The 131,927-nt window shown below is 39.3% G+C and overlaps 4 protein-coding genes across 9 annotated transcripts; 2 read left to right on the forward strand and 2 right to left on the reverse strand.

The window, feature by feature from the left end:
* Positions 1–6,010: 6,010 nt before the first annotated feature.
* Positions 6,011–14,220, reverse strand: gcm2 (glial cells missing transcription factor 2). 3 transcript variants are annotated; one of them, XM_056738821.1, is made up of 6 exons: positions 11,665–14,220; positions 11,458–11,537; positions 10,875–11,127; positions 10,169–10,281; positions 9,304–9,429; positions 6,011–8,721 (listed from the first exon to the last, which is right to left on the reverse strand). In XM_056738821.1, exons 2-6 carry the CDS (start codon positions 11,497–11,499, stop codon positions 7,819–7,821), a joined length of 1,437 nt encoding a protein of 478 aa, XP_056594799.1. In that variant the 5' UTR covers positions 11,500–11,537; positions 11,665–14,220; the 3' UTR covers positions 6,011–7,818. The 3 variants fall into 3 exon arrangements, with proteins under 3 accessions (XP_056594799.1, XP_056594798.1, XP_056594797.1); XM_056738820.1 differs by having other exon boundaries at positions 11,999–12,017; XM_056738819.1 differs by having other exon boundaries at positions 11,458–14,219.
* Positions 11,849–23,916, forward strand: LOC130413537 (uncharacterized). 4 transcript variants are annotated; one of them, XM_056738817.1, is made up of 7 exons: positions 11,849–11,961; positions 16,273–16,652; positions 17,583–17,614; positions 20,738–21,789; positions 21,879–22,034; positions 22,113–22,211; positions 23,149–23,916. In XM_056738817.1, exons 4-7 carry the CDS (start codon positions 20,746–20,748, stop codon positions 23,446–23,448), a joined length of 1,599 nt encoding a protein of 532 aa, XP_056594795.1. In that variant the 5' UTR covers positions 11,849–11,961; positions 16,273–16,652; positions 17,583–17,614; positions 20,738–20,745; the 3' UTR covers positions 23,449–23,916. The 4 variants fall into 4 exon arrangements, 3 of the variants coding, with proteins under 3 accessions (XP_056594795.1, XP_056594796.1, XP_056594794.1); XM_056738816.1 differs by having other exon boundaries at positions 11,860–11,961; positions 16,270–16,652; XM_056738818.1 differs by lacking the exon at positions 16,273–16,652.
* A 9,952-nt stretch (positions 23,917–33,868) lies between these two features.
* Positions 33,869–63,343, forward strand: sycp2l (synaptonemal complex protein 2-like). Its single transcript, XM_056737670.1, has 33 exons — positions 33,869–33,946; positions 43,881–43,998; positions 44,148–44,266; positions 44,340–44,450; positions 44,532–44,556; positions 44,658–44,743; positions 44,823–44,911; positions 46,279–46,313; positions 46,402–46,544; positions 46,634–46,686; positions 46,764–46,809; positions 46,902–46,994; positions 47,074–47,134; positions 47,241–47,395; positions 47,590–47,630; positions 47,724–47,757; positions 47,835–47,878; positions 47,957–48,014; positions 48,241–48,357; positions 48,582–48,644; positions 48,736–48,785; positions 48,995–49,037; positions 49,170–49,272; positions 49,347–49,393; positions 52,894–53,005; positions 53,099–53,236; positions 53,325–53,414; positions 59,786–59,889; positions 60,135–60,229; positions 60,360–60,459; positions 60,654–60,712; positions 60,909–61,008; positions 61,205–63,343. Exons 1-33 carry the CDS (start codon positions 33,869–33,871, stop codon positions 61,268–61,270), a joined length of 2,676 nt encoding a protein of 891 aa, XP_056593648.1. The 3' UTR covers positions 61,271–63,343.
* Positions 63,344–63,352: 9 nt separating this feature from the next.
* Positions 63,353–99,963, reverse strand: LOC130413027 (elongation of very long chain fatty acids protein 2-like). The gene is given in 7 exon segments (XM_056737907.1): positions 63,353–63,459; positions 63,461–63,480; positions 63,572–63,696; positions 63,913–64,084; positions 64,654–64,731; positions 64,879–65,066; positions 99,816–99,963. Coding segments are annotated over 6 exon segments (513 nt in total). The 5' UTR covers positions 64,891–65,066; positions 99,816–99,963; the 3' UTR covers position 63,353.
* Positions 99,964–131,927: the final 31,964 nt, after the last annotated feature.

Consider the following 131,927-nt stretch of genomic DNA (forward strand, 5'->3'; position numbering starts at 1 on the left):
GTTACATTTCTGTTATTGGTGTTCTGCTATCCAACATGTTATAAGTGCATGCAATAAAGTTTATCTATATTGGCTAAATGAGAAGAATACATATGGTGGAAAAATACTTTGCCTATACATTTGCTGAAGTATCGGTCATTTATTTTTCATTTTTATTATTTTTCTAATGAAGCATAAAGTCTTTCAAAGTTCTCTGTTATCACAGCACCTAAACACATCTGTGTTGTGGTGTGTGATGTTCACCCTGTGCAGGTGATTGTGTGACATGACAGTGTAGACACTGTAAACTCTTCATATAAATATCAAAGGACACAGTTTCAAATGCGTTAAACCGTTGTAGGGCCAAGGGCACCTAGGCAGAAGTTTGCAAGTAAAAGTTAATCTGAAACACAACTGATTCTCCCAGGGCCTGTGTAAAATACAAGTAAAACAACTGTAAAAGTAAAAGCAAAAAATTCCCTCATGTTAATACAATATATTGTGACCATTTTTTTAGAGTGTAACAAGCCATCACAGGACAGATCATTGATTCGATTTCAGTCTTCATAACTCCGACAAAACACCCAAAAGCATATGGAGTTCTTCCTAACTCTGTCCGGTCAACCAAATCTCTCACAACATTCAAAACTGAAAACTACTTAAAACCCTTCTGTGAATACCTGACAGACAAAAAAAACGAACCCTTTCTTTCAACAGGTAGTGGTCTTGCTTTAGTTGTAAATCAGTAACTTTGTATTGGCACCTATTGTATTATGGTTCCTGTATGACATATCGCTTGTTGCTCCCTAACTCTTTGTAAGTCACTTTGGATAAAAGCGTCTGCTAAATGACTAAATGTAAATGTAAATGAGTATTTGCTTTTATTCAAATATTTAAATACAGTTTTTCAATGGGTGGGTTTTACATGGGTCACAACATTTTTTAAACCCTCCTTACGATTATAATTTAATTTGTAATGAAAAAAGCTCATGAGGATACCAATGTACAAGTATAGTCCCGTTTTTTCTTCTATACTGCAGCTATTGTCAGTGAGGAAGTGTTTCTGGTTCACTGATAGTCAGTTATGTAGGTGTGTACAAAGTTTACTTTTCTAAGAGAAGTGTGAGAGTTTTAGCTGTCAAAACCTGCTCAAAATTTGTCACTTTGGCATGATATACTTCAGTGTGTCCCGCTGTGTTGATTTATGACTCACTTCCACAGTAATTACATTGTATGTGGTCAATTTCATTCAAGTACTGATGACTACACCTATAACACATAAAACCGATGCTCAGATACGGATGGGCATTCCTCCACGCCCTCTTCAAATGCATGTAATCTATTTTTTAGACTTATTCATGCTATTTTTATAATTTTCCAATGGTTTGTGGAACCATAATTCATAGTTCTTTTAAAAGCTGATTAGAAACAGCTCAGAATGAACGAGTCAGTAAAACTAGAAAAAACATGTAGCTCCCAAAATAACGTGTCTCATGGTTATAATGACCAAAGGAACTATTTTGCCCATCATTGTTGTTTCAAAACCTACACACTTTTCTATTTTAAATGACATCAAGGAAGAATGTAGACATATTAAAGTGGGGGCGTCAGGTCCATTTGGTAAATACAGAATCTGAAACATTGTTGGGGATTAGGGATTAGTTTAGTCATTTGGAACTGAGGGTATTGTTTACATACCCAGTTGCACTTCAGCCAGTATTTACACTGACTTTGGCTACTCTTGCCGAGGTTCCTGTATATGTCCTTCAGAGATAATAAGGGTTATTCTTAGTAAAAGGTTTCATTTATGTAAATGCTTTGAGAACAGAAGTGTGACCTTGATAGCAGGTCTATCAGACAGCCCCCTGGTGGGGTATAGAGGAATCTTCTGTGCAGGTGTCTATATCAGTCAGGGGATAAAGAGAGATAGATCTGTACATGTGTTTAAGCTGGAATTTACCTTTATTTATTAAATGAGCATGTTTAATTGACAGCCCTGGGAAACAGAATCATGCTGTATATGTTAATAGTGCATATGAGCGTGAGTGCGTGCTTGCGTGTATGTTTCTTATGTGTGCAATTGTGAGTGCAAGGTTAAATTCAAGTCATTTATTATTGTTTTGCAGATATAATCATTGATGTCTTTCCTGTATCTCAGTGGTTCAACCATGGTGCTTGCATGTCTTGGGTTTGATCCCAGGGAAAGCACATTATCAGAATTAAATGCTTAGTTTTATGTAAGTTGCTTTGGATAAAAGTGTTGCCCAAAACAACTCATTGGTTCTGTCCAATCTGATATAAATTAAAAACATTAATTGTGATTTAAAAGATAGGTCTGTACATCTTGTGTACATTTATCAGCGCATATATTGGACTATGATTGGACACTAACAAAAGGCTGACCATAGTGCTAAAATGTCCTCAAAGTCCTTTAAGAAATAGATCACCAAAAATAACGGCTTTATTCAACAATGTTTAGTCTTCCGTGTCAGTCTTCAACACGCATTCACTAGAGCAACTCAACTCAACTTTATTTATATAGTGCTTTTTTCAATTTCCATTGTTACAAAGCAGCAGTACATGAGACATATTGACTATCAGCAAAACAACTAAAGTCAAATACCTGTAAAAACAAGAAAAAGGTGAAAACACAGAAGACAGACATACCCACATACAAACGCTCCACACAAACAATATGCACACATATTTACGCACATCGATATAAAGACACACACACACACACAAACAGACAAAGACGCACTCACAGTGAAAGCACACATTTAAGATAAAGGAGAGAGAAACACAGGTCAAATATTAAACAGACTATACATTTCTATGTGCAATATTAATTATGTAAAACTTCTGAATTCTAAAGCAGCCCCCACAGCCAGGCAAATAGTGAAAAACAGAATGCAAATGGTGGCGAGGAACCCAAAACTCCAATCGAGTCCAAACCAGGCCCAACCAGGGGATTCCAGTTCCCTTCTGGCAAAGGCTGCTTCCTCTGCACAAGCTCAAAAGTGCTTTCACGAAAAAGCTAAAAAAAAAACTTACTAATAGGGTAAATTATACATTTAAGAGTAATTAGTGTTGGCGCGTCCTTTATCTAGCTCTATCATCTCACTTGTCAGGTCAACGCTTCCCATTCTCCGCACTGCCATCAAGTCTGGGCATGAACTGCATCCTGCGGTAACCTTGGAACAATGAGACAAGACTGGCTGAGAGTAGAGTCCTGTTCTGCACTCTTTGATGCAACAAGTACATCAGTTGTTGTTGGAAGTGTTCCTTGTTCCGGTTGATCTAAATAATGCAGCCTAAACCTTATGAGGATTTATATTATGGAAGTGTAGTGTATGCAAGATTAAAAAGATTAGTCTTTAGTATAGATTTTAACTTACAGAGTTTGTCTGCCTCCCGGACAGTGCAGGGAAGACTATTCCAAAGTTTTGCCGCTAGATAGGAAAAGGATCTACCACCTGCACTTGATTTTGAAATTCTAGGTATTACCAACTGACATGATGCCTGAGAGCGTAATGCACGTGAAGGACTGAAATACAATAGAAGTTCCCTCAAATACTGCGGAGCTAAACCATATAGGGCTTTATAGGTAATAAGCAAAATCTTAAAGTTAATGCGATGCTTTATAGGTAACCAGTGCTAGGTTGACAGAACCGGGCTAATATGTTCATACTTTTCTGTACGTGTAAGATCTCGAGCTGCTGTGTTTTGGACCATTTGGAGCATTTGTAATAAGCCTGCAGGGCAACCACCTATCTTTGCATTACAGTAATCTACTCTTGATGTCATGAATGCAAGAAATAACATCTCTGCATCTGACAGTGCCAGCATATGACATAGTTTAGATATATTCTTAAAATGGAAAAACGTGCCCCATGATGCATGCAAATCTATGGGGGCTCAGAAAGCTGCTTGACATTTATTTGTGATATTAAAATACTAGCAGAAGTGCTCCAACATTACATTTATTTCCCTGCTGATGATTGTTATACAAAACAAGATCTCAAATAATATATATATATTTATTTATTTATATATATATATTTATTTAAATATATAATTTGTATAATATATGTTATGTACGTTTAGTCTGTAAAGAGCAGCACTATAATTGGTGATGAAGACAGTATACCTTAAAAGTGTGACTTGGATGTCTTAGTCATACAGACATAACTTTCAGTGACCTTAGCATCTGTTACACTTGATTTATGTTACCTACTTCTTGTCCTGCAGTCACACACATTCCAGCAATCATCAGTCACTGATATCTAGTACTATGGATAAAGAATAACCTGTTGTTATGCAGTCTGTCTTAGCAATTAAACAGTTTCTTTGGGCTTACATTCCACTTGCAACATTCCATCTACGGTTCATGGCAAAGGACAAAACAACTTTATCCATCAGTGAGACAGCTTCCTCTGAAACTGTGTCTGATCAGATATACAGTTGTAAGAAATGTCACACGTCCTGTTTGTCCAAATCATGTGATCTTCCAAATGATGGATTCAGTTACACTCACAATACATCAAGAGTATTCTCAAGGTCAATAAGTGTTCTGTTTGGTAAGTGTGAAGATCTATATAATCGTACAGTGTGTGTTGTCAACAAAATAACTGCAGCTAAGCGGAAATTGTGCAGTTTTCAGTCTTGTTCTGATCTTGATGATTTTAGAGATTTTTTTAATGAGGAACATGTAAACGCTTCAAACCTTCCGGTATTATATTCATGGTATGGATGTAGATAACATGAAATGCAGTACTTCTGGTATGTGATTTAATGTACTGTATATGATCCAAAAAACATAAGACTTGTGTAACCTGTAAATATAAAAATATATTTTCAAGTATTGCAATGGGGACTAGAAACACTTAAAATGCATAAGAACTGTTAACGACTGACCAACTACATTTAGTCCTGCATTTATGCATTTTGCAGATGCTCACGAGATTTAGGGATTAGAGCCCGTGGGGCTGAAACCCTATTGTATTTGTAAGGATTTTTATTATTACGTTTTTTTTATATTTACAGGTTACACATACCATTACACATAGTTTACATTTTCTGCTGCTTATGTATTAATTAATTTAAACATTATGATGTTTATTAAAATGTAATACCAGTACATTAAACATTTTTCTGTTAATGACGCAAACATAGCTTTCCCCTGAAACTTTTAAATCTCACTGTACAGGGTCAAAGAGACATAGGTGCACTTTGAAAGGCCTTAACAGCATGTAGTAGCACTCAAGCCTTTGGTCTGATGAGAAGGAGAGGTTGAGACATTGAGAACAAAAAGAACTGATGCATGCTCTCAGGGCTCGAGCACTAGGCTGCAGCTGGAGAGTATGAGGACCATGAAACCTTAATGGCTAAAAATAAGAAACAATGGATACTGTAAGAGGTCATTACTCAGACTGTCATAGCACACAGCACCTGCGCTCTCCACTGCTAATGCTTCAAACAGAACAGAGATACAAACTGTCAATTTGGAATGCATGACGCCTTTTTGTGACTTATGGCAAGATTTTGTGGCAAATTGGAACGATATGGAATCAATCTCTGAAAGACAATCTATAGTAGCCTACCTTTTTTTCTGATTTCAATGAAACTAAGACATTTTCATTCACAAAAGAAATTTAATTTCATTCATTCATTGATTATTTAGCGGAAACCTCATTTAAACATGGAACATTTTAAACATTTATCCTAGTTTTTTTTAAAACAAATATGAATATGGGGCTGCTGCATGTACAGTAGGGCTATGCAAAACCCAGTAAGTCTTTGAAGTGCTCCAAAAAAATGTTTGAGGTTAGCAGCTCATGAGGGCTTCAGCCGAAATATAGGGGTGACAGAGATATGGAACAACATCAGTCATTCACCGTACATTATGTTTTAAATGAACACTTACCAAATGTGATAGCTGACTAACTAAAATGTTACTTGCAGGTCAGCTGGGAATGCTAAGCTGTACCCTATTTTGTGTCTTAATCAAATTGAAAGAGAATACCATAGAAAGAGTAATACGAGACAGATTTAATTATAATTCAAAATTTAGACAATTAAGACAAGCTTTTAATAAACAGCTGAATACTTGGTCTACAGTGAAGTGTTCATCTCCACTGTGATTAGATCAGTCAAAATTGGACCACTTTGTTCATCCTTTGTCACAAATCGTTTAGAACACTATGATTCTTAATTGGTTTAAGATTAGGAAAAACTCAAAAGAGAGCATCATACTGCTTAAGACTGAAAAAAAGTTAAAACACAAATAAATGTGAAATACTTTGGTTCAGATTGGCCAGCCATCCAAACAATTTGCTTACAAATGATTGTACGAAATCAAACTGCTTGTTTGTTTTGTATGATCATTATGTCTTGGCTTAGAAATGATAGAAAATGTTTTTAAATTGTATAAATTTGAAAATAAATTTGATCAATATTTTGTGTACAGTCATAGCAAGTAGCCGTGTTATAAGCCGGGTAATTTAGAACCAGCCAATCGTTTTCACAGAATAATGGAAAGAGAAAGTGACCTATTTGTGAGATATGGTGACCCATAAACTAAATGTGACTTCTGCATTTAACCCCTTCAGTGTGATAAAAGATCCTGTTGATCACCCTGTCAGGGTTCACACTGTTTAACAACCAGCTGGCTGTACATTGTCATTTCCATAAATGCAATAAATATATAAATATTATTTTAGCCATTATTTTAACTGGACAGGATTTACTATCAATATTCTGTCATTTCTGGTAGGAGAAATTAGGAAAAAGAACATGAGAGGTTTGTCAATGTATTTAGGTCAAACAGCATTCCCAATGCAAAACAAAATAGAATACAATATAATTATGTTGTTCCAAGGAAGATGTTTTTTCTCAATACAAACGCACAAACTCCCATTCACTGTGTCGGTTCGTTCATTCCTGTGTTTTCGTCTCTTACAAAGTGGCTGTGAGGAGAGATGCTGTCAGCAGCAGGTATTACTGCCGCAAACCTTGTCTATCTTATTACCTTCATATTTCTATTTGTAGTTTATTTCTTATCACTGGACTCTTGGGCTGTCAGATATTTTGTCATGGTATCTCTGCCTGTCTCGTGAAGTTGTTGGAGGTCTGAAGCCTGTCAAGGCATCTCTCTCAAACAGTATGAAGAAAAAGCAGCTGATTAATTTGCTGTGATTATCCTTGATCCCTTCTGACGGCAGCATGTTCTTCGCTGGATTGTGCGGGTTTGAGAAGTGTCTCTCAAGTTCTCTGATGTCTTAAAAGCTTTGTCACTAAGCCCATGATTATATGCTTTCATGTCATGTTTTAGACTTCCTATTAGGGCATGCTATACCAACAGAGGTGTGTTTGTCAGGGAGATCTGTATGTGTATGCTGAGAGATTTTAGGATATTCTCGTTTGTAAAGATGTATTGAAAGTGTATTATGATTTACAAGTCTCCTCTTAAATATGACTGATTTGATGTAATAAATATAACACTCCAAATGCCCTTAGTTTTGCTGAAGCAAGGCCATTTTTAATGAACATCATGAAGCAGTTCTAACCTACACTCATATTTAACACACTATTCTTTCATTGTTTTTCAGACAACAGACTATAGTTACCAATCACGGATCTACAAACACATCACTTATTTTTTCTGGAAACGTACTCAACACTGATTTATCATCACTCTGATCAAAAGTTTACACAAAGTCCACCAATAACATCTAGGGACATTTGAATAGCTCTGACAATGAATATAAATAAATACACATTCGTGTACAGTATAACACATCTTGCCCAGGTGTTTTAGTACACCTGGCTATCAGTCACTTAATATTCCCCACTGTCGTACCTGAATGGATGTGGCATACGTTCAGGGTAATTGTTTGAGCTGTAGCTGCTGTAGCGATAGCCCTCAAAGTTTTCAGCTCTATCAATTTTAGATGGTAGTGTGTCCTGGTACGACAGGGCAGATTTGATCACTCCGGAATCCTCAGGACTCTTCAAGTCAGGGTAGGATGTAGGAGAGGCTTCTTCAAGGAGCGAGTTACAGTTTGCCAGGCCTTTCATGTCATAGATGTTCTCCCCATACTTGACAACAGATGGCTTAGGGCATGGCTGATAGGACACTTTTGTCGTGGTGGTTATAATCGTCTGCAGCGCTGCTGGGGTGGCAGGGGCGGGCCCTGTGTACCTACATGGGTAGTCGCTGTTGTAGTAGTGGTGATTGGCATTGGTTGGGAGCTGGGCATAGTCCCCTCGCTCCCCATAGGCACCTTTGCTAAAAATCTGCTTCCAGCCGTGGTGTTTTCCATTGGTGTCTCCATAGCTCCGCTCATTGCTGCCTAATGGACATGTGCCATGAGACACTCCACTTAGATTAGGTCCAGATTTATTAGATTCGCTCTCCATTTGTGGACTAGCAGGGTCCTTGTACAAGGCTGCCGTATAAGGGCTGGAGCCTAAGTATCCTGGAACTGCAAAATCATACCCACAAGGGGGTCGACTCATATAGAGACGATGGTTCGCAGGCTTCTGCATTCCTGGAGAATCTGCCATAGGTGCTGCAGGGTGCGTGTCGTAAGTGAATTTGTAGGGCTCTGGGTTCTGGAACGGAGGGTAGTGTTGGGTCTGGATTGGGAAGTTGGACTCTGCAATGATGCTGAAGCGGTCTGGGCCGTCCATAGTGAGCTGATGGATATTTGGAAAGGCCATGTCATGGTAGCGCCCAGGCTGGTGATAAAGAAAAAGTTTCTTCATCTGCAAATGACCCTTTGCAGGATTTAATACGGTATATTTGCTTATAGAGACAGAAATAGAAATTCTGTCAATGCTAACTCACCCTTAAGGTGTTATAACCTGTATAAATTTGAAAGAATTCATTACCATAGTAGGAAAAAATATAGTTTTTTTTGTTCTGTTGATCACAAAATTATATGTTTTCAAGAATTTAGGAAAACAAACAGTTCTGGGGCACTTTTAAATAGCATTTAATTTTTCCTACCATGAATGATGTCCCGGAACTGAAAAACATTCTTCCAAATATCTTTCTCTGTGTTCAGCAGAACAAACTGATTTTACAGGCATAAAATTAAATGACGGTGAACTCACCCTTTAAATATTCACACATTATTTTGTCAACAATTAAATTGTGTCATTTTGTTTTAATGTTTTGTGAAAATGACTCCCACACAGAAGAAATATATATATATTTGCCTTGACATATGCTTTAATTACACCTTCACAACCAACCTGCCCCACATTTTGTGTATTTCTGATCAACAACATGGATTATGAAATATGTGTGTGTGATACCTCTGGCTCTGCCAGTCTTCTTTTCTGTGAAAAGTTAGGTGAAGACATTCTCCGTTTCACTGCGCTCCTTCTTGCCTCTGTTTCAGACTTACTCTCTGGTCTGGGGTGATCATGGACCCCTTTAGCCTTATAAACGATACAAATAAAATTAAAAAAATCTAACAAAAAGACTCCCAGAGTGCCATAGTACTTAAATACTAAAGATGTCTAAATGTATAATTAGAAATGTATTTAAATAAAACAATTACCAAACTATAAACTATAACAGTTCTATTAAAAAGTAGAAAACGACCAATCTCTGTGATTAAAAATAAAAAGATTTTACAAAAAGTTTAGTCCAAAATAAATTAATCCAACATAAACTAACAATGCTTCTATTGTTTTTTTTTCTTCATGTTAATTTTAGCATTTAATAAAACATTTTTGTTAACATTAGTTTATGCACAAATGCACATATTAACAAAAGAGTAAGAAAAGTGGAAAAACGATATTGCTAAGGTAATGCATTTACTCAATATTAACAAATACAGATAAAAGTTTAATTTAGTTGAGCTGTATTTATGATGTAAATATATGATATGAAAATTTGTATCAAAATAAACTATTTATCAGGAGACATGCCTGCGATTGGACACTTAAAACTTTTGTTGGTGTAACCTAAGATTCGCATAATAGGAGTAGGTGTTACAATCCCACTATAAAAATAATAATAATAATAATAAATCATTATAATATATATTTAAATTAAGTTCAATCATATGAAATAATATTTTTACAGGCAGTAACTCAAGCAGTTATTTGAACTGAGGGAAAAAAATACTTTTGCATTATTTAAGAAACATGATTAATGAACAATTTCACACACCTGGAAAAAAATGGCCTTTCCATCTACTCTCCAAAAATTGGTAACTGGATATCCGCTGTGACCTCGGCATGGAATCAACTCAAGAGCCGAATTACAACTTGGACAAAGCTTTTCTGAAAAAATAACACAATTATAAAATACATTTGATGAACATGTAACAGAGCAACAGATTCTTAGTTTTTTCTTTTCCATGTTTGGGCCTTTGAGCTTTAAATCTCAAAGTGCTTTCCAAGTAACCCAAACATTCAAGGTCATGGGTGAGAGAGCCATAATCTCTACTGACAGAACAGGGTCATTCAGGGATCCAGAGTTGACGGGATCTATGAGACTATTAGACTCACACTGTGTTTCAAATATTCAAAACATGCTTTACAGACAGGGTAGTCTTTTTAACATCCACACTTAAAAACATCTATTAGGTGTTTTGAAAACCTAAAAAGGTTTTACTTTTCCTGTCAGTAGGATATAGACAATACCAAAACATTAAAATCACTATAGAACTTGTAATGCTGAACATACTGTGATAAAAACCAACTTGATTAGACAATTTGAACTGAAGTCTAACAAGCATCTACATGCCACACAGGCACCAGCACACCAACAAGCCTGTTTTGTAAGATATGTCTGTACTTTCTTATCAGATTTGTTCCATGAGAAACTAGTTTGGTAGATGTTGCTTCTTTGAAGAAATAATTGCTGAACTTACTCTGCTGTTTCTGCCGTGCTTTGTCGCATATGGCCGGTCTCAGCTGTAGCTTGGTCCCATCTGGAAGAGAGCAGTTACGTGAACACACAACCACACCGAGACAGGACTTCTTCAGGATCTGACAGTTGTGATTGTTCGTGTTCCTCATGGCCCATCCGCTCAGATGTCTCTGTGCGTTCTTATCCTCACTGCTGTAGATATAACGCACATATCCATCCGTCCACTCCTGGAAGGGATCAAACTGCTTCGTTTCCTGGGGAAAAAATACATAAATTAATGAGCGATCGAACTAACGAACGAATGAATGAAGGAAAGACGTTATTATTCACATGTACGAAAGGTCACTCAAGCCGCGTCCAAGACACTGTAATGTGTACTCATGAGCCAGTAATTAAGGTTATAGATCCCTAAAAATATATCTATAAATATAAAAATGTCCCAATGGACCTGTTAACATTTTAAATGGTCATATCAAGGGAAAAGTGTTCGCCAGTTATTCAAAAGCACTCTATACACAAACTGCATATAGTCTACGCACTAGACAGAGTTAATAACTTGAGGAATATAATGGTGTTGCAATTACCTGTGGGAGTTTGGGGTCATTTATATCCCAAGTCAACTTCATCCCGAAAGAGCAAACGCAGTCTGAGCTGTCAAACTGATCTGACGATTTGGACATGATGTGACGGATCAGGTCCGGATCATAGCAACCATTAAAGCAAAAAATCAAGACACGAAATTCAGCTGAGAGACTTCCTGTCACTTTAAAAATAATAAATCTTTCAGTCACCTCCTGCTTATTGAAACTGTCGTCACTAAAGCCCCTAAATCCACATTTGTGTGAGTCCGTCCAGGTGCGCTTCGCACAGGTAATGATCTCAGGTAAACGCTGCTGTGTCTATGTAAAGGAGGAGGCTGGGCTTACACAGACACACTATCCTAAACACTACTTTCACTTAGCGCGATCCATACGACTCGCATATAGCTATAAACGAGTCCTTATACACTCAACAACGCAATACGACCGCAGAATGGATATTTGGCTACAACCGAGAAAATGTAGGCTACAGACTGACGAAGCAGTCAGGTAGGCTAAACGGTCTTGGTAAATAATTTTTCCTTACCCATCCCAGATTTTATCTTTACGTTTGCGGTTTTAATGGGAAAATGACAGTCTGAATCCGACGGTGTGATGTTTCACGTGTCGTCAGCGAAATATATGCGAGAAACTGACTTGTGGATGGTAACAGAACAGGACTAGCCCAGTTGAAGTAATGTGATCTACTGCAGGTCATTAGCTGTTGTGTGTAAACTAAAAGCCGCACTGCTGACACAACAGGACTGCTCGTTTAAAACAACAAACACAACACAGCTCATAAACACACATTTCTTTTTGTGCGATCACTGATCTCACTGGAAATTAAAATGATTGTCGGTAAATACATCCAATACCGTCACGCGTTTTCAGGTATAAGATTTGCTGCAACTTGTAAGGCAAATGAGGAAATGTTCCGCATTACGAAATGAACTGAGGGTTTCAGTAGAATGGGTCAAATAATATGTCCTAATACAACACAATATAATATAATATTACTTGATTGATCATGTTCGCACATCTTTTTTGTGTTATTCAATGGTCAAAGTGGATTTCATTTTTTATGAGCACTTTACACTTAAATTATTAAAAATCACGCTATTTATAAATGAACATTCTTGTACTAATATCCTAGCTGTTAACGAACAGAAAACGAAAATTTATCGGGACTTCAATACAATTGAGTTTTCATTTTAAATACATTGTTTTCCATCCTAATTAAAATATATAAGTATTGTTTCCATTGTGCATTTAAATACAGTAGGTCTACATAAGACAGAGCAATTTTCAGAGAGTTTATCGACATGGTGTAACAAGCTCTCTTGATCCTAATCTACCGCAATTTCTTTACTAGTTGCACTAACAACAAGAGCTGATCTGACTTTGTGTGGTTTTAGGGTTTGATGCAATTTTTTGTGAAAATTAAAGGCTGTAAAATTATAACTATTACAATTTGATCGAGGTTTAGATGCGTTTTTTTTTAATGTTTGGAATTAACGTTTACGCCCAACGCAGTCTTTACTAAGAAGGTGGAGGCCAAATTATAGAAAATATATTTCAGAGAGCTGTCGAAAATACAAAACAAGTGATATTTAACATGTGACTTTTTGTCACAGTGAGATAAGCTGTTACAATAAAACCAAGCAATAAATTACCTAAATTAATGAGTAAACAATAGAGCAAAATGTAACGTTCCAATACATTTGGCCACACAATTATTTCAAAAATTAATAATTATATTTGTTCATGTACATTGTAGTATGATTTATACTTGCCATTTAATGGAAAAATTATTGCAGTGAAAGCCCAGGTTTATAACCCTATATTAGGCTACCCTTGCCTAAATGTTGCTAGTGTGATTTTTTGCTAATGTGTTTTTATTGTATTCTGATGTTTACAAAATAAAACAACTATATGAGGCTATCGGTTATCCAACATAGTTTGTTTTCATAATTATTTCAGTTAAAGGGATAATTCACCAAAAAAATATGTCATCATTTACTCACCGAGTTGTTCCATATCTGTAAAAATGATTTGTTCTGATAAACAAAGAGAAAGATTTTTGGAAGAATGCTTATAACTAAAACGTTCTTGGGCCCAATTAACTTTAGTAGGAAAAACAACTTTATATTTGAACACAAAAGAAGATATTTTGAAGAATGACAGTTGGTGCACTTTTGACTATTGTACTTAACTATAGGCAATGGGGTCCAAGAACTGTTTGATTGCAAATATTCGTCCAAATATATTCCTCAACCCCCAAAATTTATAAAGGTTTGAAACAACTTGAGAGTAACTAAATTTTCATTTTACTCTGCACGACTTTCAAACAAATATATTTTAATACAACGTAGACTCTCTTTTATATAATATGTACAAACATTAATACAACGCAATCAACAACCTCCCCATTCGCGATCGTGTTGCGCCTCGGTACTCGTTATCAGTTGTTTACTCAGGTGAGTAATATTAAATAGGAACGCCATACCCCAAGTGAGTGCAAACTCCCCAACGCCAGAAAGAGAAAAAAGTCGACGCAGGCACTGTTTTGCGCGTGTTTTTAGACACGCCATGTGAACAGCCCTTACATTTCTATTATAGGCTACAACAGTTGTCAAACTTTTAGCTAACGTACTAACATCGCGCTTTTTCATAGTTAAAATTGACATCAATCCCATCTGTCAATCCTTCCTTATTTCATTTCATTGGACTGCCCAACAAACACAGGACGTTGCAATTATTTTTTGGTATTTTTTGTTTACCAAAATCCCTGGAATGTTCAATTTTTGGGGGAAAAAATATCGTTCTAAGAACGTTCTTTTCAGGTTGTATTTTTTGCAACCACAAATTTCCCTTATGGTTATTTTTTGAAACCAGAAAATAACTTTGCACAGAACGATCTCTGATGGCTATTTGTTTGCAACCAAAAAAAAAGAGCGTTCCCTGATCATTCCAGTGTGGTTTAAAAAAATAAACATTTTTTTTTATAAATTTCAAAATAATATTCTAGAGTTAAGTAAAGAGAGTTTTTTGCAAAATAATGAAGAATTTACACATTCTCGTAATGGTAAAATTTGTCAAAACAAAAGATGAAAGTAATAATAGGCTAAATGAAAATACAATTTTAGATCCATGCCATTCTAAATCCATGTGTTTAAGGCTATTTCTTTAGAGCAGGGCCCTGTACCATTAACGTATATGAGCAAACTCAGGGTTACAGGATGGATAGTTAAGCGAATAGTAGCTGGCGAATCGGGAACTCGATTCAGCCTCATCTACTACCTCTCATCCTTGTCTCCACTCACAGCTGTATGGCTCACATTGTTTGGCACATCAATTAGAGAGCCGTAGAAGTGAAGCCTTCCCTTCCAGTAGCGTTTGACTTGGTGTGGATGTTATTGGGGATGAACAAGATACCTGTGCTTCGAATTCACAGCTAATTGTCCAAAAGACAAAACGCGAATATTGTTTTGCTAACATCCATCACTTATGAGCTAATGAGTTAGCTGAAGTTAAGTTAAGGCAGTATATCACTGGCGTACATGCTAATTTAATGGAGAATTGACAGCGGAATAAGGTAAAATTAATTACGTCATCAGGATTGCCTCATTGATATGCAAACCAGGCGTAAAGTGCATTTAGTCAATTAGCAGACGCTTTTATCCAAAGCGACTTACAAAGAGTAAAGTAATTAAAATTTGATGAATAGTATAATCAAAATATCTAAAGCACATCACCAGTTAATATGTTAATAATAGGTTAATATGACTTACATCAAAATTATTTTTCCTTGAAATTTTATTTTTCAATATGCAGATATATATGCAGCTTGTTTTGGTTCATATTTAAGAAAGAAGACATAATAAACCAACATTTCAAAATTCAATAATACATTTAGTGTCCTGCCTAAAAAAATAACTTGATTGATAAGTTTGATGCAAGACTCATCATCTAATGACTATCAAATGTATATGTTGTGTATGCTGATAGATCTTAAGCGCCCTCCAAAATGTGAAAGAAAGTTCTTGTTACCATCCGTCTGTGTGTGCGTGCGTGCGCGTGTGCGTGTCATTATACCAACAATAATAATAATATTATTATTAGTTAAAATGCTGTGTTTTTGTGTTTTGTCAATAGTGAATGTATTGATATTTAATTACATCTGCAGGTTTTTGTTTTGTGTACTATTCCTTGGCGCGGTCATTTATTTAATATGAAACTTTAGCATAGAAAACATCCACACTGTAAAAAATGAATCATGGTTCTTGTAAACTCCATTAAAAAAATTAATGTGATGATTAAAAATAGTGAGTATATTTCATTAATGAAACTGTGGTTTAGTTTTTGATAAATAATATTGAGAAGATTTCACTAATAAAACCAAGATATTATTTTCTCTTTTTAATTTAAGGAAATGTCCTCAATTTTGTAGCTTGTTTTGAGGAACAAAATAAAGGTGAAATAAGATACATATTTCTTTTAAGAGAACTGGTTCAATTACTTATTTATTTATACGCCTTTTATAATTGAACGGCATTGCAGGTTGAGGAGTCCATGGTCAAGTGTTTTGAAGTATACCATCCTAACATCAAAACTACTGATACAATATCAATAGTTTGTTCTTTTCAGTTATTGTGTTTAGTCCTGAAAAGGTTTATAATTGTATTTCTGTGTTGTCCCACACTTAATTCAAAGTCTTGTTTTTTAATCTGGATACACCATGGAAGTTCAAGATGTTCAGTTGTTTGTTTATTTATATATTTATTAAGAAATGTGACCCAGGTCTTTGTTTATTTATAGAAGACGCTTATCCCTAGCGAGCAAAAAAACGAGTGTGTGAACGCAGAATTGCGCTTGATGAACATGTCTCTACCTATGATTGTTAAATTGACGAAAAACACGTTTGGGTGATGACTTCATACTCGAAACACCAAGGATTTAGCGAGAGCCCATCGGGGGCATACGCACTGCACACGGAGTGTGTGGTCGGGCGTGATCATTTGGGGTGGGTGGGGCAGAAAAAAATAAACAACGGATCCATCACCCATGGGAGCAAGCTATACAGTAGGTGGCGGTACTAAGGACTGAACGGTACTAAGGACATTAAACAAGACAAGATGAAGAAGATGTAAATTGCATGTGAGAAGTGGCTTTGTGTCAGAGCGGTGGATAATCACAAAGAGGTAAGCCGTATTTAGGTTTTAAGTTTATTATTATTCCTTAAATTAACTATTTCAAAATATAACAGTTAGTCTAGGAGCGTCGCCATGAGCTAATTATTTGTACCAGGTTTAACATGTTCGGTGGAGAAAATGCAATAGAGTTTCATATCTCCATAAAGTTCTGTTAAGACCATCGGTAAGCTTCATATGGGGAATACTGTGGATTTAACTTTTTAAAACTATTAAAATTATGTTGCGATGTAATGTTGCAATCATATGCAAAGCCAGAGGGCGCCCTCTCAGAGTAAGACCCAAATCGATATATAGAAGTAGGCAAATTCTACCGGTAAAAGCCTTGTGTGGTTAAACGCATTCAGCTGTCGCGATGTTGTCTTGTTCTGCAATCCATCTCATGTTTATAAGAATATAGTATATTTATAATGCGATGTCAAATGCACAGTATGTTAAGGCACTTTATTAAAATCATACATTTGAACTTAATTAGAATTATAACTTGATTAGATTTGTTGCTGTCATTTGGTTATTAAAAATGAGTGAACAATTTCATGGAAAGCCAAAACATGAAACGTTTAAAACTATGTTTTCATTATGATTGTGATTACTTCAAACTGAAGCAGTCAGAGTTGTTTTAAATGAGACAACACAACAATTAGGACACTAGTCGGAAGGCACAATCAACTATATCTATTTTAATTTGGTATTGCTTGGGTTTGTGTTTACAATCAAGTGCAGGTATACAGATTCATCTTTTGATGTCTGTGGTTCAAATACCTTAATTAACTGAAATTATAACTATTTAAAGGCCTTAATTCAATATGCTTATAATTTTACAAAAACTTTAAAATTGTGACATCTTTATATTTAAGAGGTGTGTCTACCTCTCCAAGCTATGTTTTACAATTTCTAATATGTAACTTTTTTTGTTTACAGATCATTTTGAGGCTCCTTGTTGCAGCATCTCTGTAAGCATTTATGCAGGCTTCTTAAGGCCTATTGTCAGTCTAAGTACCCTGCAATTAGGACTTTGACAATGTAGCATGAAATCATGGTGTGGAAGTGCAAAGTTTGCCAGTTGACATCATCTTCAAAGGGAGCTCTTTTGAGGCACTACAGATTAAAACATGGACCATTTACACATAGCCATAGTATACCTTGCCCACATTACAACTGTCCATGCTTTTTCAAAACACACGGTGCCCTTCGCACACATTTGACTAGATATCATTTAATTGAGGACACTTTGGACCCAGAGGCAGTGCTTTCCTTTAACTGTAACATTTGTAATACACAACATTCTTCTGAAAAGGACTATTTTCAACATTTGTGTAAACACCTCAGAAGTCACGAAACTGTAGAATGTTTTTTTTCTGGGTGTGATTTTAAGACAAACGTTTATGGGACTTTTGTGACGCACAAAAGCAGAAAACACAATCCTCATTCTCCTAATGATTTCAAGGCTGATGTGATGAGCAAGACCAGGCAGCATTCAGTTGCCCTTGATCCACACTGTGAGGATTCAGAAAGTATCGCTGGAGAAAGTGATGATCAGGTTCCAGATGACGAGATTCCTAATGTGTCACAAACAGTTCTGAATAAATTAGCGCTGCTCCTGTTGAAGCTGGAGAGTGTTTACAATGTTTCTGCTAGATGTATTGATGACTTAGTAAGCGAACTCCATTTTATCACTTCTCTGACAGCTGAACAAGATGTGCGAAACATTGTTGATTCAAATTTAAAGGAGAATGACTGTATTCTCAGTGAAGACAGTATTTGTGAATTTGTTGATGAACTTTGTAAGGTCAATCCCATAGAAACAGCACTAGATGTAAAGGGTCCACTTGGCACTTCTTTCAAGAGAAGACAATATTTTAAGGACAATCTTAAGGTTGTAGAACCTGTGGAATATATTTTGGATACTGCTGGAAGTAGATACTATCAGTATGTACCTATTCTCCAGACATTGCAACATGTGTTAAATGGAATGCACATGAGCTTGGAAAGGTCTCCACAGTGTTCAAGTGTCTCATCAACATTAGAGTCTTTTGCTCATGGCAAACATTTCACTGAAAACTATTTTCTTGCCGAGGATGAAACTAAAATCCTTCTGCTATTATATGTTGATGATTTCGAGGTGTGCAATCCACTTGGAACTTCAAAGAAAAAGCACAAAATCACAGCGGTATATTGGGTTTTGGCAAATATGCCTCCAGAATTGCGATCTGCTCTTGCATCAATACAGTTGGCTGTTCTCAGCAAAGCTGATGATGTGAAAAGATTTGGATATGATGTCATTTTAGAACCTCTTTTGAATGATCTTTGTATATTGGAGCAAGACGGGGTTTTCATTGATAGATACGGAAAATGTATCAAAGGGACTGTGCTCAATGTCATTGCTGATAACCTTGGTGCACATGCAATTGGTGGTTTAGTTGAAAGTTTTAATGGAGATTATATCTGTCGATTTTGCCTTGGCCACCATGCTGAATTCCAGAAAAAGGAAGTGAGATCAGGTGCTTTTCCTCCAAGAACTAGAGAGGGTTATGCAAGCCATGTTCAGACTGTGAAGGATAATCCTACACTGACCCATTGCTATGGTGTCAAAAAGGTTTGTCCGTTGACTGAGAAACTGAAACATTTTCACTTTACTACTGGCTATCCCCCAGACATAGCCCATGACTTATTTGAAGGTGTCATTCCTATGGAGCTAGCACTGTGCCTCTCTGTTCTTATAAAGAAGAAATATTTCACTTTAAGTGAACTCAATAAGGAAATTGCTTGCTTTCCTTACAAATGGACAGACAAAACAAACAGTCCGCAGGCAATACCTGAGCATTTTGCTAGGCGTCGAAGTGTAGGGGGTAATATGCACGAGAACTGGGCTCTTATCCGACTCCTGCCATTCTTTATTGGGTCCAAGATACCTTTAGGTGAACCTGCTTGGCAGATACTTATGACTTTAAAAGATATTGTTGAACTGGTCGTGTCACCTGTTCACACTGCAGAAACTATTGGTTATCTGGACTCTAAAATATCAGAACATCGGCATCATTTTCTTGAACTATTCCCACATGAAAGACTGCTCCCAAAACACCACTTCTTGGAGCATTATCCACATCTGATTGAATCATTTGGTCCAGTAGTTGGACTTTGGACCACACGCTTTGAATCTAAGCACAGCTTTTTCAAGCGTGTAGTGAGACATACATCAAATTTCAAAAATCTGTTGCTGTCACTTGCTACAAGACATCAGCTGATGATGGCTTACCACTTACATGCAAGGCCTGATACGACCTCATTGTATGTGAGCAAAGTTTCCAATATGCAGTTGGAGCTTCTGCATGTAGAGGTACAGCAGGCGATAAGAAAAATTTCAGATCAAGCAAGTGTCCCTTTAACCACTTCAGTAACTTACTGTGGAACAGTATACAAACTAGGGATGATTCTGCCTTATGGTTGCACTGGAGGTTTACCTGATTTTGCTGAAATTATGCAAATTGTTATTTTGAACAAAACTATTAGTTTCATTGTCAAGACCTTCAGTGGCTGGTATGATGAGCATCTGAGATCTTACTATCTTCAATCAAGTGGTGATGTGCGCCTTGTTGAGCTTAAGGAACTTGGTGATTGGTATCCTCTGGCAGCTTATTGTTTGGGTGAAAAATTTCTAGTCACACTGAAGCATCATATCTGCTGTTCTTATTAAATGACAGCATGACTGCTGTGAAGATATGTTTTTTCCTAACATTTTCTGACCTTTCTGGTTATTACAACCTAAAATGCATCTCAAAGAACCTGCTAAGCAAAAAGTGTACAACTGTACAAGAGGCAGTACAAATTATATACAAGAGAGAGTCAGGCATTCAACATTCCGCGTAAGATCCCTGAATGCAAGTATTGACAATAAAGGTTAATGATGACTTTGAATATTTCGATGATCAGCAGATGTCCCTATAAAGGTTTTTCATTTGTGGTTTATGACTAGCTTAATCGTGCTTTGGTCATTGCTGTTACTTCAGAGTGAACAACTTAGGTCAGAATCAGGCATTTATGGTATATCACTTTTCTTTTGGTCTTTACACTTTCAGATGACAGCATGGACCCTGCAGCACTTAGAGTACTTATTGCACTGGAAATCAGGAAGTTAATTCTTCCCTCAGGAATCCCAAATACGTTGGATGAACTTAAGAAGGCTGTTAAGGGGGCATATAATATCACAGAAGATTTCTCTCTTCAGTATAAAGATTCTGACTTTAATGACTTCTTTACCCTTACGTCCACTGACCAAATTCAGCACAAGGACACAATCAAAGTTGTATTCCCTGCTCCTATCATTCTAACACTGTTTGCTGAAAATGAAGAAAACATCACTGCAAGTACATCTTTCTCAGCAGATGAAGTATCCTCTATTTCCTCTACTGCATGTTCAGTTGATGACGCTGTCCCATGTGAATCCACATCCTATGGGGAAACAGTCATTCTTTCCCCACAAACTACCCCAGAGAGGATGCCATGGCCTCAAGAGTTCCCTATTCCAAGTTTTTCTCCGGAAATAGAGATTCTGGTCAAAAAGGCTATGGAGGATTACAACAGACATGGCAGCCTTCTAAATGTCCAAATTGTGAAGAAGGATGTAATGGACCATTTAGTTAAGGCTATTTACATGTACACATCATATCCTTCTGGAAAGCAGATTGAAGGTGTGGCCGAAGCACTTATCCGAAAATACCCATGTTTGAAGGAACCAGGCTCTTTCACAGGGTTTCAAGGCTGGCAAATGAGCCTGAAGTACAAAATGGCTGATTACAGAAGACGACTCAGCAAATTTGGTTTTCCTGAAGTTTTATGTAACACATTTAAGAAGAAGAACCCTGAGGACAGGAAGTCAGCGAAAAGTGTCAAAAAACCTCGTAAGGCAGAAGTTAATTATCTACCGCAATACCCACCAGGTGAAAACCAGGACAGTTTGGAGCAAGAGAGAGTTCTACTGCTGACTGAAGTGAAAAAAAAGAATAATACTATTGTGGTGAAAGACAAAATGTCAAGAACTTTTGCTCTACGAAGACATGAGGTGATTGAACTGTGTCCTAGTGTTGCAGAAATCAAAGATCGCTGGCCTGCTCTGTTTGATGTTCTCCAGGTTAAGCTATTTTCTGTTTTGTCATTAAACGCCATCACAGACAATAATGTGGTTATCATCACCCAATATTTGCGTGTTTTGTTTTTCAGATTAATGAAGAATTTAGGAGAATCACCACTCTGCACCTAGAATCAATATTTATGAAAATGTTGGACCTCTACACTCCTAAACTTTTGGCAATATTTACTAGCAGAGGGGGAGCACTAGGCTGGAATTTGAAGCAGAAAATGGATGCCCTGCTAATGGTACTTTTATAACATATCAATATTTAATTGTTAATTGTTTTTGGTTGATGCCTAATTTACCGGCTTTTGTCATATCAGAATCCTGAAAGAAACATCGATATGACAAGAGATATTGTCCTCCGTTGCCTGATCTGTTATCTGGGTGAAAAAGAGGATAACCTCATCCAAGAGTACAATGTAAGTGTTTAGAATTGTTCTAATTTGGGGTTTTAAGAAAAGAAAACTATGGTACATGCAGTTTTTGTGTAAAAATATAGAAATGCAAATTAAACAATAGTTTGTGTTACCAATTAAATTGTCTAAAGCTACTGTGAATATATTTAACACAAATGAGATTTCAGTAAAACACTAACTAAGGTAACACGTTATTTTATTGGTTCACTTTCGACATTCTATTGACTAAAAGTAAATGTATAGTAACTTTGCAACTACGTGTTAACTTAATGTATCAACTTGAATTTAATAAATTGTTTGTTTTGTCATGAAAAAACATGTATGTATTTGTTTCTACTTAACTAATTTCAGATATAAGCAAACACCTCATATCAAAGGTTTTCTTTAAATAATGCGAAAAATTTCACACAAGTGTCTAGTTAGTAGAATGTCTAAAGTGGACCATTGAAATAGTGTAAAAAATGAAGGTTAAAAGTTACTGTTCTCAAACCCAAAGGTGTGATGTATTGAAGAATATTAGGTTATTTACATACGGAGAGTAGCTAGTAAGAACTGTGTATGTAAACCTCACTCCACCGGGCATCAAGAGATGCACCCACCTTCAAAGGCGGCGAAAGCTAGTTGAATCACGGTTGGAGTGGTGCGAGTTGGCTCGGAATCAACTTTTGAATAAGTGAACTGAACATTATTGACATCATCCCTCCGCACAAGTATCAACAAATTTGATATGTAATTGTGACTATTTGTGTCCACTAAAACATCATATTATTATGTTTCAATGTTAAAGTTAAACTAAGATGGTTAACTTAAAGTCGCCATAGCATTTTAAACTGTTATAATAAATTGTTTTGTTTACAACCATACACAAATCAATTAAAAAAATATGGACATCCAACGCAGTATAGCGAATAAAACGACTCATGTAATGTTTGTTTTACAGTGTGACAACGGAGATGTGCAGCAAGATATACTGGAGCACATAATGAAAATTGCCATCTGCAAAGGAGATCATCAGGAGGACATCAGCATCATCTTGGAGGGGGTGCAAGTCATGACTGGCTTGGGCAATATGGCTAGAGCCTGTGCTGTTCTTCTTGGCCTCACATATGCACTAAACCTCACCTACCCGAAAAAACTGAAGAACACATTTGAGGCCTTTCAAAAGCTGCTCTTGGAACTCGATGTATGCAAGTTGTCCGGCAAATTGCTATCACTTAAAAACAAACTCCTCATGACTTAGATTGAGATACAACGCATTGTACCAAGTTCTGTTGAAAACGGGATTAAGCGTTTGAGATTGGTCTACATGGTTTTGTTACATCACGTTTCGCTACAAGTTGTTATAAAAAATCCCGAATGTGAAACTTTCCCAAACGTTTGTGGAACAAAAAGACCATTTTCACTTATCTTGAAAATGGAAGTTTTTATGTTTAAGTCTTAAAATTGCTTTGACGACTTGGTAGTGCATTTTGTTTTCAAGTCATTTTCATCAATACAAATGAGGAAATTTTACTAACCTTACTTGTGAGACAAATAAATAAAGCACATTGCTTAAATGAAACAAAGTCATCATGTGCCGTTGATTGAAAAGTTAAGGGAATTTTACAAAAAATGTTTGTGGGACAATTTAAATAAATAAAGCACATTGCTTAAATGAAACAAAGTCATCATGTGCCGTTGATTGAAAAGTTAAGGGAATTTTACTAATTTTTTTTGTGGGACAACTTAAATAAATAAAGCACATTGCTTAAATGAAACAAAGTAATCATGTGCCGTTGATTGAAAAGTTAAGGGAATTTTACAAAAAATGTTTGTGGGACAACTTAAATAAATAAAGCACATTGCTTAAATGAAACAAAGTCATCATGTGCCGTTGATTGAAAAGTTAAGGGAATTTTACAAAAAATGTTTGTGGGACAACTTAAATAAATAAAGCACATTGCTTAAATGAAACAGAGTCATCATGTGCCGTTGATTGAAAAGTTAAGGGAATTTTACTAAATTTTTTTGTGGGACAACATAAATAAATAAAGCACATTGCTTAAATGAAACAAACTCATCATGTGCCGTTGATTGAAAAGTTAAGGGAATTTTACTAAAATTTTTTGTGGGACAACTTAAATAAATAAAGCGCATTGCTTAAATGAAACAAAGTCATCATGTGCCGTTGATTGAAAAGTTAAGGGAATTTTACTAATTTTTTTTGTGGGACAACTTAAATAAATAAAGCACATTGCTTAAATGAAACAAACTCATCATGTGCCGTTGATTGAAAAGTTAAGGGAATTTTACTTTATTTATTAAGGTAAATTCCACAAAAAAAAAAAAACTTAAAAACGACTTAAAAAAATTTAGGTAACATTATTACACTTATCTTTTTTAAGTAAATAGCATGTTTTATTTTTTACAGTGCACATTGTGGCTTTGTTCACTTTGTTGTTGCCTTTTCTTGTGATAAAATTAGTGGATTCTAAAAAAGACCAGGGTCTATGTGAACTGATTACTACACTCTGTATCAGCATCTTCTTCATCACTCGGCCCCCTGGTGTCGCCGGACATCCCATGGCACCACCCTCCGGAAACCCCATATGGACTGTCTGGACCGCCACCTTGGCTCCTCCAACCGTCCTCACCGCCATGGTACTACTATTCCCTGGGTTCAGCCCAGGCCCGGAATGTCCATCGGGAGAACCGGGACGATTCCCTGTGGACTGTCGACTGATTTGGCCTGCTGCCAGCCAGCTGTGGCATTTTTACATACAATTGTCGATAGCATGTTATTGTAGCGCAGCCTTACGTCGCTCGCACGCGGTTATCTTTTGCTCTCGCTCAAAACTGAACGAGTTCTGCCTATACCCAGGGGATCAAAGGGCATGCGTCCACTTTTGTGCAAGAGCAAAAGTAATCCAGGAGCGAGGAAAGCACTTTCCGCGTGAGAGCGGAGAGCATCTGAGGGCGCGGGTCCAGTTCTGTGCCTGTGCAAAATAATTCCGCTTGCGTGTGGAGGGGTTCTTGCTCACACATCCATATTTATGTACTTTCGTGCTTAAATAACTTGCTCTTGACATTTGTTAGTAAAAGCACGCCATAAAAGACTGACTTAAAGTTGGATTGACGTTGGACGTTCAAAAATTGTGAATTTAGGGACCGTCAACAAAGTGACATTCACGTTTCTAACGTCAATAGCAGTTAAAGGGGTGATCTGTTTTCTAGTTTGACACAAATGTAAAATAAATCATAGGGGCCCACATAATGTGTATGTGAAATTTCAGCTCAAAAAACACCTCAGATCTTTTCATATACCATGGGCTACATCTTGCCACTTTTGCATGTCAGGAGAAACACGCTGTTTTGGTGTGTGTCTCTTTAAGTGCAAGGGAGCTGCTAGTCCCCGTCCCCTTTTCAGCGGAAACCATGCCTTTGAGCCTGTGCTTCCAGCGACAAAAGAATCTCTCGTCTTTGAACACCAAACATATTGTTTTCGATAAGCACACCGGTTTCCCCAGGGGGCATTCGCGAAGCCCCTCCGATCCGGTCACGACACGCGTCACGTGTTTATAAAACACACACACAGTCTGTGTGTATGGAAGTGAAGATACTCAAGTCAAACGCATCACTATTTCTCTAAGTCAAATTAACGTTACACAGGACAATCCTCTCACATGTTTAGAAGGCACAGACATTGCTTTCTAATGTCGAACGGACAAACGTCTCACAGTAACATTTTATACTTTTAAATTGCCGGTACTTACAATGTATTTATTTGCAGCTTTGCCTTGTTCAGTGTGTATGGTTTCCATTGAAAACTGAATAAATCCAGAACAGTTCATAAGCTTTGCTACTTTTGCCATGGTGTTGGAATGTCACACATGTGAAAACAGCAACGGCGGTGGCGCTTGTTTTCTCGAAGGCTTGTAGATTTAGGCTGACATAAAAAAAGTTAATGAGCCTCATTCATGAAACATTCGCAAATGTATGAGTGAATACAGAGTAATATGCGCGTAGAACAGACTATCCCGAAACATTCCTGTGGATTCACAAAAACTTTGTAAAAGTCAATTTCGTAGTGAAATGTGTGAATGCTAATGAATTCCAACTCGTAAGAAGGGCGCGCATGCACGGTCCTCTGCTCTTCGCATTATACATGCTACCTCTACACAGCAAAATATGGAAACACAAAATAAATCTAGAAGAGTTAATTTTAACACTTTGAAAGTGTCCCATGGGGTCCACTCCCAATAGAGTTATTTTAACACTTTTGAAAGTGTTGGCACATTGACACTCTTAAATAGTTAAAAACGTACTCCCCATAGAGTTAAAACACTAACTACAGCCAACTCTAACCAGTGTAAAATAATTGATGTAGGTTGTTACAAATAAGCTCACCCAAGTGTAATTTGTTAATTCCTGTGGCGTTTCATGAAGTGTAAATATGGTAAACAAAGACAATAACACTTAACTTGAAGAAAATATTTTTTAATTGTGCTAATTTCAGCCAGAATGTAGAAACATGTAACATTTTTTCAGTAAAAAATTACAAAATGGAGAGTTGACGACAGCAAGTTAAAAAATGCTTTCAGAAAGCAGGAGTTGATATTAAACAAACTTGATCAATAGCACAATCACAAAACACAGAGTATAATTATTACATTGCGAATCTTTATGAAGTAAATTCGTAGAGTTATTGTTTATGTTGCATTTAATTAACTTACAGCTGGAGTCAACGGAACATTCATACGCTAACATTAACGATAAAAGACGATACTGACTGCAATATAAAACAATCCCTCATAGCGACCGAATTTTATTGATCAAAAAACATAATTAATAAACCATTAACGTTACCTCTTATTGAGAAAGAGAATATTCGGCCTGATGAGTAACGTTAGTGTCTCAGCGCGGTTGACTGCGAGCGAGGTGGGGGAGGGGTTCCTTATTTAACACTCTAAGAGTTTACAACTGCCAGTCACTGAGCACTGTAGGACTTATTTTTTTATTTAAGTTTCACACTCTGTTAAGACACCAACTCTTCATTTTATTCAACTAATTACAGTGTTGGGTTAACTTTAATTAGTGTTAAATTAACTCTAAACTCCTAAACTTTCCATCAACGCCATAATTTTAACTCTGCTGAGTTTGATGTGTAGGAGATATAATAAAGCGACACGGAATTAGCTTTCACTGTTAAGATGATGATACTCAACTTTATATTTCCTCGAAGCCTCATGAAACACAGGAGTTCCATTGAATAACGGAATGCATAGTCGATTTAAAAAAACTGGATGAGTAACAATTTTTTACCACTCAACTCGGACAAAACAGAAGTGTCACGTACTGGACCGAAAACCGCATATGTAACAACCAAGAATACTACTTAACTATTGACGGATGCTCAATAAAATCCTCATCGTCAGCTAAGAATCTTGCCGTTGTATTCGATAGTACTCGGTCATTTGAGAGCCATGTCTCCAACACCTGTAAAATTGCAATTTTCCATTTTAAGAATATATCTAAACTACGTCATATGCTGTCACTGTCAGATGCAGAGAAATTAATTCATGCATTCATGACATCAAGACTAGATAACTGTAATGGACTTTTAGGTGGTTGCCCTGCAGGGCTATTACAAAAACTCCAACTGGTTTAAAACGCTGCCGCTCGAGTTCTTACCCGTACAAAAAAGTATGAGCATATAACCCCGGTTCTGTCAACCTAGCACTGGTTAACTATAAAGCATCGCATTAACTTTAAGATCTTGATTATTACCTATAAAGCCCTACATGATCTAGCCCCGCAGTATTTGAGTGAACTTCTATTGTATTACAGTCCTTCACGTGCATTACGCTCATAGGCGTCCTGTCAGTTGGTAATACCTAGAATGTCAAAATCAAGTGCAGGTGGTAGATCCTTTTCTTATCTTGTGCCTAAACTTTGGAATATTCTCCCCTGCACTGTCCGGAAGGCAGACACACTCTGTCAGTTTAAATCTAGACTAAAGACGCATCTTTTCTATCTTGCATACACTACACTCCCATAATATTAATCCTCAGAGGATTTAGGCTGCATTATTTAGATCAACCGGAGCCAGGAACACATCAAACACCAAATGTACATGTTGCATCAAAGAGTGCAGAACAGTACTCTACTCTCAGCCAGTCTTGTCTCTTTGTTCCAAGGTTACCGCAGGATGGAGTTCATGCCTAATCTGATGGCAGATCTGAGAATGGGAAGCAGTGAGATGATAGAGCTGGATAACGGACGCGGTGATTTGACACGATTTCACTACAAAATTTCAAATGCTATTAGATTGTTAATAATAATCTTAAATCTATAATTTACCTTATTAGTAAGTTTATTTATTTTTAATTTAGCCTTGTTGTGCAAGCACTGTTGAGCTTGTGCAGAGGCAGCAGCTTTTCCCAGAGGGGAACTGGAATCCCCTGGTTGGGCCTGGGTTCTCCTGAGTTTTTTTCTCTTGATTGGAGTTTTGGGTTCCTCGCCACCGTTTGCATACTGTTTTGCACTATTTGCCTGGCCGGGGGGGCTGCTTTAGAATTCAGAAGTTTTACATAATTAATATTGCATATAGGAATGTATAGTCTGTTTAATATTTGACCTATATTCTCTCAGCTTTATCTCAAATTTGTGCTTTCACTGTGCGTGTGTGCGAGTGTGTTTGCGTGTGTGCGTCTAGTCGATGTGTGTAAGTATGTATGCATATTGTGTGTGTGGTGCATTTGTATGTTTGTCTTTTGTGTTTTCACCTTTTTCTTGTTTTTACAGGTGTATGACTTTAGTTGTTTTACTTGTAGTCAATGTGTCTCATGTACAGCTGCTTTGTAACAATGAAAATTGTAAAAGCGCTATATAAATAAAGTTGAGTAGAGTTTAGTTGAGCAAATGACGCATCTAGAAATGTTGTAATCCTCTGGACTTTATTATCTGGTTTGAACACATTTTTGTCATGGTTCCACTACCATGTCATGTTTTATTCCTGTCTCAAGTGGAGCCATGGCATTGCCTGATGGTTTTATGTGAGAAAGACATAGTTCTTTCTCGTGTCTCGTCATTGTTCCCTGCATCACGTTCCTCGTCAGCCTCTCCTTAGTGCTAATCCCCAGCACCTGTTGCTCGTTATGATCCTGTGTCTGTCTCCCCTATAAAGAGTCCTCATGTTTCATTGTCCTGTGCTCGTGCATTGTTTGCTGTATGCAGTTCTTGTAAACTGTGTATGTTCTTCTACCGATGTACTTGTTCTGTTTCCTGTTTCCTCCAGTTTGTAGTAAGTGTCAGTTTAGTGTTTGTCTCAAGTGTTTTTGTAGTCTAGTAAGTCAGTGTTCGTTGTTAAAGTTATATTTATTCTTGTCCTGTTTTTACCCCACTGTGGGTTTTTGTTTTGTGTTTATTGTTTAATAAATATCTGTTTCCAGCTATACCGTCTTGTCTGCCTGCAATTGGGATCCCACGCCATGTCCATGAGCGATCATGACACATTTTATTGAGTAAATGCATACGATTCTAATAGGCCAAATGATTACAAAAAACCTATGCGTTTTTAGCAAGCAAAAATAATAATACCTGGTGCTCTTCTGAAAACGACCATCTGGTGGCGCTTGAGAACGCTTTGGAGGCACTGCGCGTTATTTCGGAGATGCGTTGGTTGCTCTGATTTGTGATTGGAATGCTGTGTTAAAAATGACAGTGACAAGTCCTGCCTTTTACTCAAAGTGTAGAATGAAAATAACTCTTGAAGCATCATTTTGATACATAGTGTGTCACCGGTTTGTCTAAAAGTATACAGAACGTCACGTGCGGTTTTACGCAGTATTTACACGTGGTGTGGATCAGGTGTACATTTCTTTCGTGCCAACTAACATTTTGAAAATACGAACATTTTCATGAATCTGAAAATTTACGTCGAAACGATTTTACGACCGATTTACACAAAAAAAATCGTTCTGCTCGTGCAGAACGATTTCATGCATTTGTGACCAAGACTTGACTATTGTAATGCTCTACTTAGTGGTTGTCCTGTATCATCAATAAACAAACTACAGTTAGTTCAGAATGCAGCTGCCAGAGTTCTTATCAGGTCAAGAAAATATATCACATAACCCCAGTTTTATCATCGCTTCACTGGCTACCCATTAAGTATCGTATTGATTTAAAAAATATTTTAATTACTTAAAAAGCTTTAAATGGTTTAGCCCATACTTACTTAACTGAACTTTTATCACATTACAACCGACTATCACATTAATCACGCTCTACGATCTCAAAACTCAGGACTTTTGATGACACCTAGTATAACTAAATCCACTATGGGGGTCGAGCTTTCTCATACATAGCACCTAAACTCTGGAATTGCCTTCCTAATACTATTCGAGGGTCAGACACACTCTCCCAATTTAAATCTAGATTAAAGACACATCTTTTCAGCCAAGCTTTCACATAATGCATAGTTAATGAACAGCAGCTACGCTAATTATTCTTCTTCTCCCTGGTTGTTTCTCTGTTTTCTGGTGTCGATCGTGGAGTGGGACCGGGTTGAACCTGCATGGTTTTCGGTGAGTGAGACCTTCTGGGTTGCAGATGGTGGGCTCTCCCTCTTCCTTGTGGATATTTGCTCGGTGGCTTTTGGTCGGGGTCACTGAGTGCAGCCATGACACGTCAGAGGGGATCTGGCCCTCCAGGCTGGGCCTGGTTTCTCTCAAGTTTTTTTTCTCCATTAATCAATCATTGGAGTTTGGGTTCCTCGCCACAGCAGGGCAGTGTTGGCTTGCTAACCGGGAGACTGCATTTATTTATTAATTAGATATTATTTATTAGAATGATCTTACTTGTTCTATAAACACCATGCACTTTGCTGTGTTTTACCTAATCTGTATTCCTGTTTGCCCCTGTAAAGCTGCTTTGGAACAATGAACATTGTGAAAAGCGCTATATAAAAAAAACTTAAATTGAAACTTGAATTGAATGAATGAGGCCCAATGATTTGTCTTTTTCACGTTTTATGAGTTAGCAGATGCTCAAGAGACCCAATTTTAGCATTTAAACATGCAAAAAGTCTGTTTTCATTAAATCACCCCTTTAAAGGGAAAACAGTAATAAGCAGTGCAGGGGAGATTATTGACAGCACGATTCAATTGTTTATCGTCACACACACAATTTAAGCATATAATGTGTTTTTGTTGTTTTATTATGAAACCGAACATATCAAATGAATCTTCTGTTTCAGATATACTTGCAGTAAAATTATTTAAACGTTGTTTTTTGGTTTGGCCACATTATAAAATGTGTTTTCTTGAAACTTTCTCAAGTCAAACTGTGTTTATTTTGCTCATAAACAATGCACTGTCCGTTTAATTAAGCATTGATAGCGCATTGTGTGATGATTACAAAACATTCTACATTAAAAAAATATCCTGGCCTGAATTTGATTCCCAGTCCGTCCATAGGCCAGCCCTTTGCCTGCCACTTGTCCACCTTTTGAGCCCCCGGCTTGAGGATGCGCCGTTCAGGAGGGGGGTGTAATGTCACAGTTATTCACAAGTTTATTCTTCCCATAGTAAGGTATTAGTTCACACCTGTTTCTGTTAATTGCATTCCCCTTGTATTTATACCCCGTTTCTCCAAATGACAAGATGTGTTTCTCGTTTCATTTGTCACAGTACTGATCAATCTCTAGGTGATTCAGTGCTGTAACACATCCTGAAGTCTGTCTTGTCAGAGTTTTTAATTATAAAAGTGAATCGGGTTTAAATGTCAGGAGGACGGTAGTAACACTTGATGCTTTCGTTCCTTTGCTAATGTAATTCGATTATGCTGATTTAATTTAATTTAATGTTCCTATTGTTCATAGTGTTAAAACGTTTCATAAAATGCATTGACATTGCCAATCCTGAAATATTCTAAACAATTAAAGTTTGTACTATCTGGTGATTTTTCAAAAGTGTGATAAAACTGAAATATAAAATGAAAGGTAATTTAATATTTTTGCAAAGATAAAAGACATAAGTTGTTGACAGTTACATATTAACATGGTCATAGTCAGTTAAATGAATAAAAAACCAGAGTAACACAGAAAATGTTGGGGTCAAAAGTAAAATATGCAACTTATCTTCAAAGTGAGATTATACAAAAGTAATTCAACATTTGAAGATTTTAAAAATATATCTCTTTATGAAAAAATATATTTTAAAATATATTTTTCTGAAAAATGGTACTTTCGTCCCCGCTTTCCCCTACTGGATATTACAATCGGTCGTTTACTCAGGTGTGTTAAATCAGCGGTTCTCAATTCAGGGGTGTATTCCAGAAAGCAGGGTTAATTTACCGTTAGCTAAACCCTGAACTCTCGGCTGATTAACCCAAAACTTGCTTATTCGGGGTATGTCGTTTCCAAAACACCTGAGAAGAGATAGTTTAATCAGCCTCCCGAAAGATACCCATAGTTAAAGCGCACTCACAGAAACAACATGAAGACATTCTCAATGGATCACAGTCCCCTTTCTGTCGGTCTCTTGACGTTGTGTCGAGAACGACAGATGGGGTTCGCCCTTGAGAACCAATCAACTCTGACTACTATAGAAAAGGCGAATGAAATTTGGCGAATGAAATTGCATGCCGATCTCCGCCCCCGGATGTCCGGTATTAAATGAAGCCGGCGAGGAGCATTCATTTACATTTTGTTCTTCAGAGCCTTCGCTCATGACTACAAACAAAAAGAATTCAACGAATTCTTCTTCTACATTGCCAGATCTACGACGTAGAGCAGCGGATCGTCCCTACCTGCAGCGACCTTCCCCTAGGCGTCTCGGCGGTTCCGGAGGTTTTAGAGATTTTTTCTAAAAAGTCCTTTTCAGGACTGAGCATTCTCCAGCGCGGCATGTCCCGCTGTTCTCTTGGGTGCGGCACCCTCATCAAGGAGGGGGATGGACACAATCGCTGCGTTAGGTGTCTGGGCTTCCAGCACGCTGAAGCAGCGTTTGTTGACACATCTTGCCCCGAAGTCCGTCTGTATTAGCAGCATTAGTGATGTGGGGACCTCTGCGAACGTAAACCCGCCAGCCAAGTGCTCACGGGCCGATCGCACCCCGATTCGCTCTTTTGAACGTTCCCCAACCGGCGGTGGCATACCGTCCGGATCCTTAGGCATGCACTCGGAAACGATGCGTGACGTAGATGAGATGTCGCTCGCAGCATCGGAGGGAGACTGGCATCCGACTCTGACGAATCCGAGCTACCCCCTCAGGGGGGTCGAGCTCAGGAGGAAGCAGAAGTGATGTCAGCCCTGCTAACCCAGGGATACGTAGTTCCTAGGGTCAGAGCGTGGTGAAAACCGCACCCACCCCGGGTGCCATATTTTTTCCCGAGGTGCATGAGGAGCTGTGTAAAACTTGGAGCGCTCCACTCACGGCTGCTCCAGTCAAACCAGCTCCTGCTCCCTCACTTCCCTCGATGGTGGGGAAGCCAAAGGCTACGTCGAGAATCGGCCGTGCCTACTGTCCAAGGGGTATAGGACTTCAGCATCACTGGTGCCGAAGCCTTGCGCTGCCGCGGGCCAGGCTGCCTCCTCTCTCTATGCCATGGCCATCCTGCAGGTCCGCCGGGCCAGGGCGTTGAGAGAGGACCACCGGGGTAAGGCCGACCTGGGAATAATGCAGGATCTCTATGCTACCACTGACCAACGCTCTACGGGCGAGGCGGCTAGTGTCCTGGGTCGGACGATGTCCAAGGTAGTGGTCCAGGAGAGACAACCCCGGCTGAACCTTGCGCAGATGAATGACACCGAGAAAGTATGCTTTCTTGGAGCATCCTTCTCGCAGGGTGGGTTGTTGGTAACACCGTCGAGGACTGCGCCCAGCAGTTTTTGATTGTGAAGAAGCAGACAGTGGTGATTAGCCACATTTTACCGCGCTCCGAGATCTCGTGTGATGTCTGCTTTCCAGCAGCCCAGGGCCCCTTCGACATCGGCTCCGGTTCCTGTGCCCCCACAGGTGGCACCCGGAAGCGGAGGTCGAGGGGGAAACCTCCACCCCGTCAGCAACCTTCATTCAGAGGCAGGGACGCCTACATACTTCAGGTAGAGGTCACCACCCTTCTGGCAAAACAGGCATCGAGTTCGTCCCTCAAAAACAAGATGTTCAGTGGGTTACATCCCGCACTTCATCATTCCCAAGACGGTGGGTTGCGCCCCATAGGTCTGCATACCCTGAACAAAGCACCTTCACAAGCTGCCGTTCAGGATGCTCATGCAGAGGCGCGTCCTGACATCTATCAGGTGTCAGGATTGGTTCGTGGCAATCGATCTGAAGGAGTCCTCCCTTTCGGTCTGTCCCTGTCTCCACGGGTCTTCACGAAGATCGTGGAAGCCGCCCTTTCTCCCTGAGGGGAGGAAGGTGTGCGGGTACTAAACTATCTCAATGACTGGCCTATCTTGGCACACTCGCGAGATCTGTTATGTCACAAAGGGACCTGGTGCTCCGGCACCTAGATCGTTTGGGACTACAGGTGAACCGAGAGAAGGGAAAGCTCTCCCCAGTGCAGAGCATCCTCTTTCTCGGTATGGAACTCAACTCTGTCACCATATCGGCGCAACTCTCGTCAGTCTCGTCAGTTTACACCTCGTGGAGAGTGGCGACTCTACCCCCGCGCAGTCCAGCTCATTTGGATGCTGTTCGGGTAGACCCAGTTAAACCTGTTCGCCTCCCTCAACACCACCATTTGCCCTCTTTGGTATTCCCTGTCCGAAGCAGAGCCCTCGGCACGGATATCCTTGCGCACAGCTGAACACGGGACGGGCGGAAGCACACCTTCCCCCCAGGAGACTCCTTGCACAGACACTGTGCAAGGTCAGGGAAGAGGATCATCAAGTGTTATGGGTTACACCGCACTGGTCTAACCGCACTTGGCAGAGTTGATGCTCTGGGCAGCTACTCCCCTAAACCATTCCCCTGAGAGAGGACCTGCTCTCTCAGGGGAAGGACGCGTTCTGGCATCCCAGATCAGACCTCTGGAACACCCATGTCTGGTCTCTAGACGGGTCGAGAAGATCCTGAGTTGGCTACTCCCCCTGTATGGCGGAGACCATCACCCAGGCTAGGGCCCCATCTACTAGGCAGTTACACGCCTCTAGACGGCACCTCTTCTCGTCCTGATGTCTCTCTCAACGAGAAAGACCCACTGATCTGTTCGATCAGGATTGTGTTGTCCTTCTCACGAGACTGGAGACTAATATCTCCCCTCCACAATGAATGTGTATGTACGCCCAGGCCTGTTACCGTCGCTTCGCTAGAGATTGTGACGCGATACAGCGTTGTGGCGTTTTCCATAGGCAACCACATCTGTCGTTCTCTACACAACGTCGAGAGACCGACAGAAAGGGAACATCTTGGTTACGTATGTAACCTCAGTTCCCTGATGGAGGGAACGACGCATTGTGTCCCTTATGCCACAAACAAGTATCATATTCTGCTGCAGTCGTGAGAGGCTCTCCGGCTCTTCAGAACAAGAGGTAAATGAATGCTGCACGTCGGCTTCCTTTTATACCGGACATCCGGGGGCGGAGACCGGCATGCAAATTTCATTCGCCAAATTTCATTCGCCTTTTCTATAGTAGTCAGAGTTGATTGGTTCTCAAGGGCGAACCCCATCTGTCGTTCTCGACACAACGTCTCGTTCCCTCCATCAGGGAACTGAGGTTACATACGTAACCAAGACGATTTCATAAGTCGCCATGGAGTCACCGGGAAGTTAAAAGTTTTTTAATGTAAAACAACGTTATAAATCAGAGGGGATTTTTTTCACCGAAGATTTAAATCTGCGCATCAGTGTATAAAGTGTGGAATAAAAATCATAAAATTTTATTATTTAAGTTATGTGTTTATAAAACTATGAACTTATAAATTAATTATTTAATTAAGTATATAAATATTTAAAATATATGCATTATTTTTATACTATAATATTTAAAATATAAACTCATCATGGCTATCTTCGTACATAAAGTGTTGATTTTTTTAGATTTTTTAAACGTGCCCATGGTATTTTACCAAAGTTTTTGTATACGTAATTAATCACATTGCTAATTTTGAATGCCTTATAAAACCTCTTTTTTTTCCTTCTCCGTATGTTCCTTAAAAAATCTACCTTTATTTGGTTTTCTGAAAACGGACTTTGCCTTGAATCAGCTTTATTTGCAACAGTTGCTGATATTGTCATATTAATGGAGACTCCTTTAATTCTAGAAACAACTACATTTGTCATAATTTTGGAAAAAAAACTTGTGACATGCAATTAAGCATAATTTAAATGCCACAGCATTCTAGAATATTATGAATGTGAATCAATGTATCTAGATGTGAACTAGTACCGCCGCGTATCTACGTCACTAGACATAGTCCCTGCCTACGTTTTGCTGGGACTGCTGCGAAAACTTCACTCTCCTCCCCCAAAACACTGTCGCTTGTTCGTGATGCGTGTGCATCATGTCTAGAACCTGTGTTCAACGTTGTGAAACTAAGTACGTCTTAAACTACCAAAGGAAGAACTTCTGAGGCAACAATGGTACAATTCATTTTCAAATGACACCAAAGTAGTGTAATCCCAGGGTTTTACTGTACGCACGTCATTTAACCGAAGACTGCTTCAATAATCTTTGCAACGTTCATTGCAGAATATGTTAAAAGACTATCCTTGAAAGAGGGGGAAATACCAACCTTATTTTGTCTGAAATATTTGTGTACCTTATGTCTGTGTCTATCTTATGCATTTAACGCTAACGTTAACATGTATCGTTATTTCTGGGGTATTACAGTTTGTTTATCTAGCTATTAACTCAGCTAATTTAACTGTTCTATCTATTATGTCTATCGTGTTTGGATGTTTCTTTGTCAGACTAGGGCTCAAACGTGTATGGTAAAACCCCTCCATCTGTATCTATACACTTTATATAATATATAACCTGTAAACCATAATCCAGCAATGATGGTAGGCGTTCCATTTGCGACACTTGATGAACGCTGTAACAAGTTCAAGGAATTGGAAGAAGGTGGTCACGGGTGAAGAAGGAGCTGAGCCGCAAGGCGAAGCTCTCGATTTACCGGTCAATCTACGTTCCTACTCTCACCTATGGTCAAGAGCTGTGGGTCATGACCGAAAGGACAAGATCCTGGATACAGGCGGCCGAAATGAGCTTTCTCCGCAGGGTGGCTTGGCGATCCCTTAGAGATAGGGTAAGAAGCTCTGTCACTCGGGAGGAGCTCAGAGTAGATCCACTGCTCCTCCACATCGAGAGGGGTCAGCTGAGGTGGCTCGGGCATCTTTTCCGGATGCCCCCTGGACGCCTTCCCGGGAAGGTGTTCCGGGCATGTCCCACCGGAGGAGACCCCCGGGAAGACCTAGGACACGCTGGAGGGACTATGTCTCCCGGCTGGCCTGGGAACGCCTCGGTGTCCCCCTGGAAGAGCTGGAGAAATTGTCTAGGGAGAGGGAAGTCTGGCCATCCCTGCTTAGACTGCTGCCCCCGCGACCCGGCCCCGGATGAAGCGGAAGAAAATGGATGGATGGATGGATGGGTGGTCACCGGCGAACGTTCAACAACTTTTAATAAAAAATGGACAAACCACAAAACGAAAGTAGAACGCTGGCAGCTCCCGCACGGTCGACTGCGGGTAGGGATGGGAATTGATAAGAATTTAACGATTCCGATTCCATTATCGATATTGCCTATCTATCTGATTCCTTATCGATTCTCTTATCGATTCTCATTGGGTGAGGGAATAAGTACAAATTTGTTTGTTTGTATTAACTCGCTTTAATATCTGATAAGAACACAGCACACACTCAGAGTATACACAAATTATGTGTAGCAACCTCAGAGCAATCCTAAAAGTAGGCTACAAAGTAAAGTCCAGGGACCTATAGAATTTTTCACATTCATCATTGGTCCAGACAAAAAAATAAAATAAAACTGCCATTTAAGTGCACTTAAACACAGACTAAACAGTCAAGGAAGAGTTTGTGCCTTTGGGAATATTCTACCTGAAACAAAATTCAACTCAACTGACATACAAAATGAAAAGAAGTCTTCTGTAAAGACCACAACTATCAATTTAGGCAAATTAACATTTTTTGTGCAGAAAAATGGTCATGTTTGTCCTCTCAGGAAGGATACTAGATGAAATGGCGCTCACATTAACTAAATAGAGAAGTTACCTTCGGCATTAATAGCAGATGACGTCTCGTTAGCTCCGCTGCTGCTTGACTCACTTGTTGTTGCTGTGTCGCTAAGTAGTAGTGTATCAAACACGCGACAGTTCTGCAAATGAATTGCGTGCTGTGTGGCCAAATGTGTCTGCATATTGGAGGTAGTTCCTTCCCTTTGTCGAAATTAAACTTTTACAGTTGTTGCAAATTACCACATTGGCGTCTTTTCTAGTGAAATATAACCACCCTTTAGATCGCTTCTGCCTCGATTACATGTTTGCTGCGTAACCAAAACAACGCAGCGCGTGTGTGACGTCATGATGATGACACATTTGCAACGAGCGGAACCTATAAGCGGAATCGTTAAGCAGGTACGCTAACGGTTCCAAGGAATCGATTCACTGGGCACCGGTTCTAAAGAAGAACCGGTTCTCGTTTCCCATCCCTAACTGCCGGCCACAAAAACATAATAAACCATAATAAAATAAAATTTAGGCCTGGTCCTATCTCGTCCTACACTCTGGTCCGATCTCCTCCAAAGAGATTTGATACCCATGCAACACAGCTGACACTCATTATCATCACTGGTCATTCGAGTCATTCTTTCAAGCTCTCGTCCCGCTTGCTGGTTAAAAACGCTTTTGAACAATCACAGCAAACTACACCATCCGACAAATCACATGACACTAGGCAGGCGGATAGGAGGAGATTAGACGGATGAATTGCGGAACGAATCATTTGACAGTCAGTCAAAAAGTAAGGTAAGAGTAATTACCTATTATTATTATTATTATGACATTTGTGTTTTTACACCTATGTATACAAACTTGTTGTTGGACACTCAGTAGGACACAAAGTAGGACCTTAAAAATCATATGCTACTTATTCTTTAAGCCATTACTGTGGCCTCCTGAGAAGCTGTTGATTTCTCCCTTTGCTGCAAACCGGTGGAGAGTTTTGTTATTTTGCCTATTTACGTTGTTCATTCCTAATTTACGAATGTTTATTTTGTATGTCAATGCGTGGACGTGATGTTTCAAAGAGACATTTATTGGTTATATATAATTAAGTTTTGTATTATTGATATCCACGTCTTGTGCCCCTCCTTACACTAGCGAACCTGTGTGCTCACCTTTGTGGGTAACTTCCTATATCCCTGGTAACAGGGTGGAGTAGTCTGCTACAATTTTCTCTTAAAATCTTTTCCCCACACCCCCTTGCTACATAGTCATTGTGGGTTGTTAGGAACAGTTTAAAATGTTTTATTAAATTGCTCAGCTTATGAAAATGATAGTCATTACTGGAAGAGTTAAATGAAATGGGAATTGAAAGAATTTCAATGAAAACACTACTGAATAATGGATCAAATACATGTAAAATATTCTCTGTTCTAGGGTTAATAGGTTTCATAGAATTGGGATTGAATACTGAGATTTCTAAATTTATTTACAATTCATTTGTTTCCATCCATTTTCTTCCGCTTATCCTGGGCCGGGTCGCGGGGGCAGCTGTTTACGCAGGGATGCCCAGACTTCCCTCTCCCTAGACACTTCCTCCAGCTCTTCCGGGGGGACACCGAGGTGTTCCCAGGCCAGGTGGGAGACATAGTCCCTCCAGCTTGTCCTAGGTCTTCCCCGGTGTCTCCGGTGGGACATGCCCGGAACACCTTCCGGGAAAAGATGCCCGAGCCACCTCAGCTGACCCCTCTCGACGTGGAGGAGCAGCGGCTCTTCTCTGAGCTCCTCGCGAGTGACCGAGCTTCTCACCCTATCTCAAAGGGATCGCCCAGCCATCCTGCAGTGAAAGCTCATTTCGGCCGCCTGTATCCGTGATCTTGTCCTTTTGGTCATGACCCACAGCTCATGACCATAGGTGAGAGTTGGAACGTAGAATGACCGGTAAACCGAGAGCTTCGCCTTGCAGCTAAGCTCCTTCTTCACCACGACAGACCGGTACAGCGACCGCATTACTGCAGAAGCTGCACCGATCCGTCTGTCAATCTCCCGTTCCATCCTTCCCTCACTCGTGATCAAGACCCCCAGGTACTTCAACTCCTCCTCTTGAGGCAGTGACTCTCCACCCACCTGAAGTGGGCAAGCCACCCTTTTCCGACTGAGAAACATGGCCTCAGATTTGGAGGTGCTGATTCTCATCCCAGCCGCTTCACACTCGGCTGCAAACTGTCCCAGTGCATGCTGAAGGTCCTGGTCTGATGGGGCCAGCACGACGACATCATCCGCAAAGAGCAGAGATGAAATCGCGTGGTCCCCAAACCCGACGCCCTCCGGACCCTGGCTGCGCCTAGAAATTCTGTCCATAAAAATTATGAACAGAACAGGTGACAAAGGGCAGTCCTGCTCCGGTCGTACAGGGACCGGATAGCCCTTAGCAAAGGGTCCCGAATCCCATACTCCCAGAGCACCCTCCACAAGATGCTGCGAGGGACACAGTCGAATGCCTTCTCCAAATCCACAAAACACATGTGGATTGGTTGGGCAAACTCCCATAAACCCTCCAGCACCCTGGAGTGTGGTAAAAACAGACAACATTCATTTAAATGTAGAATAAACGTAACAAGTAGGTTCACAATGACTTTAATGGGAACGATGATACTTAGAAAATTTAAGGCTTCTGACTTTAAACAGTAGAGTTATGTAAGTGCTTTTTATCATTTCGTCATGTGTCATTTAAAGAGAGCTAGTATTATAAGTTGTGACAGATACCAAAGATTTGCGATGCACTGCAATATCGTAAAGAGATAAAGCAGCGCAAGAGAACCCGTGAATTCAGTGTCAATGCCAGATGAGAGGAGCAACCAATTGTATGACTGAATTGTGAACGCAGTACGGTAAAAGGGAAAGCAACCACAAAAGAAGCTTGGAGACGTTAAGCAGGAGAACAAGTGGGTATACGCTACTATAGATCTTTAGAAGTCGTTATACGCAAACAGCAATGTGGAAAAAGTAAGCATACGGCCTATTCGTGCGTATGGCCCTGACTACACCACTGGGTGTAGTGTTTGTGTGTGGGTATGTCTGTCTTCTTTGTTTTCACCTTTTTCTTGTTTTTACAGGTATAACTTTTAATTGTTTTTAATTGCTTATAGTCCAGTTTGCATTAACACCCTGATTATTAATTTGACATCCATCTGATGGAGATGATGTTCAATGACCAAAGCATGTATAAAGTGCTGTACACTTACTCTTCTGGACATCTTACACACAAAAGGGATTAAAGTACAAATTTTTATTTGTTATCTCTTATACCCAAAAAACTGCACACTATAAATATATACAAGACACAGTATACATTAATCATATCTTTTTTATTTTTCGGTAGACCAACTGAGATTTTGAGGCTTAAGTGGACATAATCTAAGAGATACAGTAATTTTCATTGGTGGAGGATGAATTTTCATGGGGGGGGGTTTCAAATAGAGGTTGTGTTGCAAAAATGTATTCATTAACTGTAATTGCTTAAACATTACAAAAGCATATTATCTTAAATAAATTTAAATAATGACACTTCTGTCTTGTTGTACTCTTATTGATTTTTGTCAAACATAATTCCCCTTTCACACATAAGCCTGTGTGGTTTTAAGCAAAATGTGAAACATCTTGTTGAGTTCTTAAAATTAATATCAAGATGAAGCTTACATTGTCCTTTTCCTAATGTATACCATTATCTTTTCTCTACCTGCTTCACCCAAAAATACAGATTCTGTAATCCTTTACTCACCTTGTTCCAAATGTGTATACATTTTTTTGTTCTAAAGAACACAGAGAAAGATATTTGGAACAATCCCTACCAAACAGATCTCAACACATTGACTACCAGGAAAAATTACTTTACTTTTTTTTCTGTTGAACACACAAGAAGACATTTTGAAGAATGTAGGACTGCTGTCTGGGGCACTTTTAACTAACATTGTTTTTTTTTCCTACTATGGTAGTCAATGGGTGATGAGATCTGTTTGGTGATGAGCTTTATTACAAATATCTTTCTCTGTTTTCATCAGAAAAAGGAATGTATACACATTTGGAACAACTGGAAGGTTAGCAAATGATGACAGAATTTAAATTTTTGGGTGAAGTATCCCTTTAATGAAAAATAAGTGTATAATTTTAAAGGGAAAGTGATGGTTATCCTAATTGTGTTAATGCTCTGTTTATTGTAATTAAAACACAAAATGCTTGCACTTATTTTTAATGAAATGTGTGGATTTCTAATTTATTTTAAAACCTTTTAATTTTAAGAAAACTTTTGCAGTTGTTTGTATAATCTGGCATTGAGTTTGGCCTGAGATCTTGATGCTTTTACAAAATGTTCCCCTCTAGATTTCGTCAACATGGTGTTTCGAAAGTTTCGAAAAGCTGAATCATTTTGCAAAGCAATCGGTTCAATTAATTCAAAGCTTCGACACACACTCGTGCGAACACACATATATTCAATAATTTAAAAAAAATCCCAAGAACAAGGGCACTTTCTCTAAAAATAAATTAATTAAAACACAAAACAGCTTAGTTCTATGAAGTAACATCAATATAATTATTATGGTTGTTTAAATATTTTATATACTTGTTGCTCACAATATCAGAATTTGAGAAGGTCTACTTTTCAATTTTTAGAATCAACTAATTATCACCTCTGTTATATATGAAACGGACGGGAATGGGGCGCTGCTTTTTCTGTAATTTTCTTTTATAGAATTATTTTTGTCTTTAACATTTTCACTCATTGGAGGCATTATTAATGTCACTCTCAATGGGGCAGAATGTGGCCGCGGGGACGCTTACCGTCCAAGCTGAGCGTTGGTGCTCCGGTCGTATTTTCAGAATGTAGGCTACATAAGGTGTAAATATTTATCACAAGTCTGGACGTAGTTAAATCCGAAGTTGAGCTCACACCCAACTTTTTACGTCCAGCTGTTGCAATTGTGCAATATGTGACAAAACAACAGAATTTTAAAATGTGTAAATGTTTTCAGTTAGACAGCGCTAACATTTATTTCTAACGTTTATTAGCATTTAGTCTAATCGTAAGGCATATAGATATAAGAAAGATTAGCATTAAACATTTTCCTGAAACTGAAAATTTCAGTATAGGCTATACTTCACACACTTCTTTATTGAAATAAACTGGAATAGAATGAGTTCTGCGTTAGGTTTTCACAGGTCATTCCTGCCTGATTTGTAATTTAAAGACACCTGTGTCTAATCAGACAGTCTTTCGTATGAGGAACGCGCATGCCTGCCATGAGTGTGAGTTGAGCCATGAGTGAGAATAGTTTTTATCTGTTTGTTTTCCAGACAAAAGCAAATAAATAAATATATGTATTAGTTAAACTGACTGTTATGTTTTTGTAGGTTGATTTATGTGAACATTTTCAAATATCCTTAACTAAAGCTTACATATTTCAATATTTGGGTAAATAATAATCCAGATTTCATTTTAACTCCACAGTTTCGAAGTAAACTCCAGGATGCTTTTGTTCAGAATAACGTTAATAAGGCAATTATGACAGTTATTGAAGAAAAATCTTCTGTAACCTTGGCCGATCGTTTGGATGAAATTGTTACCACGGAAAGTTTTGATTTTAATATTGATGATGAAATACTTTTTGAAATAATTTTAATGATTACCCTAACATTTGGTAAATATGTATTGTATTGTCCACTTTAGGTATCGTAACCCTATCATTTTATGCTGATGATTTATTAAACAAATTGCAGGAACTGCGGAGAAACGGACACAAGAATGTTGCTTTAATATTGAGAGCCCTTGAACATGTGATCATTAAGGATGAGGAGTGTATTCATAAACTTGTTCACCACGGCTTGGTTGTAAAGATAAGCATGTCATTTTATTTATCGGACGTAAAGCTTAAGGTTACTTATCAGTATAATCATTTGTCATGTTTTCACCGTTTACATGTTGAATTGGTTTGAGAGAGTGTCAGAGCATCTTAAGGAACAGCAAAAACCAACCAAGATCGCCATAAAACTCATCGAAGTGTTCTACGAGGTTTCCATGGTAATATATTTTCTTTTGTGCTGAAACCCTTTAACTTCTTTTTTTATTGCTTTTAAAAAGACTTGTCTGTCTTGATTACAGAGTCTGTGTCAGATGACTAGTGCAGGTAACATTTACTTCAATATTAATCAGTCATTTTATTTTATTTTGTTGTTGTTGTACTTGAGTGAGTATAACGTTAGCTTCTATTTTCTGCGCACGTGGAAGGCAGTTATAAAATCCTGGATGTCTTTCTGTTGCGTTTTGGAGCTGTTGTTTTGGATCACGATGCACCTTTCTCTCTACGTTTGGAGGTATTTGTTTGTAGATATTTTTCATAAACTGACAGACACTTGGGATGTGAAATCGTTTATGCTTGAATTTCGTTTTTAGGCGATCAGAACCATAAACTCCATGTTAGACAGCAGTCCAAAAGACATCAGGAAGAGACTCTGCCAGTCAGATGACCATATCGGGCTCTTGTAAGTCTGTAACACCTTATATGCATTGTTACATTAATTAACTACTCCAGTTATAATTAAAAAATAGACAATTGTATCTTAAATGTCGTTTACTGCTTTACGTTTTCACTCAAAAACGCTTTCATTCACTGTCAGATTTTTTTATAAACTACCTTTTCTGTCCTTGTGGTACCGTTTTAAAGGTTCCATTTTGTACATATGAACAACGCATAAAATGTTGTACTTTTTTGGTTGGGTAGGGGGGAGCGGGGACGAAAGTAACGTTGGACAAAAGTAACATAGCGATTTGCTCAGAGTCCTGACTATATTTGCATTCCAAGCTTTGAAGCCACGTTCAGCACGCAACCTTTGACCTTGCTTCCGAATATCACGTGGTTTCTTCATCGTTTCCCGCAGTTAGGTAGGGAAAACAGTTCGAGCACATAAAGTAAATTTCTGAAGCTGTTTTTTTCTGATTACAAGTTGTGTTTCTCGTTTCATGCGTCACAGTAGATCAATCTACAGTTTGTTCAGTGCTGTAACATCCTGAAGTTTGCCTTGTCAGAGTTTTTAATTATAAAAGTAAATCGGGTTTAAATGTCAGGAGTTCCTGTCGGGACCAAAGTAACACTTGTTACTTTCGTTCCTTTGCTAATGTAATTTGATTATGCTGTCTTAATTTCATTTAATTTTCATATTGTTCATTAAGTTAAACCTTTTATTAAATGCATTGACATTGCCAATCATAAAATATTCGAAACAATTAAAATTTGTACTATCGGGTTATTTTTTAAATGTTTGATAAAACTGAAATTTCAAATGAAGGGTAATTTAATATTTTTTTGCAAAGATAAAAGACAAACGGTCAGTTAAATTAATAAAAACCAGAGTAACAAAAATCTAGCTCATATTGGTCTTACTTTTGACCCACTTTCGTGATGGGATCAAAAGTAAAAAAAAAAAAAATCTGAAAAATTGTATTTTTGTCCCCGCTCAACCTCCTTCATTGTACCCCATTGTGACCTATTGTATACCAGTTAAAAATTACGTCTACAAACATTTGACTACTTTTGAAGGTACACAGTCTATCCTAGGGTACAATAATGTAGGCTAGGCCTACCTAAAAAGGCTAACTGTAAGGTACAGAAATAACCTTGAAGAACAACCTAAACAACAGAAAAGGAATATATACTTTTTTTCCTGACAGTCCTGAATTTTTAAAAGTTGTGTATATACATTCTCTGATTGGCTGTAATTCTGTTTGAGCATCATTCAACGAGCGACATCGGGTTGCTCGGAGCCTGTATGCTTTAATAGCGCCATCTGGTGGACAAAAGATCGCGAGTTAATTACCACACTATTTACATTTTCTCTTTTTTTTCTTACAGAGAAGACTTGGCAAAAGCGCTGATAGACATTGGGGGTATTTATTTAACGAAATTATATATAAGCTTTGTGTGGAATATGTGCAGCTAGTCAACATGTTCATAATCTAAAATATTATTTACCAGATTATGAAATGCAGGTGGCCATATCTGAAGCTCTCTGCAGGATGACTCCAAAAAAACTGAGGGAAGACTTTGCTGGCAAATGGTTCAGTTTCAGAAGCTTTGCTTCAGCTTTTACATCAATTCGTGACAAAGATTTTGAAACGGTATATTTTTTCATGAGCTTGACCAAACAATGTGATTTTCAATTGTTATGTTACTGGTTTCAAGGTCTTTTATTTTTCTTTGTGTTAAGGACTGCAGGACATTCCTGAATGAACTCAACAGCTATTTTGGAAACTCGCGAAGGTATTTAAATATATATATATTTTGAGGAGCACTTACCAGCATTCACCTTTGACATGTTTACCTTACATCTGTCATAGAGTGTTCTCCTTCCCTTGTATAAGGGTTTTTCTTGACTCAACCGAAGTAAGCATGTTACATTTTTAACCCTTAGTTTTTTGTTAATATAAAAAATGTACTGCTACTTTCTCTTATTCCTCATTGTTTGATCTGTTTAGCTTTTCAAGCCTGATGATGAGTTTCTAACACATTTTTGGGTGGATTTCAACATCGGAACATCAACTATAAGTTTCTTTGTAAATGACCCGCAGGTGTGTTCATGGATGTTCACATTTCAATACATAATTTGTAGTATTTTAGCAACTTAAAATGAATTCTCATGTACTCTAGAACACCCTGTGGGAGCTGATTCACCTATGCAAAGATGCCATCAGCACATATAATCTACAAGGTGGGTTGTATGAGAAAATAAACAAGATGTGTCAATGTGGCTTTCTACAAAATAGGCCTACCTAGAACTTTGCACTCACTCGTGCCGAATGTACTCATTGCTTTAGACCGGGATGGACAGAAGATATTGACTGTTAACATGATGAACCCAATCAGTAACGGAAAGATCACTGGCCAAAAGGTCGAAATCATCTTTAGCTCGGAGCCCCACATTCAGACTGCCTTGACAAGAGTGTTTGAAGAGAAGCTACAGCCAGGCCCTGTAAATACATTTAACATACACACTGCTTGAACTTAATAATATTTTTCCCTCTCTTACTTACTTTTTTTTTTTTAAAGGTGGCTGTGAAATCCGAAGAGGACTTGGGAATGCTTGAAGGCACACACGTCACACTAACATTCCCTTTTGATTGTTGCATATTAATTCTTTTTTTCCCTTTATAACTGTACTGTATGTCTTATGCAGGGACCCAGCAACTGAATATGCCAGAGACCAGGCATGTTTGCATCATGATTTCTTAAACCAATTTCAGATTATTTGTACGGTTTCAAGGCAGTTGTATAAGGTCACTAATGTTTTTTATCCATAGCCCACCTGTTGGAGACTTCAAAGGCACAACTAAAGTAAGTTACAGCGGTCACTTTTAGGGATGACCTTATTTGGTAAGATGTTTGGTCATGGTCATTAAATATTTTGTCAGGTTTCCTTCCTCTTCAGTGGAGCAAACAGCTACCCAGGCGCAAAGTAAGCATGTTTATTAGTAATATGTCTTTATTGATGGAAAATACTGTGGTTTGACATTTCCCTCTCTTTGATGAGTAGCCTGAAACGAACACAAGAAAAAGACATCTTTTACTTTAAGGACCATTCAGATTCAGAGGTATGTAAGGGGGTACTTCTCTGGTACTTCCATGATTTCTTTGGATATCAACATTTAAGGTTATTGTTTTATTTTGATGTATTTTGGACTAAAAGCTAGTTACCTCATTTTGACAATAAAAGTTGGAAAGTTTAAGTGGGATAGTTGAAGTTCAAGTGACATTTTAAGGACGAGTATGCAGTATTCCAGTTTCTGTCATGAGTGGGCTTGTATATGACTGCCTCAGGTAACCCTTAAAGTGTCACAATGTGTGGGTGACACTTATGACACAGAATGCTCAGGGAAGTCACATGACAGGAAGCCAGAGACTATAACGTTCATGACTGCTTTATGGAGGTATCAGGTCAGTAGTGTGCAAAGATATACAGATATTCAGTAAAATCCACTTTAGGAATAGATGCTTGTTGAAAGCATTGTACCTAGGTTACAAATCCCTTCTGTTACATAAAACAGTAGGCACAAAAACTTTCTTAGAGCAGGCTCTAATATATGTTATATAGTCAAACGTTTTATATAATTAACTGTTGACTTGTGTTGATGATGTTTATAAAAAAAAATGTTTTTAAGAAACAATGGAATTGCAGACATCAACAAGATTTGGGTTTGACTATGACTATCATTTGGACAATGGTATTAATATACATGCAGTCTTGGATTGTTTCTAAATATAAAAAACTTTTTTCAAAAGTAAAGATAAATGAACTGTGGCCTTTCTGTTCAGGTGGCACGTGCAAAGACTGTGTTGTTCTGTCAGTCGTCATCATCTAATGGGTAAAGCACATTTCTATAAGACCTTGTTTTGTCTAAAGATCCTGTGCCGTAATTGGCAGAAACAGAAATACTTTTTCACAAACGCTGAAAGACTCCTGAACATGCTTTTAGTCACAGTCGTTTGGTCTTAAACACACTCATAAATAAAGTAACTATATCCTTTCCCAAGTAGTTTGTATTTATATTAAACTTTTATATTTCTTGAGCAGGTCTACAAAATCCCTCCCTGACACTCTGGACAGAACTATCAAGGTTAGCTTGACTATGTAAAGACCTTATACATTTACGCATTTGGCAGCGTAATTATGTTCATGTTTTTTTCTAATTATGTACATCAGACATTGTGCCTTCAATGATGTATTGAATAAATCTGGTTAATTGTAGAAGAGAATGAGGATGATGCATTCAAGTGAGGAGTTTCTCCGCAGAGACACGCCACAAATTGACTACAGCAGGAAGAGATCCAGATCTAAAGGCAAACTCAGAGGTACGCATCAGTTTTTCCTGATGGACTGCTTCTCTTCATAAATTCTGCGGGTAACAACTTTTCGTTCTTTACAGTTTTACCTCTGTCTTCACCCAGCAGTAATGAGGAGGAATTATCCAAGGTAGACTCACATTTTCCTTTTCTCCAAACACAAGTGAATAATGTTTCCTGTTTTTCATCGCAAATAAGGGAATTTTAGAAATATTAATATTTACAATTGGTAATGGAAGGTGGAAGTTAGACATTATCGTTAATAAAGTGTTATAGGGATATTTCTCATAAGCGCATCGATTTGCATCAGACGGCTTTAATTAACTCCATGGAGCTGTGTCAAGAAGTTTTTTGATCGATGATGCAGAGATATGACGAGATCTTTCATGTACTCTGATTAATAATTGTTTTTATTTGTTTTATTTATTTTACTTTATTATTATTATTATTATTATTATTCTTTAACTTCTTTATGTTCAGGTGATTTTGAATGTATTTTTTGGTATATATCATGTAGTGTATGCATAGTTGTTTCTTTATTGTTATCTCTAAATTGGTTAAATAAATAAAAATATATGTATTTCGGCTATAAGAACACGGACCGGCATTCAACTGCACAGCTGGCGTCGTATGGGAAGACGCATCTGACGTTTATTGAAGCGCATGACTTATATGAGTGAGAGGCTTAACCGCTTTAACAACCTTCTTGGACTATCCCGAATGTAATTATAAAGCTCATTCACAAACATGGACTTAGTTGACAAACGACAGATATTTGGAGGTGAACTAATATTAATGTTGATATATATATATATTCAGGGAACACTAAATTGTCCCTATCAATAATTTCGACCAAACAATTAATCCACACCTATATAACCACCGATGACCGTCTATTGCTTTTTTGTTTTTTACTCCTTATCTATTCTATTCAACATTTTTTTTCCAGGAACAATCGATTTGAATTTAAAATGTTACAAGCGTGTTCTGAAAAAATAGCTCCGTTTGTGTTACACTAATTAAGTTTCGTTCTCTGCAATGAGTCCCGCCTTCGTAGCTTAAGTCGCTTAATGACTGGCTTTGCCTTCTGTCGCGAACGTGTGTGACGTAAACTGCAGCTGATTCGGAATTCTAAACGCCAAAGGAGAGCTGTGTCAACAGGACGCGATGAGCATGATTGTGCACTAGGCTACTGTAAGAAAACATTCATACCAATATATTCACATATTGATTCAGGAACATTGACATAGCGATGAGTTGCAAACTTAACCGTTTGTATCTCAGATGGCACAATCCATCTGGTTTATGTCTATTTGACGTCTGCATTTACAAATGCAAGACATCTGCAATACACGGTTTGCTCATCTGCAATACGTCTGTAATACATCTGCTAAAGGGCTGGAAAACATCTGTGGTGTAAAAACATCTGGTAAACATCTAAGAAAGAGCTGTTGAACATCCATTCTAAATCATAAACATCTTGGACATCTAGATGTCTGATAGCAGACATCTCCGAGACGTATTGCAGATGAGCAAACTATGTATTGTAGATGTCTTGCAGATGTCTGTGTATGTGTACTATTAGGGGTGTGTCTTTAACTTTTTCACATCTATGAGGGTAACTACATATAAAATCGTTGATTGTCATGATATTAAACCGTCTTTATTAAAAAATATGCATTTTTAGGTCATAGTGTATTATTATTTTTATTGTTTTGTCAGATCAGGTGACAGCAGTCCTGTGATGTTGTGGAGAGGCAGGGTCACAGATGAGGTCAAAGTGAATTAGTAGTATGTTAACTGTGAAATTCAGTACTGTTATAAATGTTATGTTAAGAATCTACAGTTTCTCAGTGTTTGTTTAAAATAAGAGCTTTAAATTGTTAAGATGGCATGCACCACGAATTGTCATTTTATTAGGTACACTGTAAAGCTATAGCCCAGGTGGAGAGACAGGTGATCTGGCTTTTAAAACATGATTGTTATTTGTTGTGCTTTATATTAAGTTTGCACTGTTATATAGGTATATTAAGCACTCTCTCATACATACAGTTTTAACAATGTAGGCATAAATATGTAGGCTATGAATTTAAAAAGTAGTTTTTATCCAGACTTTAAATACAGTTAAATATACAGTAATACTGAGTGGATAATTGTATATTCTGCTGTATTTATAAGGAAACTGATCCTCCTGTAGACAGCAATAACAGTGTAGCAATGATAGAGACAACAATGAAGAACAGTGTAGAAAACTATTTCAAACAAAAATATTTTTAGTATTGTTAAATTATTATATAATTGTTTAAATAAGTCAAATAAACATGAGGCTCTGGTGGGACATAAATCAAATTTGTCTGCAATGTCACCCGTATGCACCGCATATATTGCATACCTCATTTTTGCGCCACTGTGGATCCTCTGCATCTGTTATTTTGATCATTTAAATGTGCAACCTATAAAAGAGACTTTACGAATAGTGTACAATAGTGAAAACTAGGACAATAAGGTTGTAATGTAAACATTTTCACACTTAAATATTTTAATTATATAGAATTTTGCTCCAGCCTTGTAGTATCACTGAGACAATGGGGGAGTTCAACAGGGTGGGGACGGTGATTTGTTAAATATTTTCGCTTTTAATATAAATAGAAATGTTTCACGTTTATTTTCATTCCCCTAACAGAGTGGACATGTTGTACGTGACCATGCCTGACTTAAATCCTAAAACGAATAAAAAACAGACATTATAAAGCAGTGCTTCACATTGACCTAGTGACGTTCTGCCTCTTAATTTCTGAAATGCTTTGTGAGATGTCGAGACATTGGATATATGTTCAATTAAACAGCAGTGTCGTTTTACAGGATGGACTCTCAACTCAATAAATGTTCACAAAAAATCTAAGAACTCCTTACTCTTTTTTATATAAATAACAGAATTTAAAACCGATTGCATTTATAACCCAGTTTGTGGCATTGTCATGAAATTTGGAATCTATTATTTTGTTTTCATGGACAAGAATATCTCTATTTTTATCGTTTCTGTGAGCACGACCTGTTTTTAATTTCACTCGGCATGACTTTCTCTTCGTGTCACTCCGCACAACTTTCAATATACTGCGTGTATTTAAATATATATTTTACAAGACAATTTACCCCTACTTGCTCCCTGGGCGCTGCAGTGATAACTGCCCACTACTCCGGGTGTACGTGTGCTCATGGCTTGCTGTGCGTGTGACTAATCTCTGGATAGTTAAATTCAGAGGTCACATTTGTGTATGGGTTATCATATCTGACAAATAAGTCACTTTCATCCTTTCACTTTCATTTGGAGGTTGCATGCAAAACTGACTTTGTTTTAAAATCTGTGTAGATGAATATGTTGTGCCTCTGTTTAAATGGGAATGACGCCTCTGACGATATTCTTTCATTTGGAGGTTGCATGCAAAACTGACTTTGTTTTAAAATCTGTGTAGATGAATATGTTGTGCCTCTGTTTAAATGGGAATGACGCCTCTGACGATATTCTTAAATCCTGGTGATTTAAAAGTTATCTAAATAGAAGTGACCCATGTATGAAAAACAATCAGCGCTAAAAGTATGGGTCTTTTTCATGAATATGTTGTTTTTTAGTATTCAACACCAAAGCACAAATGTCATGGAAAGGAGAGAAGAGAAAATGAAGAATGGCAGAGAACAGTGAATGTTGAATCCTCTGTGTTAAAAGAGATTACAGCTGATTCAGGTTTGTTTATTCATTCTCTTGTCAATGTTTTTAAAAGTGTACAGTGCTTCTGGATCTTACTTATTTCATTTATTCTATTGTTGTCCTTTTTAGGTTTTCAGGAAAAGACTACTATTTCTGACAGCAGTTTCCCTATGGAAGAACCTGAAAATCTTATTGAAAAGTTACATGAACATGCTTTAGATATAGAAGCATCACTTCCCCAAACAAGTGAACCATCTGAATCATCAGGCATGTTACCCTCCTAAAACTTGAACCCAATATGTGGCATCTTTGGCAAGATTAAATGGGATTAACTGTGGTTGTATGTACCACACAGAGCCGTATGGGGATCTGAAAAGGGACCAGTTGCTGCCTAGACTCAAACCCAAGAGGCTTTTCACGTCCATGTCACTAGAGGACGCTGCAGGTAAAGAATCTTTAAAGCGTTTGTGTTTCGACTGATCACAACTGCTTTGACAAATGCACATGACCATGAGATGATGACCAATGCTGTACAAAATGTATTTACAATCTCATATTACAGAACTACATATAGCACACTAAAATATCATTCTGGTCTTTATTTTAAACCACTGACGTTATTGGGTGACATTGGTTTTAAATTGGGATAAATTATACATTATATTTAGTTATTTAGCTGTTAATCTTAAAATGGTTTCATTTTTGAAAAGTAAAGTTCTGTCATTTGTACTAGGGGCATTTGGGTATATTTGACTGTCCACTGGATTTGGTTTACAGATCTGGCAACCCTGCTAAGCTGGTCTGTAATGACCAAGAGCAAGCCGACTGGGTGTTTACAACACATTTTTGAAGAGTTTAAATCCATGTGCTTTTACAGCATGGGGTTTTGACGGGCCTTAAAAAGTTAGGTCAGACAAGTTCATTTTGATTAACAGCTTTTTAAAAGCCCAAACCCATTTACAGCCCAACATTATTCAAATGTGCGCACACACACAGCTTTTGTCAAGAATGAGTAATTTATTCATGTTTTAACAATTTATTCATGACTATAGTAGGGTACAGGCCACTTCGAAGTTGGAACAAAGAAATAAAATAAGTCCCCTGTAACATCTCAGCACTCTAAATAGGCCTAGGCATACACTTAACCTATAAATAGGACAACGCGCCAATGAAAAGAGTCTTTCTTAACAATTAAATTAAGATAAATTCTTAAAATGGGTATTTGGAAATAACAAATAATTCGCTACTTCTCTCCACAATCGGACCTCAACTTGAATTTGGAGGTCCCTGGCCACAAGTGTTTTATGGAGACACACGTGTGCACAATAACGTTTTGAATTGGCCTATAGGGTTCTATGTGTAGGAAACACCTCTATTTTATGCAGGATTACATTGACAAATTACAAACTATTATAGCAACCTGAAGGACAATATCAACACCCGTACACATCCTTAATCCCACATGATTTACACCACATGATTGCAAAAATGCCTTCATGGATCAGCAGCAACAATATTTAGACATTTCCATACATACTGTAACTCACTGGCACATGCAAGCAGCACACACTAACACAACTATACCAATTCACACTTCTATTAACATCAGATTCTTCCATAATTCAACACAAACACGCCGGATTAAGTGCAGTTATCAAATATTTTCATCTGAATTTTTTCTAAAAATAAAAGATCAGTTTGTCCATTTGTTGATCTTTATTTGTGTAACAAGCACCTTGGGACCCACGTTCTTATGCAAGTGTGTAATCTGTTACAGAAAACGTTATTAACGAGTATTATAAGAAAACTTCTTGGGCTATAAATTACGACATCATAATATTTGTGTTTATGTAAAAGCACTGTGGATTATCTAATAATGAAGGCCAAATATTGGTAAAGTAGGCAGTTACTGATCAACATTATATCAATATAAAATTCATTATTGGCAAGGAAACGACACCAAATAAATGTCTTTCCTTTTAAGATTTAAGACAACACGATGGTATTTCAACTCATTTTAAAGCCTTTCTCATTGACATATTTTCAGTTTCTGTCGTCAGTTCATGACCCGACATCATCAAACAACTCGCCATAAAAAGCTGTGATTCCAGCTATAATATGTTCTTTCACACATGTCAAATTTTCTTCCCCTTGCTTGTGCCCCAAGCGCGCATGGGCCCCTGGGCCTGTGCCCACAATGCCCATTGGATAATCCGGCCCTTGGGAAGGTGAATAGCACATCTTAAATTTAATAAAAGAATAATGCTATCATTAGCTTATGTACTCTGTCTACATTATGCATTTAAGACTCCGTTAATATTTAGTTATAATTTGTGTACAAGCCACGTGTTTGTTGGATTTTTAACCATTTGTATAACCATAGCCTAACTACAAACATAAACTATAGCTAGTGCAACTATGGTATTTTTAGTTGCTGTGTTTTTACTAAAGATGATTCATTTCCTATATAGAGAAAGTGTTAAATTTGTGGATACAGTGGTTTTATTGTGAATACCATCCGTGCTGGAAAAAAACAATGAATTTCTTAATTCGAATGAGATTTTTTAATGAAATTACTCTTTTGTTGTGTGTTTTGGGTTTTATACCAATTAGATTTACCATCCCACCATAGGCAACATGTCCCCCCCCCCCCCCGATCAATTAAATTCGCTATTGTCATAAATATATTGATGTTAATCTAATCTAATTGCGTAATTAGTAGAAAATACAAAAGCAAAAATGCGTTTTAAATTTAGAAACTGTTGAGTTCACCCTCCCCTGTCTCTCACAATGGTTTGGCCCAATGCCTGCGCTCCACGTTCATCTCACCTGCGCATTGCAAAACACATTCATGTCAGGTTTGCGGCTCAGTTCATCAGTGGTTGTTTAACTCCAGTAAGAAGGCTATTTTATTCACTTTAAATGAAGTGATTCTCTTTAATGTAGTTGATGCTGATTCATAAAGAAATTAGTTGTTTCAAAACATGCTGATTAACGATGTATTTCCATGAATCTGCTATGTTAGCGATTAAAACGTTACTTAGCTAGTTAACGTTAGCTTGTTACATAGGACTTCACACACTGCAACTAACACGCCGAAGCCGTTTCACATTCATTGTTTTATTTTAAGCGACCTTGCATGATGTGAACATTAACCGCAACACTTAGCCACCGATCCTGCCATTCAGTTCCCGTGTCACACACAGCCGCGAACATACCGGTTACAGTTTTGTGATGTTGGGACTATATCTAGCGTCAACACAAGGTGCACAGCTTTGATTCAGTTGGAGTGGATCGTTTTCTCAGCATCTATTTTGTGCAGTATGTGCGCGGCGGATAAGCTAAACATCCAGTTTACTGAATCTCGGGCGATTCATCAACGAGTAGGCTACATCACAGAATTTAAGTTTGTTTCGAACATGAACAAAGTTTGTTAGCGGAGCCAGCTGAAAGTAACAACCACTCAATGATGTCGATGTACGTTTACTTTGTCAAACAATGTTGCAGTATAAATCAGGATTTTAAAAGTGTTTAAGTGTTTAAAAAGTGACTCAATGTCAACATGTAGTATCATGGGTAGTTCCTGTCTTCACAACAAAGACAAAATATATATATATATATAAATGGCAAAAAGCTTTATTGTTCACACTTTCAATTCAGTTATAATATGACTTCAAGTCTGCATGAAACACCTATACACCTGATGCATATTGTCGCTTAGTGTCGTAGTAAGTACAATTTTGACTGTGTCATTTGTGTCCCCTTCAAAAATTGCTCTTGAGAAATTTTATATGTATTGTCCCCCCTACTATTAAATGAGATTTACGCCCATGCATCCCACCATAAAATCCATCACATAAAAGACAAGAAGTATCCATAGTACAATTCCCATTATAACCATCAAATCCATTACATTTTATGTTGTATTTTGGGCAGGGTTCTTTTGTTTTTATTTCAACAGAAATACTTCAACTATAGTTACTTCAGTAAAAGGATCATTAATTTTCCAAATCACTTTAAATGATATAGCAGCAGATCAGAAGTTAACACGCACGCGTAGTACAAGGTGTGTGTGAAGCTTATTTACTGTTTAGCCGTTATGCCGATCATTATCATGACAATGTTTACAGATGATTACACCACACTTTAAAATGTGCGTTTTTAGTCTTTTATTGTTCTATCTTACTTTTAAGAGTGTTATCAACGGTGTAGCAGTGCCTACATTTACATTAGTTTAGCGGGGAAGATCACGGAGTTGCCAGATTCGCGTAAAAAATACCAAATGGCCATTCAAAGCTAGCCCGAAAACGGCGAGCTTAGAAAAACTGAAATACTTGGCAACAGTAAAACGTCGTGGCAGATCGCAAGCCAGATAAATTGCGCACACCGGGAAGCCCGCTGCATAGAAACCATTTTCCACTTGGGACCTTTTTATAAATGTAATGTAGTAAAAAGTATGATATTTTTTTCTTTCAAATGTATTGAAGAAGTAGAAGTACTCAGAAAAAATAATACTCAAGTAAAGTACAGATACTCAAAAAGTGTACTTAAGTACAGTACTTCAATTCAAGTTTATTTATATAGCGCTTTTCACAATGTGTATTGTTTCAAAGCAGCTTTACAGGGGCAAACAGGAAAACAGATAAGTTAGAACACAGCACAGTGCATGTTGTTTATACAACGAGTAAGATCATTCTAATAAATAATATCTAATTTATAAATAAATAAATGAATGAATGCAGTCTCCCGGTACAGTAAATCAGGTACATTTATTTCATTACTGTCCACCTCTGCCATTTTGACATCTTTTTCGCGCTAATCGAGACGCAATTCATGACCCTCATTTACCATGCAAGCCAGTGCCCGTCGCGAGCCCGTGTAAAATGATAAGAATTAAACACAGATATTCAGCTCTGGGCTGCGTCCTCCGGAAGTCGTATTTGTTGACCATATACATCATCGAGGTTGTCGCATTCCAGTTTTGCTGCAGCATTTTGGCTAAAAACACATAACCTAACACTTCCTATTTCTTAAGAGACTCCATCCCTATGGTGGAGTATGATAATGGCAGCGTCATGATGTGTGCATGCTTCTCATCAGCAGGGACTGGCCATTTTGTTAGAATTGAAGGATAAATAGATGGAGTGAGAAAAAGGCAAATACTGCAAGAGAACCTACTGAGGCACAATAAAAAAATAGCAGTCCACAAGTGTCACTTACTTCAACAACCTGAAGAAAATCTGGCAAAAATAATTGCCAAAAAGTTAACTACATGTACTTACTATAGGGTTAGGGTGTGGGGTAGTTACGTGTAATGTTGCATAATGTATAGTACTATTGTAAATACATGTAACATGTGTAACAAGGGCTGCGTAAAATAAAGTTTTACTATTTAGCCCAGATAACAAGAGAGCACGTGAAAACCATTGAATCAATGTTACAAATTGTTGATTTATCAATGTTCCTGCGTCAGTATCACTTTTGCACACGCAAATAATGTTGACATTTATTTAAAAAAATTCAAAATGCAATATTGGCTACTTGAAATGTTTAATGAGTTGTACTTTAGCATAGGATAGTAAATAATGTAAATCTATATTTTATGTTGTACTGAGTTCTACAGTGTGATAAGATGGAAGACATTTCTAAGAGCATGTGCGGTCTTCTCCTGCCCCAACCCATTGCGCCCCCTTATTTTTTATTAATTTTTTTGTCACTGCCCCTCAAAATGTCTGTGCATGGCCCTTGATACTTGTGTACAGCATGTACCCAATTGCAGAAAAAGGTGGCTTGACCACATATTAACGTGTGGGCCTTGAATACTTGGCAAAATATTTTTGTTTTATCAAATTGTTTCCAACAGCAAAAGTTACATTACAATTCATTTTTTGGAGCAGCAGGTTTGTAACTTAAAGTAGAATTAATTTACAATTTTGTTTTAAACATAAATTTCATAAACATTCATTAATCAATCATTTGTTCTTCAATCGTTGTCTTGTTTTAAGTAAAGTTGATCTCAAATTGAGAACTGTGGAAAGTAGTATTTAGTAGTAATTAAGTCTACAGTTAGTTGCTAAACAAAGTTTTAGAGTGTAGATTAAGGGCATTGTAAATAAAAAGGGTTCAAAATAAGCTTGCAATTTGTCTTTTTCTTCAGTGAAATGTGTTTAGTCTTATAATATTGGTCCACCTCAGGAGACCAAGCTAAATACATTGTTTTTAAATTTAATTTGCCATGTATGCAACCCTGTTAACCAAATATAGGACATGCCTTTTATCAAAACCCTGATTAAACCACCTCTACTTATGGACTGTCTAGATGCTTTAGGATCTATTTTTTTAAGTGTAATATTTATGGTATATTACTGTATATTATAAATATTTGTTTTGCGAAAAACACCACCACATGGAAAAATGCCATACTGCAAATGACAGCTTTTGAATAACAAGGACCATCGTTTCAATATCACATACAGTATGAATAAAAGGAGGCGCATCCTTTCAGAAACATATCAAGGATTTTCTGCTTTTGTTAATGCCTAAACAAGTTACAATAATTTAATTTTATCGGTAGAAGGAACGTAACTGGTACTAAATGCCATGTCACACTCTGCAGGTTTTCTACCACAGATACACACAAGAGATTTGTTGTTATTTCAGTAAGTTTTTAACCACCATCACTTCAGATTTTTTTTTTCCTGAAACTCTTCTAGAAAAGCAGCTTTTGTTTGCTGCTACTCTTGGCCAGACAAAGAGAGTGACTTGAATCCTAATGAAAACGTGTGTGTGTGTGTGCGCGCGTGTGCGTGTGTGTAGAGAGAGTTACTAAAGTGTTGGAGGATGAGTCCGAAGAAGAATTGGGTGCAGGTGTCAGAGCAGCGTTTAACTCCTTTAAGACTCAGCTGAAAGCTCATTTTTCTGTGAGTACCAAGCAAAAGCTACCAAACAAGCTATCTGTCTGTCTCACACCATTTCAGACTGTCTGCGAGTTGCATGTGTATAAACCAGTTAATTTAACTTGTTTTAGACAATTGTGCTGTAGGCCTATATAGGAAGGTGTATCAGCATGTCTGTAATCGTCTGCAGCTAAAAATGAAGTAAAATGATCATGGGAACTATTCCTTTAACAGTTGTATATATTTGGACTCTGTTCTGTGTGCTTCAGAGCAGGTATAAAAGAATTGAAGCTAGATCAATGCAGTCCCTAACAGACTGTCAGAGAAATGTGACCTCTCTCTTGGGAACAGTACACAGTCAAAGGTAAAGAGAGCACAGCATGAACATTCAGCAGCCTGTTTTCACAGTGTGTACATTGCAGATGAAAAGAAAGCAGTGGTGTTTTAATCACTTAACTTAAAGTAATGTCAGTGTTTTATGTGTCTACACACAGATTGTTACATTTGGAGCATTTTCAGAACAGTGTGGTGCAGCAGCTGGAGTGTTTGGAGCAGGACTGTCTGTCTCTTAAAACCATCGAGAAAGAAACCGTGGTCTGTTTCCACTGCTCACTAAAACGGGCACATTCTCCACATGCTTTTAAATCCAGGATAGTTTTCACAATCCTGTTAAATGTGTATTATGTCCTTGAATGCAAACTGAAAAGAATTTGCTTCTGTGAACACAGGATATTTAATAGCAGAAGTCAGTGCTGATCTCTTAGTAATAGATCGTGTTTATGTTTCAGAATTTCTGGCAGTCAGAGTCGAATACAGTTCGAGCTTTCTGTGATCGACAGCAGAAGAGGTACAAAACTATAAATTTGTTTGCCTTTGTTAGGATTGGATTACAAACTTGAAACTTGTTTTAGTGCTGTGCTCACTGTATATGGGCTAACCTTTGGTAGGCTATCCAGGTGATTGATGCATTTATAAAAATCTGTTTGTCTTCCACTGTACACATTCACTATACTGCAGAAATGGTGTTTGTTTTGTGTTCTGAGCTCTGTGTTCAATGTCAGGTTGGATTCTCTGACCGTCCCTCAAGAAAGTGCTGTTGCCTCATACGGTCGATCAGAGAACCAAGAGGCTAATGTCAGTTTGGTAAGCAGTTTTTTTTTTCAACTCTCATTTGCCAGCGCAATGTCTAGACTTTAGACTTCAGACTTCGAGATATGGCTTTTTTTCATGGCATGAGGTAATATTTGTTACAATGTACTGTGTGCTCTTATTAACAACTACTATACATGCTCGCTCTGATCTCAATGTGTAGAGAATTCAGATGTCTTCTTGCCTTCAGCTTGCAGATCTCGAGGCCTCCCAGTGTCCTCCAGAACAATCGAACGCAGAGGTTATGTCCTCCTAAGACTGCTATTGTTTTTCATTCATTTTTTTCTTTCTGTCTGTCCGGGATGTCTACACCTTATTAAAAAAACTGAAGAAAGTCATGCACTTTGTGTCAATTAAGGTCAGGAATTATAATAAAAACAAAAAGCAGCAGGTTTATCTGGTACAATTATTTGAAGTGCTTTATTTTATTTAGATAAGACATTCATTTATCTTCAGTTCTAATGTACTAGTCAATTAAGCTGTCTATAAACCATGTACAATTCTCAACGTAATTTGCACCTTATGTAAAGTTTGCATCTTTACCTAACACTGTTTTAAATGCCTCAAATAAGGGAGTGATCAACTTTATGTAGCGCTGCGCAGACCGATCTTGTGTGAAATCACAGTGAGAGCAAGCATACATAGTCCTCGAATTGCTCTCGTGGCACTGTCGTTTGCGATCTGTCTGCATGGCATTGCATGTCCTCGAACAAGTCATGTCAAAGATGATTTTCACAGTATCTAGCTGATGAGTTGAATTGGGTGTTTTATATAGGAAGACATCTAAAGCATTCTGGGGGGTGATGACTGGAACTGAGAAACGCTGCTTAAAGAAATAAACACAAAACTTCAGAATCTATAAACTCGCATTCCTTTTCAAATCCCTAACATTTCCAGGTTTTCAATGGCTGTGAACTAATCCAACTGGTTAAAATTAGTCTAAAATGATTACTTTAAATAATATATTTATAGTTAACACATTCTGCAGCAGCAAACCGTTTTACAGCTTATCAGGTAAAACAATTCATATAAGGCATTTCTGTTAAACAATGGCTGGACATGGAGGTTAAGGAAAATTTACTAATATTTAATTGAATTTACTAAATATTTCTCATCAGCGAGACACAAGCTTAAGAGGCTTAATACTATTTTGTAATTTATTTTGAAGAACATCTGGACCTGTGGTTTTGAACTGCCTCCATTTAAAATGTTGTGTATGCCACTTATCCAGCTCATAGTGTCAAGACTTGACAGGAATGTATAAAACAAAAATAAAAAAGTTTAAAAATTCCTATTCTAATAAAAGGACTCAATTACAGATGATTATAGCTGCTATTTCACCAGTGTTCGACATAACTGGATTGAGAAAGTATTCACTGTGCTTTCCGTTTTAAATTTGATCCATTTAGAGAATATAAAAGCCCATTTGAATGATTGATGTTCTTAAGATCTCATCCAGTCTTTGTCATTCTGTCACTTTCCAGCCTCTTCTTTCTGTATGTCTGCAGAGGAATGGCATTTGTTGATTAAGATATGGAAACAGACTGACAGTTATGGGATCAAGCACAGAAAAGCCAGCATGTGCGCTGAACTGGGGATTAATTGGAGGCTAAGATTATCCATGTGGTTCCAACATTTTGAAAAGTTTAAACTAAATTATGTACAGTATAATGTGAAATAGGGGGGCACGGTGGCTTAGTGGTTAGCACGTTCGCCTCACACCTCCAGGTTGGGGGTTCGATTCCCGCTTCCGACTTGTGTGTGTGGAGTTTGCATGTTCTCCCCGTGCCTCGGGGGTTTCCTCCGGGTACTCCGGTTTCCTCCCCTGGTCCAAAGACATGCATGGTAGGTTGATTGGCATCTCTGGAAAAATTGTCCGTAGGGTGTGAGTGCGTGAGTGAATGAATGAGTGAGTGTGTGTGCCCTGCGATGGGTTGGCACTCCATCCAGGGTGTATCCTGCCTTGATGCCCGATGACTCCTGAGATAGGCGCAGGCTCCCCGTGACCCGAGGTAGTTTGGATAAGCGGTAGAAAATGGAATGGAATGGAATAATGTGAAATAATTTCTCTGTTCGAAACAGTATTATTATATATTTGAAATGAAACGCTACACTTTCATTTATGCGTTTACGCGTTCATCTAAATCACATGATATCGAAAGTATACTTTTTTTATCAGTGTCTGTGTTCCCTGGGCACAGTCCCATGCACTTTGCACTGCACTTTACCAATTGACCCTACAAGAGCAGTATCGAGTAAAAAAGGTTTTATGCAGAAGAATTGGATCTGTAACATATGTAATCTGTAAAATTAAGAAAGTGTGCATATCTAACCTGCAATTAGAAGTTGACAAATAGGATCACAAGTGTGACCATGTAGAAAGTCTGAAATTTCAGACAGCCCAGAGGGAAACCACTAGGAACGATCCATGCACTTACCGTGTGTTATAATCAAAACAAATTGAACCTGTGTGACAGAACAAGAACAAAACATTATATTCCTCCTCTAACACAGCGCAACAGTGTGTTGAGAAAGTAACGCGGGGTTATGCACTGACCAGTTGAGCCTGGATGAGGTATCGTTTCCACCACAGATATTTCTGCATGGATGGGATGGTGGACAGACCGTAGTAAGAATACATGAGAATGTGTATGACACTGTATAGCATCGGCCCAAAGAAACCTGGACAAAGATGTTCAATGTAAACGTTTAGATGACTGCGTCTCAAGTGAACATTAAGTTCATGCAAACAGTGTACTGGATACTTCATAATTCATCCGATTTACCTTGAATATTTATTGAACAAAGAAATGTGTTTAAACAAAGGAGCTTTACACCAAAATGTGTTTTCTTACACCAGTATTGTATCAATATGCTTGATATGTCCTTCAGACTTACTTTGTCCACAGGGTATCCAGTTGAGGACAAACCACCAGATGTTAAACATTGAGGCATGATGATACGCATGCAGCAAAGAGATCTGACTGTTTTTCTTCCTGAACACAATGAAGATGGTGTCCAGGAACTCAATCAGCTTGGAAAAATAACACCACCAGAGAACTTTTGCTACCTATCCATGTGAAAATATATTAGCTCTGCACAAATTTTAATAGAACAAGATGACCGTATGTCAAGATTGAAATGAATTAAATCACAAATAATCACATACATTTTTGAAAAGCCCCTCAAATATATTCCAAGACATTACTGTAATGTATGTAAAGCGGTGTTAAGACTGAATCACTAAATTATTAAATTGCAGTCCACAGGATCTAATTGAGCTAGACTTGCACCTGTTTCACACTGGATTCATTAGCACAGCATTAGCACTGTGCCCATAATTTTGAATTGAAACATATCAAGGAGTATGTGTTCTTGGAGAACATCATTTTGTGTTATCCATATTGTTTTCGTTCTCTATGCTGCCTGTGTAGTATGGATTATGGACCAACAAATATGGAATCCCAAACTTGTCTTTAATTAAGTCAATCCATTTCTAATTTGACTTGCATTACTGCATTTCATTTTGTCAACCCAGATGATGTCACTTTGGCTTCAGAGCTTCACCATTGCCTCAATTCTTTGTGGCACAAACATTCTTCAGAGATGTTGGATCATATTGACGTGACCGTTATTCACCCTGATGTCTGTGTCACCAGCTTCATACAATCCCTGACACTGAAGACGATAACCTGCAGACCAGACTGCTGATATCAGCTACCAAACACATATATAAACATGGAAACACAGAACATTAGGCACAGGTTGCTGAGAGCATATTGGACACCAGCACTGACAGATACATCACTACCTTTTATTTTATATTGTGAGACACTACCACACACATACTGTGTGCTTGCTTACCTCAATCAGCATGTAGAACAACAACAGTGTAACAGAGAAGTTGTAAATCAGCAAGACATTTTTCAGTGAGTGTGCTGGTCTGTTTCTCAAATATTTTGTTCCCAGGTAGATAGTTAAGAGGTAGGTGATGGTGAGCAAAAAGGTCGGTGTATAGGAATCCAGCAGGAGCCATCCTCTCACTCGAATATCTAACATCAAAAACATACATGCATTACATACACGACAGAAGAAAAGCAGTGTCCAGAAAGTTCAAAAAGTTCAAAAAGACATCCTCAAGGTCCTCTTTTTAGTATGAAAAAAATGCTTCTGTCTTTTTTTAGTTAGAACTGGACTTTGGTTATGTTTTGGTTTATCTGGAGGTCAACTGTCTGTGTTATCAAAGAGTGTTGCAAGAATACTGAATCACATGACTCACATTCACATTGTTGTGATAGTACTTAATCCTCTTCGTACCATTTGAGAAATTGTTGTAATAGGGGCTTGGTGAAATGAAGAACAAAAATGTATATCAGATGTGCCGTACTGTAATGTTTTGGCCTTCATTTTATCTTGATGAATGTTGTCACTTGCAGACAGATAAGATGGGTTGTTAACACAACGGCAAGATGTCTTGACAAGACCATTTTGAGTGCAAAATCTGAGAAACCTCTCTTAGATCAGTAGTTTCACAGACCCATATGGCCCAATATTTTTATATCTATTAGTAAATTTTGTGACAGAAATTCCGTTTTAGAGAAAATTGTCAAGCATCTTGTCACACACTAAGGCTAAGGCTATTTACAAGTTTTTGGCATTTGCATAATGACCCTCTGCATACTAAACTCATATTCAAATGTTACAATACATATGTGTCGACAGTAAATAGACATTGTTCTAAATGGGGGCTGTGTGGTGATGGACAAATCTAACCAGCCAATCATGTGGCATTACACCAAATGACAAGTCAAAATTTGCTGTTGAAAACAAACACCATGAATGATTTTGACAGTGAAATGAATAGGCTCGTTTGTGATGAACCTTGCCTCGCCTAAAATGAAGACAAGAGTAGGGGGCTGCAGTAAGGGGAGGAGTCAAAAAAGTGCAGGCAAGCCGGACATTTCCTGAATCTCCTTGTGTTATTGGGCTGCAAACGTCAGCAATGGAAGACATTCGGTTCAAGTTTTTTGTCGCGGAAAAAGCAGATGCAATTGTAATCAGAGGTGGGGGACTCGAGTCACAATTTTCAGGACTTGCGACTTGCTTGACAGAAGTAAGAAAATGACTTGACTTGACTTTGACTTGAGAGCAAGTGACTTGCGACTTGACTTGACTTTAAATGGAAGACTCGACGATGACTTGAACTTTGTAAAGTAATGAAATTAGTTAAAATAATTATTGTGACTCAGCAGCACTACAGCGCCTGTCCCTTTAACGCTGCTCAACTCAATCCGCCTCAAACGGTGTAACGGCCAATTACTGTAGAGCAGTTACGATAGAGAGGAAACTGCGCATGCGCCTGGCGGCTTGAAACAGTTGTGGCCGTTACAATGGCGGACAACAGTCGAGCTCCACAGATAGTCACGTTTGGCTATAAGCATAGGCGTCACTAGGCCCTTTTTAGGTGGCCTTCAGCCCACCTAAACTTCTGCCCAGCCCCCCTAAAAAAGTATTAGCTTAGTTAATTTGTGATCGCTTCTGTCCCCTTTAAAAACTAATTTGAAACGGCGGCGCGCTGCGTCAAGTTTCGGCTCCTCCCCTGATCTAAGTCTGCATGGATTCAGCGCGATATTCAATCCGCAGGGGCGCCGAGCGGAGCGACGAACATCAGACAGTACAAGGTGTGTGTGTGCATTTATTGATAGATTGCTATGATATGACATCTGATCTGCATCGGTGCAGTTCTTGTAATTGCAGTTTACATAATGTCACTGGACCAATACACTGTTCGCTTTCTCATCCAATACCTGTACGTCTTCGCTGCGTTTATCCCTTATCACAGTGTGATAGTGTTTTTTTCATCCAACAAAAATGAAGCGATTAACACCCATGCAAACATACTTTAGAAAACGATCATGATTTATTTTAATTTAATTTTTAAAATTGAAAACATATTGTTGTGTATCTCGCCATAAATTATGCATCCATGCACAGAAATGGTTAAATGGAGAATTCTGAAAGCAAATGGCACAGAGGGAGAAACATCATTTTGTTTTGTTTTATTAAATACATTTTTCGTATTAAGTAATAATGAATCATTAGTGTATCATGATACATTCGAGTAAGAGAGAGTAGAGTAAAGGGATTTGTTTTTTTTAAGTAATTGATTTATAGAAGTGGCAAATTGATAATTCATGTTGTTAATTTTAATGAATACAAATAAATATAGAACAGATTAAACATATTGCAATAGACAATTACATTAATACATGTTTTGTCTATATTCTTAATTAATATTAGCTGGTTAGTTAAATTATTTGAAATGAAATACATTTTCAGGGGGTGCCTTGATGTATAACCAACTGTATTGTTGATTATAAAGGCTAAAAAGTAAAAAAAATATAAAAATGTATATTTCAATGTAGATGGATACACAACATTTTTTCTTGTCGTGCGGGAGTAGGTCTGCAAATGAGCAACAGTCAGGTGAGAATAGAACGTAGACTCTCACACACAATACCACTGTGTTCCCAAGATGCAATCATTGAATCCTTATGTTGTTTTAATTGTCTGCCAATTCCACGTACATTTCATAAGAAAAAGCAGTGGTATCGTCAAAGGATACACATGAATGTCCTGACATTATTGGAACTCAACAAGAAATTATTAATTGTCTTTCGGTCAACTGAACTGAAATAAATGTTTTGGTTTCTCAGAAAAGTCAGTGCAAAACGAGAATGAAGTGGAGGAAGAGCAGATTAAAGAAGGCACAACAGAGATCAGAGATCATGATCCAGGTGAGAAAATGAACAGAGATGTTATGGATAATTTGTCTGGTCAGTTAATAAATACAAACGAATTTACGATTTCTTTAGTTACCAAACTCCTATTTGTACGTGATTGTCACAGTACAGGGACAGAGAGAGCATGAAGAAGAGGATGACATGAGTCAGGAGAGAGAGGACAGGCATACAGAGAAAGAAATGTCAGATGAAGCACAGACAGCAGCTGCACCATCAGTTTGACTTAGGTGAAAAGGACACAGGCCCAAAACAGGCAAAATTACACTATTATCCCCAGGAGAACTTTGTCTTACAAAAAAGATCATTCCAGCCAAACTGGTTTCAAACTTTTGCTTGGCTTGAGTACTCACAGAAGACAGATTCTGCCTTTTGCTTTGCTTGCCGTGTTTTTGGTAAAAACTTGAAGCATGAAGTATTTGTGAGTAGTGGATACAAAAACTGGAAAAAGGCACTCAATGCATTTCACAAACATGAGGGGACTCAGTCCCACAAGGATTGTATTGTCTCCTGGAGAAGTTACAAAGCTAGTGCATTAAAGGGAAATGTTATACAGCAGATTGAATCAGCAAATGCTGATGGAATTAGACAAAGAAGGGAGTATATGCGACGTGTTGCGGCTGTGACCTGCATGTTGGGGAAGCAAGGGCTTCCATTAAGGGGTCATGATGAAGCAGCAGAAAGTCATAATAAGGGCAACTTCTTGGAATGCATGGGGCTTTTGCAGAAGTTTGATCCTTTCTTGCAGCATTACACACCCCCATCAAACAGCACCTACCTCTCCCCAGTCAGTCAGAATGAAATGATAGAGTGTTGCTCGAAAGAGGTGACAGCAACTTTTATCAAAGAAATGCATGAGTCAAAAATGTTTGCCATTATGGCAGACGAGGCCAGAGATGGACACACTGAACAGCTAGCAATTTGTGTGAGGTATGTAATTGAGGGAACAGTTAAAGAGAGATTCCTGTCCCTGACAGAACTGAGAAGTTTCGACGCAAAGTCAATAACAGAAGCATTAGAGGGAAAATTACAAGAAGAAGGAATTGCTCAATTGAAGTGTGTTGCTCAGACATACGATGGAGCAGCAGTTATGAGTGGAGCAGCTGGAGGTGTTCAGTCTCTGTTCAGGGAGAGGCACCCTGAGGCTATATATGTTCACTGTTATGCCCATGAGTTGAATCTCGTATTGTGCCACACCTGCAGAGGGATTACGGAGGCTGCAGAGTTCTTTAGCCTGTTGGAAAGTCTGTATTCATTCTTTAGTGTTTCCCTGGTCAGCCACCACAAGTTTAAAGAAGCTCAAACAAAATTAGGATTGCAACCATGTGAACTGGTGCAGCTGTCCAACACACGGTGGGCGTGCCAGCTTCGATCAGTGAATGCTGTGCTTGAAAATTTTCCTGCCATCATTGATTGCCTCTCTGCCATCAATACAGCTACTGCAGTGGGGTTGAAAACAAAAATCTGCAAATTCTCATTTGTATATTTGTTGACTCTTTTCAAGGATCTCCTTATCTGTAGTGGCAGGCTTGCACAAATATCTCCAAAAAGAGACCATTGACCTTCCCCAAGCAGTGGCATACAAAGATGCTATGTGTGACTCCTTAAAGCAGAAACGTAGTGATTCCACTGCTGCAGATATATATGCTAGAGCAAAGGCAGTGTGTGAAGATAATCATATTGTAGATGAGGAGCAACTTTCTACCCAGAGACAGAAGAAAAAAGGATGGATGATTTTGTTGTTGAAACAACTTATGGTGCACGTAGGAGAATCAGCACAGATGCCGAACAAGTCAAAACAAAGTTACTATATCCATGTCTGGATAGAATGATAACTGAACTGGAGAACCGTTTTTCTGCTGTAAATGCTGCATTGCTTCAAGGTATTCAAGCATGTAGTCCAGTGTCCAAAAACTTCCTTTCTGTGCCAGATTTAGAAGAACTAGCACACCACTACAACATTAATATGAAGAAAGAGGAAGTCATGGTAGCAAGGCACTTTTTGATTCGTAAAAAGCAGGCTGGTGCAGCTCCATAGGACATGGTTTCACTTTATAACCTGCTGGATTCTGAAATGTTTCCATCACTGAAATCTGTCATCCAGGTTGCCCTCACTGTACCTGTGAGCAGCTGTTCGTGCGAGAGGTCTTTCAGTGCTCTTCGTCGTCTCCGAAACTGGCTAAGGAGAACAATGGGTCAGAGCAGGCTCCATCAACTGGCAGTTATGGCCATTGAGAAAGATGCAGTTGAGCAATTGGACCATGATACGATTATCAACAGGTTTGCTACTCTTAAGGAGAGAAGATGCTCCCAATGAAAGACCAGTAACTGGGCTGCAAAAACTTTGTCCCTGTGTTTCACAAGCTGCTTCATGTTCACTTGTTTTTTTTATTCCTTCTGATAGTTAACCACAGCCCCCACTTAATCCATTGTTCAGCATCATACCTGTGTTGTTTATATTGCTGATATAGATAGTCAAAGTTTATGGCTTTTATGTTATTTTCTGGTTAAAAGTTTATTTTATTTTGTTAAAAAAAAAAATGTTATTTATGGTTTCTATCTGAACATAGAAATGCAAACAGTAAAATGTTGTGTTTGTACTCGAAACGTGTATACTTGTGTTTGTATTTTCAATAATGAATCAGGAAGTCTTCATTGTAAAAAAGAATCTACATTCCCAACTCAAATTTTCTAGTGACTGGTCACATCAAAAAGTTTCAATTTTTTTACAGTGTTGTATATGTTAGGAACGACTCACGGGTCAAGTGCAGGTAGCTGAATATTTAATAATTTTCCCGGCAGGGAACAAACAACAGTAGATCTGACAAGGAATCTGACAACAATGGGAACTTGGAAAAGTCACAAAAAGGCTCGAGCGCTCGGCCGAAAACAAAACAGGGAATTACTCCTTGAAGTGAGGAACAGCAAGGGAGTTCAGTCAAGGTAATCCGCAAAAATGAAAAGATAAATCCACCCAACGAGGGCCAACAAAAATCCTCCTGCTGATGGCAGGTAAAGGGACGTAATTCCGCCCACGAGGGCCAAGGGAAAATCCACCCGCTGAAGGCAGGAAAAATAGCAAACGTAAGTCCGTCGACGTGGCCAGAATCCTCCACTGTAATGGTGTTCCTTGAGAGGAGAGAAAGTCACCCACAGTGACTCTGCCGAAGTCCCGGGAGCACAGATCGATTCCCTAGGAGGATGAAGTAAGTTCCCTTGCAGCTAGAGATGAGATCCTGGACTTTAGGAGTGTTGACAGTGAGCAAGACAGAGGTAGGAACTTGGTGCAGTAACTCAGCTCAGGAGCCTAGACAAGACAAACTGTTATTGATTTGAAAATCAGCCAGGGCACGACAAGACAAGACAAGACAGGACAGGACAGGACAGGACAGGACAGGACAGGACAGGATAACCTTCGGTAATGCCCAAAACGGACTGACAACGGACAAGAGAAGACAAGGGGAATATAAGGACAATTGGGCTAGAAGAAAACAAGGAACAGCTGGGAAAAATCAGGAAACCCAGGTGCAGAGTCTTAACTAATAATGAGGAAGTAAACAAGGTAACGAGGTGAGTGGATGAAATGCAGACACTAAATAAACTGAAAGACTAGGAATAACAAAACCCCACATGCTCGACAACCCCAACCAGGAATAAGTGTAACAATCTCACAGACGCTAGACCAGAGAGACCTGACAGTATATGGCTCAGTCAGTACTCCTACTCCCATATATGAAATACAGGGAATACAATGAAATAGTGGATAGCAATAAGGTTAGTAATTACTTAATCATTTTAATCATACCCTTATCGGGGGCTGAGCCCCCCTAAAATGAAAATCCTAGAATCCCCTGGCTATAAGGACTTTGAAGTGGACCGTGAAAAATAAAGGCCTACATCTCATAATCGGATGAATTGGGGAATCTGGCTATAACGGCGTAGCCCGAATTTGTATGTTCTTAAAACATTAAAATCATCTTAAAATAAAGAAGGGCTTCTCTGTATTACACGTAGGCTAATGTCTATATTAAATGTGCGCATGTTCAAGTGTTTGTGTGGACTTTGTGTGGAAGCTGAATAGCAGCTCGCTTATATAGCCTACTGCATGACCGGCTGACATGGACGCGCCGGTGAGATCACTTGGATTTAAAAAACTCTTTAAAAACGTTTCGGTCATACTGACGAGAATAATTTCATTGTTCGAATCTGTTAACTGTCTACATTTTTTTATACTCGCAATAACAACAAAACATTTTGTGCTGTAAAATAATGAAACGAGTTCAAATAGAAAACAAATGTTCTCAAATTATATATTACGTATGAAACGTGCATATTGCGCGTCCACCGCAGAGATGACGATTAAGCATCATAACTTCATCACTGGGCTATATTAACATACATTTTATTTATATTCTACCGAAATGAAAAAGATCCGTTCATTTTGATAAACAGGATTCAATATCGAAGTCAATAAAATGATCCGGGATTCCCATAAATTGCAAATTCCCTATAGGCCTACTGTTCACATTAATGGACAGCACAAGTATTACAGCATCATATACTTAAAACATACAATAGTCAAGTTTTCAATCACAATTCTTAGTTTATAAGCTTCATAGCCTGTATAAATGCTTAAGCCTTAAGTCATTCTGTCAGATTTACAAGTATTTCCATTTCTGTGTAGACGTTTCAATTAAATTGAATTAGATTGTATTATACATTTCAGACTAGATTTCTTTTGTGTAAGCAACAGTTTTATTTTCAGATATTAATTATTCACAGATATGCATATAATCCATATATATAGCAATGTGAATAAGATACATAATGTATTTATATAAGTTCATCTTTTCTGTGCAAAAATAAACATGTATCTTAAAATTAACCTCTGTTTATTTTAGTACTGCGACTTGACTTGACTTGACTTGACTTGAAACCTATAAGGACTCGACTTGACTTGCTTAGGGTGAACCCTTGACTTGACTTGACTTGCTTGATTTGTCTAAACTGTGACTCGAGACTTGACTCGAGACTTGATGGTTAAGACTTGAGACTTGCTTGGACTTGACCATATGTGACTTGTTCCCATCTCTGATTGTAATACCTCTATTTTTACATGAAAATGAGGACAATCTTTTGATCTATTATTAAAATTATTAAAAGTTGCTCTTAAGGCACAGTGGCCCTAATAACAAATGTTCCCTTTCTGTCGGTCTCTCGACGTTGTGTCGAGAACGACAGATGGGGTTGGCCCTTGAGAACCAATAAACTCTGACTACTATAGAAAAGGCCAATGAAATTTGGCGAATTAAATTTGCATGCCGGCATCCTTTACATCCGGGGGCGGAGACCGGCATGCAAATTTCATTGGTCAGAGTGCAGCATTCATTTACCTTTTGTTCTTCAGAGCCTTCGCTCATGAGTCATGACAACGAACAAAACAAATTCAATGAATTCTTCTTCTTCTACATTGCCGGATCTACGATGTAGAGCAGCGGATCGTCCCTACCTGCAGTGACCTTCCCCTGGGCGTCTCGGCGGTTCCGGAGGTGTTAAGAGATTTTTTCTAAAAAAGGTCCTTTTCAGGACTGAGCAATCTCCAGCGCGGCATGTCCCGCTGTTCTCTTGGGTGCGTTCCGGGATCAAGTGGTGGACTTGCAGGCGCTCCCCATCGGGGAGGAAGACTATGGGATCAGAATCCCGCCACAATTATTGCGGGCATATTTAAAAGTATAATATGCGTAAATCAAAATTTTTTAACCGTGAATCAGAACTTTAAACATATTTTGAATGATATTGGACAAAATTAATATATAAAGACAAAGTTGTTCAAATCACAACCGAAATAATGTTCTCCTTGGTTGTTTTACTAATTTCCGTGTCCTTTGATATTTTCTGCTAATATTTAAACTTTTTCTACGCATACGTTATTTTTTTCCTCGCTTGTTTTTCCACGTTCTGCGCTTGCTTTTCCAAAAACTGCAGTTCGAGTTTCATGGTAATTAGAGCGGGCTTTTGCGTCACCATTGGTCCACTAGTTCTAGCTTTTAGCTGGGTTTAGTCAGCGGTGCTATAGTTTACAGTTACTTTATTAAGTTATTTAATATTGTTGGCTGTGTATTTAGAAATAAATACTGTAGTGTTGTAAATGTGATGATATTGCTAGCTCGTGGCGAATCTTAACTCATTTAGACGAGCACATGATGCAGCGTCTTATCTCACAGTAGTGCATTAAATCAGTAATAAGTGCTAATTGAACGTAGTGTTACCGACGAGGCTGAATCCAGCTTCTTATTCGCAGTTTCTTATTGACGCTATCCGTTCCACCTTAAAACGCGAAGCATCCGCTTTTCCAGTTTCTTATTCACGCTTAGCTTAGGGACCGTCTCGCTTTTCTCTTCTTTTACGTTTAAAAAAAAACTTTTTGTGTGTGAGTGTCTGTGTGTGTGGGCGTGTGTGTTTGTGTGTGTGTTTGTGCGTGCACGCGTGTGTGTGTGTGTGTGTGTGTGCGTGTGTGTACAGAAGATGGGCTGCTGCTTGCTGTCTAAGTCATGACATGCTGAATGCCCCTTGAGATGACCGTGAACTTCACGTGGAACCTCCATCACCCACTCCGCTTACAATCCTCAATATCACTTTGATAGAACAGTTTTTAGGCAGCCTATTTCCACCATGAATATTAATCACATCCACAGGTACCTACATGTTTGAAAGTGCAATATTCTAGTGCACAGCATGCAATACGGTTTATGCATAATTAAGTAGATTACGTGTATATTTGTAAAAAGCATAGTACACACAGTTTTGTTATACTATGCATATCTATAATTAACTGACCCTTTTACCTCTAATGTAAATTAATTATTTTCTTCATTGATGTATTTTATTTTTATTCTATATATTTATTTTTTTCCATTTCCTGTGTTTTCTATACTGTATTTTTTCATTCTGAGCTCGTGAAACCACAACACCTTACTTGTCTTTGTGTGCACAATTGGAAAATAAAGCTTATTCGAATTTTCTTCTGATCAATTGCTCTTATACAATTGATTATACTCTTTTTGGTCTTAGCCAGTGCGTTATACACACATTATATTACTATATCTATTACATGTATATATATTTATGTAAACTTTGTCACTTGTTTTATGTACAGAAAATGTCTAATGTCAGAACTGTGTTTTTGTACAAGTATATCTTTGATGGTGCATTAAAAGTTCCACAGCTAGGTTATACCTTGTCTTGATGTCATGCACGATAACAGACATTTTTACCGTAGCATTTTGGGAATCGGCATATGTCACAAAACCGTACGATGGCCAATAAACTTTTGGGACATTTTGGGGTGCCATATCTCGACTTTCTTTGGAGTTATACCCAGTATTCCTGACTACCATCTTGCCAAAAAGCAGATAATTTTTACTGTAGCATTTTTAAATTATTGACCCCTGAAGTTGGCATATCTCACAGTACACTTCAATGGACCAATGGGACATTTTGAGGTGCTACATCTCGAAAACTTTTAAGAGTGCATTAAAATGTACATATAGGGGTTATTGCCAGTATGCTTGACTATCACCTAGCCAAAAACAAGACATTTTTACTGTAGCATTTTTAAGTTATGGACCCTGAAGTTGGCATACCTCATAGTACTGGTCAAAGGACCGTTGCACTTATGGGTCATTTTGAGGTGCTACATCTCGAAAACATTTAAGGGTGCGTTGAAAGTTCCACATAGGGGTTATACCCAGTATGCTTGACTACCACCTAGCCAAAAAGAAGACATTTTTACTGTAGCATTTTTAAGTTATTGACCCCTGAAGTCGGCATATCTCATAGTACTGTTCAAAGGGACAATGGGACATTTTGAGGTGCAACATCTCAAAAACCTTTAAGGGTGCGTTAAAATTTACACATAGGGGTTATCCCCAGTATGCTTGACGACCACCTAGCCAAAAAGCAGACATTTTTACTGTAGCATTTTTAAGTTATTGACCCCTGAAGTTGGCATATCTCACAGTACACTTCAATGGACCAATGGGACATTTTGAGGTGCTACATCTCGAAAACTTTTAAGAGTGCGTTAAAATGTACATATAGGGGTTATTGCCAGTATGCTTGACTATCACCTAGCCAAAAAGAAGACATTTTTACTGTAGCATTTTTAAGTTATGGACCCTGAAGTTGGCATACCTCATAGTACTGTTCAAAGGACCGTTGCACTTATGGGTCAATTTGAGGTGCTACATCTCGAAAACATTTAAGGGTGCGTTGAAAGTTCCACATAGGGGTTATACCCAGTATGCTTGACTACCACCTAGCCAAAAAGAAGACATTTTTACTGTAGCATTTTTAAGTTATGGACCCCTGAAGTTGGCATATCTCACAATACTCTTCAATGGACCGTTGCACTTATGGGACATTTTGAGGTGCCACATCTCAAAAACCTTTAAGGGTGCATTGAAAGTTCCACAAAGGGGTTATACCCAGTATGCTTGACTACCACCTAGCCAAAAAGAAGACATTTTTACTGTAGCATTTTTAAGTTATGGACCCCTGAAGTTGGCATTTCTCATAGTACTGTTCAAAGGGGCAATGGGACATTTTGAGGTGCTACATCTCGAAAACTTTTAAGGGTGCGTTGAAAGTTTCACAAATGGGTTATACCCAGTATGCTTGACTACCACCTAGCCAAAAAGAAGACATTTTACTGTAGCATTTTTAAGTTATGGACCCCTGAAGTTGGCATATCTCATAGTACTGTTCAAAGGGGCAATGGGACATTTTGAGGTGCAACATCTCAAAAACCTTTAAGGGTGCGTTAAAATGTACATATAGGGGTTATTGCCAGTATGCTTGACTATCACCCAGCCAAAAAGAAGACATTTTTACTGTAGCATTTTTAAGTTATGGACCCTGAAGTTGGCATACCTCATAGTACTGTTCAAAGGACCGTTGCACTTATGGGTCAATTTGAGGTGCTACATCTCGAAAACTTTTAAGGGTGCGTTGAAAGTTCCACAAAGGGGTTATACCCAGTATGCTTGACTACCACCTAGCCAAAAAGAAGACATTTTTACTGTAGCATTTTTAAGCTATGGACCCCTGAAGTCGGCATATCTCATAGTACTGTTCAAAGGGGCAATGGGACATTTTGAGGTGCAACATCTCAAAAACCTTTAAGGGTGCGTTAAAATTTACACATAGGGGTTATTCCCAGTATGCTTGACGACCACCTAGCCAAAAAGCAGACATTTTTACTGTAGCATTTTTAAGTTATGGACCCCTGAAGTTGGCATATCTCACAATACTCTTCAATGGACCGTTGCACTTATGGGACATTTTGAGGTGCCACATCTCAAAAACCTTTAAGGCTGCATTGAAAGTTCCACAAAGGGGTTATACCCAGTATGCTTGACTACCACCTAGCCAAAAAGAAGACATTTTTACTGTAGCATTTTTAAGTTATGGACCCCTGCAGTTGGCATTTCTCATAGTACTGTTCAAAGGGGCAATGGGACATTTTGAGGTGCTACATCTCGAAAACTTTTAAGGGTGCGTTGAAAGTTTCACAAATGGGTTATACCCAGTATGCTTGACTACCACCTAGCCAAAAAGAAGACATTTTACTGTAGCATTTTTAAGTTATGGACCCCTGAAGTTGGCATATCTCATAGTACTGTTGAAAGGGGCAATGGGACATTTTGAGGTGCTACATCTCGAAAACATTTAAGAGTGCGTTAAAATGTACATATAGGGGTTATTGCCAGTATGCTTGACTATCACCCAGCCAAAAAGAAGACATTTTTATTGTAGCATTTTTAAGTTATGGACCCTGAAGTTGGCATACCTCACAATACTGTTCAAAGGGGCAATGGGACATTTTGAGGTGCTACATCTCGAAAACATTTAAGAGTGCGTTAAAATGTACATATAGGGGTTATTGCCAGTATGCTTGACTACCACCTAGCCAAAAAGAAGACATTTTTACTGTAGCATTTTTAAGTTATGGACCCCTGAAGTTGGCATATCTCACAATACTCTTCAATGGACCGTTGCACTTATGGGACATTTTGAGGTGCCACATCTCAAAAACCTTTAAGGCTGCATTGAAAGTTCCACAGAGGGGTTATACCCAGTATGCTTGACTACCACCTAGCCAAAAAGAAGACATTTTTACTGTAGCATTTTTAAGTTATGGACCCCTGCAGTTGGCATTTCTCATAGTACTGTTCAAAGGGGCAATGGGACATTTTGAGGTGCTACATCTCGAAAACTTTTAAGGGTGCGTTGAAAGTTTCACAAATGGGTTATACCCAGTATGCTTGACTACCACCTAGCCAAAAAGAAGACATTTTACTGTAGCATTTTTAAGTTATGGACCCCTGAAGTTGGCATATCTCATAGTACTGTTGAAAGGGGCAATGGGACATTTTGAGGTGCTACATCTCGAAAACATTTAAGAGTGCGTTAAAATGTACATATAGGGGTTATTGCCAGTATGCTTGACTATCACCCAGCCAAAAAGAAGACATTTTTACTGTAGCATTTTTAAGTTATGGACCCTGAAGTTGGCATACCTCACAATACTGTTCAAAGGGGCAATGGGACATTTTGAGGTGCTACATCTCGAAAACATTTAAGAGTGCGTTAAAATGTACATATAGGGGTTATTGCCAGTATGCTTGACTACCACCTAGCCAAAAAGAAGACATTTTTACTGTAGCATTTTTAAGTTATGGACCCCTGAAGTTGGCATATCTCACAATACTCTTCAATGGACCGTTGCACTTATGGGACATTTTGAGGTGCCACATCTCAAAAACCTTTAAGGGTGAATTGAAAGTTCCACAAAGGGGTTATACCCAGTATGCTTGACTACCACCTAGCCAAAAAGAAGACATTTTTACTGTAGCATTTTTAAGTTATGGACCCCTGCAGTTGGCATTTCTCATAGTACTGTTCAAAGGGGCAATGGGACATTTTGAGGTGCTACATCTCGAAAACTTTTAAGGGTGCGTTGAAAGTTTCACAAATGGGTTATACCCAGTATGCTTGACTACCACCTAGCCAAAAAGAAGACATTTTACTGTAGCATTTTTAAGTTATGGATCCCTGAAGTTGGCATATCTCATAGTACTGTTCAAAGGGGCAATGGGACATTTTGAGGTGCAACATCTCAAAAACCTTTAAGGGTGCGTTAAAATGTACATATAGGGGTTATTCCCAGTATGCTTGACTACCATCTTGCCAAAAAGCAGACATTTTTACTGTAGCATTTTTAAGTTATGGATCCCTGAAGTTGGCATATCTCACAATACTGTTCAAAGGACTGTTGCACTTATGGGACATTTTGAGGTGCCACATCTCAAAAACCTTTAAGGGTGCATTAACATTTACACATAGGGGTTATCCCCAGTATGCTTGACGACCACCTAGCCAAAAAGCAGACATTTTTACTGTAGCATTTTTAAGTTATTGACCCCTGAAGTTGGCATATCTCACAGTACACTTCAATGGACCAATGGGACATTTTGAGGTGCTACATCTCGAAAACTTTTAAGAGTGCGTTAAAATGTACATATAGGGGTTATTGCCAGTATGCTTGACTATCACCTAGCCAAAAAGAAGACATTTTTACTGTAGCATTTTTAAGTTATGGACCCTGAAGTTGGCATACCTCATAGTACTGTTCAAAGGACCGTTGCACTTATGGGTCAATTTGAGGTGCTACATCTCGAAAACATTTAAGGGTGCGTTGAAAGTTCCACATAGGGGTTATACCCAGTATGCTTGACTACCACCTAGCCAAAAAGAAGACATTTTTACTGTAGCATTTTTAAGTTATGGACCCCTGAAGTTGGCATATCTCACAATACTCTTCAATGGACCGTTGCACTTATGGGACATTTTGAGGTGCCACATCTCAAAAACCTTTAAGGGTGCATTGAAAGTTCCACAAAGGGGTTATACCCAGTATGCTTGACTACCACCTAGCCAAAAAGAAGACATTTTTACTGTAGCATTTTTAAGTTATGGACCCCTGAAGTTGGCATTTCTCATAGTACTGTTCAAAGGGGCAATGGGACATTTTGAGGTGCTACATCTCGAAAACTTTTAAGGGTGCGTTGAAAGTTTCACAAATGGGTTATACCCAGTATGCTTGACTACCACCTAGCCAAAAAGAAGACATTTTACTGTAGCATTTTTAAGTTATGGACCCCTGAAGTTGGCATATCTCATAGTACTGTTCAAAGGGGCAATGGGACATTTTGAGGTGCAACATCTCAAAAACCTTTAAGGGTGCGTTAAAATGTACATATAGGGGTTATTGCCAGTATGCTTGACTATCACCCAGCCAAAAAGAAGACATTTTTACTGTAGCATTTTTAAGTTATGGACCCTGAAGTTGGCATACCTCATAGTACTGTTCAAAGGACCGTTGCACTTATGGGTCAATTTGAGGTGCTACATCTCGAAAACTTTTAAGGGTGCGTTGAAAGTTCCACAAAGGGGTTATACCCAGTATGCTTGACTACCACCTAGCCAAAAAGAAGACATTTTTACTGTAGCATTTTTAAGCTATGGACCCCTGAAGTCGGCATATCTCATAGTACTGTTCAAAGGGGCAATGGGACATTTTGAGGTGCAACATCTCAAAAACCTTTAAGGGTGCGTTAAAATTTACACATAGGGGTTATTCCCAGTATGCTTGACGACCACCTAGCCAAAAAGCAGACATTTTTACTGTAGCATTTTTAAGTTATGGACCCCTGAAGTTGGCATATCTCACAATACTCTTCAATGGACCGTTGCACTTATGGGACATTTTGAGGTGCCACATCTCAAAAACCTTTAAGGCTGCATTGAAAGTTCCACAAAGGGGTTATACCCAGTATGCTTGACTACCACCTAGCCAAAAAGAAGACATTTTTACTGTAGCATTTTTAAGTTATGGACCCCTGCAGTTGGCATTTCTCATAGTACTGTTCAAAGGGGCAATGGGACATTTTGAGGTGCTACATCTCGAAAACTTTTAAGGGTGCGTTGAAAGTTTCACAAATGGGTTATACCCAGTATGCTTGACTACCACCTAGCCAAAAAGAAGACATTTTACTGTAGCATTTTTAAGTTATGGACCCCTGAAGTTGGCATATCTCATAGTACTGTTGAAAGGGGCAATGGGACATTTTGAGGTGCTACATCTCGAAAACATTTAAGAGTGCGTTAAAATGTACATATAGGGGTTATTGCCAGTATGCTTGACTATCACCCAGCCAAAAAGAAGACATTTTTATTGTAGCATTTTTAAGTTATGGACCCTGAAGTTGGCATACCTCACAATACTGTTCAAAGGGGCAATGGGACATTTTGAGGTGCTACATCTCGAAAACATTTAAGAGTGCGTTAAAATGTACATATAGGGGTTATTGCCAGTATGCTTGACTACCACCTAGCCAAAAAGAAGACATTTTTACTGTAGCATTTTTAAGTTATGGACCCCTGAAGTTGGCATATCTCACAATACTCTTCAATGGACCGTTGCACTTATGGGACATTTTGAGGTGCCACATCTCAAAAACCTTTAAGGCTGCATTGAAAGTTCCACAGAGGGGTTATACCCAGTATGCTTGACTACCACCTAGCCAAAAAGAAGACATTTTTACTGTAGCATTTTTAAGTTATGGACCCCTGCAGTTGGCATTTCTCATAGTACTGTTCAAAGGGGCAATGGGACATTTTGAGGTGCTACATCTCGAAAACTTTTAAGGGTGCGTTGAAAGTTTCACAAATGGGTTATACCCAGTATGCTTGACTACCACCTAGCCAAAAAGAAGACATTTTACTGTAGCATTTTTAAGTTATGGACCCCTGAAGTTGGCATATCTCATAGTACTGTTGAAAGGGGCAATGGGACATTTTGAGGTGCTACATCTCGAAAACATTTAAGAGTGCGTTAAAATGTACATATAGGGGTTATTGCCAGTATGCTTGACTATCACCCAGCCAAAAAGAAGACATTTTTACTGTAGCATTTTTAAGTTATGGACCCTGAAGTTGGCATACCTCACAATACTGTTCAAAGGGGCAATGGGACATTTTGAGGTGCTACATCTCGAAAACATTTAAGAGTGCGTTAAAATGTACATATAGGGGTTATTGCCAGTATGCTTGACTACCACCTAGCCAAAAAGAAGACATTTTTACTGTAGCATTTTTAAGTTATGGACCCCTGAAGTTGGCATATCTCACAATACTCTTCAATGGACCGTTGCACTTATGGGACATTTTGAGGTGCCACATCTCAAAAACCTTTAAGGGTGAATTGAAAGTTCCACAAAGGGGTTATACCCAGTATGCTTGACTACCACCTAGCCAAAAAGAAGACATTTTTACTGTAGCATTTTTAAGTTATGGACCCAGCAGTTGGCATTTCTCATAGTACTGTTCAAAGGGGCAATGGGACATTTTGAGGTGCTACATCTCGAAAACTTTTAAGGGTGCGTTGAAAGTTTCACAAATGGGTTATACCCAGTATGCTTGACTACCACCTAGCCAAAAAGAAGACATTTTACTGTAGCATTTTTAAGTTATGGATCCCTGAAGTTGGCATATCTCATAGTACTGTTCAAAGGGGCAATGGGACATTTTGAGGTGCAACATCTCAAAAACCTTTAAGGGTGCGTTAAAATGTACATATAGGGGTTATTCCCAGTATGCTTGACTACCATCTTGCCAAAAAGCAGACATTTTTACTGTAGCATTTTTAAGTTATGGATCCCTGAAGTTGGCATATCTCACAATACTGTTCAAAGGACTGTTGCACTTATGGGACATTTTGAGGTGCCACATCTCAAAAACCTTTAAGGGTGCATTAACATTTACACATAGGGGTTATCCCCAGTATGCTTGACGAACACCTAGCCAAAAAGCAGACATTTTTACTGTAGCATTTTTAAGTTATTGACCCCTGAAGTTGGCATATCTCACAGTACACTTCAATGGACCAATGGGACATTTTGAGGTGCTACATCTCGAAAACTTTTAAGAGTGCGTTAAAATGTACATATAGGGGTTATTGCCAGTATGCTTGACTATCACCTAGCCAAAAAGAAGACATTTTTACTGTAGCATTTTTAAGTTATGGACCCTGAAGTTGGCATACCTCATAGTACTGTTCAAAGGACCGTTGCACTTATGGGTCAATTTGAGGTGCTACATCTCGAAAACATTTAAGGGTGCGTTGAAAGTTCCACATAGGGGTTATACCCAGTATGCTTGACTACCACCTAGCCAAAAAGAAGACATTTTTACTGTAGCATTTTTAAGTTATGGACCCCTGAAGTTGGCATATCTCACAATACTCTTCAATGGACCGTTGCACTTATGGGACATTTTGAGGTGCCACATCTCAAAAACCTTTAAGGGTGCATTGAAAGTTCCACAAAGGGGTTATACCCAGTATGCTTGACTACCACCTAGCCAAAAAGAAGACATTTTTACTGTAGCATTTTTAAGTTATGGACCCCTGAAGTTGGCATTTCTCATAGTACTGTTCAAAGGGGCAATGGGACATTTTGAGGTGCTACATCTCGAAAACTTTTAAGGGTGCGTTGAAAGTTTCACAAATGGGTTATACCCAGTATGCTTGACTACCACCTAGCCAAAAAGAAGACATTTTACTGTAGCATTTTTAAGTTATGGACCCCTGAAGTTGGCATATCTCATAGTACTGTTCAAAGGGGCAATGGGACATTTTGAGGTGCAACATCTCAAAAACCTTTAAGGGTGCGTTAAAATGTACATATAGGGGTTATTGCCAGTATGCTTGACTATCACCCAGCCAAAAAGAAGACATTTTTACTGTAGCATTTTTAAGTTATGGACCCTGAAGTTGGCATACCTCATAGTACTGTTCAAAGGACCGTTGCACTTATGGGTCAATTTGAGGTGCTACATCTCGAAAACTTTTAAGGGTGCGTTGAAAGTTCCACAAAGGGGTTATACCCAGTATGCTTGACTACCACCTAGCCAAAAAGAAGACATTTTTACTGTAGCATTTTTAAGCTATGGACCCCTGAAGTCGGCATATCTCATAGTACTGTTCAAAGGGGCAATGGGACATTTTGAGGTGCAACATCTCAAAAACCTTTAAGGGTGCGTTAAAATTTACACATAGGGGTTATTCCCAGTATGCTTGACGACCACCTAGCCAAAAAGCAGACATTTTTACTGTAGCATTTTTAAGTTATGGACCCCTGAAGTTGGCATATCTCACAATACTCTTCAATGGACCGTTGCACTTATGGGACATTTTGAGGTGCCACATCTCAAAAACCTTTAAGGCTGCATTGAAAGTTCCACAAAGGGGTTATACCCAGTATGCTTGACTACCACCTAGCCAAAAAGAAGACATTTTTACTGTAGCATTTTTAAGTTATGGACCCCTGCAGTTGGCATTTCTCATAGTACTGTTCAAAGGGGCAATGGGACATTTTGAGGTGCTACATCTCGAAAACTTTTAAGGGTGCGTTGAAAGTTTCACAAATGGGTTATACCCAGTATGCTTGACTACCACCTAGCCAAAAAGAAGACATTTTACTGTAGCATTTTTAAGTTATGGACCCCTGAAGTTGGCATATCTCATAGTACTGTTGAAAGGGGCAATGGGACATTTTGAGGTGCTACATCTCGAAAACATTTAAGAGTGCGTTAAAATGTACATATAGGGGTTATTGCCAGTATGCTTGACTATCACCCAGCCAAAAAGAAGACATTTTTATTGTAGCATTTTTAAGTTATGGACCCTGAAGTTGGCATACCTCACAATACTGTTCAAAGGGGCAATGGGACATTTTGAGGTGCTACATCTCGAAAACATTTAAGAGTGCGTTAAAATGTACATATAGGGGTTATTGCCAGTATGCTTGACTACCACCTAGCCAAAAAGAAGACATTTTTACTGTAGCATTTTTAAGTTATGGACCCCTGAAGTTGGCATATCTCACAATACTCTTCAATGGACCGTTGCACTTATGGGACATTTTGAGGTGCCACATCTCAAAAACCTTTAAGGCTGCATTGAAAGTTCCACAGAGGGGTTATACCCAGTATGCTTGACTACCACCTAGCCAAAAAGAAGACATTTTTACTGTAGCATTTTTAAGTTATGGACCCCTGCAGTTGGCATTTCTCATAGTACTGTTCAAAGGGGCAATGGGACATTTTGAGGTGCTACATCTCGAAAACTTTTAAGGGTGCGTTGAAAGTTTCACAAATGGGTTATACCCAGTATGCTTGACTACCACCTAGCCAAAAAGAAGACATTTTACTGTAGCATTTTTAAGTTATGGACCCCTGAAGTTGGCATATCTCATAGTACTGTTGAAAGGGGCAATGGGACATTTTGAGGTGCTACATCTCGAAAACATTTAAGAGTGCGTTAAAATGTACATATAGGGGTTATTGCCAGTATGCTTGACTATCACCCAGCCAAAAAGAAGACATTTTTACTGTAGCATTTTTAAGTTATGGACCCTGAAGTTGGCATACCTCACAATACTGTTCAAAGGGGCAATGGGACATTTTGAGGTGCTACATCTCGAAAACATTTAAGAGTGCGTTAAAATGTACATATAGGGGTTATTGCCAGTATGCTTGACTACCACCTAGCCAAAAAGAAGACATTTTTACTGTAGCATTTTTAAGTTATGGACCCCTGAAGTTGGCATATCTCACAATACTCTTCAATGGACCGTTGCACTTATGGGACATTTTGAGGTGCCACATCTCAAAAACCTTTAAGGGTGAATTGAAAGTTCCACAAAGGGGTTATACCCAGTATGCTTGACTACCACCTAGCCAAAAAGAAGACATTTTTACTGTAGCATTTTTAAGTTATGGACCCCTGCAGTTGGCATTTCTCATAGTACTGTTCAAAGGGGCAATGGGACATTTTGAGGTGCTACATCTCGAAAACTTTTAAGGGTGCGTTGAAAGTTTCACAAATGGGTTATACCCAGTATGCTTGACTACCACCTAGCCAAAAAGAAGACATTTTACTGTAGCATTTTTAAGTTATGGATCCCTGAAGTTGGCATATCTCATAGTACTGTTCAAAGGGGCAATGGGACATTTTGAGGTGCAACATCTCAAAAACCTTTAAGGGTGCGTTAAAATGTACATATAGGGGTTATTCCCAGTATGCTTGACTACCATCTTGCCAAAAAGCAGACATTTTTACTGTAGCATTTTTAAGTTATGGATCCCTGAAGTTGGCATATCTCACAATACTGTTCAAAGGACTGTTGCACTTATGGGACATTTTGAGGTGCCACATCTCAAAAACCTTTAAGGGTGCATTTTAACATACACGAAAGGGATATACCCAGTATCACTGACTACCATCTAGCCCAAAAATGTTAAATGTTCCACAGCTGGGTTATGCCATGTCTTTTTGTCTACCAACTTGCAAGAAAGCAGACTTTTAGTTTTGGTGTTGATTGTGCAGGAGACAAGGTGATTTCTGTCAATGCCCAAGGTGCTGAAATGGCTATTAAGAATTAGAATGCCTCCTAAAAATGCAATATCAATAAAATTTATTCTGGTATTATCATTATTCACAAATAAAGTTTTTTCTGCCAGATATTGTCCTATCTCAACCACCATACATTAATTCAAAGCGTAATTTGTTAAATAAATTTTTTACCCATGAGACTGATTTTGTTGTCCAGGGTCACAATTAAGTTCTTAAACACTTTACAGTCTTTATTTCTAAATATATGAAATGCAGTAGAATCCTCTTTAAGCATCTAAATCACATTGATTTTTTTATATTAACATTAGTGACTTTAGGAGGGAAATTTGAATAAGCTTTATTTTCCAATTGTGCACACAAAGACAAGTAAGGTGTTGTGGTTTCACGAGCTCAGAATGAAAAAATACAGTATAGAAAACACAGGAAATGGAAAAAAATAAATATATAGAATAAAAATTAAATACATCACTGAAGAAAATAATTAATTTACATTAGAGGTAAAAGGGACAGTTAATTATAGATATGCATAGTATAACAAAACTGTGTGTACTATGCTTTTTACAAATATACACGTAAGTTACTTAATTATGCATAAACCATATTGCATGCTGTGCACTAGAATATTGCACTTTCAAACATGTAGGTACTTGTGGATGTGATTAATATTCATGGTGGAAATAGGCTGCCTAAAAACTGTTCTATCAAAGTGATATTGAGGATTGTAAGCGGAGTGGGTGATGGAGGTTCCACGTGAAGTTCACGGTCATCTCAAGGGGCATTCAGCATGTCATGACTTAGACAGCAAGCAGCAGCCCATCTTCTGTACACACACACACGAACACACACACGTGTGCACGCACGCACAAACAGACACACAAACACACAAATGGGTGCACGCACGCATAATTATATCATTATTGAGTGTCAGACACACTTCTTATATCTGTTATAAGTACTCTGAGTGAAGACTGAATTTGTGTAAATGCGTGTGCTGCTACCCCATAACTATGATTATGCCATTCGCAACTTAACTCATTTAGACGAGCACATCGTGTAACGTTAGCGTCTTTTCTCACGCTTTTCTGGGTGAAGGTAACATTAGTTGACTACTGTTGAGACATTCTGGCTGCTAACCATCTATCAGTAATAAACGTTATCCAGGGTAACTGCCATTTAAATGTTATTGCAATGGTTTCATAATTAGACCCATTTTAATTTAAGTTGCAGTCTTGTGCTCAAATTGTTTACAACACTTGTTACAACTAAAACACATTCAAAAAATATTTATTATTAGTTTTGCTTTGTATGATTCATGTCACTTGTTTTTCTCTAGGAAAGCAGTTGTTCCCCATGCAACATTTTGAGTTGCATCAGTGCTAGGCCTCTTGCATCAAGACATCCTCTTTACGGTTTGCTGGATATGTTAATGCAGGGGTGTCCAATGTTGGTCCTGGAGAGCCACAGTCATGCAGAGTTTAGCTCCAACTTTGTTTAACAAACCTGTTTTTAAGTTTCTAGTATGTTTTGTGAGACCTTGATTGGCTGTTCAGGTGTGTTTGATTAGAGTTGAAGTGAAACTTTGCAGGACACAGGCCCTCCTGACTTTGGACACCCCTGTGTTAATGGACAGGATCTCTGCAAGAGACAACACAGTAAGTTACATTTCTTTACCAGCATTTGACTTGCATTTTGTATTTTTTCCAGCACGATGTTGACTACGTCCTCAGCCACGTTTCTCCTGAAATTATTGCAAGAGTGAGTTCCACAGCTTTGGTAAAACGGAAGATCATAAGCTTCTTAAATATTTCCTTCAAGAAACATGGAGATGGACTGTGCATTGTATACTGCATCTAAAAAGACTCGAAGGCTATCCAAGATATGACTTTCCTCATCAGAAAAGCATGAATGGCTCCATCTAATACAAGTGCATGACCATCAATTTAAGATAACTCAATAACTCATTTTAACATTTATTGAGTGGATAGGATCATTGAATCTATACATATCAGTAAAAACAACCTGCTAACTAAAACTTGAACTCGGATCAATGTTGTTGTGTCATGACCAACAGTTTCAGAAAGCTAACAGACAAAGTTGAAACTTTTTTACAAACATTGATTGATTAAACTTGTCTGGATAACTTGAATGGACAAATGTGAACTTTTGAACCACCAAAAAAGACAATTCTGTTGCGGCTGTAATACTTTTTCTCATTTTATTATTGTTTTTAGTATATTGTATTAAAGTACTCTATTTAACCAGTCTCATTACGTTCCTGTAGTGATGTTTGCTTTTTTAATCACCTTTATAATGGTGTTAAATGACATAAAAATAACACAAATTACATTAATAATAGTCTGATGCTTTAAGATTCAAGTTGCAACAGACTGCGTCACAAAATTGAACTAAGTAAATATCTCTGATATGTAAGATTGGTTGTCATGAACTGAGCCATATCATGATAACATACACTCCATCCACATGAGGGACTGTCACTAGTGTTTTTGCTCCTCCAATGAGTCCTCAAGCGCTGTCTTACTCCAAAAGGTCCTACGATAAAAAATATACAAGTTGAGGTATGCATTGTTCTGTGCATTTTTAATCATAACATGGACACCTGGTTTCAAAGCTGATTGGATTAAGATTCTGCTTTAAACAATGGCCATCTTTTTTACACGCTTTGTCTATTAAGAAAGACCGTTTTAAATGTTTAAATCGTTTCCTACACACTAGTGTAGTACCATGCTCATTGACATAATTCCTTGCATTGTAGCAAAATTCACAAAACTGACAAAACACATCTGTTCCCCGGTAACACTACGTTCAATTAGCACTTATTACTGATTTAATGCACTACTGTGAGATAAGACGCTGCATCATGTGCTCGTCTAAATGAGTTAAGATTCGCATGTCATTATCATTGTCACGAGCTAGCAACATCATCACATTTACAACACTACAGTATTCATTTCTAAATACACAGCCAATAATATTAAATAACTTAATAAAGTAACTGTAAACTATAGCACCGCTGACTAAACCCAGCTAACGGGACACATGTATGTTAACTAATCGGACTATATGGTGGAATCGGACATCAAATTACTTGGTAAACCTGGCAGAGCATATTCATAACAGAAGTGTATCTGACACTCAGTAACAATATTATTAAGTTCAATTACCTGTGGACCTTGTGCAGGATTTACAGATGACGGTTATAGTCCACCTCCAAGGATATGCCGCGAACTGCAGTTTTTGGAAAAGCAAGCGCAGAACGTGGAAAAACAAGTGAGGAAAAAAATAATGTATGCGTTATTTTAAATATTAAAGAGTTTAAATATTAGCAGAAAATATCAAAGGACACGAAAATGAGTAAAACAACCAAGGAGAACATTATTTTGGTTGTGATTTGAACAACTTTGTCTTTATATATTAATTTTGTCCAATATCATTTAAATTATGTTTAAAGTTCTGATTCACGGTTTAAATTTTTTGATTTACGCATATTATACTTTTAAATATGCCCGCAATACTTGTGGCGAGATTCTGATCCCATAGAAGACCCAACCCCATCCGGGTTGTGTCCTGGACCGTACGCAGAGCTTCAGTAACTCTGACCAGCTCCTTGTCTGTGTTGGAGGACAGCAGAAGGGGAAGGCTGTCTCCAAGCAGAGGCTGGCGCACTGGGTCGCGGATGCCGTTACGATAGCATTCCGATCTCAGATTCTCCAATGCCCACTGGCAGTGAAGGCTTACTCCACACGGGGTATAGCCACCTCCGGGGCACTGGCCAGAAGCGCCTCTCTAGCAGACATCTGTAGAGCTGCAAACACCTTCGCAAGGGTTAACAACCTGCGCGTAAACCCAGTGTCAGCCCATGTCCTGCGTGGCGACATGTAGGACTGGCATCCGGGGGGGGCGTATGCCTGCGATACAGCGTTGTGGCGTTTCCATAGGCAACCCCATCTGTCGTTCTCGACACAACGTCGAGAGACAGACAGAAAGGGAACTTCTATAGTAGTCAGAGTTGATTGGTTCTCAAGGGCGAACCCCATCTGTCGTTCACGACACAATGTCTTGTTCCCTCCATCAGGGAACTGAGGTTATATACGTAACCAAGACTATTGTCTTTTTGCTAGGAACGCCTCTAGAATTCTTAATTTTATTGAAGAAGTGGTCAATTTGTAAAGTCCTTCTGACTTTCAAAGTCATTTCAGACTACATGTAGCCTACATGGTGTAAAAGCAAGCAACACATCATGTTAAGATGCTGTATAGTGTAATATAATATAATTATTTGTGTGCATGTAGCATTTGTTGATGGATTGGCCTATTTATTTCATGGAATAATGTTGTTGAATAAAAATCTACACCATAAAATATAATAAAGTAAAAATGACAACAAATAGGACTTAAAACAAGTAATTATTAAAACGAAACAAATAAAATAAAGCACATGCCCATAAAGCGCAGGCTTGTTTGAGATGGCCAAATTCTGCGCAGAACCGATCACCGGTGATCAGCGCGAGATGCATGCCGGTAAGAAATGTGTCTGAGGTGAGTCTGCCTTGCTCTGATGTCATGCGGAAGTGTATCAAAAAACTCTCGCGACGAACAGGCAGCTGTATTAGATTCTTCATTCGGGCGCAGTTGCTCTCCACCGACTGCGTTGATCAAAAGCATGATGGGAATTGACTTGGTGAAGACACACCAGTCTTTCTTTAAGACGAAAGACAGGTCTGAAGATGCTACGCTACGGTTAAAAGGGTGTATGGAATGTACAGATTGGACTGTATTTTTGGACTCTGGTTTGGACATTGATGAAATAACAGATGTAATTTGTAGTTATGTGAAGTATGGTGAGGAAATGTTAATACCGGTGAAAGTGTTTAAGAAATTCCCAAACAGTAAACCATGGGTCACAAAATCACTAAAGATTCTTCTGTCAAAAAGAAATAGGGCCTTTAAAGAGGGAGATACAGTGGAGTACTATAGGCTAAAAAAAGAACTTAAGTGTGAAATTAAGAGGGCTAAATCAGCTTACAAGGAAGATCTTGAGGTAAAATTGAAATCTGGAAATTTAGGTTCTGCTTGGGAGGGGATGTGTTCAATAACAGGTCAGCAAAGTCGGAAAAGTAAAAACAGAATTAGTTTAAATGGATTAAGCTCAGACGAAGTTCTGTCACAGGATTTTTATAATTTTTATCTAAGATTCGATGATCATGATTTTAAAGAGGAAATCGATGGGTTGAAAGATGAATGTAAAAGAAATGGGGAGGATGATTGTGTCTTTTTTAATGTGAGTGATGTGACATCAGTTTTTAAACAATGCAAAATCAGGAGGGCACCTGGGCCTGATAAAGTAGGGGGAAAATTACTTAAGGAATGTGCCGAGCAGTTAGGTCCAATATTTTATGATATTTTTGCTCTGTCTCTCCACCAACAAAAAGTACCTGCACTGTGGAAGCAGTCTACAGTGATTCCAGTACCAAAAAAGCAAAATGTACAGATGATGGATGATTTTAGATCTGTGGCGCTTACATCCCTAGTGATGAAATGCTCGCATAATTACATTCTTAACTAATTTTTCAAAGGACACAGAGTTCTCTAGACTCCCTACAATTTGCTTATAAGTCTAGAGTCTTACATTTGGATAAGCCGAAAACATTTGTTAAATTGCTTTTTATTGATTTTTCATCCGCTTTCAATACCATTCAGCAACATATCTTAGTTGAGAAGGTTATTAATGAATTTGGGTTGGATTTTAGTCTGGTAGGATGGATTTAAGATTTCCTTGTGCAGAGAAAACAGAGAGTTCAAGTGAATGAATGCTTTTCTGAAAGGCTGGGGTCATCTAATGGGTCTCCTCAAGGATGTGTCCTTTCGCCTTTATTATTTATATTGTACACAAATGACTGTAAGAGTAGTTATAGAGATAGGCATATTGTAAAATGGTTCGTTAATCGTTAGTTTAATGAGTGAGGAGGACTCTATGCATTGTCCTGTGGTTGAAGAATTTATTATGTTGTGTCAGAATGCTTTCTTAAAACTTAATGTTTCTAAAATTAAGGAGATGATTATTGATTTTAACCCTAGCAGGAAATCTAGTCATGATAAGCAAATGAGCATAAATAGAGTAGGTATTGAGAGCGATAAACAGTACAAGTACTTGGGTACTGTTTTGGATGGAAAATTGTCCTTTTCTCCCAATACTGAGGCTTTGTGTAAGAGGGGCAGCAAAGATTGTATTGTTTGCGGAAACTAAGGTCATTTAATGTGGGAAAAACATTGATGTGAATCTTCTACTGATCCTATTTGATCCTAATTGAGTCACTGTCATCCTTTTCACTGTTGTGCTGGTTTAATTATCTAAATGTGAAAACAAGAAATGTCTTGAGAGGATTGTTAACCAGGGAAGTAAAACAACTGGGAGTAAGCAGATGACTATGGCCCAGTAATATTATAGACAGGTTCTGGGTAAAGCCCAGAGCATTTTGTAAGACGATTCCCACCCATTGTCTAATGAGTTTAACCTTCTCACTTCTGGAATTCGTTTTAGATCCCCGATTAGTAAAACATATCGATTTAGGCATTCATTTATCCCCTCAGCTGTAATGTTTCTAAATGTAAGGTAAGAACTTTTAAGGAAGGAACTGTATTTGTATTGTAATGTATTGTGTTTATGTGAATACTTGTGTGCTGCAACCAAATTGCCTTCAGGAAATGAATGAAGATGAACTGAACTGAACTGAGCTTAATGCTCATTGGCTAAGAATGTATCTTACGGAGCAAAGGCGCATCTCAAACGAGCAAAGGGCAACATCGATATGACGTCATTGATATGCTTCTCCACAGCCCCGTGTCACTTTTTAGAATGGCGATTTGGAAAAAAAGTATTTGGAAACATTTGAGATATTGTAAGTACTCAGCAGAACAAAATATATAACACTGACCTAGTGGTTTCTGGATATTTTACTGCAAACTTGTTACAAACTGCACCTTTAAAACATAATTAGAGGCTAGCCCCGAAGGTGAATGTACTTTTTCGAACTCATTCTAGACCTTATACCATTTGTCCGATTGCACCAAATCTACCAAATTTGTCATGTTCCACTCTAATTCCTGTACTCTATATTGAATGAAATAAAAATTCTAACTCGTCCTAAAGCATTTGTCCGATTTGCACAAACTTTGGTATGTAGCATAGACATGACCAAAAAGTAAAAAAAAAAGATTTTGGATTGGACAATCAATTCTCGTATAGCAATATATTTGACGGCGAGCCGACCAAAATGGTTTTAAAGCTAAATCTTCGTCAAACTTTTGTGTATTGACCTGAAACTTTCTTACCGTTACTCGGAGAACAATGCATACATTTAAATCATTTGAAGTGCTTGCGTTGAACATAACTGTTCCAAATAAAAGTAAAAAACCATTGGTCTTTCTTACATTGGTTACTGTGTATAGACCCCCTGGGCCTTACACTAATTTTCTGATAGAGTTCGCAGACTTCTTATCGGATCTATTGGTTAACGTAGATAAAGTACTGATTGTTGGAGATTTTAATATCCACGTAGATATTGCTAACGATCCATTAGCTGTGGCGTTTAAAGAACTACTAGACTCTTGTGGTGTAACACAATACATCACTAGACCTACTCATCGCCTTAATCATACCCTAGACTTGATTATATCTCACGGAGCCGATCTAACCAATATCGATATTATACCTCAAAGCGACGATGTTTCCGATCACCATCTTATAACATGTACACTGCGCACTGCAGAAATCAGTTGTATATCTCGTTATCGACAGGGTAGAAAAATCACCTCAATTACTAAAGATAGTTTCGTAAAGAACTTGCCAGATCTGACTCCTCTAATAACCTTTCCAACTAATATAGAAATCGCTCGATGACATGACCTGCAACATGGGCACCATTTTCTCCAATGCATTAGAAACGTTCGCACCTATGAAGTCAAAAAGGATTAATGGAAAGATCATAGCACCATGGTATAATAACACCATTCGCGCCCTAAAAAGAGAAACGCGTAAACTGGAGCGAAAATGGAAACAAACCCAATTAGAGGTCTTTAAAATTGCATAGAAAGAGAGTGCAAGCTGTTACAAAAAAGGCACTAAAAGCAGCAAAAGCCGAGCACTTCCGTAACCTCATAGAAAATAACAAAAATAATCCAAGGTTTTTATTTAATACAATTGCTAAACTAACAAACAAACAGACTCCACCTGACCTGGGTATTCCGCCGCACCTTGGTAGCAATGAATTCATGAAGTTTTTTTACTGAGAAAATCTAAATAATACGAGACAACATAGCTAAAACCAAACCTTTCGTTTCGGTGTGTCGGAAGAATTAGTTTCAACCGTCACCCAAAAAGAAAAGCTAGAGTGTTTTTCTTCTATAAATCAGGAAGATTTAATTAAAATTATTGCAACATCCAAACCGACGACATGCTTATTAGCAGAGATGGGAACAAGTCACATATGGCCAAGTCAAAGCAAGTCTCAAGTCTTAACTATCAAGTCTCGAGTCAAGTCTCGAGTCACAGTTTAGACAAATCAAGCAAGTCAAGTCAAGTCAAGGGTTCACCCTAAGCAAGTCAAGTCAAGTCCTGCTAAGTTTCAAGTCAAGTCAAGTCGCAGTACTAAAATAAACAGAGGTTAATTTTTTAGATACATGTTTATTTTTGCACAGAAAAGATGAACTTATATACATACATTATGTATCTTATTCACATTGCTATATATGAATTATATGCATATCTGTGCAACATTAATATCTGAAAATAAAAGTGTTGCTTACACAAAAGAAATCCAGTCTGAAATGTATAATAAAATCTAATTCAATTTAATTGCAACGTCTACACAGAAATGGAAATACTTGTATCTGAGAGAATGCATTTATACAGGCTATGAAGCTTATAAACTAAGAATTGTGATTGAAAACTTGACTATTGTATGTTTTAAGTATATGATGCTGTAATACTTGTGCTGTCCATTAATGTGAACAGTAGGCCTATAGGGAATTTGCATCTATTGATGGGAATCCCGGATCATTTTATTGACTTCGGTATTGAATCTTGTTTATCAAAATGAACGAATCTTTTTCATTTCGGTAGAATACAAATAAAATGTATGTTAATATAGCCCAGTGATGAAGTTATGATGCTTAATCGTCATCTCTGCGGTGGACACGCAGTATGCACGTTTCATACGTAATATATAATCTGAGAATATTTGTTTTCTATTTGAACTGGTTTAATTATTTTACAGCACAAAACGTTTTGCTGTTATTGTGAGTATAAAAAAAATTTGGACATTTAACAGATTCGAACTATGAAATTATTCTCGTCAGTATGACCGAAAAGTTTTTAAAGAGTTTTTTTAAGTTCATGTGATCTCACCGGCGCGTCCATGTTAGCCAGTCATGCAGTATATAAGAGAGCTGCTATTCAGTTTCCACACGCAGTCAACACAAACACTTGAACATGCGCACATTTAATATAGACATTCGCCTACATGTAATACAGAGAAGCCCTTCTTTATTTTAAGATGATTTTAATGTTTTAAGAACATAACAATTCGGGCTACGCCATTATAGCCAGATTCCCCAATTCATCACCTTATGAGATGAGATGTAGGCCTACCAGTGATGATCGATTATCACATTTCTAATGATAAAAAACAACCAAAGCAAAATTATGACAAACAGAAATGATTAATTCATTATATTAGTAATCGTTTTATTACACTGACTATAAAGAAATTACTTTGTAACCTTTCCTTGTGGTTCTTATAATGTCGGATGAAATTCGACGTTGTGGTTGTCGCGTCAGAATCCTCGCGTTGCATGATCTGCATCTGGCAAATAATTTTTTATTTTCACGGTCCAGTTCAAAGTCCTTATAGCCAAACGTGACTGTGGAGCTCGACTGTTGTCCGCCATTGTAACGGCCACAACTGTTTCAAGCCGCCAAGCGCATGCGCAGTTTCCTCTCTATCGTAACTGCTCTACAGTAATTGGCTGTTTCACCTTGTTTGGCGCGGTTTGAGTTGAGCAGCGTTAAAGGCACAGGCGCTGTAGTGCTGCCGAGTCACAATAATTATTTTAGGTAATTTCATTACTTTACAAAGTTCAAGTCATTGTAGAGTCTTCCATTTAAAGTCAAGTCAAGTCTCAAGTCACCTGCTCTCAAGTCAAAGTCAAGTCAAGTCATTTTCTTACTTCAATCATGCAAGTCGCAAGTCCTGAAAATTGTGACTCGAGTCAGACTCGAGTCAAGTCATGTGACTCGAGTCCCCCACCTCTGCTTATTAGACCCCATTCCGACTACTTTATTAAAAGAGTTACTTCCTGCTGTAATTGAGCCCATTTGTAACATAATCAACTGGCCCTTTAAACTGGCTGTAATTAAGCCTCCTATCAAAAAACCAAACTTAGACCCCAATGAACTTGGAAGCTATAGACCGATTTCAAATCTCCTGTACTTGTCTAAAATACTAGAAAAAGTAGTGTCAACTCAACTGTGTACCTTCCTACAAAATAATGACATGAACGAAAAGTTTCAGTCTGGCTTTAGACCGCATCACAGCACTGAAACTGCGCTCGTTAGAATTACAAATGACCTCCTTATTGCTTCAGATAAAGGTAACATCTCACTCTTAGTCCTGCTTGACCTTAGTGCTGCTTTTGATACTGTATACCATAAAATACTACTAGATCGTTTACGCAATTATATCTGTATTCAGGGACAGGCACGGCAATGGTTCAGATCTTACTTAACAGACAGATATCAATACGTCCATTTAAATGGGATATCGTCAAATCTTACGCAAGTAAATTATGGATTACCTCAGGGATCGGTTTTAGTTCCCTTGCTTTTCTCCATATACATGCTGCCCCTCGGCAACATTATTAGAAAACATGGAATTAGCTTCCACTGTTATGCAGATGATACTCAGCTATATATCTCATCAAGAGCAGATGATTCCTTTAAGCTATCCAAACTGGCAGAGTGCATCGAGGATATAAAACATTGGATGACTAGTAATTTCCTCCTTTTAAACAAATAAAATTAAAAAATTAAAAAATCACATCTCAAATATCACAAAAACAGCCTTATTCCACCTTAGAAATGTTGCCAAATTACGAAATAGTTTATGTGTTGCAGACGCAGAAAAGCTTATTCATGCATTTGTGACCTCACGGCTTGACTATTGTAATGCTCTACTTAGTGGTTGTCCTGTATCATCGATAAACAAACTACAGTTAGTTCAGAATGCAGCTGCCAGAGTTCTTACTAGGTCAAGAAAATACAATCACATAACCCCAGTTTTATCATCGCTTCACTGGCTACCCATTAAGTATCGTATTGATTTTAAAATTATTTTAATAACTTACAAAGCCCTGAACGGTTTAGCACCTACTTACTTAACCGAGCTTTTATCACGTTACAACCCATCACGCTCTCTAAGATCTCAAAATTTAGGACTTTTGACAACACCTAGAATAACAAAATCCACCAAAGGGGGACAAGCTTTCTCATACGTAGCACCTAAACTCTGGAATAGCCTTCCTGATACTATTCGAGGGTCAGACACACTCTCCCAATTTAAATCTAGATTAAAGACACATCTTTTCAGCCAAGCTTTCACTTAATGCATAGTTAATGAACAGCAGCTACGTTAATTATTCTCTTTATTCTCTTTCCGCCTCTGCCTCTGCCTCGGGATGCCCATCCAGAGGTAGGAAGAATTCCACCATGTCCAGACGACCGACAGATGCCCATCCCCAATTTGAGATTACGCCAGCTACAGCTGCAGACTGACTGACCATCCCAGCTCCATCTAAGGCAATTCCACCACCAGCCAAGAGAAATATGACCATCGGACCATCCCAGCTCAGACCACTACATCCCCAACCAAGAGCAAAGACGGACTATTTGTCTTATTAATGCTGAAGTTACAATATTTGGTATTAAATGCTAAACTAAAATCACATGTCAACAGTTTGAGTGCAGCTATGACACGTCAGAGGGGATCTGGCCCTCCCGGTTGAGCCTGGTTTCTCCCAAGGTTTTTTTCTCCATTAATCAATCATTGGAGTTTGGGTTCCTGGGCAGTGTTGGCCTGCTCACCGGGAGACTGCATTCATTCATTTATTTATTTAATTAGATATTAGATATTATTTATTAGAATGATCTTACTCGTTGTATAAATACCATGCACTGTGCTGTGTTTTAACTTTTCTGTTTTTCCTGTTTGCCCCTGTAAAGCTGCTTTGAAACAATACACATTGTGAAAAGCGCTATATAAATAAACTTGAATTGAATTGAAACTTAGTACAACCCCCGAATGGTCTTGAGATATGAAAAATTGCTATTTTTCGTAACTTTTATAAACATTGGTCTAAAATCGAAAGATCGTATTTGATTCCGTGAATCATGGCGAGACGAATGATACCCAGTGTTCCCCAGTTGCCCATTGTGGGCATCGCCTATTTAGATTTCTTTTAATAAAATGCAGCATTATATGAACACAAACTGAATTAATGAAAATGCTTGCATTTTGAAAAATTTGAAAAATACGTCATTTCAAGACATTTACATTGCAAGAGCTCTAGCTGAGTACTTTGATACCATATTTGTCACATTTCACCATACTGCCTGTCCACTATATGGCATTCTTTCGAAACATACTTTTTTGCACAATATTTTGTATATACTATCTAGAGATACTCCTGATAAAAAAATCCTCTCCTTCAGTGAGTAAAAAGGCCTTTCAGTAGGGACAAGTAACCTGTAAATTAGTCCTGCATATTTGGACAATTTGTACACTGAAGCCAGTGGAATTTTCGAGGATATTCATTGTGAAAATTAAAAAATTTAAAGTAGCATTTACAGTGCTATATGGTGTTTTTGGAAACATAAAATTAAAAAGACATATTGAAACTTCTACCTTTCATTTAATGGCACATTTACATGTTAAGAACAAAAGACTAATATTCTCCAGGTTATGTGGCTTTTTTGTAATGGCTTAATGTATTAAGCCTATGTCAAGAACAATATTGTGCTTCACATTTTACTCTGTGATGTCCGGAGGAGTATTTGTATGCCATTCAATGTGCCAGTGCTGGCATGCCAGCAGCATGAGAGAGAGAATAAGAGAGAGAATTGTGGGTGGGAATTCCAATGTCTTTAACGTAAATCTGATTTGCTAAAGGATAAGCAACGGAAGGGTAAATGTAATTCTCTGCTAAACTGCCAGTTCATGAACGAAATAATGATTAAAATGATATGTGATTAACAGTTCTTATACACTGGAAATTATTTCAAGTTTAAAGATGTGAAATGGAAGTCAAATGGAAGCGATATAAGCAGTGGTGTAGTCTACGTGATACGCAGGTATACCCACTAGAAAAGATCAAGAATTTCCGTATACTCACTTAAAAAAGCGCAAGGTTACGTAACAACATCGTTTGTGTCAGAAAAGTACGACGCACTGACTTTTGGTGCAACCAGGAGATATGAAACCAAAGGAGATCATTAAAGGCAGCATTTACACTATCAGTGTTATCGTAAGCCTGCCATCGAAGTTACTGGCGCTTCGTGCAGCTGCAGCAGGTGTTACACATAATGAGTCCGACGAGGCTCATGCGATGCTTTACGCGGGGTCCCCACTCCTCGCGTTAGTGTTCCGGGGTCGCAATGTGCACACTGTTCGCCCGTGTCTTACTTTCTGCCTTTAACTCACCCCACTTTTAAAACCACTTCAAAGTCTTTAATAAAACAAGCATATTTGTTACCATTAACATAACTGTTAGTCTTATTGTGACTGTTGGCATATTAAATTTTATCTAACTTGCCAACTTCACAAACATTAGTTTGTGTGTTGAATCAATACATGAGGGAGAAAGGGAGAGATAACTTATACTACAATGTTTATAATTGTTTTAGATGATAAGAGATGAGAACTCCTTACAAGCCTTGTGAAAGTCAAGCTAGAGACACTGCCAGCAATCTATAGGTGCAACAGGTGCTTGATAAAACTGTACAAATGTTCATTGTTAATTATTATAGTTAAATATCAATGTCAATAATAGATGCAACTTACACACATAAAGTGTTTGAAAAATCTAGTTATTAGGGACGAATATCAGATGATTTACTGTGAGTCTCTGACTTGGCCTTAGTCAAACTAAATCAAAATCTAAAGTTTATACTTTCACAAGATATTCTTTACATTATGTAGTTGCCCTTCTTAAAAAAACAATAGAACCCTGCCCAAAACACAAGAGATGCAGATGGGAATCAATAGAAAAGGCATAAAATAAAAAAATGATAAAGAAATGTTTCATAATGGTATTTAAATGGAAACCACTAGAATGTATGTAATACTATTTTTAGCAGGATGGGTTTGTGTAGAAATACTTAATAGCTTTATCCCGTGGATCACTAATGTGCATTGAAAATTGCCAGCTGATAAAACCTGTACTTTAGTGACTGTATACATAAATAAAACTCTTAACTGACTGATTTAAAACCAGCAAGTCCCCACAGCTGTCATTTGCTATTGAAATCTTGCTTGCAATAAATCTTTCTTGATTACATATAGAGGCATTCTCTATCCTTGAATTCGTGCGTGTGGTGGTGCTCATGGGTTGTCGACCTGGGACGGATGAGAAGGCTGGGGGGGGGGAATCAGAGTATACTCACTACAAAAAACTAGACTACACCACTGACCATAATGCAATGTAATGTAATAAAATGGGATAAAGAAAGCGATCACACATCAACTCTAGATGCTGATTGTTACGCCACAACAAACATTGCAACTGAACAACAGTGCTTACCATATCTACTGATTTGCTCAAACAGTATGAGACAGCTGGGAAGTGGACGTAGGAGCGTTGAAGAGAGAATGAATGAATGAATTAATGAATTCGCGACCCCGCGAGAGCCACGGAGTGACGCGAGGTGGCGCGGGGATACCCTAAAACTAAAACCTGGCTCAGATTACAGGATTTTTAAAATCCTAACAGATTCTGGTTGCAGCACACACATAAAGAGAAATTTGCCAGATTATTTTATGTAAAATCTTAAACCTGCCATCACATATACATTTGAAACTCTTTTTCAAGCACTACAAAAATAGGTTTGCCCTTTGTAAACTTGCATTTATGAATGTGAAATGTCCAGAGAAGAAAAAGTTGGTGGTAAAGTTGTGTTTATAAAGAAGACTAAAGCAAGTGCAAAAATAAAAATTAATTAATTGGATTTTTTTATTTCATAATTGCACATCAAAATACATTCTAAGACACCCAAATACAGGATAATATTAAGATTATCATACCAGAGGACGCCTCTTAAGTCATCTCACCGGGAAACAGAAGTAAACAAAGGGACATGCAGTTCAATTCACGTGATCTATTTGTCCTATTATGAAAAAGTGTATTTCCACGATAGATGAAGGAAATGCAGCGGCTATGCAGCAGGTCTAGAGTGTGTAACTGTACCGTTTTAACTGTACTACGGCGTATCCGCGGTGAAAAGCAAATGTTTCTGTATCTTAGTAGCAAGGGATTTATTCTTTATTGTAGCAAAACTGTTGCATGGTGTGTAACATTCAATCCTGGAATGCTGTGTCTTTGTCGCTCTGAATGATTCTCTGTCTGTCAGTCCAAACGTATATTGAGCAGGGGGTGCTATAATGCTTTTTACTAGGGCTGAAGTTATGACTGTGCTTTGGACGAGCCCGTTAAGTTTAATGTTAATAAATAACGGAAGAAAACAATTGTCGCTGCCGAGAATAAAGATGAATGCCAATGTGATTATAAGATACTGCATAAAAACAAACACATACACGCATGTATGTGTGCCTATAGACAAATAACAATCTGATGAACGAAACTACAAGCTGCGCGTTAGCAGTTAATTTACGCGGTACATTTAAAACCGACGTATGAAGGCATTACAATGCCAAAAATAAACGAGCGCACTGCTGATGCTGGCTGCGCGCGGCACATAACTTTCGCGAGAGGACAACGGATCTACACGCGAGGAAACGGGATCCCGCGAGCTCGTTTGAAACATTCGCGCGCGCATGGCATCCAATGTGCGCGCAATACAAGCCCTCGCGCGCGCATTACATCTTCTGTGTCCTCGCGCGCGAAGGACGCGCATATATAGTCTCGCGCATATATAGTCTCGCGCATATATAGTCTCGTGCTCTCCCCTGCTGCTTTTGCTCGCGCGAACATTTTTATTTTGGCGGGGCGGGACTTGCTGTTTTGTTGTAACCTCAAACATCATTGGTTACTTCATGTTTTCCGGAAGTCACCTGCGATTGGAGCACCTTGATCATCAATCTCAAGCTTGTAGACAGTCCCTTAAGATAATATTTTGTGAAAGTGAAAGTGACTAATTTGTCAGTTATGGTGACCCATATCCGAGATATACCTCTGCTTTTAACCCATCCAGAGAGTAGTGAACACACGCACAGCAAGTGGTGAACACACATACACCCAGAGCAGTGGGCAGCTATCGCTGCAGCGAGTAGGGGTTAGGTGTCTTGCTCAAGGACACCTCAGTCATTACCCGCCTGACCTGAGGATCGAACCGGCAACCTTCTGGTCACGAGTCCAACCCTCTAACCATTAGGTTAGAGGGTTGCTACACGACTGCCCCCCTATCTATCTTACTCTGACTGAAACGTCCAAAGTGTGCACATCAGAATGTAGCCTATGTGTCTCGCAAACATAATTATGTCTCAACTGAATGGTTAGTGAACTGCCGGGGGAAATATTTGATCCGTCCGGTCATAAGGCCTTAACACTCGATGTCAATCAAACAAATTAAATTAATTAAACAGATACAAATACCTATAGAATTTACCTAGATATGGTTGCCAGTCATCCTCACTAAAATGAATAAATTTACAGGCTGTTGAAATCAGCGTGAGGGGCTTATTATACAACAGACAAAACGCCGTAAAAGACGCGCGTAAAAAACACCGTTTTGGTTGCACAGATGTAACCCACCTAACACCATGTGACAACTCGCCAGTAGTCAGGATCAGACCACAGTCTTAAAGAGAAATTCGCAATAGGCCAAATCAGAAGTCTAAATTCGCCCTGGAGCCAATGTTGCTGCAAGATGAGGGAAATAAACACTCAAAGCAAGATCACAAATGGAAATTAAGTGCACTTTATGTTCAGCTTTGAAAGCTTGACATAGAAATTGAATGGTAACAATACACAACAAAATAAAAAATAATAATAATGAATTTCAGGTACATACACAATTATACACAATTAAACTTCCTGAATCAACTACTCAGGCAATGAAAGAAAGTTTCACAGTCAGTGTCCATGTGACTGAATGCGTTGTAGTAAATGCAGCCGCACTGCATTCAAAAGATTCAAAATATAAGCAGTCGTTGTCCTACCACTTCGCTGGTTTGTAGATAATGCTCGATAAATTTGTAAAACCAGGGTGGCTCGCCAGTTTCACCAATAAAATTAGTTCCTTAGAGGCGAAACGATTCGATTCCGGAACGTCCGTATGGAAAAGAACTCCTCACTCCATCAGAACCGGAACCATTCGCTGGAGGCGATGGAAAAAAACAGGTAAACTCACCGGAGACAACCGGAAAGAGACAAAAGGGAAATCCAAGGACCGAAAAAAAAACCCAACCTTGCCAAGACAAGGCAAAGCGACAATTAGTTACCAGTGTAAAACTATTCACATACTACACATAAGCATAATTCGCACATTAATGCATTTTAAATGATACACGTATATATATACATACACATTCCCTTGTTACGGATATAATATTAAATATCTTCATGCATTCAACACGACACACTTCCCAAACCTAGGTTAATAGCTCAACATTTAGGTTTTAACGATAAGCCCCCTCTTAAACATTACTGCTCTCACAGATATTTTAACAACATTACGCATTAACCACATTTCAATAAACACCCACATTTCTACTGAGTGATAACTTCTCTCTTTTACGTTAAAGCATACATTGTATAATTAAATACCGTAATAAATAAACTTACTTACCAAGAAAATGAAAACAACAATTGAAACAGTTCTTTAGCAAAGAAATCCGGTTCTATGATACTAAAGAGATTGGTTAGCCTTTCCGAACTGCATCAGCAAACAAATGGCAAACTAACCATCTATTAATCAATCGAAAAATACGTTCCGTACTGCTATCACTACAAGCAACTTCTAATTTCTGATTCAAATTTCGTTCTCTTAGCTTACTATTCTGGAGATTAAACATTGATGCTCTGTAAATCCGTCACTTCTTAGTTCCACACACTACACGTGAGATTCTTCTCTAGCACGTGCGAGCAATCACGCAAAAAAAAATAGGCGGAGCTATTATTACGCACCGTATACGCGTTACGCTGCCTGCTTACTCAATTTGCGGACTAGGGACCTGGGTTACACCCTCCCGCGTCCCTGGGCATTTACAAATGAATTATAGGAGATCGGACTGACCTCTCTTAAGAAGTAGTGAAAGCTTAATTTAACCCTTGCAACAAAGACTGGACAACTAAAGTAAGTGGGTTCCCTAACTGAGGGTATTCAAACTTCTTTGGGGGGTGTCGCTCCCTCTGTGAGCGTCTGGGTACCACATCATCGTTAAGCTTATCAGAGACCTCTCCTTCCTCATTTCCTGATGCAAAAGTATTTGGCATCACATCTGTTGATTGTGTAGGTAACTCAGTAGATTGTCCAGGCTCCGTCATTTGCTCTACTGGCTCAGAACAATCCAATCCAAGTTCCTCACTACAGGTTTCCACTACTATAGGTGTATCCAGTCTTCCCTCCTCTGGAGTCCCCTCAGGCATATGTTGCTCTGCCAATCCGCCTCGATCAGACTCTACAGACTCACGAATGGGCAAATTCTTTTCAGCGAAACTGGAGATTGGTAAAGCAGATTCAGCTTCCCTGATACACGTAAGGTCTCGAAGCCCTGTAATAATTTGGGTTCCATGATCAAATGCTCCTGGAGCCTTGACAAGCCCTTTAAATTGCAGGGTTTCAACCCACTTTCTACTCTTTCGATAATTACATGTAGTTCTGGGTCCTTCCTCTGTAATTCGGCAATGGGAGCTTCGGAGAGATGCGGAAGCTCAGGAAAACCGTGGTTGCCCTCACGTTGAAACTCCTTTGGTAGAGCATCCTCGGAGTGAGTAAGGGATTCCATCAAAGCAATTGAAGGGAGTTCATGTTCGGAGGATGCGGACGACCCTACCACTTGATGCCTTTCACAGATAGCCTCTATCACATCTGGTGTGAGACTGGATGATTCATCTTCTGGCCCCACGAGATGGTACAGTGTGAATTGCTCAATCCTTTCCCTTTCCTTTCGTGAAACTAAATCATCCAAAAGCTCACCATGCGGCCGTCGTGAGAGTCCATCAGCATCTTGGTTTTGGCTACCCGCTCTATACTGCAACCTAAAATTGTATGTGGATAAGCTGGATAACCAACGGTAGCTGGTGGCATCAAGTTTGGCTGATGAAAGAATGTACGTCAAGGGATTGCTATCCGTGACAACAGTGAACTCCGTTCCATAGAGATAGTCGCTAAATTTAGAAGTGACTGCCCATTTTAGCGCCAGAAATTCCAACTTTTGCGTAGGATAACAAGCCTCACTCTTTGTCAAACCCCTGCTGGCAAAGGCTATAACTCGCATTTGTCCCTCTTGTTCCTGGTATGGCGCTGCGCCAAGCCCTGTAGTGCTGGCGTCAGTGTGAAGTACATAGGGAAGATTGGGGTTAGCAAAACCTAAGACAGGAGTAGAAGTAAGCATGTCGATTATGGAGTCGAAAGCATTCTGACAATCCGTTGTCCATCGTTCCCCAATTTCCACTTTGGGATTATGGTATTTGCCAGTCTTACATTGTTTGTTATGCCCTTTTTGTAGTGGAGGATACCCGGCTGTAAGGTTTGTGAGGGGTTTGATGATTTTAGAGAAATCGCGCACAAACCTTCTGTAATATCCAGCGAACCCTAAGAAGGACTTCAGTTCCTTTAAATTGGTCGGCTCCGGCCAGCTTTTTAAAGCTTCACACTTGGCTGGATCAATTCTCACTCCATCTCGGGAAACTATATGGCCGAGGTCTTTAACTGACGTCTGGAAGAACCGGCACTTTTCAGGTGATAACTTTAGGTCATACTCCTTGAGACGATTAAGGACCTGCAGCAACCTCGACTCATGTTCCTCCAAGGTCTTCGAAAAGACAATAAGGTCATCGATGAAAACGAGCACCTGCTTCCTGTTCAAATCTCCCATGCACCGCTCCATTAACCTTTGAAATGTACTCGGGGCATTGGTAATGCCTTGAGGCATCCGATTGAATTCCCAGAATCCAAGTGGGCAAACAAATGCCGTTTTACTCTTGTCAGTCTCTTCCATCTCGATTTGGTAAAACCCAGACTTCAGGTCAAGAACAGACAACCATTCAGAACCTGTTAGCGTCGAGAAGACTTCTTCCAGATTTGGTAAGGCGTATGCATCCTTTATCGTCTGAGCGTTGAGTTTCCGAAAGTCAATACACAACCTCACAGTATTGTCCTCCTTCCGGACCACAACAATAGGAGATGCGAACGAAGATTCGGACTCACGATTGACACCTGCTGTTAGTAGCTCCTGAATGTGTTTCCTAACAGCATCAATGTCCTGTGGATGGATGGGCCGAGCCCTTTGCTAAAATGGCGTCTCCTCTTTCAACTTGATGCGATGCTTGACTCTTGCAGCATGTCCATAATCTAGATCATGAAGGGAAAATGCATCAGGAATTGAGTTTAACGACTTCACTATCCTCTCCTTCCATTCTGCAGATAGGGGTGAGTTGCCAAAGTTGAAGGTAAGATTAGCACACCCAGAAGTTGCCACATTGTTTCCATCATACGAACTCTGGCCAGGTTGATCCATGACCATCGTGACTGCATGAATTTCCGCCAGCACAGCTCTTGGAGGAAGCACAATGTCAGCTTGCGTTTCATTCCGAAGTAGAACTGAGAGTTTTGACGAACATTTACGAGGTAGGTTGTGCAAACAGTTAGCGATTAATAGACCACTGGGCAGGGGCAGAGGTGGCGGTTCCAGTGTAACCCACTTTTCTGTGTGGGGAGCGCATAAGTGAACATATCCATCCAAGACTGCAATTCCTCCCGCAGGCACAACTTCAAGAGAGTTGCCTCTCAATTTCACATATCCCAGGGTTCCATTGCTGGCTTGTCTCCACCTGGCTTCCAGAACCTTAAGTACTGCTCTATAACCATAGACGTTTGACTGTAGATTAGTTGAACTCCCTCTTACAAATTCACTAAAAAGCACATCAAGAGAGTTGGTTCCTACCAGGATTTGGCATGAATTTGTCAGATCAGGGACCACCAAAACTAATGTGGGAATTTCGGCCTCGATACCCAGGAACGCTTTAGATTCAACTTTATTGTCATTACACATATACAGGTACAGTGTAACGAAATGTAGTTTAGGTCTAACCAGAAGTGCAATTAGCAAGGAACTTCAAGGTAGGGAACTTCAAGGTAGTTTCGACATAGCCCAAGTATGGCACAGCTTGTCCGTTGGCTCCTTCTACTGCTAGTAAGCCTTCCAAGGGTTCCAAAGGACACTCAGACAAATTCGCTTCATAGAACAACTGAGGTATTGTGGTAACTTGGGACCCTGTGTCAAGGAGACAATTTACTTCCTTCCGTCCAATCACAATCTGAGCTGTACATTTTGTCCCTACAAGCCCCTTGGGTAAGTGTTTCACAGGCGTTGCACTGTTCTTGTGCACATCCGAAATTTGCTTGTAGCATTTAGGGCGATGATCTGAGCGGGTGGTCTCCATATGCCCTGCTATGGAGGCCTTTCTTAGTTTAAAGACTGGCCAGGCGTCCCACTGAGAGTCCGTACAGAGAGTCCCACTGGCTTCGTTGCTCTCTCAATTCCTGTCGCTTTTCTTCTACTCTGGAAGGGTTGGCAGCATTTTCGCAGTTTATAGCTAGAAGTGCATCTTCCCCGCACATAAAGCAGTAGCCAGGCCGTGGCCTGTTAACTCTGGCTTGACCCCTGGTTTCTGAATCCTGTGGTCTTCTCTGATGAGCTTGGTTCATCCTCCGAGAAGTTTGAGACTGTAGCTCGGTGACTTGTCATTGCAGCCTAGCAAATTCGGATTCCTCAGAACTGCTCCGTCTTAGTCCCTGGCTAACTGATGCTTTTACAGCAGCTACTTGGGTGCACAACTCTTTCACTATCCCTTTCAAAGCAGCCAGCTCTGTTTTTTCAGAAGGGGTTTCCGGCTTTTTCTGATCAGGGGGGCGCTTGAGGGCGATTACTTGGGCTTGGATTTCAGCCATTTACTAAGTGGCTGGATGTATAGTCGTCAGGGGCAGATACTTCACATGAACAAGCTGACGCACGATTGGGGACTGCCTGTGTCTTTGGGAGAGCATTGAAAGATTTTGCTACACCAAGATGCTTCCGCATTCGTTCCTCTTTAGAGGAATGTTTGTCTTCCTGAGTTCGGATTAGTATCGCTAGCTCCGCAAAGGAAGGAGGTTGAACTTCAGTCTTTTCGAGCTGGAGGTAAGCTATTAGGCGATTGTTCCAACATCCTCTGCAAAATTGCTTCAACAGGTAGCGGTTGCGTTCGTGTTCGGCTATTCCCCCTCGTCTGATCGCTGCACTCAGCATAACTTGCAGGCGGTGCAGGTAATCCGATGGCTTCTCATTCTGGTTTTGAAAAGTGCTCATAAGCTTAGCCAACAACTCGTCTCCGTCCTCAACAGAACCGTACACCGACTCAAGCAGCTGAAGGTACACAGCAGGGAGTGCTGTGGGACGTACGTGTTTTACGAGGTCAGCAGCTGGAGGTAAGAGACTGTCCAGAACTCTACGCGTCCTATGTAGGTCAGAGATGGAGGGGTCGTTTAGCAAGAAATCAACGCTCGCTCTCCAGGTATTGAAATCAGGTTCGTTTGGGGGACGCGGACTCCTCCCAGAGAAGACCCTAAGGCGGATGGATGCCTGCTGCGACAGTGAGGTTTCGCTTGCTTTCACTATGTGTTCAACCACCATTCTCTGGACATTGGGTGGGTCTACCACGATTGAGGGGAAAACAGGAGACATGGTCACACGAACATCATCCATGGTAGCCTCTGGGGAAGGGGCAGACACAAAAGCGGTTCTATTCTTGGTTAGGTTTTTTTGTTGGGTGTTCTTACTCACGTCTACATCCACTTGAAATGGTTGGGGGGTTAGAGAACTATCCAGTGGCTGTGACGCTGCAGCTTCTGGTTCCGGGGAATCTCCTCCACGAACATGGCCTGTTCCAGGTTGGGGTTCAGCTCGGGGTTGAGCCACTGTATGAGATCCTTTAAGCTTCTCTAGCTCCTCTTGAAGCACGAATTGGAAAGACCTCCCACTGTCTTTAGCTATGGCCTTTAACTCCTGCAGCTACCCCTCCGTAGCAGTCTGAGCATATACGGTGGATAAGGCACGTACCCTATAAGTTACACTGGGGTCAGAGGAACTCTCTAGGTTTAAGGGTAATACTGAGCGTACGTGCTCAATGGCTGACCTGTGGCTAAACTCTATTATAGCACACCCGTGGAGGACTGAACCTGGTTCATCAATTGTTATGTTACGACTGATTGACCCGAACTCCTGCAAGTGCACTTCAAGTTCGTTGTCCGTTTCAGTTAACGTAAGACCCTCAACTAAGAGCGCGTATGCTACGTTGACGTTTTCGCATTTTATAACTTCCATCAGAACGATTCGGGGTTTCAAAACTTTAACAAATAACATTTCCCTTCTCTGCTTTGTTAACAGTTACTCTTGCTGCAATACAAATGGCTCCTGGCTGGCTCGCCAAGTTTTCTGTAACCCACCTAACACCATGTGACAACTCGCCAGTAGTCAGGATCAGACCACAGTCTTAAAGAGAAATTCGCAATAGGCCAAATCAGAAGTCTAAATTCGCCCTGGAGCCAATGTTGCAGCAAGATGAGGGAAATAAACACTCAAAGCAAGATCACAAATGGAAATTAAGTGAACTTTATGTTCAGCTTTGAAAGCTTGACATAGAAATTGAATGGTAACAATACACAACAAAATAAACAAAAATAATAATAATGAATTTCAGGTACAAACACAATTATACACAATTAAACTTCCTGAATCAACTACTCAGGCAATGAAAGAAAGTTTCACAGTCAGTGTCCGTGTGACTGAATGCGTTGTAGTAAATGCAGCCGCACTGCATTCAAAAGATTCAAAATATAAGCAGTCGTTGTCCTACCACTTCGTTGGTTTGTAGATAATGCTCGATAAATTTGTAAAACCAGGGTGGCTCGCCAGTTTCACCAATAAAATTAGCTCCTTAGAGGCGAAACGATTCGATTCCGGAACGTCCGTATGGAAAAGAACTCCTCACTCCATCAGAACAGGAACCATTCGCTGGAGGCGATGGAAAAAACAGGTAAACTCACCGGAGACAACCGGAAAGAGACAAAAGGGAAATCCAAGGACCAAAAAAAACCCAACTTTGCCAAGACAAGGCAAAGCGACAATTAGTTACCAGTGTAAAACTATTCACATACTACACATAAGCATAATTCGCACATTAATGCATTTTAAATGATACATGTATATATATACATACACATTCCCTTGTTACGGATATAATATTAAATATCTTCATGCATTCAACACGACACACTTCCCAAACCTAGGTTAATAGCTCAACATTTAGGTTTTAACGATAAGCCCCCTCTTAAACATTACTGCTCTCACAGATATTTTAACAACATTACGCATTAATCACATTTCAATAAACACCCACATTTCTACTGAGTGATAACTTCTCTCTTTTACGTTAAAGCATACATTGTATAATTAAATACCGTAATAAATAAACTTACTTACCAAGAAAATGAAAACAACAATTGAAACAGTTATTTAGCAAAGAAATGCGGTTCTATGATACTAAAGAGATTGGTTAGCCTTTCCGAACTGCGTCAGCAAACAAATGGCAAACTAACCATCTATTAATCAATCGAAAAATACGTTCTGTACTGCTATCACTACAAGCAACTTTTAATTTCTTCTAATTTCTGATTCAAATTTCGTTCTCTTAGCTTACTATTGTGGAGATTAAGCATTGATGCTCTGTAAATCCGTCACTTCTTAGTTCCACACACTACAAGTGAGATTCTACTCTAGCGCGTGCGAGCAATCACGCAAAAAAATAGGCGGAGCTAGGCGCTTTTCAGGGCGCAGTAAAACACCGTTAAATACGGCGTTATTATGAAGGTAAATCAGTAGCAAAGATTTAGAGGAGGTATATTTTAAGTTGTTCACTTGTTAAGTAAGTATTTGTACCGGTACACTAAAATGTACACTAACCCAAATTGAATTTTAAAATTTGCACTCGTGGACAAAACTCACTAATCTGTCTTCGGAATTTTAAGTTGCAGAAAAATTGTCACAAATGTGTAGACTGCATTTATGAAATACATTGGTAGATACAAATGTTTTGCATTGACACGTTTTCCTATTCAGATCTAAATTGCAACCACAAATAGGCATCTACAACCTCGCAATCTGTCATTGCAGTTTCAAAGCATCCCGCATTGACTCTTGCAACTACTTTCGCGATAAACCCGTTGCAAAATTAACTTTAAGCTAAGAGGCGAGAGAAGGAGCAGCATTTGATGACGTCATGCGGCTGAGCCACACTGCCCCCTTACTGCAAGAAAATCCCAATGAAAGGATCTAGCAGAATAATAGTTTAAAATGTTTTTAAACTACGGTTTTGATATAAAGGTTCTACTATAGTTATATTACAGGAATGCTAGAGTGGTTAGCTATAGTTTTTGAAAACCATGGGAAAACTATAAAAAATGAATTACTACTATGCAAGTACAAGGATATGGTTATTTTTGGATTTACTGTGGTTTTACTACAACTATGAAGTGTATAGTTGTAGTACAACTATTTATTTTGTGTTGACCATTTACTATGGTCTCACTGGAAAGAAGGATAACTGTCATGGCAGACAAGGAAAGACTCAAGTGCGGGGCAAAAAACAGGGCTTTTATTCAGGCCAAAAAAAATCCACCACAGTCTGGTAACAAGCAAACCACAGACGACCCCCTGCGGGCCACGGGGAAAAATCAAAGAGAATATCGTCCGGGGAGATAGTTCGACGCTGAGTCCGCCAGACGGGAGAATCCGTGGAGATCTGGGTCCGGGGAGAAAACTCGACCCGGAACTCGCTGGGCGAGAGAATCCGTAGAGCCCAATTGATGGTGGAATCCAGGAGCAGTGGTGGAGTCTTGTGAGGAGGGAGATCGCAGTCCGGAACGCCAACGGGATCTGTGTAGATGTAGTGGGAGAGTTTGCAAGGCAGGGTGGCGGAAAAACACAGAGAGGTGAAACAGCGATCTCACAAGCTAATGCTAGGATAAATAGCAAGGCTAAGGCTAAAGCTAGGCTAAGGCAAAGACAAAGGGTAAGCTAAGGCTAAGACTAAGGCTAAATGAAGTCTAGAACACGCTAGAGCGTAGACAGTCTGAGCAGGCAAAACACGCAACGGTCAGACAAGGAACAAGGGAAAACAGAGGGTATTTAAAGGGAATACTAAGGGGCGGTAATGGAATGCAGGTGCGAGGGATAATAACAAACAAGTCACCGGTGTGGGGAAAGCCCTGACAGGGGAAACACGAGGGCGTGGTAATAGACATGGACACCGAGTGCGTACTACCCGCTAGAAGAGGATAGCACGTGCTCGACAAAACAAAACAAACACCTCCCAAGTCAGAACACACAGAGACAAGAACGGGATCGTGACAGTACCCCCCCCCACCAGCGCCCCTAGGCGCTTAGGGAGGGGGCTCACCTCGTCTCCGGTGAAAGTCCACGACCAAAGATCGATCCAGCACGTCACGAGAAGGAACCCAAGACCTCTCTTCTGCGCCATAGCCCTCCCAGTCCACTAGGTATTGGTATCCCCTGCCGCGGCGACGGACGTCAAGAAGCTTCCTGACAGTGTAAGCAGGAGCTCCGTCCACGAGCCGCGGGGGAGGGGGGGTGGGTCGAGAACTGGCGGGGTTGAGAGGGGATGTGACCACAGGTTTAACCCTAGATACGTGGAACACAGGATGAATACGACCAAGAGGAGGTGGAAGCTTGAGCCGTACGGCCACCGGATTAACCACCTTGGCGATACGGAACGGCCCAATGAACCTGGGAGCCAGCTTGCGAGCAGGAACCCGGAGAGGAAGGTCCTTGGTGGAAAGCCATACCCGTTGACCGCACACATAGGTAGGAGGAGAGGACCGGTGACGGTCAGCTGCGGCCTTGGTCCTCAGGGAGGTTCGGGCCAGAACCTTTCTGGCTCTCGTCCAGGTGCGGCGGCACCGTTGGACGAAAGCCAGAGCCGAGGGGACCGCCGCATCGAGTTCCTGGGTGGGAAACAAAGGGGGTTGGTAACCAAGAGAGCATTCAAATGGTGACATACCTGAGGAGGAGATGGGGAGAGAGTTGTGGGCATACTCCACCCAAGAGAGCTGTTGGCTCCAGGAGTTAGGGTTGTTGGATGTCAGACAGCGGAGTCTCCGTCCGAGATCCTGGTTGGCTCGCTCGCACTGCCCATTGGTCTGAGGGTGAAAGCCTGAAGACAAACTCGCTGAGGCCCCGATTTGTCTACAGAACTCCTTCCAAAAGCGAGACGTGAACTGAGGACCCCTATCGGAAACGACGTCAACCGGGAAACCATGAATGCGGAAGACGTGATCCACCATCAGTTGAGACATCTCTCGGGAGGAAGGGAGCTTAGGAAGGGGGATGAAATGGGCCGCCTTGGAGAATCGGTCAACCACCGTGAGGATAACAGTGTTTCCTCTGGAGGGAGGAAGGCCCGTAACAAAATCCAGAGCGATGTGAGACCAAGGGCGGGAGGGAATGGGGAGGGGACGAAGAAGACCAGCAGGTGGGCGGCAGGACGTCTTATTCTGAGCGCACACCGGGCAAGCCAACACGAACTGTCTGACATCGGTGGATATAGATGGCCACCAAAACCGTTGGCGCACTGACGCCACGGTTCCCTGTACTCCTGGATGGCCGACCAACCTGGACGAATGACACCACTGGAGGACCTCGGAACGTGTCGAGGTCGGAACGAACAGTTTATCCGCTGGACACTCTTCTGGCACTTGTACCCCACGTCCGGCCTCCGTCACTCGTCTCTCGATGTCCCAGGTGAGGGAGCCTATCACCACCCTTCTGGGAAGAATGACATCGGTAGACGGCTCCCTCCCAGGGGGCTCAAAGAGACGAGAGAGTGCATCCGGTTTGATGTTCTTGGAACCAGGCCGGTACGACAGGGTAAAGTTAAATCTGCCGAAGAAGAGTGCCCAACGGGCCTGACGCGAATTTAACCTCTTGGCTGAACGGACATACTCTAAGTTCTTATGGTCCGTCCAGACCAAGAAAGGCTGTGACGACCCCTCCAACCAGTGTCGCCACTCACCCAAAGCAAGACGAACCGCCAGCCACTCTCTGTTACCGATATCGTAGTTTCGTTCAGCAGGGCTGAGGCGGTGTGAGCTGAAAGCACAAGGGTGCACCTTCTCGTCATGACTGGAACGCTGGGACAAAACTGCGCCTACCCCGACGTCGGAAGCATCAACCTCGACAATAAATTGCCGTTCGGGATCTGGAAAACAGAGCACAGGTGCAGAGACAAATCTAGACTTAAGTTTATCAAAGGCTACCTGTGCATTAGAATTCCAAGAGAACGGGACCTTGGTGGAGGTTAGTGCTGTGAGCGGAGTGGCCACCTGGCCAAATCCCCGGATGAATCGCCTGTAAAAATTAGCGAACCCCAGGAACCGCTGCAAGGCCTTACGAGAGTCAGGGGTGGGCCATTCGGCAACAGCTTTGATCTTGGAACTGTCAGGTTCCACGCCTCGGGGAGAAATTACGTGGCCAAGGAACGAAACCGTATCGGAGTGGAAGTCACACTTCTCCGCCTTGACGAACAGCTTATTCTCAAGAAGACGCTGGAGAACCTCTCTAACGTGTCGGTTATGTTCCTGGAGAGAGGGGGAAAAGATAAGGATGTCATCCAGGTATACAAAGACAAAACGGTTAATCATGTCTCCCAACACATCATTAATGAGGCTCTGGAAGACAGCTGGAGCATTGGTCAAGCCAAACGGGAGTACCAAATACTCGTAATGTCCAGAAGGTGTGTTAAATGCTGTCTTCCACTCATCCCCCTCGCGGATACGAACAAGGTGATAGGCGTTGCGTAGGTCTAGTTTAGTAAAGACCCGGGCTCCCTGTAAAAGTTCGAAGGCGGACGACATTAACGGTAAGGGGTATTTATTCTTTACCGTGATTTCGTTCAAACCTCGATAATCAATACAGGGGCGCAGGGAGCCGTCCTTCTCCACGAAGAAGAAACCCGCACCGGCCGGAGAGGAGGAGTGACGAATGAGCCCAGCGTTCAATGATTCAAGGATATACTTGTCCATAGCCTCTCTTTCTGGACTGGAAAGGGAATAAAGGCGACCCTTGGGCGGAGAAGTGCCTGGGAGGAGATCTATGGCGCAGTCGTAAGGCCGGTGAGGAGGAAGAGAGGTAGCTCGTGACTTGCTGAAAACGGATCCCAAGTCGTGATACTCCTCCGGGACCCCGGCCAAATCAGCAGTATCCACCTGAAACTCGGGAGAAACAAAAACAGGAGAGGGAGCAGGACCAAGACAAGAAACATGACAAAAAGAGCTCCACGCAAGAATAGAATTGTTAACCCAATCAATGTGAGGACTATGCTGTGACAACCAAGGATGCCCTAATATGAGTGGGTTATAGGGGGAATCGAGGATGTACAGCTTAATTCTCTCAGAATGATTCCCAGAAAGAAAAAGGCTTACGTGAGGGGTAACGTGAGTGATTGTGGTGAACGGTCTTCCCGCTAGCGTCCAGACAGAGATGGGTTGATTGAGAGGGGAGATGGGGATCCTCCATCTTCGTGCAGTGGAGGCATCAAGGAAATTTCCTTCAGCTCCCGAGTCGATCAGAGCAAGGCCGGAGTGCTGGGTCTGTCCGTAAGAAAGTCGAAAAGACAGTTGTGTGCGGGAAGAAGGAGAGGATCTGGAGATGGCGCCCACCCGGACTCTCCGCTCTACGGATGGGCGTTGGCTTTTAATGGACAAACCGCCACCGTGTGGTCTGCTCTTCCACAATAGAAGCACAGGCCCTGAAGGACCCGCTCTTGTTTCTGGCTCGGGGTGAGACGTGAACGACCGAGCTGCATAGGCTCTGCAGGAGGGTTGTGGGAGGAGCTGGAAGAGGTAATGTCCCGGCCGGTATCTCGGTTGGTGTCCCTGTTGTTATCCCGGTGTCGCCAGGAGGGAGGTGGAGAACGGCGGCGGCGGCGTGCGTTGACACGGCTCTCGATTCGCAGGCAGACATTAATAAGATCCTCAAGGTCTCGGGGAGGTTCCAGCGCGGCTATCTCATCCGCGACGTTCGGACTTAGTCCATCCAGGAAACGAGACCGAAGGGCCCCTGTATTCCAATTGCAGGCGGCTGCTAAAGTCTTGAAGCGGATAGAGTAGTCCGTGATAGTACCTCTGCCTTGAGAAACACGGGAGAGCTGAGCGGCGGCCTCGTCGCCTTGAGCTGATCTATCAAATAGGCTGGCCATCTCCTCCCGGAAGGAGCGAAACGAACGACAACAGGGTTCCTGAGCTTCCCAGACTGCGACTCCCCACTCACGAGCTCTTCCAGTCAACAATGTCAGGATAAACGCCACTCTAGTCTCCTCGGTAGAGTATCGGCGCGGTTGAAGAGCAAAGACTAAAGCGCACTGCGATAGGAACGCCCTGCAGGCGTTGGGATCCCCATCGTAGAGGGGAGGACTGTTGGCGTGAGGCTCCGGTTCGCCATGATTCCCGCGAGGGAGAGAGGATGACTGCTCTCCTGAGTGAGTAGCACCACTGAGGTGCTCGTTAACCTGAAGCCTGAAGGCAGCCAATTGACCGCGAAGAACTTCTATCTCCTGAGAACAGGCGGCGAGGCGGGTCGTTTGTTGTCCCAGCATGATGCCCTGTTGTTGGAGGGCGGACCTGAGATGATCCAGTCCGGGGCAAAAAACAGGGCTTTTATTCAGGCCAAAAAAAATCCACCAGTCTGGTAACAAGCAAACCACAGACGACTCCCTGCGGGCCACGGGGAAGAATCAAAGAGAATATCGTCCGGGGAGATAGTTCGACGCTGAGTCCGCCAGACGGGAGAATCCGTGGAGATCTGGGTCCGGGGAGAAAACTAGACCCGGAACTCGCTGGGCGAGAGAATCCGTAGAGCCCAATTGATGGTGGAATCCAGGAGCAGTGGTGGAGTCTTGTGAGGAGGGAGATCGCAGTCCGGAACGCCAACGGGATCTGTGTAGATGTAGTGGGAGAGTTTGCAAGGCAGGGTGGCGGAAAAACACAGAGAGGTGAAACAGCGATCTCACAAGCTAATGCTAGGATAAATAGCAAGGCTAAGGCTAAAGCTAGGCTAAGGCAAAGGCAAAGGCAAAGGGTAAGCTAAGGCTAAGACTAAGGCTAAATGAAGTCTAGAACACGCTAGAGCGTAGACAGTCTGAGCAGGCAAAACATGCAACGGTCAGACAAGGAACAAGGGAAAACAGAGGGTATTTAAAGGGAATACTAAGGGGCGGTAATGGAATGCAGGTGCGAGTGATAATAACAAACAAGTCACCGGTGTGGGGAAAGCCCTGACAGGGGAAACACGAGGGCGTGGTAATAGACATGGACACCGAGTGCGTACTACCCGCTAGAAGAGGATAGCACGTGCTCGACAAAACAAAACAAACACCTCCCAAGTCAGAACACACAGAGACAAGAACGGGATCGTGACAGATAACTATATAAGTATGGATACAAATAAATGTTATCTGGATGCTTCTTTTCGTGTAACGTTGGTTAAAAGCATTTGATAACGGTAGTGCATTTATGTATTTGATGTGTTAAAATAATAAATGTGCTGTTGCTATTAAACATGTTTGATCCAGTATTGTATTTAAGGACACATAGGTTTGCGTTATTTAACAATTATGAACGGCGGGTCGATCGTGGATAAACCAGCGGTTCATAGCGGACCAGTAGCAGAAATGTGGCGGCTGCCGCTGGTGGACCGCTGGAAAAATGATTAGCAAAACCCGGTGGACCAGAGACAGTTGACATCGGTGGCCCGCCAACTTTGCCACTGGGGCGCTGGCCTTCTATTAGCTGGGGTAAGTGTGAATCATTTAACCATCTTTCCCTATGGATAATTCAATTCGATTTTACTTATATAGCGCTTTTCACAATGTTCAATGTTCAAAAGCAGCTTTACAGAAGAAAATATATATAAAAAATTAATAAAACTATGTTAACGGAATTTACCGAAACTAAGCTAATTAGGGTTCGAGCCCGAAGGGCTAGAAACCTATTGTATTTGTTGGTTTTATTATTATTATTATACTTCTTCCCTAGAACTGATACTGCAGCCCAAACCGTAAGGCCGACAGAGCTGAGACTTGGTCAGATGGTAGTAGTCCTTGTCGCTACTCAGATACACGGAGCCAGCCATATCGACCTATAGGTGGCGCTACAGCGATAAAAAACGCGTTTACGCATGTTACTCCTAAACCGTTTGTCGCACACCCAAGTGTCTTATATCAGTGTAATCATTGGCTCAAAACTTAAAAATCGTATATCTCCGATTTCATTTCCGGTATGCAAATTTTTTCGCTAATTAGCATTTTATGAAAAAAATTAAAAATGAACTAGTCCCTGGATTTTTGCCCTATTGGAACCAAACCAACGCTGATGAGTTCTGTGGAGTGTGAATATGAATAATTATTAAAAAAAAGTTGAAATTTTCATCCCCGATCGCTAGAGGGTGCAAAAATGTCCAAAACGGAAGTAACATATTGAACTAAAATGGCCATAACTCCTTAACTGTTTGAGATATCTTCATGGGGCTTGGAACATATGTGTAGACCCTCAATCAGGGGTCACAGTAAAAAAAAAGCTGCGTTTGGCCACTAGGTGGCGCTATAATTTGAATGAGCTAGAAAATGGCCATAACTACGCAACAGTTTGCCCGATTGACTTATTATTTGGTATGGTTTGTCTTTGTCTCATTCTACATGAATATCTAAAAGGACATTGGCGTATCTTAAAAAACATGGCCGCCATTGGCCAATGAAGTTTGAGCACTTATTAGACCGGGTTAACGGAGGCCGAACAAAACGACGCTCGCTGGGATTATTCGTCTCATGGTCTTTAAGGTCTGTAAGAAATGTGAACTCATTCGGCCACCGGGGGGCGAAATAACGCTTTAGGAGTGCTTAAACAATTGTGTATCACGTGACATTTGACATATACAGAAACTATTGGTATCATATGATAGTACTCTTCATACTGAGTAACTTTGCCTCTGGAACAACTTCTGTCGATCAAACGCTTCGTGAGTTATCGCTGATGAGGTCAAAAACCTACCTTCGCAAACTAGTCGTTGGATTTTCGACCGATCGGAACCAAAACAATGCAGATGACTTCTGTGGGAAGTGTTTGTAAATAATTATTGAAAAAAAGTAGAAATTTCCTTTCACGGTCGCTTAGGGGCGCCAAAATAAAAGAATGGGTGGAGCCTATCACATTTAAATGGCCATAAATCCAGAACGGCTTAACATTTCAGAAAGGGACTCGGGAAATATTTGGAGACCATCACTACAATGTCACTTAAAAAAGAATGTGGCGTTTGGACACTAGGTTGCGCTATAATAGTAAAAATTGCAAAATGTACATGTCTTTTGGTGGCCTAGACAACTCTGTGTCACGTGTCATTTAAGTAATACACAAACTATTGATATCAAACGATAGATCTCCTCATTCATAACAACTTTGCCTTTTGAACCATTGAAGTCTATCAAAGGCTTTGTGAGTTATTGGTGATGATGTAAAAAACCTACTTTTGCAAACTTGGTCAAGGGATTTTCAAGCAATTTCATAATTTCCACTTCAGTTCATTTCTTTGGACTCTCTAGGTCAATAATCATGAAAAATATGTTGAGTTTTTTAAAGTTTTGTGACCATAACAGGGTCCTTTATTATATTAGCGTGAAACGAGTATGTTATAGGTCGCTACTCCTTAATAAATAATCCAACTGACTTGCCATTTAGTACTATTATACATATTATGACACTTAACAAGCATGCAAAATGTGATGCTCATAGGAAGAGGCATTCCTTCATAAATGTCAAAAAGGTGAAATATAATTCATTTCAATGGCTTTCTTATAGAGTCACCAAATCACAATGCATGTAGCTTTGAAAAATTATTTTTGCGGCTGTGTTCACTGTTCACTGTAACACCTTGCAGTCTTGTGCACTGCAGTGTGTATGATATGTGCATACGTGTGTGTGTGTGTGAGTGTATTTATCGATATTATGTCTCTCTGTATAATAAGAGTGTGCATGTACTGTATAGTTCTTTGTGTCGTGTGTGATCGAGACTGTGCATTTGTGTGGAATGAAATGTGTCTCACAGGAAGACAGTAATAGAAATAAAATGTATTACACATTAAACTTTGCTCCATATTTACACATTTATAAATATAGCATATAGCATATGTCTGGCTGCTTTTATGATGCTGTGTTGATATTTAGGGTTCGAGCCCGAAGGGCTAGAAACCTATTGTATTTGTTGGTTTTATTATTAGGGTTCGAGCCCGAAGGGCTAGAAACCTATTGTATTTGTTGGTTTTATTATTATTATTATACTTCTTCCCTAGAACTGATACTGCAGCCCAAACCGTAAGGCCGACAGGGCTGAGACTTGGTCAGATGGTTGTAGTCCTTGTCGCTACTCAGATACACGGAACCAGCCAAATCGGCCCATAGGTGGCGCTACAGCGATGCCGAACGCGTTAACGCTTGTTACTCCTAAACCGTTTTTCGCACACCCATGTGTCTTATATCAGTGTAATCACTGGCTCAAAACTTAAAAAACGTATATCTCTGATTTCATTTCCGGTATGCAAATTTTTTCGCTAATTAGCATTTTATGAAAAAAATTAAAAATGAACTAGTCCCTGGATTTTTGCCCTATTGGAACCAAACCAACGCTGATGAGTTCTGTGGAGTGTGAATATGAATAATTATTAAAAAAAAGTTGAAATTTTCATCCCCCATCGCTAGAGGGCGCAAAAATGTCCAAAACGGAAGTAACATATTGAACTAAAATGGCCATAACTCCTTAACTGTTTGAGATATCTTCATGGGGCTTTTAACATATGTGTACACCCTCAATCCGGGGTCACAATAAAAAAAAATGCGGCGTTTGGCCACTAGGTGGCGCTATAATTTGAATGAGCTAGAAAATGGCTATAACTACGCAACAGTTTGCCCGATTGACTTATTATTTGGTATGGTGTGTCTTTGTCTCATTCTACATGAATATCTAAAAGGACATTGGCGTATCCTAAAAAACATGGCCGCCATTGGCCAATGAAGTTTGAGCACTTATTAGACCGGGTTAACGGAGGCCGAACAAAACGACGCTCGCTGGGCTTATTCGTCTCATGGTCTTTAAGGTCTGTAAGAAATGTGAACTCATTCGGCCACCGGGGGGCGAAATAACGCTTTAGGAGTGCTATAACAATTGTGTATCACGTGACATTTGACATATACAGAAACTATTGGTATCATATGATAGTACTCTTCATTCTGAGCAACTTTGCCTCTGGAACAACTTCTGTCAATCGAACAGTTTGTGAATAATCGCTGATGAGGTCAAAAACCTACCTTCGCAAACTAGTCGTTGGATTTTCGACCGATCGGAACCACAACAATGCAGATGACTTCTGTGGGAAGTGTTTGTAAATACTTATTGAAAAAAAGTAGAAATTTCCTTTCACGGTTGCTTAGGGGCGCCAAAATAAAAGAATGGGTGGAGCCTATCACATTTAAATGGCCTTAAATCCAGAACAGCTAAACATATCATCATATGCCTCGGGAAATATATGTAGACCATCACTCCGAGGTCACATACAAAATAACGTGGCGTTTGGACACTAGGTGGCGCTATAATATTAAAAATGGCTAAATGTACATGTCTTTTGGTGGCCTAGACAACGGTGTGTCACGTGACATTTGACTAATAAACAAACTATTGATATCAAACGATAGATCTCCTCATTCATAACAACTTTGCCTCTTGAACCATTGATGTCTATCAAATGGTTTGTGAGTTATTGGTGATGATGTAAAAAAACTACTTTTGCAAACTTGTTCAAGGATTTTCAAGCAATTTCAAAATTTCCACCACAGTACATTTCTCTGGACTCTCTAGGTCAATAATCATCAAAATCATGTTGAGTTTTTTTTGTTTTGTGACCATAACAGGGTCCTTTATTATATTAGCGTGAAACGAGTACGGTGAAGGTCGCTACTCCTTAATAATTAATCCAACTGACTTGCCATTAAGTACTATTATACATATTATGACAAAAAACAAGCATGCAACATGTGATTCTTATCGGAAGAGGCATGCCTTCACAACAGTCAAAAAGGTGAAATATCATACATTTAAAATTACTATTTTAAACTTGTCTTTAATAAATACATCATTTGCTAATCAAATTGCTAATCAGCCAGTCACATAGCATAAACTCAATCCATTTTGGCTTCTAGACGTGGTAAACACACTTGCTGAAGTTCAAACCGAGCATCAAAATGGAGAAACAGTTGGATATATGGTATGGGATATATTAGATAACACATACCACCTGAGGATTGTTGCCAACCAAGTCCATGTTTTGATGGCTACTTCCAGCAGTAAAAAATGGACCATGTCAGAAAGCTCAAATGATCTCAAACTGGTTTCTTGAACATGACAATGAGCTCACTGTACTCCAATGGCCTTCAGAGTCACCAGACTCAACCAAATTAGCATCAGTTAAATGGCAAGGTCTTCTGGAATATTGTTGCAGACCATGAATGTGAATCAATTATCTATTTAAATTGGTCTTATTTTTTTTAATCAATTTTTCAGAACACAAAATGAGCTATTTTGAAGAATGTGCATTGTATTAACAAAAAAGACCTATATATGTGCATGGAATGTTTTAGAGACACAGGAGTTGCTTTGTTTTGCTTATGGCTTCGTTCTTTATCAATTGACAGCTGCCAAGCCACACCCTTAGCAACCAAACAGATTATTTTTTGCAACCGTCTAGCCAGACCTACATCTCTGCAGTAGAATATTATAGAGACAAGGGGCTTGGTTCGTTTGACTTGTGGTTTGATGTGTTATTAATTGACAGGTGCTATTCCACACCCATGGCAACCGAACAGGTTAGCTTAGCAACCGTTTAGCAAGATCTATATCTCTGCAACAAATCATCGTAGAGACATGAGAATTGGTTCATTGCACTCGTCCCTTAGGTATTATCGGTTTACGCCCGTTTTTGCATACGAGTGTAAGCATGCATGGTCTGTATTAAAAGTTACCGACCGTTTCTGTCATATTTCTTGGTGTGGAAGAGTGTCATTCGTTGTGGATTTGTTACGGTGCCATTCCTGAGCCTAGTTGACAATGGCAAGGCCAATAGAGGCCTTAGACTGCTCGAACCCGCTAAATGCTGCTTGCAGCTTTAATTCTTCTTCTTATTATTATTCTGCCATAAAACTGATACTGCAGCCCAAACCGTAAGGCCGACAGAGCTGAGACTTGGTCAGATGGTAGTAGTCCTTGTCGCTACTCAGATACACGGAGCCAGCCATATCGACCCATAGGTGGCGCTATAGCAATACCAAACGCGTTTGCGCTTGTTACTCCGAAACCGTTTGTCGCACACCCAAGTGTCTTATATCAGTGTAATCACTGGCTCAAAACTTAAAAAACGTATATCTCCGATTTCATTTCCGCCATTATAGATTTTTCGCTAATTAGCATTTTATGAAAAAAAAAAAAAATGAACTAGTCCCTGGATTTTTGCCCTATTGGAACCAAACCAACGCTGATGAGTTCTGTGGAGTGTGAATATGAATAATTATTAAAAAAAAGTTCAATTTTCAATTCACGGTCGCTAGGTGGCGCTAAAACATCCAAACCGGAAGTAACATATTTAGCTAAAATGGCCATAACTCCTGAACTGTTTGAGATATCTTCATGGGGCTTGGAACACATGTGTAGACCCTCAGTCCGGGGTCACAATAAAAAGACAGTGGCGTTTGGCCACTAGATGGCGCTATAATTTGAATGAGCTAGAAAATGTCTATAACTACGCAACAGTTTGCCCGATTGACTTATTATTTGTTATGGTGTGTCTTTGTCTCATTCTACATAAATATCTAAATGGACATTGGCGTATATCAAAAAACATGGCCGCCATTGGTCGATGAAGTTTGAGCACTCATTACGCCGGGTTAACGGAGGCCGATCAAAACGCCACTCACTGGGCTTATTTGTCTCATGGTCCTGACGGTGTGTAAGAAACATGAACTTATTCGGCCACCTGGGGGCGTAATAGCGCTTTTGGAGTGCATGCACAACTGTGTATCACGTGATATTTGACATTTACCCAAACTATGGTTATAATATGATAGTACTCTTCATTCTGAGCAACTTTGCCTCTGGAACAACTTCTATTGATCAAACGGTTCGTGAGTTATCGCTGATGATGTCAAAAACCTACTTTCGCGAACTAGTTCCTGGTTTTTCAACCGATCGGAACCAAACCAATGCAGATGACTTCTGTGGAGTGTGAATGTAAATAATCATTGAAAAAAAGTTGAAATTTTTCTTTCACCGCTGCTTAGGGACGCCAAAACTTAAAATGGTCTGAGCCTATCACATTAAAATGGCCATAAATCCAGAACGGCTTAACATATCATCATGGGGCTCAGATGATATGTGTAGACCATCACTCCAAGGTCACATACAAAGGAAGGTGGCGTTTGGATACTAGGTGGCGCTAAAACATTAAAAAAGGCAAAATGTACATGTATTTTGGTGGCCTGGACAACTTTGTGTCATGTGACATTTGACTAATACACAAACTATTGATATCAAACGATAGATCTCCTCATTCATAACAACTTTGCCTCTTGAACCATTGATGTCTATCAAATGGTTTGTGAGTTATTGGTGATGATGTATAAAACCTACTTTTGCAAACTTGTTCAAAGATTTTCAAGCAATTACAAAATTTCCACCACAGTACATTTCTCTGGACTCTCTAGGTCAATAATCATCAAAAACATGTTGAGTTTTTTTTTGTTTTGTGACCATAACAGGGTCCTTTATTATATTAGCGTGAAACAAGTGTGGTGAAGGTCACCACTCCTTAATAATTAATCCAACTGACTTGCCATTAAGTACTATTATACATATTATGACACAAAACAAGCATGCAACATGTGATTCTTATCGGAAGAGGCATGCCTTCACAACAGTCAAAAAGGTGAAATATCATACATTTAAAATTACTATTTTAAACTTGTCTTTAATAAATACATCATTTGCTAGTCAAATTGCTAATCAGCCAGTCACATAGCATAAACTCAATCCATTTTGGCATCTAGACGTGGTAAACACACTTGCTGAAGTTCAAACCGAGCATCAAAATGGAGAAACAATTGGATATATGGTATGGGATATATTAGATAACACATACCACCTGAGGATTGTTGCCAACCATGTCCATGTTTTGATGGCTACTTCCAGCAGTAAAAAAAATCGACCATGTCAGAAAGCTCAAATGATCTCAAACTGGTTTCTTGAACATGACAATGAGCTCACTGTACTCCAATGGCCTTCAGAGTCACCAGACTCAACCAAATAAGCATCACTTAAATGGCAAGGTCTTCTGGAATATTGTTGCAGACCATGAATGTGAATCAATTATCTATTTAAATTGGTCGTATTTTTTTTATCAATTCTTCAGAACAAAAAATAAGCTATTTTGAAGAATGTGCATTGTATTAAAAAAAAGACCTATATCTGTGCAATAGAATGTTTTAGAGACACAGGAGTTGCTTTGTTTTGCTAATGGCTTCGTTCATTATCAATTGACAGCTGCCAAGCCACACCCTTAGCAACCAAACAGATTATTTTTTGCAATCGTCTAGCCAGACCTACATCTCTGCAGTAGAATATTATAAAGACACGGGGCTTGGTTCGTTTGACTTGTGGTTTGATGTGTTATTAATTGACAGGTATTAATTGACACCCATGGCAACCGAACAGGTTAGCTTAGCAACCGTTTAGCAAGATCTCTATCTCTGCAACAAATCATCATAGAGACATGAGAAATGGTTTATTGCACTCGTCCCTTAGGTATTATCGGTTTACGCCCGTTTTTGCATACGAGTGTACGCATGCATGGTCTGTATTAAAAGTTACCAACCGTTTCTGTCATATTTCTTGGTGTGGAAGAGTGTCATTCGTTGTGGATTTGTTACGGTGCCATTCCTGAGCCTAGTTGACAATGGCAAGGCCAATAGAGGCCTTAGACTGCTCGAACCCGCTAAATGCTGCTTGCAGCTTTAATTTAAGATATAATTTTATTATATTAATGTATTAACTATAATAAAGATAAAATAAAATGGCATAAGAACAAGAGTTTGGAGAGTAATTTATTCCTAGAGGAAAACAGTGTTTAGGCCTACTTATAAAATGCAGCTATGCATAAGTCTCAGACTTCACCCAAACTGAAATTGAGATATCATCCCATATTAGTAAAATTATATGAGAATGCAGCGTCAACCGACTACATGCAGATTTAAGTTTGAATATTACAAAATCAATATAATTGTAGCAAAAAAATGTATAAGCTTGATTGCTTAACAACCTTTAAAACGTTCACAAAAACATTTAGATATGATTTATTTTTCCTCACAAAGCATGAAACTAAATAAAAATAATGGCCATGACTCACTTCATGGACGTAGGCTGTGTGAAGGCTGTTTTATTAAACGGCGTTTTCGGTTCGCTCTGTGTAAACTTTAAATGCGTTTGTGTTACCCCTTTAGTGAGACACTTTCAAATAAGAAACTAATAATATCGTGTAAGTTTGTTGTGGATACCTTGTGTACCTTATAATATCCAGTGCTTTTTTGTTTTGTATTCGTTTGATACTGTAATTGCTCAAATAGATTGCATTATTTTTGTTTCTTGTAGATCCACTGTGTTCCGTCCTCATTGAGACTCTGTAAATTTGCAATGCAGGCTTAACATTTATCTTATATTTATAGCCATTTGACAGTTTTTCTTTTTTAATTTTTTTTCAGGAAAACACTTCGTTGTTATTGCAGCTGCTGTTATGCATTAATATTAATAATAATAATAATTCTATTTAAAACGTCTGCCTTTTTTATTTAAAAAAACCTTATTCAATAAAACCCCTCAAAGATAGAGTATTTATTTTTGTGGTATTTTTCTCATTGCTTTACCGTCTTAAGTGTAGCTGATGTCATCGATTGCAGGCGCCATTCGTAAATATTAAACATGTTTGATAAAATTAAACCATATCTTAATTCTATAGGTATTTTTATCTATGTTTATTTAATTGAAGTTGTTTGATTGACATCGAGAGTTAAGGTCTTAGGAACAAATATTTCCCCCGGCTGTTCACCGAGCAGTTAAGACATAATTATGTTTGCGAGACACATACATTCTGATGTGCACACTTTGGATCCTTCAGTCAGAGTAAGATAGATATTTTTTGTGTATTAACATCTTTTTATAACCCTTGACATCGATCGTGTGCCTCACTTTATTTTCTATAGTATACAGAATGTTAATTATTTTAACGCAATAGTCAGACTCGCTCTTCTTGAAGTGGACATAGCATATGGAGCTTTTGCAGTAATAAACTTTATTAAGCCTAGAATAAATATGTGCGTTAATATGTATGATAGCTTTTTGATTATGTTATCATGATTACAGAGTATATGTAATCACGTTAAATGTTGGCTAATATTCGGAGCAAAGGGATCCGTACACTGTTAACGATTTCCTTGTATTTTTACTGTAAGTTACTGGCAGCACGGTTGCCAGTAAGTTACTGTATTTTGATTTTACAGTACTAAAAATATTACTGTATAGCTACAAAACAGTATTTTACTGTATTTTTACAATATTTTGTAATTTAGTCTATTTTTACTGTATTTGTATTTTACTGTAATTTGCTGTAATACCTTTATTGCCCCATTACTATAATTTAATTACAAAAAATATTATATATATATTTTTTTAGATTAGATTCAACTTTATTGTCATTACACATATACAAGTACAGTGTAACGAAATGTAGTTTAGGTCTAACCAGAAGTGCAATTAGCAAGTGCAGGATATACAGTGTGAATAAATACAGAATCCAACATTAGGAAAATACTATACAATGGGCATGTACTATGAAAATATGACAGTCGGTATGTACTATGAACAATATAAACAGAAGGCCATATACTGTGAACATTAATGTACAGGTGGTTATGAACAGATAACAATATAGACTATACAATAGTGCAAGTGACTTGAGTGTGCATTAGTTACAGACATTAGCTATTAAAGTTACAGTGCAGTAGATGAGTTGATGTGGTTATTAAAGGTACAGTGCAGTACATGAGTTAATGCAGTTATTGAAGTTATAGTGCATTACATGAGTAGATGCAGTTATACATTTACAGTGCAGTAGATGAGTTAGTGCAGTTATTGAAGTTACAGTGCAGTAGATGAGTTAATGCAGTTATTGAAGTAACAGTGCAGTAGATGCGTTAATGCGGTTATTAAGGTCACAGTGCAGTAGATGAGTTAATGCAGTTATTGAAGTTATAGTGCAATAGATGAGTAGATGCAGTTATTGAAGTTATAGTGCAATAGATGAGTAGATGCAGTTAGTTATGCAATAGATGCAGTAATGCAATAGATGAGTTACTAAAGTTACAGTGCAGTAGATGAGGTAATGCAGTTATAAGAGTAGTCCATTAGTGCAAATGAGCATTCAGTGTAATATTCCTGGTGTGCAAGTGATCAGTATACAGTGCAAATGATGCTGTGTGTGTGTAAACAGTCCAATAGAGCAGATACATGAAGTACTGGTGTGTACAGTTCAGTCATGCATGGCAGCCCTGTAGTGCAATGTAAGCAATGTAATAGCAGCATTACAGTTAAAGTTATGAGGGGTAGTGGAATCAGTGGGGGACAGAGTTCAATAATGAAACAGCTCTGGGAAAAAAGCTGTTTCCTAGTCTGCTGGTTCTTGTCCGGAGGCACCTGAAGCGCCTGCCGGAAGGCAGGAGAGTAAATAGTCTATGAACGGGGTGAGAGGAGTTCTTGAGAATGCTGCGAGCTCGACGCAGACAGCGTTTCTTTTGGATTCAATTCAATTCAAGTTTATTTATATAGCGCTTTTCACAATGTGTATTGTTTCAAAGCAGCTTTACAGGGGCAAACAAGAAAAACAGAAAAGTTAAAACACAGCACAGTGCATGGTATTTATACAACGAGTAAGTTCATTCTAATAAATAACATCTAATTTCTAAATAAATAAATGAATGAATGCAGTCTCCCGGTGAGCAGGCCAACACTGCCCTGCTGTGGCGAGGAACCCAAACTCCAATGATTGATTAATGGAGAAAAAAACCTCGGGAGAAACCAGGCTCAACCGGGAGGGCCAGATCCCCTCTGACGTGTCATAGCTGCACTCAGACTGGTGACATGTGATTTTAGTTTAGCATTTAATACCAAATATTGTAACTTCAGCATTAATAAGACAAATAGTCCGTCTTTGCTCTTGGTTGGGGATGTAGTGGTCTGAGCTGGGATGGTCCGATGGTCATATTTCTCTTGGCAGCTGGTGGAATTGCCTTAGATGGAGCTGGGATGGTCAGTCAGTCTGCAGCTGTATCTGGTGTAATCTCAAATTGGGGATGGGCATCTGTCGGTCGTCTGGACATGTGTTTCTTTTGGATGTCCTCAATGGAAGAGAGTGTAGTCCCTGTGATGCGCTGGGGTGTTTTCACCACCCGCTGCAGTGCCTTGCGCTCAGCAACAGAACAGTTCCCGTACCAGACTGTGACACAGTTGGTCAGGATGCTCTCTATCGTGCAGCGATAGAAGTTCACCAGGATAGTTGAAGACAGTTGGTTCTTCTTCAGTGTCCTCAGAAAGAAGAGACGCTGGTGAGCCTTCTTGACCAGGCATGAGGTGTTGGTGGTCCAGGACAGGTACTCCGAAATATGGGTCCCCCAGGAACTTAAAACTGGAAACACGTTCAACAGCCGTCCTGTTAATGTGGATGGGGTCGTGTGTGCCTCCTTTCGCCTTCCTGAAGTCCACAATGATCTCCTTTGTCTTGGAGGTTTTAAGGAGCAGGTTGTTGTTTGAGCACCATGTGGCCAGGTGCCGTACTTCCTCCCTGTAAGCAGTCTCATCGTTGTTGCTGATGAGACCAATCACTGTTGTATCGTCTGCGAACTTGATGAAGGAGTTAGATCCATTCACAGGTCTGCAGTCGAGTGTGAAAAGGGAGTAGAGAAAGGGGCTCAGTATGCAGCCCTGTGGTACACCAGTGTTGAGGGTGATGGTGGTGGAGCAGATGTGGCCTAACCTAACAAGCTGAGGCCTGTTCGTCAGGAAGTCCATAATCCAGTTGCAGGTTGAATTGTTAATGCCTAGGTTTCCAAGTTTGATGATTAGCTTGGAAGGGATGACGGTATTGAATGCAGAGCTGAAGTCTACAAACAGCATGCGTGCATAAGTGTCCTTATTATCCAGATGTGTGAGCACCGAGTGCAGCGCCATGGACACCGCATCATCTGTGCTCCTGTTGCTACGGTAGGAAGTGGTATGGGTCCAGTGTGGATGGTAAAGAGTCTTTTAGTTGTGACAGGACCAGCCGCTCAAAGCACTTCATAACAATGGGTGTGAGTGCTACAGGGTGGTAGTCATTCAGGCATGTCGGGCTGGAATGTTTTGGAATATATCATAGCTACTTTAGAAATAAATCTACAGTTATTCATATTCAAAAACTGCTATACTTGACATTATAATTCAAAAGACAATCCAAGCAATGTTTGCATCAAACATATTTTTATTGATACATATGACTAATATGATTGAAACTTCTCAAAAGTGCAAGGGCACTCAGGTATGCCACATTCCTGTGTACTTCTATATTTGAAAAGCATTTAATATTGTAGTCAAGAAACTACATGACTTTTAGTTGTAACTGGACATCCTGGGATGACTTTCCTGTTTCAAAAATGACCAAATCCAGCCAAAATATCAATGGTGAGACTGTAACACAAAAAGACACAAATAACAAAATCTGTAAACCATAGAAATAAGTACAAATTGTGAACTAAATGGTGAAAGAGAATGCAGTAACACTTTACTTAACCTACTATAAGGTTTTGTTCCATAAGATGTATTAATGGTT

This window comes from Triplophysa dalaica, chromosome 23 (assembly GCF_015846415.1).
Source record: "Triplophysa dalaica isolate WHDGS20190420 chromosome 23, ASM1584641v1, whole genome shotgun sequence".
Classification (NCBI taxonomy): domain Eukaryota; kingdom Metazoa; phylum Chordata; class Actinopteri; order Cypriniformes; family Nemacheilidae; genus Triplophysa; species Triplophysa dalaica.

Coding starts and splice junctions, on each gene's coding strand:
- gcm2 (XM_056738819.1), bottom strand. CDS start 11,553: ATGTCCAAATCGTCAGATCAGTTTGACAGCTCAGACTGCGTTTGCTCT. Junction 9,430..10,168: donor GAAAGGCCATTTTTTTCCAG/GTGTGTGAAATT, acceptor ATCGTTTATAAG/GCTAAAGGGGTCCATGATCA. Junction 8,722..9,303: donor GAAGACTGGCAGAGCCAGAG/GTATCACACACA, acceptor CTTTATCACCAG/CCTGGGCGCTACCATGACAT.
- LOC130413537 (XM_056738817.1), top strand. CDS start 20,746: ATGGACCCTGCAGCACTTAGAGTACTTATTGCACTGGAAATCAGGAAG. Junction 21,790..21,878: donor CTCTGTTTGATGTTCTCCAG/GTTAAGCTATTT, acceptor TTTGTTTTTCAG/ATTAATGAAGAATTTAGGAG. Junction 22,035..22,112: donor AAATGGATGCCCTGCTAATG/GTACTTTTATAA, acceptor TTGTCATATCAG/AATCCTGAAAGAAACATCGA.
- sycp2l (XM_056737670.1), top strand. CDS start 33,869: ATGCAGGATCTCTATGCTACCACTGACCAACGCTCTACGGGCGAGGCG. Junction 47,396..47,589: donor AGAAGCTACAGCCAGGCCCT/GTAAATACATTT, acceptor CTGTACTGTATG/TCTTATGCAGGGACCCAGCA. Junction 60,713..60,908: donor TGTGATCGACAGCAGAAGAG/GTACAAAACTAT, acceptor TTGTGTTCTGAG/CTCTGTGTTCAATGTCAGGT.